The 110,439-nt window shown below is 41.0% G+C and overlaps 3 protein-coding genes across 7 annotated transcripts; all 3 read right to left on the bottom strand.

The window, feature by feature from the left end:
* Positions 1-5,572: 5,572 nt before the first annotated feature.
* On the bottom strand, positions 5,573-63,769 carry src (v-src avian sarcoma (Schmidt-Ruppin A-2) viral oncogene homolog). 3 transcript variants are annotated; one of them, XM_015364583.2, is made up of 14 exons: positions 63,215-63,768; positions 45,161-45,193; positions 26,107-26,355; positions 25,598-25,697; positions 24,056-24,073; positions 21,098-21,196; positions 20,443-20,546; positions 17,261-17,410; positions 16,303-16,458; positions 14,320-14,499; positions 12,269-12,345; positions 10,066-10,219; positions 9,151-9,282; positions 5,573-8,333 (listed from the first exon to the last, which is right to left on the bottom strand). In XM_015364583.2, the coding sequence occupies exons 3-14, from the start codon at positions 26,345-26,347 to the stop codon at positions 8,125-8,127; spliced, it is 1,620 nt and encodes a 539-aa protein (XP_015220069.1). In that variant the 5' UTR covers positions 26,348-26,355; positions 45,161-45,193; positions 63,215-63,768; the 3' UTR covers positions 5,573-8,124. The 3 variants fall into 3 exon arrangements, with proteins under 3 accessions (XP_015220069.1, XP_015220071.1, XP_015220072.1); XM_015364585.2 differs by lacking the exon at positions 45,161-45,193 and having other exon boundaries at positions 63,215-63,769; XM_015364586.2 differs by lacking the exon at positions 24,056-24,073 and having other exon boundaries at positions 63,215-63,767.
* A 2,769-nt stretch (positions 63,770-66,538) lies between these two features.
* Positions 66,539-72,928, bottom strand: manbal (mannosidase beta like). The gene is made up of 3 exons (XM_069179485.1): positions 72,856-72,928; positions 70,550-70,773; positions 66,539-68,288 (listed from the first exon to the last, which is right to left on the bottom strand). The coding sequence occupies exons 1-3, from the start codon at positions 72,917-72,919 to the stop codon at positions 68,181-68,183; spliced, it is 396 nt and encodes a 131-aa protein (XP_069035586.1). The 5' UTR covers positions 72,920-72,928; the 3' UTR covers positions 66,539-68,180.
* A 4,327-nt stretch (positions 72,929-77,255) lies between these two features.
* Positions 77,256-106,134, bottom strand: kcng1 (potassium voltage-gated channel, subfamily G, member 1). 3 transcript variants are annotated; one of them, XM_015364589.2, is made up of 4 exons: positions 105,954-106,134; positions 87,319-87,403; positions 85,109-85,930; positions 77,256-80,622 (listed from the first exon to the last, which is right to left on the bottom strand). In XM_015364589.2, the coding sequence occupies exons 3-4, from the start codon at positions 85,868-85,870 to the stop codon at positions 79,846-79,848; spliced, it is 1,539 nt and encodes a 512-aa protein (XP_015220075.1). In that variant the 5' UTR covers positions 85,871-85,930; positions 87,319-87,403; positions 105,954-106,134; the 3' UTR covers positions 77,256-79,845. The 3 variants fall into 3 exon arrangements, with proteins under 3 accessions (XP_015220075.1, XP_015220076.1, XP_006639483.1); XM_015364590.2 differs by lacking the exon at positions 87,319-87,403; XM_006639420.3 differs by lacking the exon at positions 87,319-87,403 and having other exon boundaries at positions 85,109-85,927.
* Between the last annotated feature and the right edge of the window lie 4,305 nt (positions 106,135-110,439).

The raw sequence follows: 110,439 nt of genomic DNA, 5'->3' as shown, positions 1-110,439 counted from the left end.
TCCTAGGCCCTTACCGACGATCTTTAAGGTCTTGATAATATTGCAGGACACCGACATATTATATACAGCACTCGCATACTTTGTTTTATTAAAACACGTTGAGTATATATAGATACGTAGCATAGCGTATAGCGTAGACACCAAATGCTGTTAAAGTTCTTCAAAAATAAAAAAGTTAAAAGGTAGCAATATTTGACTACTCGGCTAATCCGGCAGTTGTCAACTCGTGCCTAATTCTTTACCCATCGTCTTTAAAATGTCCAGAAAGAATATTAGCTTTTATTAGGTTTTAATTATTTTGTGACACTGGATGGGTGTTTTTACCAGTTTTAAAAACATCCGTGCAGCCCAGACCACGTGACTGACTCCGACCCGCTGTGAGGGTTGTAGTATGCTGGTATGCTACTGTAGTAGGTTGTAGTATAAATAATGCCGAACTTCAATTTTTTTTTACAAAATATGTTCTCCTAAAGTAAAAATAACACTTAAAACAATTTCAGTTTCATTTTAATTAAAGTTAGTCTTTATTCGCTTTATAATGCGACACTACTACTACTGTTTCTGATCCGCATCCGATCATTCTAAAATCAAATTAGCATCGGTCTTGTTGGACCTGTTGTTGAGAATAATATTTGTAAACGTCTAGATTAAATCCAGTTTCCCGTCCCTCATTCGCTCGCTTAATGTTTAATCCCTTTCGCAACGATTAGAAAAAAATGAAACTCGTAAAAACAAAAGGATATTGCCTTAAGCAAAAGGGATTTGTCATCTATTTCAAACGTCCTTTTTCATGTTGATTTATGTCCCCTGGAGCAAAATGAACAGGCTTTTATAGTGTGTAATAATAAGAAAAGGGAAAATACCTTTAAAGATTCTACAATGAGGGATCTCATTTGTCAAAACTAGTCTGGTCCAGGCAGTTTATAATGAATAATATATATCATGCAGGCTTGTGACTCTCAGGTATGGAAAGTCTGGGACTTGAGCAAAGGCAGTCGACCGAGAAGAGTGCAACCTTTAGCAAGATGACATGACCTCCTGCAGACCCTCCAGCTCGATTGATTGAGCTGGAACCAGCTCCTTAATTATTGTATTGACAATCGTCAGGATCACTCAAGTAATTAAGGAGCCTGATTGCATCAAGCCCCGATTTAGCAAAATAGAGAGCAAATCTGGGGCAGTGGGATCAACATAGCTGAAATACTACCCAAATGTCCTCACGTAGACTCAAGTAAAATGGCAAAGGGAACCTTTTTAGAATGACTGAGGTCAAGTGGACCTGAAACATGAAGTGTGTAGTTTTTTTTTTACTTTGACCAATGTAAAATAAAGTTGCTTTCAATACCTTCTTTGGACAGTGTCAGATATGATATTTCCTGTTTTAACTTACAAAGATGAAAATTGCAGAAGGTACTATCATTTTTTAAAAAGCCAAATTGTTCCAAACGCGCAGTAATTTATTGCACATCTCAAGATTACAACATAAAGTGGCATTTACTTTATTGTAGAGAAAAAAAACAATTAGCCATTACATTGATATAAAAGTAGTCTTCATTTTAAAATGCTTATTATTCTCTGCAAAGAAATGCAATTGGTTAAAATGAGTTGCTCGTCTGCATGTTTTTTTTTTAATGAGTACAGCTACACATGCTATAAAATATATTGGAAGCAAAAGTGTGACGGGCTTGTTGCTGATGCTACTGTGCACAAACACAAAGCTCAGGCACAGTGCCACTGGATAAGGACGACATGACCCCCAACCATAAGGAAGGTCATTTTAAGGGAATGCACAACAGGTTTTCAGCACAGAAATGTGATATTAAATAAGGTTATAAACTTAACTTGGTTATTCGAATAATTGTGCACTGTGGATTAGTGAATCAATTAAATCTGGTAAGCACTACCTTCAGAGGTGACTACCAATAGATGTGCAAGCCATCAAAGATGCAAATGGTTGGAAAAGCTGACATAGTGCCCTCTGGTGTTTTATACTATGAACACATTCGTTTGTATATCAAATTGTATCTGTTAACAATGCATAGTTAACATAGTACAGGTGTTCAAAAAGGCCACATAATTTAAAATCTGCACAGCTCCATTAGAAGTCAGTTTACGGACTATACTTGCTTTTCAGAACCGTATCTAATGCCACAGAAAGGAATTTGTACACAGTAGTAAACTCCCAGTGCAAAATGCCTGCTGCATGGCACCACAGAGATGGATATGAAGTTCCCTCTTATCTGTGGAGTACTTAGTAATCTATTGGGCTGAAAAGCATTGTTTATATGCAAGACATTCTTGTTGAAAGTATTACACGTTGTTGATAATATCTCACCCAAACACCAGTTCATTCCTGTTCACTGGGATAAGTCTCTTCCAGTAACCATTATTTCTCCAAGACAAAACATTGTACCATCATAGTTTCCTTTAGGAAACAAAGAGCAATAACGATATTGCAGCAGTGGCAAAATACATTGGTATATTAAATCACGATCTTAACATGATGTCAAGTTCAGTTTTAATTATCTGGAAAACAGGAAAAGTAATACAAATGTGCCTGCTTGACCAGAACCACGATAACTCTCTTTACTGTGTGGAAGACACACAAACTGCCAGACTTTTATTTGATTCCCATATCTATATAATAATACATTATTCATGTAGTAAATGATTTACTGAAAAATGTGGCATGATGGTGCAGTGGGTAGCATTGCTGTTTCACAGCACTGGGTTCAATGCCAGATCCAAAGTGCTATCTGAGTGGAGTTTGCTTGTTCTCTCTCCATTTGTGCAAGATTGCTTGACTGCTATGGTTTCCTCCCACAATCCAGCAACATGCTGGTGGGTTAACTGGCTCCTGTAAAATAGGCTGAACCTGGTGTGAGTGTGTGCATGTTTGTGTAGGCTCTGCAACATATTTGCGTTCTGTGGATAGGCTCTCAGGATAGTAATTGATGAAACACAGCGGTGCTTTATCAATTTTTCTTGAACTCTGCTTTATCCTTAGTTACTCCTTATGAGTTAACTAATTTTAGAGACGTGGTTCCAATACTTCCTCCTGCTGTTCCACAGTGCTGTTCATTGATATAAGCCTATCTAGTTCTGCCTGGACTGAGAAACGGCGCAGCTAGGCTTCAGCACAAGCCAGACGCTGTTGTATCCTGCTCTGCCTATCGCACTCTGTCCGAATTCAGCAAGTGGACACATAAGCTGCCCACGTGCTCAGTGAATTTAGGAGGGTCCCACCTTCGAACTGGAAGCCAACGTGCTGGGCTCCTGTAGATGACACTTGGGATTTTCGCCGTGCAGATAATTTGATCCGACAGCCAGCATGAAAAGAAAAAAGCCTAAGCCGAAAGGCAAAGCAAATTTCTTCCCCTTTTCCTTATGATATGTATTTCTGTCACCATTGCAATTTGGAGGGAATAGATTGCAGTAAAATTGGATGTAAATTCGTAGCCTGAAGACTCACCTAGCCTAGTTCATCAATTTCTTTCTCAGTTTTAGAAAAAGTGCCTGTCAAAAACACAACCTGTATTTAGAAAGACAAAGAATCTAATCCCATCTTTAAATTTATTGCTATAATGCGTGTTTTCTCTTAACAATATGACGGTCTTAGAGGTGTTACTGCTTGAGTTCTCTATGGGGCAGTACAGTGGTAGCACTTAGAGCCCTACATTTACTACAAGACAATGCATGACTGAACCTGTAAAGTATTTCAAGATACGTTACTGTAATTATGCTGGAAGCCTAGAATAAGGATGATTAACATATTTGAGGAAGACATGCCAAAAATAAATTTTTATGTAACTCTTAGAATACACTTTCTCTGTGGCCTGTGTAAGATTTTAAATGACCATGCATACAAAACCAATAAGACTTTGAGCTTAAATAAAAAAATATAGGACAACCACCTTTCTCGAAAACCGCCTTTATGAAAAAGGTGATTGTTTAAAAAAAGTCTTCCTCACAATTTCCACAGTTGTCAATGAGAATATCAAGACTTGCAATACATTAATAATCATGGCCCTATCTAACAGTGATTATAAAATACAGGATAATTTCTGCTAAACGTGCTCCAGAAAGTATAGAGGCATCTTGTTTGTGGATTTCTCCAGATGTGAATTAAAACAGATCAATGAAACACCCACCTCTCACACACACATGTACATACAGATTCAAACGAGGATCTTAAAATGTATTGGAAAACAGTAAAAATTTCCTCTCCAGTTATTTAAGGGAAACCCAAATCCTATAGATTAACTAAGAAAGCACATTAGGTAGGATAGTTGAGTCAATCCTGCAGAAAATCTTAAAAGGAGTTTTTTAAACATATTTTGACATGGGTATCAGTGGAGGGATTGCTCTCAGATGCCTATGTATCTATAATAAAGTTGGGCCAGAAGACTCAAAAGGTCTGGCTGAAGGCCTTTGTTATGAGAGAGAATAAAGACTCCAAGGCATGAGGGCACTGCTTGCCAGGAAATAACACCTATTTTAAGAACCTGATTTACAGCGAGAGGCTTGAAAAGCTCTCACGATAAAATATAAAGAGAAAGAACCCTTCAGAAAATAGATGTACAACCATTATGATATTCTGATTCATCAACATCTGTCAAAAAATAATTTAGTGAACCTTTTCTCAAGACATACTGAATAACAGATTATTGTCCTGAAAGATCAGGGTGATGAGGTTAAGAGGGAGAAGACCTATTTTAGTTGAAAACCATAAGTAGCAGGCTTCCTAACATTTCTACCATCAGCTTTCTGGTCTAACACTGCTCAAAATTATTTCCTGAATGTTTATTCAAAAGGTCTCATTTACCCTTGGTCTGTGTTGTATTAAAGAATCTATAATCATTCTCAGACATTAAAATGACAAGTTGTCCGATGAGACCTGGTCATCTTCCCCCACAATTTAATTGTCTTTCACATCTTAGGAGACCTTTCAGAGTTTAGCCCTTCAGCATGTGTTTGTTTTGAGATCTGGATATCCATCCATCCATTTTCTAACTACTTCTCCAATTCAGGGTCATGGGTCCTAACCCAGCAAGCAATGGGTAGGGTACACCCTGGCCAGGACGACAGTCCATCGCAGGACAGACACAGTCACAAACACTCACACCAGGGCCAGTTTTCCCAGAAGCCAATTCATCTACTTGTATGTCTTTGGACTGTGGGAGGAAACCCATACAAACGTGGGAAGAACATACAAACTCCACACAGATACCACCCAGGTCCAGAATTGTGCCACTGTGCCACCTACATCTATATATTCTTAGCTGATGTTAAATGTGATTATGAGATTTAAAAGGTACTATACAAGTAATTGCAGTGTTTTTCAGCCTATGACTTTGGTGATCTCTTTGGGGATCTGTCACGCAAGAATAATGCATAACAAAGAAAAGAATAATGAAACATAAAATGTTAATGAAACATAAAATTCCCATATATGTGTTTTCCCAAAGAGTTGCTTATCAGCCACTCAGTACACAGTACCCAGATGAGATGTTAGTTTTAGGGGCTCAAAACAGCAGTTAGAATTCTGATAATAACCTTCAACCATTTCACATTAAAGTATGAAAAGTATTTTAATTCATTTGCCAGGGAGCCGAGAATGAGGGCACAACAATTGATTGATACAATGGAAACAGAGTCGACATTAACAATTAAAAGTGTCTTGAAAACAAAAATCATTACATACATAACTTCCTGCCTTATTCATTCAAGCTAATGGGATCCGTTCATGCTCTTACCTGCCCACAGACAAGCCTTTCAGAAAGAGGCTTAGCTGCATAGAACACTGAATCCAAAACTCTTAAGAAGGAAAATCTGAGCAGCTCTTCTTTAGGCAAAACGTATTCCTGATAGGCATTTGCTACAAAGATGACAATTTAACAGGCCACTGTGTCTAAGTGATGCATTACAGCTGCAGACATAAGTACATGTACTGTACAGGAGCCCTGTATCTTGAATCTCACCCATAAGAATGAGTCTTCTATACGAGGTCTTACTGATAAAAAGAAAGAGATACACGTTTAGAACTGATGAACATACAAAAAGGAAGTGAATAACCTGGGCTCTTATGACTGCCACTCCATGTGTAGAAGTTTTATGTCGCAGTGTGTGAGGGGTCAGAGACTTATGCAATGGCTTTGTATGGCACATGTGTTAATGAGACAGACTCCTGCTGAAACGCCAGCTCCCCTCCTCTCCCCAGGCAGCACTCCACATAAAACCTGCACGAAGAGTGTAAATACGGCATTAGAACAAACAGGCTCAAGAGTAGGTTTGCTGCCCTATTTACAGTATTTGCAAAATACAGATTTGCAACTGTAAAAGTCACCCCCCCCCCTCAAAAAATGGAAAGCTTTAATTCAGCAGAGTTCTGTGGTGGTTCTTTTGCATAATGTTTACAAAAAAGAAAGAAAAATGTGTCTTAGCAGGGCCACTTCCTGGCATTCATTGGCATTTATAATTCGTACCATGGAGGGTGAACTAGTCTACACCCTAATCTGAGAGAACCAGTAAGTCCACCAGAGTGACCTCTGACCCCAACTTACTGGGTGCCCCCAGAAGAAACTAACAATATCTTTACATTGAACATAACTAGAACCTCCTCTCAGTGTCGCCTAGTGAACGAGGCTGTAAGAAAGTCAAGAGTAATAAAAATACACTATATACACTGACAACAGTACAAAAAAAATTTTTCATTGGCAAAAGAAAAAGAATGCAGCAGGTTCCTGGTCTCAGGAGAGACGGTGATCAGTAGTTTTCGAACCGTTCGAGAAGACACCACATGTGTAGACAGAGCCGGAGATTCTGATTCTCTCTCTCGTAGGTTATTGCAGTCCTTAGACTCGCTCTGCATTGTGGAATTGCTCTTTTTTTCCCCGCACAGTACTCTCCTCCCTGCCAGCCTGCTTTCTCCACGACACTCACTCCAAAATACAGGCGTACCCCTCCAGTTAGCTGTAATAACGGCAGCTCAGTTCTTTATCTCTGCTGCAAGTGCACAAATACAGCATCCTAGGTTTCGGCGTGTTAAATTCCAGTTGATCCAGGTAAAAATATACATATATCCGAAAAAACTGGGTAACAAACTCCCAGTTCAAAACAATAATATCCCCCTAATTAGTCGGTTTATGAGTCTTTCCTGCAAAGAAAAGAAATAGGCTGGACCCCTAACATGGCCATATTTCTCAACCTAAAAAAACCCATTAAATCACAAGTTTGGAACCCAGGCGTACAAATTTCCCATTGCTGGAAGCTCTCTAAATTCCAAACCACATAAAAAAACACAGTACCATTTGCCTTCCACAAATTCTGTTCTTTTGGAAGGGACAGAGATAAACATCCAGATCCAAGTCTATCCCCTTCGCTTTTGTACTGATCTGTGCCCTTTCCCAAGGAAAGATCATGGAAATGGCACCTTTTTTTGGGAGCCCCCTTCCTCCTCCCACACCCTAGGTAGGGGGCTGCTGTCTCCCTTGAACATCCAATATGGCAAAAGTGAGTGAAGTAGGGCGATTTGTCTTGGAAGACGTGGGCCTTAGGAAACTCTACAAGATCAACGAGATCAATGACCTTCTCAGGCTGCCCAGAGAAACTAAAAGGAGTTCAGTATTTTTGAGACTCCAGGGAGCAAATCCTGGTTTAAAAGTGTGGTGAACTACAGAAGCGGACTATGGTTCACATTTTATTTGAAAGGGTTAAAAGCGAACAATGTCTTAAGAGTGGAATATGGCTCCTCTTGAAAAACTTCCAAAGGGCACATAGCCAGCGGCACAGAATTGTCTTGTGCACATTAATGGCCTTGAAAATTCAAAATACTATAGCGTAATAATAATAATAATAATAATAATAATAATAATAATAATAATAATAATAACAATAATAATGATGATGATGAACTGTTGTAGGCCCAGGTGAGTAAGATATTAATTGACCCTTGAACTGGACATGCAGTAGGAGATATTGGGGTACAGCAGCTGTTGGGGTTGGCGAGGGGGAAGGCTGACACTTTGGCAGCTCCAGCCTGCGCGGGGGCTGAGGCTCGCTGAAAGAGCAGTCCCTGACTGAGGGGGTACCGGGAGTCCACCCCGAGCCCCACCATAGGCCCTTCTATAGGTTCTCCCCAGGCTGGTACTGAGGCTCGGTGGAGGTGAAGTAGTCCTCCAGGAAGCTCTGCAGGTACTCGAAGGTGGGCCGCTCCTCCGGCTCCTTGCGCCAGCAGGTGAGCATCAGCTCGTGCAGGGACTCGGGGCACTCCGCCGGGCACGGCATCCGATATCCCCGCTCCACCTGGTCCAGAACCTCCCGATTCACCATCCCTGCAGAGGCGGGAGAGGGTGACACGCTGGTACAACGGGGAATGAACACTAAGCACAGGGCCACACCCGGAAGAGTTCCCCTACATCTAAGCTCAAGTAATTCAAGTAGGGAGCTGCGTCGGCATGTGTAGGCTGCAAAGGAACAAGTAAAGGTTTATTCCAGGCTGAAGAGAAGAAAAGAAACACAACGTTTCGGCTGTGGAGCCTTCTTCAGGTGTGATTCCGAGGCTCCACAGCCTAAACATTGTTTTTGTTTTCTTCTCTTTTCAGCATGGAATAAATCGTTACTTGTTCCTTTATATCTAAGCTTGTCTTCTTGTATGCAGTGATCGTAATGCTAAAGAAATGAGCAATTTGTCATGCTTGAGGGACTTGGAGCAGTCATAATACAACAACTACAACAAGAACAATAATTTGTTCTAGGCCCAGGTATGTAAGATGCTACTGGACCTGCGGAAATGTCCACATGGAGTGAAAGATACAATCTAGAAGAGTCTGACTTCTCCAGTATTCAAACCAGCAGTGAGACATGATACTGTAGAAATAATTCTAGTCAAATGTTGACTGATGATGGATGGCACAGCAGTTTAAAACAAGCAGCATCTAGGTCTCGGGAGAAAAGGAAATCCAGAGGAAATGAAAGGGAAAACAACCCCTACATCATGCCGACACTTAATTTCCTGAGCGTCCAGCGGTGTGCCTTGCTCCCGCAGAGTCACAAGGGAGATGAATCCCAAACATGTCATCACTGACAGCATTTGAGATCCTCATTATCCACGACAGCAAGGAAGGCATCGCCCTCTAGTGTTCAGTCTACCTGGGTAGGGCACTCTGCCCTTTGTGGCCAGTTCTGTCAGCAGGATGCCGAACGACCAGACATCTGATTTGATTGTGAAGCGACCGTACAGCGCAGCCTCTGGCGCTGTCCATTTGATGGGAAACTTGGCACCTGTGGGGGAACAAGAGATGTCACCTTTCAACCGAGACTGCTGCCAGCCCTGTTCTCCTTGTGTCCTCCAGCTGCCATTCCAGTTTCACTAGAAACAGCACATCTGCGCTGGACTGGGTTTTACCATAATCATGACTTCATTTCGCTATTGGTGCTGAAATTATTTCCTTTTTTTAAGCCTCAAGCCTGGACTGGCCTTAGTGAAGAGAACTTTGACTCTGGCTCTCTTGAGAGGCTCTTTTGAAATCTAAACTTAAAACTCACCTTTTTACTACGGTCTCTGTTTGATTGTCTTACGGTTTGTCCATGCATGTTCTTCATGCATTTTAATTTCTTTTTCTTGTATTTTTTCCCCCATTATCATTATGTACAACATCCTTTGGTTTGGGAAGGCACTTTATAACCGAAATTATGACTTTTTAACATTCAGAGACGGAAAGTCCAGGAGTCAGATACTTCCAAAAGATACTTCCACACAGTCATTAGCTGACCCTGTTAAGCATTGGTTCACCATCTTTTCCATGTTTTCAGGAGCAGAATACTCTGTACATTAGCCATTGCAAGGTACAACACCCCAGTAACCTTTACTGATCGAATGAAATGGCACTTCCACACTGAGGCGCCCAAACAGATATCAGCCTTTTGGAAGCTCACTTGCAGCGGACGATGCAATCTAGAAAACTCTGACGTCGCCCTTATGCAATCTGGGGCATGGTGTTGCAGGAAGAACCGGAGTAATGGCTTTGCAAAACCACAGGCCAGCTGCACCCCTGCAATGCTCACCCTGCCTGGCTGTGTACTCGTTGTCCTCGATGAGACGTGCTAGGCCGAAGTCAGCCACCTTGCAGACCAGATTGTCGCCCACCAGAATGTTAGCGGCCCTCAGGTCTCGATGCACGTAGTTCATCCTCTCCACATAGGCCATCCCAGCTGCAATCTGCAGAAGGGAAACCAGTTGAAAGTCCAGGGCTAACCACATCGAACATTATGTATTATGACACTAGTATGACAATGGGTGCCACTTCCTTTAAGTAAAGCTGTGCCTTAAATTTGCCCAACAGCTTTAAGCAATGCCCTTAAACTGAAAGGAGAAAAACAGAAGACTTTTAGGAGGAGCTGAGTTACAGTGAAGTCCTCGATTCTGGGCATTTTGGATGTCGCTGCAGTACCAACCTGTTTTAATGCACTGCACATAACATAAGACAGAGCAGATAACTTTCACAAGACAACTTTTTAAGTATTTTGCTCCAGTGCAACAAAAACGGTTTGTTTCTTGTGGCAAACGAAATCGTTTTCACCTCTCTACCTAAAGATGCTTTGTTCTTGAACAAAAAATAAAAATGAAATGCCTGCAAAGGTCTTTTGTGATTCGTTTAATCCAACTAAGTGTTCAGTTGAAAATGTTCAGTTGAAAATTATTATACATTGTGACAGTGTAGTGGGGGAGGTGCAGCGGCCAGCACACCGGTAAACGTCAACGCACCGGGTGAGGGGATGGGAGCACCGCTGTGAGGCTAGCAGGGACCAAAAATAACACCAACAGGGGTGAAAAAATAAACAAAAGGGAAAAAGAAAGTGTACCGCTGTGTCTCGTGACCTCCAGGCTGGAGTTACCCTATTTAACAGGGTCCAGTATGGTAGAGCAGGGTGCGGAAGGCCAAAAATAGAACACAAACTTGTGGAAAAAGAGCAGCCTGTCCCGGTGGTACTACACAGTAGGACAGGCAATGTGAAAATGGAACAGCCTGCCCCAGTAATAATAATAATAATAATAATAATAATAATAATAATAATAGCTTACACTTATATAGCGCTTTTCTGGACACTCCACTCAAAGCGCTTTACAGGTAATGGGGACTCTCCTCCACCACCACCAGTGTGCAGCCCCACCTGGATGATGCGACGGCAGCCATAGTGCGCCAGAACACTCACCACACATCAGCTCTCAGTGGGGAGGAGAACAGAGTAATGTAGCCAATTCATAGAGGGGGATTATTAGGATGCCATGATTGGTAAGGACCAATGGGAAATACCCCTACTCTTTTCGAGAAACACCCTTGGATTTTTAATGACCACAGAGAGTCAGGACCTCGGTTTTACGTCTCATCCGAAGGACGGCGTCTGTTTACAGTATAGTGTCCCCACTGTACTGGGGCATTAGGACCCACATGGACCGCAGGGTGAGCGCCCCCTGCTGGCCCCACTAACACCTCTTCCAGCAGCAACCAGTGGTACTGCACAGCAGGTCAGGTGGAAAAGAAAAAGACGGTCCTCCGGGACTGTCGGTGTAAACTCTCACTTCCAGGGGGGGTCCCTGCTCGTCCCATTGGGGGAAGCCTTTATAGGACCTGCCCAGGTGTGGCTCATCATCTAGAAGCCGGGACAGCTGGGACTACAAAGGCGAGGCTCTGCCTTCTACCAGGGCTCTGCCTCCACACTGGACACGCCCCAGCGTCATGCCACAATATTCATATTCAGATATAGGGCGATAATACACAAGTCTACAACTGCAAGCAGAAAATAAAGAACTGAGTAGGGGACCTAGTAAAAGGTAACATAAAAATCTAAGGAAAAGGTAAAATAAATTAGAAGTCAATATTTCAGTCTCTGGGGGAGTGTATAAGCACAAGCACGCATGAGCAAATCTCTCGATGTGCCCCATACTCTACACTAAGGAAGGGTCAAAAGGGCACAGCAGCCAATCTTGACAAGGAAAGGAAGGAGCTGAGTTACCCTGCTCCCTGAATCAAAGCCTGGGAAGGACAATTTAACACAGCCAAACCTGACCTGCATGTCTTTGAGAAGAAACCCGAGTACCCAGAAAACACTACTGTAAACTCGGGAAGGGAAAGCCATCTCCACATGGGTGCCCCAACTCTCGAGTCGAACCCAGAACCCGCGGCCCAATCATAACCACTCTAGGTCACTTGTACTGTATATCGCGCCACCGTGAGTCAGCGATTCCTGACGTCACCCATCTGCCCACCTGGGAGGCCATGTCCACGAGCTGAGGGAGGCGTAGTATTTTGCCCATGTCGCCCTTGAGGAAGTCCAGCAGACTGCCTGTAGAGGAAAGAATATCAGCACTACATTGTCTCCTATCCCCTTCCAGCTCCTCCTTACACTCTGTTCACAGGGTGCTGTTCTTGCCTGCTGCAATGCTCTGCTGCTGCTCCGTAACACTGTCCTGGCATACACAACTGCAGGCTCTTTTAAACTTCATCCGCTGCAGTTGTGCAAAGTGTCCTGCATCGTTTGAACTATTGCACCTTCTATACCCTACAAAATGTATTACATTCTTCAGGCTAGCAAAGTTTAGCAATATAGCAGGTGTAAAATGCATTGCATTATCAATATAGGGAATTGTTTGTATTGATCTGGTCTGTTCAGCAATGAACACAGGTGAGAATCACTGTAATTATAATATGGTGTTCTTTAAAGAATACTTTGAAACTGTCCAGACCGAGTTCAAATCAATTTCAGAACTGCAGAAGGGAGACAGAACTTATAAGAATACACATTTAATACATTATACATAAGTACACATTAAGGAATTAATATACATGGAATTGGTATGAATGAATAGCAACAGTATAAAACAATTCCACTTGAACCACAAAACTGATTTATATCAAGTGAGAAAAAAGAGCAGCCCCTGGTGCTATCTCTCATAGCCACGCTGGAGATTCAATCAGAAAAGCCTGTTGCAGGTGTGAGCCCAGGAAGCTGTGAAACTCCTAAGGTTTGCTCATCAATCAAAACGAAACAGGTTTTGGTCTCAAGTTCCTCTCTAGGTTGAGTGTGTTTCAGAGTGCAAGGCAGTGAACTAATTTCAGGAGGAAGTCTCTACAGTGAGAGGGACAGAAACGAAAGTCAGTGAGCTGGAGGCAGGTGTTCAAAAGAGATGAAGTGGAAGGAAACCAGGTACCACAAGTCCAGTCTACACTAGTCTTGAACTAGAATGTACTTCAGGAGGGTGTTGAGAAGAGACAAAACAAGGACTCGCTGTTAACCCTAAACATCGACTTTGGAAATGTTTTCAAGAACAACGGTCTTACTTTTCCTCATGGCCATTCAAGTATAAATGCAGGAAATTAACTCTTCCTTCCAACGGAGTGGTGGATAGCTTCAGCCTCGTAATCAGCACAAGGCTATCGGACACCCGTGTGGGAAAGAATGTTAATTTCTGGACAGTGGTTGTGGCGTTTCTGTCAGGAACTCTGTGAAGCACTGCCATGGCAGCTAGCCACACACACCTGTCACTCAGATCTGGTTGACATGGTGACATATTCTGACAGGAAACCTGTACCACCTGAAAGCCATTATACCATGGCAACTGCAGGTAACACTTAAGATATGCTCTCTGACTACTTGGGAAGTCTTCTCTTTGGCGTGTGCTTTGAATCTCGGCTATCTAGCTATGCATTCCCTTCTCAGATATCACCCTGATTTATCCCGACCGTGACTCTTGGACTTCTCAAGTGCTCTGCCTCTAGTTACGAACTTAGCTTGTTTCTGGACCTCAGCTTGGATTCTCTTGGTGCTTCACTGCAGTGTCTTCCCAGTTAAGACTTTCACTAGTTAGAATAATAACCCTGGACTGTATTGGTCTTCTCCACGCCCGGCCTATATTTTCCACCTGCAACCACAACACTTCTGACTGCATACTCAGCACAGCTCAGACCCTCTCACTGTGCTGCCTGCAGCTTCCCTGTTCTGTCTCTCTCTCCCAGCGCGTGGTTTCACCTTGCGTCTCACAGCCGCTGCTCAGTTCCACTTTAAGCAGTGGAACACGACAGTTTCCCTGTGAATCTGAATGTTTTTTGTGGACACTTCGGGTTACCGAATTACCCAAGGAACCACTGCTCAAGGTTATACTACAATCTACATGAACTGTGCACCTAACGTAATGGCATAGAGCAATTAATTATGACAGACATGGTGATATGTTCAGCGCCGTTGTTAAGGAGCACTACTCTGAATAAGTACACCAGCAGTGCCCCCTGGAGGCAATCTGCAGTGTGACTGGTGCCTGACCTTGGCCCATAAACTCCGTCACGATGTAGATGGGCTCCTCTGAGACGACCGCATACAGCTGGACCAGCTTCTCGTGTCGCAGCTTCTTCATCACCTGGGCCTCCTGGAGGAAGGCTTCCGTAGACATGGTTCCTGGCTTCAGGGTCTTGATCGCCACCCGTGTTGTTCCGTTCCATGTTCCTGAGAGGGAAAGGGACGCAGGGCCATGAGGAAGTGGAAGCAAGACTGAACTTGGTCCTTGCGGAATGCAGAATTTTTGGGAGGAACATCACCAGGCAACAATTCATTTGTCTCCTGAGTGCATTTAATAGTTACCTTCTCTACTCCTGCCAGGCTGGTTTGAGTTCCAAGGACTTCACATCCTACATTAAGGGACTGAGCCTTTTCTCTCTTTCTCACCGTATTACTAACACGCCCTCTGCTGCGGTTTTGTAATCTCGCCTCCAAGCTTACTTCTTTTAGACGCCTTTCAATTCTTAACCTATTTCTTTCTTTTAATTTCACATACATCCCTGTATATTTATTGTACTTGTACTTATTACCATTCTTTCCCATTAACTCTAATTCTTTTTTTTAGATTTATGTACATAGCTTTGAGAATGCACTGGAATGAAAGGCGCCACATGGAAATAAAATATTAGTTGATTAATTGATCGATAAGATGCTCTGATGCTCTGATGTTTTCAGTATGCTTTAAAGCATGTCACGCTACAGATGAAGAACTGGAGTATCATCACAGTGCAGTTTTAAACAAGATTATTCACCAATTTAATAAGTACATTAAATCTCACAATCAATGGTGAAACACAAACCAGAGGGACATGCATTTTCAACTGAGAATAGGAAGCACTTCTTTACCCAGAGGACTATGCGTGTCTGGAACACGTTTAACATCCAGGGAACCTATACTTAGGTCTGTAAATATATTTGTTTCCACCCAGTTTATTTTAGTTCTCAGCATATTTTAGGGCTGAGAGATTGAATTAAAGAGTGAAAGTCTTTAATTCTGCTTTATCTGTGCCTGTTGTTCAGAGAGAAAGCCCACATTACAAGTTATAGTACAGTACAATGCTAGAAGGTTGGACAGAGAAAAGGGGAAGAACATGGAAGATTTTAATGAGCATAAGAGCAGCACAGAGTGTTTGTTTTGAGGTGGATAACAACTGTAAATGGAAAGCGAAGTGCATCTGAGAGAACCACTGTAATCATAATATGATGTGCTTTAAAGAATACTTAGAAAACTGTTCAGATGCTTTGAAGAAATGAGACATGGCTTAAGAGAAGTAAAATGGGATTTAATATACATGGGTGAGTGGATGGCAGCAGTATAAAACGATTCTGCTTGAGTGAGTGGGATTTTCCTTCAGCTACCAAAGGATAATTGAGGTTTCATCATAGAAAATGTTTATGCAATTGATCATCACTGTACTGCTGTAGAACTGTGTGAATATAACAATGACCCCCAGCCAGCCACAAAAGAAAGCTTCAGTAATCATAATATGGTGTGCTTTCACAACCCTTTGTGTAAAATCTGACACACAAAATAACCCAATAAGAGAAACCCAGACATGAAACGATACAACATCCAAGTTAAAATGTTAAAGCGGGGAACTGTACCTTTGTGCATCGACTGCAAAGAAACAAATGTTAACTCTATACTGCAAAACAGAAAGAAGAAACACCACATTTCGACTGTAGAGCCGTCTTCAGGTGTCACACCAGTGTAGAATAACCTTTACCTGCTCCAAGTTAAAATGTGCCACCTTGAGCAAAAAAGGATTGGTCAGTTTCATACATTCTTAAAAATAAACAGCACTTTGTGCTTTCAACAGTGACAGAAAAAAGAAACCTTGAAGAAATCTAACATTTGCGGACATAACTGTACTATTCCCTTTGTCTTCGATTACTCTATATCTAACCTAAAACCAGCTCTTGATGCGTCTTGTTTTCTAAAGGAAATTGGTAGATACGGCAATGTCTTACCCATCCAGACCTCCCCGAAACAGCCCTGGCCCAGCTTGACGTCTAGTCTCAGAGACTCCCGGGGGATCTCCCAGGCGTCCCGGGCCAGCCCCTGCGTCTGCGGCTTGATAACGGGGCACACCTCGGTCAGAGGGTGACACAGGCCGTCCGCGTGCTCTGCACGGGCAGGAACAGGGAGAGAGAGGGAAACGGGTTAGCAGAGGCAGGGAAGCTGCTCTCCGGCTGGCTGCTCAACGCTTCAATCTCGCTTCCACTCTTGTGTTGTAATACAGCGGCCTCTTTTAAAAACAAGCCACTTCTGACTTGATTCATCCATCCATTTTCTAACTGCTGCATCCGGTTTAGGGTCACTGGGGGGGAGTTGAAGCCAGGAACAGGCACAAGGCAGGATCAATTCTGCACAGGATGCCAGTCCATCACAGGGAAGACACACAGACTCACACCAGGGCTAATTTTCCCAGAATTTAATGACCCTACCAGCATGCCTTTGGACTGTGGGAGGAAACTGGAGCACCCAGAGGAAACCCATATGAACACAGGTAAAACATATAAACCCCATGCAGATAAGAGCTGCAGGGCTGAAATTGCACCCAGGGCCCCAGCACTGTAAGGCAGCAATGCTAACCCCTATGCCACCCCTCTTCTGACTCATTTAGCATAATTTCTGTTGAGTTTTTCCACTGTGCATTCCCCCATGTGCTCCTCCTTTTTTGCCTAAAGCAAAACCTATCCACAGTACTCTTTAACTCACAAAAGACAGAGATGTTTGAGTACGGAAAAATGTAAAGTGGAAGAGCTGCCTTTCAAAGCTTTTCAGAACAACCCCTTCACAAAAAACACTGGAGGCAGGAAGAGGAAAAATAAATTGCCAAAAAATGCTGTGGTCTAAATTAAACGGATTGAAGTCTTAATGGAAATGCAGCTCTATTGGGAGCTTCTCTCCGGTCTCTCTACTCACTGCGGTAGTGGCTGACGAGCTGCTGCAGATTGCTGAACTGCGTGCGGGATGTGATGTAGAAGCCTCCGCTGTCCAGCTTTCGGATTTTGTAGTGTTTGACGTTAAGGCCTTTTGTGTTGTCGTAGTCGAGGACTGACAGGCAGTAGGCGCCTTTACAAAGAGAAGAAAGAAGTCTGTTGTTAAGGTATTCTCACAATGAGCCAAATCACCAGGGCCTGCACTACAGCAGAGGACCATGGAGACTAAGATATTGTACAGAAAACAACTTACATGAGATAGTGGGGAGACCCATGTCAGCGTTAGTTTTGATAGATGACTGCTGTGTTATAATGGGGCGCTTGGAAGTGTATCATTCAATAATGGTATTCGCTGGCAATTCAGACTGAGCTCTCTGGCTAGTTTAAACCTGGGTCACGTTACTATCGGCCTTAAACGGGGATTTCTCAAGCAGGCAGAGTGCTACAAGGGTTGGAGTAAGGTTGGATTTAGTCAGTGAGAGTCCTCCCTGCTCTTGGTCATACAGTAAGTCTATTGGAAGCCATAAAACAGAATAATTATAAGAAGGGACCCTACTAGCCTTACTGCAGAAAAGCCTGCGTCTGAATTGTGTCTCACTCTCCTCCTACCAGTCAGGTACTAGAATCGCTGCCGGAGAGCGTGTTTTAAATAACTGATGAATCCAGATAGGGTGGCTATAAAATAGAAACATAATTAGCAAAACCAATTTAAAAAATGATTTCGGATTTTAAAGGATTACAGGGAAAAAAACTGACTGTGACTCTGATAAAAGAGTTTATGTGTTTTTACTAAATTCTTTAGCTTTGTACGCATTTGATAACAGTGACGTTCAGGACCGCAAGCTGCCAATATCTTCATCTCTTATCCATTTTTTTTCCCTGCTCTCAGCAAGTGCTTCAGTGAGTTTATTTCTCATCCTGCTTGGCAGATGCTTGTCTTATCAGAGAACGATCTTTTCTTTCTGAGCTTATTCCAATGAAGAAAGACATCCAATTGGGTTGCTAAGGAAGGTCAGCTAATGTGTTTTCTTCACTAATTAAAAGGAAATTGTTATTGGGGAGTATGGCCTTCTCGAATTGAAAAGAAACTTGTATTTGCCCACAACTGTAAAAGAATTCCACACAATTCTAAAAATAAAATATTCATAATCTCATACTTCCAGAGTGATATACAAAAGTATACAACACTGAACCACTAAAAGCTTTGTTAAAGGACATCACAGCCCTTTTATAGAGTTAGAAAATGAGTGTTCTGTCCAATAAACAAAACAAATAATTAAGACGGATACTAAATCTAAAGACAGGGTGAGCAGAGCTCTTTCAAAAGCGAATGATCCACACTAACAGCTAGTGTGATTCCTGAAGCTCGGAGCATTCTCTTCAATTTTTTACTGCTAAGAAGCTCCTGCTGAAATCAACACCTGCGTCACCAGGGGGCGCTGCTGGCAGCTGATTTCAGGACCGCCTCTCCTCCTCCATCCCCCCACGACCACCACCACCACCATCCCTGAAACAGTGAGATGCAGCCTCTGGTTATCCGGCACAGGCTACGCAGTGACCTACATTTGTCTGTTTCCTTTACCCACTGTCCCTCAGCCCCACATCCCCTGCTTTGCCACAGCACTGTCTCCACCGATTTCCGAATTCCCTTCTCTCCGATCATCCTTCTGGCCTTCACGGAGCACAAAGAAGGGAAAACAAAATACACTTGTGTCACAAAAAACACACAGAGCCACTGCACAGCTAAAGCCTGGTCTCTCTCCAAGCCAGCTGGAGTGATCTCCCCTGTTTTCATCTTCCTTTCACTTTATCATTGCCCCTCCCTACTTTCCCCAAGGAACTGACATCACCCCATTGCCCTCTGAGCTTCACTGCGAACCAGATTACTGGTTACAGATTGACGAGAGAAACACAACTGTGAGATGGTTGTAGGTGATTGGATTTGCGTGCGTTTTCCTTTCTAAGGAGATAAAGAGACTGAAGCAGTATTTAACAGCAAGGAGGCATTAAGTAGCCAGCAAGGAGGCATAAACAACTGTTCCTGCTTAAATGAAAAAAAAAAAAAAGCAGAGTGGTCCTCTGTTCTGTGAATAATTTTTAGCTCGCACCTGAAGAAGGCTCCACAGCCGAAACGTTGTGTTTCTTTTCTTTTTTTTGTCAGCTTGGAATAAACCTATTACTTGATCCTTTGCAGCCTACGCATGCTGACGCAGCTCCCCACCTGAATATTTTTTATTGTTTTGCTTGAAAATATTGGGTTTGCAGTAGGTCCAATACCAGCAAGAAGCAGGGTACGAGTTACACATGGCTACTGAGGCAGCTTAGATCTTATATCAACCATTCCGCCTCATTCTTTATCTCAAAACAGCTCTATCCATACAGTAGGTTTTAGATGCAGGCTACACTTCTGCTTATGACCAATCAAAATTGCCAAGACAGTGCAACTTCATCCGCCCATCTGAACATGAATTGACGTGTTTGCTCCGGAACTGCCTTCTATAAAATATTTTTCTGCATTTCAAAACATATTTTTCTTTCATATCATTTAATATTTAGTTCCTGAGTTTCAAAGGCCACACCGCGGCCACTAAAGACACGTCTAAACCCTTTCAAAATGCAAATCTTCCATCCCACCATTTTCGAACAGCCTCCTTCAGTTCAGGGTAATGTGTGAGCTAGACTAGCTAACATGCAATCATAACCCATTCCTTTTTTTTGGTGGAATTTCCAGTTATTTTTTTTTGTTATACCCTCAAATTCAGACCGCCCGATGTGTTTCGCTTCTCGCAGCTCATGGCTGCAACCGCGCGTGGGGGGGGGGACGAATGAGGAAGTGTGGGCGGATTCCTCTGGGCCTCTTCAAGCCACAGGCAGCTAGGCCCTGTACTGGAGGTTTGGCATGATTGGAGGAGAGGTACGTCTCTCACTGACAGCGCCCAGGAGGTCACAGTGTTGCCAGGAGCTGAGAGAGCACCAGGCACATTTATCTCTTAGCTCTACTTTCGTCAGAGCTCAGTCAGTTGTGCATCACCGCTGGTCACAGTGGGCTAGTAACATGACCCAGGCTCAAACCTGCAGCGCCTAGATCACTGTGCTTCCTGCAGTGCAACACGGCACTAGGCACCAGTCCTCCTCTCTGCAGTACGCAGTTCCAGGATCACTCACCCTTGGTTGTCTCGCTCTCCCTGACCAGGAAAGTTCCTCTCCTGTTCTCCAGGTTTAGCAGGAGCCTCTCGGAGTCCCGTCGCGTGATCTTCCCAAAGTACCACCTGTGGCGCATGAGAGATTTATTAGGGGACAGAGCAGCTGGAGGTGAGAGAGGCTAGTGGTGGGATGGAGCTTTGACAGAGGACGGGGTGGAGGCTGTAATGGGCTAACCCATTCAGGGAGAGAATGCAGTATTGTTGTGCCTCAGTCAAAGCACAGTACAAATTACATAGGAGCAAGTTAAAGGTTTATTTCAGGCTGAAAAGGGAGGAAAAGCAACACAACGTTTCTGCTATGGAGCCTTCTTCAGATGTGAAAACCTGAAGAAGGCTCCACAGCTAAAAAGTTGGGTTTCTTTTCTTCTCCTTTCAGCCTGGAATAAACCTCTCCTTGTTCCTTTGCAGCCTACGCACTCTGACGCAGCTTGTACATGTTACATGCTGTGTCTGGTCAGCGTGAAAGTGGATTCCTCTGACTGGTAATCCCTCTACACTGCAGACAGGCAGTGCACCAACCTAGACTGGCACAAGAAGGAGAGAGGGGGCGGAGGAGGAGGAGGGAATGGAGGACAGAAAAGCAAAAAACGACGACACAAACAAAAGGAATGATTTACTCTTCAGCCTGGATGGAGTCCGAAGGGGCAACATAATTGCTGGGAATGTAACCGCTCTCGCCAGTCGTCAGGGAACGTGCCAGCCACCAGTCCCCCTCTCTGCAACACACACAGAACAATCCAGGGCAAACCGTCACAGAGCGCACCTCTGTGAAAATCACCAAAGAAAAAAAAAAGACCAACACTTATAGGTCCTTTTTTTTTGCCTTGTTTGGTTTCCCCTGCGCTGACAGAATGTTTTTTTTTTTTATTCTGCATTTTCAAATCAGGAAATAGGTGCTAAATGACCGCTTCAGGTGACCTGCTTTCGAGAGACGAGAAATCTACTCGACGAGCCGGAGAACACCCAGGAACAAAAATGACTCCTATAAGGAGAGCTGGAGCTTGGTATGTCTCTGCCAGATATTCCAGGCTACATTCACTATACCTGGCGAAACAGCTGTTTTTTTTACCCACACATTTATAATTTAAGTGCCCACCTCTTCACTTACCACATTCTGTGACAGTGAACAAAATGAGCGAAGCAGTTTTTGTTCCCTCACTGCCATGAGCCTGTGGCATAATTATCAGTATCAGAAAGATGCTTGCTTAATGAAGTTAAATGTCCAACCCCAATTCCATACTAATTAATGCCACACTTACAGTACATCTAACTTGCTGTCTCCTCATAATGAGGTTTTCATCACATTCACTCTTTTAATCCAGGGGTCTCTACAAAGCCTTGGTCATAAATTAAGCAACTGTTTCATTTTATGAACAAACAATAACCTAAATTCTATTTTCAGGTATACAGCAAACATACCAGACTTAATTTCATTAATAACAAAGTGGAGAGTCAAGTCAACACATTTAACTACAGACAAGTCCTAAAAAACAGCAAGTCTTGAATAATTATACAAAAACAAACATTTTCACAAAACTTCTCTTTGGTAGTTGTGATTTGCTATATGCAAGACAATTACTTTTGAAACTGAAAACACAGAAAATTTATAAAATAGGTAAACTGTCAGTTTAACTTAATTATTGTCTTTAACAGGACACACAAGCATTCTTTTAAAAGCAAAAGTAACGTGTATCAATAAACAGTAAAAATGTGCGAGACATTTCACAAGAAACAGAAATCAGACTGCACCACAGATTGTGAGGAAATACATAGATTTGGTGATGGAAAAGACAGACCCGTGAAATATTAGAATGAAAATCTATTGACATGCATTTTTAAAAATCACCAAAGCTTTGTTTTTAATGCTCCTCAATACAGAATAGTTCATTCATGGCAACAAACCTCAAGAGGAGTGAACATACAGTATAGTTTGTGTGATATGGGACCTTGTACAGTCCTCTGCTTTTGTTTTTTCAGAACGCAGTTCACAGGACATCAGCTGGAAGACATAAGCAGCTCTCTCATCACGCTGCCACCTCACAGGTGCTGGATCAATGGAATCCACCTGATCTTGACCTCAACTGGTCACTTCAAAGATCACAGTAGAGCCACAGTCCCAGGTTCTGACCAGTAATGGCTACTCTCTAGAACACAGCCTATATTTCAAATGGGAGCCTCGATAAATTGAGCCACTCATTTCTCTTACTCTTCCGGTCGACCAATATTATAACTTTTTTTTGTGTGCATTATCTCAGACACAGTCTTAAATTGTTTGTGCCAGAGCAGAGTCTGAATCTGGTGCTGATCTGGACAAAAATCAGCCTGAGACAGCAAGCGCCCATATTTAAGATACATACAACGGGCACCTTCCCCAGATTGCGAATGCTACATCTGGAGGAGGCTTATAATCTGACTCCAGATTCAGAGAAGCAATGCCTGCAACCAAAGCATCATCGATTCTGACAAAGTGCATGTCAATATGCATGCATGCGCAGTGATCATGCCATAGTAAAGCTACTGTGTCTATGCAACACGTTACTATGCAAAGAAAAAAAAACAAGCCAAGCAGAATATTCAATACCCAATGCAACTTCAAGACTAAAGTCTCTATAACAGAGAGAAAGCTTTTTTTGCAGCAGATTAGAAACAGGTTAAGAGCTTATGTTGTAGGACATAAAATGAAGCATAAAGTCAATGTGTTGAAAAAACAAAGACAATGTGCTCCTGAGAATAGTTCTAACACAAAGTGTAGGTCAACTAGGACAGTGATCTTTTTTGAAGCATCTGTATGTGTTTAGGGGTGATGTAAACACTAGGCAAACAAATCATTTTCATAGTGGAGCGCCACAGCACTCAAGAAACTGATACATTTAATTTGCTATAAGCCATGTGGCAATTACATGGTTACACCCTTTCTTTATGTCTTTCTGATACAACAGAACAATGTGATTCACGGATGATTCAGAATATCATCATTCCTTAATTAAAAAGTCATTCATCACTAAAAGCCAATGGCTCTTAATTTACATATTTACAAAGACATTAACACCTCTGTACATGTTTAAATATATGATTGGCAGATTTTGCACGCGTACAAAAAACCTAAAGAGACATTTATCTTATTGTATTCTACCCTGACCTCTCAAGTTGAAGCTGGAGAACAAAAACAAAAAATAAAGAAGAAAGTCTAAATAGTGAAATGAGAATCAGGGCAATGTTGTTCCTAATGCTCTGAGGCATCTGGAAGAAGTAAAGACAATTACATAAATTGGATATTGTATCAAACTATTTAAGAAAGCTGAAACAATACAGTCAGAAAGTAAAAGAAAAGTTACTTTCCGGACATAAAAAACTCACGCAGCCTTAGGGTCTGTCAAAGCAAAGCCAAAAGGAAGAAGAAGAGATGACTGTTTCGAGTCTAAAAAAAGCTCCGGCTCTGCGCGGGCCTTAGTCTATTCATGTTTGGACATCAACCAACTTCTGCAGTGTGTTTCCCAGCCTGTTTTTTTTTTGTTTTTTCCACACACAGAACACAAAACCGGACAATAAGGAAATTGAAAAGTTGTTTTACTAACCTGCAGTTCAACTTTCTCCTAAAATTAAATTATGAAGCATGTGGAGGGGGGGGGGGGGGAGGGAGGGGGGTGTTGGGTTCAGAAAACACAAACAGCAAGCATTAGAGCACAAGCACAGACATCCAGAGACTATCAGATCATCAGGACAAGCTGCCATTTGAAGGAAGCAGAGACAAATCAATTCAAATGCTGCCCCCAGCAAACAGAAGCAGTACAGTCACCTTTTCAAAGCAGCTTTGCAGCCGTTATCTATATATTACCAGCTTACGTCTGTCACCAGAAAAATCCCCTTCCAATTCTCACTAAAGACAGGAGAGCAGTGTTTTCAGAACTGCAAACACTAAAGGTTCAGATTTGTGTTCCTGTGGTTTGGGCACGACAAAGATGTGTCTTAGAAGAAGAATGCCTTAATCGAGAATGCCTTGTGGCCAGGAGGAGAAAATGGGATGAAACGGGATGACAAAAAAAAAACGCTTAGTAGCCTGAAATAAAAAGATGTGTGGCTTGGACAACCTAAAACTGGGGAAGATAATCACTTTCCATTAAGATCAGACACACGATCTTAGCAGAGCTACTGTAGGTCACAAATAAAGTTGGGTGAGCTATTAGCCGATGTATTCCCTTCAATAAATTATAAGGGATGAGTGTTTGAGATAACGAGGGATAGCTGAAGCTCTTTTGTGCCATGAGCATTCAAGAAAAGAGACTTACATCATTGGACACTGCTGTAGAAAGATCTGCAGAGGGAACAGCAGTAACTGGTGCAAGAGAAAGCCAGGTTGTGGGTTTCAGATGAAACCTGGTTGTTTTGAATGCCATACCATTTTAGTGCCCTTCTTGATATACTTCATAAAGTGGACCTGAACTGGGTAGATTGTGTAATTGCTTGTATTCTGTAGCATTCAAATGTATATGCATTGCACACAAAGGTAATTTTTTAATAGTTTTTGGGAGGTGGAAGTGGTCTTTAACAGAACAGGGAGCAAAAATAACCTAAGCAGGTGTTCAGCTGCTTCGTTCTTGAGCTCAACTATATAAAAAAGAAAATGTTCAACACTTCTGTATTAGTTTTGGTACAATACAAATACTGTACCTTTAGGTTTGCAGTTTTCTAGATAGCAAATGCATGTGCTGGCAGTGCCACCTTTTCACAAACACCCATGCTCTGTAACAAACATGCATTTCATTCTGAATGTGTAGGCATGCGCAAAAGGGTCTTGCAAATGTATGCTCAAGTGCTAGCACTTGGGCTAGCACGAAAAACCAAAAAAGGTTTGGTATCCCATAAGTCCCATGAAAACAACTGGCATTTTTCATTGTGGAAAACACGTTCCTATGGTTACGACTTTTCAGCAAGCGGCTCAGGAACTCTATGTGAGAGACAGTTTGATTGGAGAGCTTGGAATGCCAGAGGGAAAGCAGGCCAGAGACTGTGACTGGCACGGTTAATTAGTGAGATGTGGAATGTTTGCCGGTGCATGTGTAGGTGTGTCACTGTGTGTGCGTTTGTGAGAAAGAGAGAGTGAGCAAGCCCCTCCTTACGTGTTGTTGACGATCTGCAGTCGCTCGCCCTTCTTGAAAGACAGGTCTGAAGCCGTCCGTGATTCATAGTCGTAAAGTGCTACAAATGTGGTAACACCTCCTGTGACAGAGAAAAGGAAAATTAAAACTGGGGGGGGGAGGAATTGATACATTCCATAGACTTTTTTCCAAACGTATCGGATCTGAAACTTTTCCTTTTCATTTATCCAACTATTTTGTAACTGCTTCTTCCCATTCAGGGTCACGGGGGAGTTGGAGCCTATCCCATCAAGCCATGGGTGCAAGGCAGGGTACATCCTACTCAGGAAGGCCAGTCAGCCAGGCAGAAACACACACCCTCACTCACACTCACACTTACAGGTGGGGCCACTTTTCCCAGAAGCCCCTTTTCATTTGACACAAAAGAAAAGTTCTAAAAATACCCAACAAAATGAGCAAACTGCCCCTTTCTCTGACAGGACGGAATGCCCGACCTTTAACCTTTGATCTCTGCACTGGCTCCCTCGTACCTCTTTGCGGGGAGGTGATGCCGATGGAGGAGTCCACCCCGCCGAAGAGCACAAGCTCTGCGTTGCTGGTCAGGGACTGGTTGCCACGCCGGGAGCCCTCTGCCGCGGGGCTGCGATTGGGCGTGAGCGTCTGCTGGACAGGGCTGTGGCTGGGGTGGTAGGAGCCTACGATGCCTATAGTACCATCCAGACTCCGGGACCGCTGGCCAGGGTCCTTGGGCTTGCTCTTCGTCGCCCCCATCACTGGGCCTGCCACACAAAGAGGAGCGTCAGTCTAGCACACTAAAAAACGCATTCAATCGCGAGGTAGCTCTTTCACGAAATAGGCCCAATTGAAAACAATGCTCGATGTGAACTGTTCCTAGAACCGCCTTTCTTTGAGCTTTTGACTGGATGTGCATCTCAGTGCATGAGGAGGCGCCAAGGTACGAACGCAATTTTGAGACCGACTCGGCACAAAGGCCAAGAGAGTGGAATTTCAACTGCTTTGCACTGCGCTCAAACCGAAAGCAGCGTCGCCACGCTGAAGGCAACCTTGCTCACTGGGCAGCAAGGGTCCGTCAGAACGCAAGCTATTCCAGTGTAGGATCTGAGCACAACCGGCTCTTTTAATAGTCGGATTAGCATACCCACGTATTCGCTTCCTATAATTAGACTGCTGGTCGTATCAAAGTGCTGTACCGGGATGGGAGGGCTGGTGTTTGACTTCCACTGTTCTAACCTGAGAGAATGACAGCCAACAAAATTAAACAAAGATCCTCAACTTTGGACACTTTCATACCTCAATCAGGGCTTTCTGTGCTGCTTCTGTCCACCTGGAGATACAACCCAGGCACCTGAACTCTGAAATTCACTCACAATATTTCAATTACTGCAACCAGGATTCTGCTACAGTCAGTCAGTCTGCCCTGTCAGCCCAGCCACTCCCTGCATTTTATTTAAAATATTTTTTTTCTGTAGGTATTGGGCATACCGTCTCCACCTTTTGTCACTAATTATGCTGTATTCTGTCATTACGTGTAATTTACAGACTGTACAAAAAGGTGTGTGTTTTTTAGCTCAAGAGGACTTCTCACAGACTAACCCTGTTATTTCATGCATTTCACCAGTTTTGTTTCAGCTGACTTTGGCTCTGCAGCGTGGGGCACAATCCTTTTGCTCCTTCTTAAAAGCAACTTGGCGTTTGTTCTCTTTAAGCGCCGTTTCCACAAAGCCTTGCTTTTTTGGCCTGTGAGAAGGTGAGGCAGCGAGAGAAAAATCAATGAAGGGTTTTAAAATAAACGATGTAAATCTAGCCTAGAAGGCCTAAAGACTAGAAAAGCTGATGCTCACAGATTTAAGCCCTCAGGTTATATGACCTTCTCGCACATTGTGCTTCTAGAAAATCAGTGAGCTCATGTTTACACAACAAAGTATTGTAACCCCCAGATTTAAAAAATCACTTGAAGTCGGAACCAGTGTCTCCATGACAACAGTGGTCCAGTCTGTGTGCCGCCCCCCTGTTTTAAGAAGCTTCCTATACTTCTACCTTCTGTGATGGAACTTTCAACAAGAGACAGGTGAGGAGACCGATGTCTGACCCTCAAAATGAGAACCCAATCAGAGTGTTTCCCCCTCTGCTCTCACATCATCTTTCTATCAACTCCGAAACAGGCATCAGGCTCCTCTGTGGCTGACAACTATTTTAAAACCAGCACACAGGTGAAGAACAGACAGTGGTGTGGGGCAGAAGGGGCCAGCAGCTTTGTCGACTGACAATTGCTTAAAAGTGAAAGAGCAGGTGAAGAAGTGGGAAATACCATGTTCGCTATTAATGGCTCAGCCTACAAGAAGGAAAAAAAAAAGCACCAAAACGAGAAACAAAATAAAAGAACTACAGCAGCAAAAGTGAACTTCAACTTGATACTGTAGATGCATGTTTTGCCCACCTCAGTACCAGCTGGACAGCCCTGTGCTGGACAACACAGGTGTATCAGCTTATCATTGTAAGCAAAAAAGGCCAAGCTCATCCTAACTGGGGTACTGCAGCTGTACAATTACACTATTATTATTTTGGTGGTGTCCTCCCTTCCATATAAGTGCCACTTTCATGCAAGAAGACGAGCTAAACAACTCATGCAGCACCTAGGCATTACATCAATTAGGGGTTACTGTTCGAGTGTACACAACAAAAATCCCACCCACTCGCCTACTGTCAAAACCTGAAAAACCCATTACTTTCTAAAGATTTCTACCAGCAATTTCCCCTCGATATAAAATGTCTTATACGAGACATCTGACTGTTTATTGCCACAGTGACGTTTAAAGGGTTTTCATCTGCATTTTGCATGTGTATAGACAGCATCTCCCATTGATGCACTATGTACTGTGACATACGGTCCTGCACAAGGCAATGCAACTAGATATCACAGCTCTATTTTATGCTAGATATTTTGTTACTACGTTGTGAAGCTGGAGATATCCCTGTGGTGGGCAGTATCACTAGACTTTGGATTCCCAGTATAATGATCTTGGGGTCCTGTTGCTCCCCCTCTGCTCCTTCCGAGAGTCATGGATACATGGATACAGTAGCACTTTCCCATTAGAGCTGCTTAGCACTGATTGGAAGAGGATACAGCTGAGAGAGCTGGGCAGGACTCCCTGCCCTGTTCCTTTGCCTGGGCCACTGGATTTTCATTCAGGATGTGTCAGCCCGCTGCACTTAAAAAAAACCGTTTCACTTCTTAGTACTTGTGCAGCTGACCTATTTTTGTCCTGATCATTTAGGTCACACAGCTGTGGTTATCTTTCCACTTTTTGTTTCCCTGTGGATAACCTGGGGGTTTCTAACAAATGCACAACCCATCTCTCTGGCTGTATTGATAATTCCGTTTTTTGTCCCTTTACATCATTTCAGCCTTTTCAGCATCTTGGCCGGAACAGGCTGTGTTTGCCCACTGTGAATGTTTGACATCTCATCTGCAACCCCAAATGGATGCCTGGAGGCCTGGAAGTCACTGGACATCCACTGATTCACAGCTCCCTGCCTACTGCAATGTTATATTCATTGAGTGAGGGGAAAACTCAACACTGTTTTGCAGTGTGATGCATTGCAGGTTTTTGAAACTGCAAGTAGTGGTGGAAATTGTACCAATGAAGCAGAAAACCTAGCTTGTTTTTGATTGTGCTTTTGCCTCAGCAAAGCTATAAAGCTTGAATTTTTCTGCACCCAAAACTGGCTTATATAAAATCTGGAGGCTCTCAAACCCTGATAGGAACCATTGAGCAATGCTGATCTTCTCTGTTTCTTTGACATAAGTCAGGGACAGTGCTGAGTTAGCATCAACACAAAATGTACCAAATTACTGCTGTTAAAAATGTGGAAAAAAAAGGCATGAATACATTAGCTACTCATGTGTTTCTTTGCAAATGTGTGACTAAAGTGAACTGATCAAATTCCACTAGGTTATGCAGACTCCAAATGACAGAACAGATTTTATCTCAAGAACAGTCATTCAATCAAACTTTATGGTTGCGGGAAACTGTACTCAAACATTCTTCTTCCTGAAAACCATTACACTGAAAAAACAAATTGCAGTGTTGACGATCTGCAGTGATAAAATGGCAATATATTAACAGACTGATACTATAGACCTGAAGCAGTGTTATTCAGCCAATGCAGTCTGCCACAGTAACCACAAGCTCTTCCTTTGCATTTTATTTGCTGTGGGACAGGGATAATGTTGGCTCATGCTGGGCTATGAATGCACATAAGGGGAATATGACAAGTTAACACCTGTACAGGCAAAACCCCCTTCCATTCAGAATCAAGTCCCTCAGGAAGCATTCCTTTGGAATTCTAAAAGGCTTGTTGGCAATTTAATCAAAAATGATCCATACAGATGTGCCGTGCTGTAGGAGGATTTTCTAGATTACCCACATAAGGCCAGTCTATTGCACAAGATATCCAGCCGGCTAACTGACTAAAAGTCTTGCAACACATTGTTTCCTCTTTAGTCATTCTGTGCTGCTGCTGTACATCCACAACTCAAATGCCACCCTCCTCCTGGTGTTAAACACTGTAACAGATCCCACACCACTGCCAAACCACATTTCAAATTACACAATGAAAAGGGTTTTTCAGCGTTCCTGCTTTTTTTTGCTAAACTTAATCTCATAATTATCAAGTAGCTTCCTTTCTGTTGACTCTTCAAGGAGGGAATCACGGACTGCTGATCAATTCGGCTTGCCAGTCAGACTTTCACTGCGTAGTGAAGGTCATGACAAATCTTCAAATCCTCTGGGACTTGCACTGTTACACCATCTGCTTCTTTTTGGACTGTGAGCAGAATTAAAATATTGATGGTGGTCTCACTGATGCTACAGCTAGCTGGGATGAGAAAGCTATCAGGCAGCAGAGCTAAGAAATCCCATCTTGAGGGCACTTAACCTGAATTGCACCAGGCCAGTAGTTTGTCACTTCATCAACACATTCTGCAGCCCAGACTCGCAACAGTGATCTCTAGAAAACATAACCTAGGTTGCACTGCAAAAGAAGCCTTCCAGATCTCTAACGGTTTAGAGTTTCAGATGCCCAACACACTTTAAGGATGTTCTCTCTGATAGACCCTTCCTTTGATGGACCCTGGTAAGGATAAGGGTAGAGAAACAAAACAAATTCCATATATTAAATTCCCAAAACCAATGTGGAAAAACACCTTTGCTTATCTGCCTCAACTAAGCTGGGCTCTCAATGTAACACTGGTACCTAGAGATAGAGCTTGAGTAAAGTGTTGGAACTAGAGCACATACGGGCTTATTTACATCCAGAAGAGTTCTCAGAAATGAGAATCAAATACAAAGTTCAAAATAAAAATCAATGCCATTAACTCCAGTGCACCCTACCTCAGTTAGTAACTCAAAGGCTTAGAAAGTTGCAGCCGTCATGAACTTGCCTATAACTCCACTGAGTTAAATAAATTAAATTAACTTGTTGAATGCGAGAACTGGTATCAGTTCCCAGGCTTTAGAAATGATTAGTAGGGGTGATTTGCACAAGCTGCATTGTGATATGCCTCCAGTTTGAATGGAGTGGTCCTACAGGTATCAAAGGTCGCTTCAAATGATCAGTGATTAGAGAATTAAGCACCTGATCTGATTAAATCTGATTTAGAGCTCAGCTGGCTGGAATGAAAACCAGGATAAGTTGCTGACCACTGCTCTAGAGCCTGCTCCAGACTTGCTGAAATGTACTGAAAAGTCTTTCAAGATGAAATCTCGGCCAGAGGTTACACAGTCACGGAAAATAATTATTTTCTCATAAGCATAGCTTTGGAAAAATTGCCGGACGTCTATTAAATTGTAGAAAATATGGAGCTAATTTAGTACTGGATAAGAAAACACTTTGAGAGCAGTCGGCAAAATAACTACAACCTACTCCTTTTGGCAGTTTGTACGGATCTGAGGTACACCATCAGAGCTGACAGAGATCCAGAGGCAATAATGGTGTCTGCTGGTGTGGTTCCTCACTGCAGTGTCATTAGACCTCCGTCTGTGAAGGCCAAATAATTCTTGAAGTGACAAACAGTCACTTAAACAAAAATGGGTATCTCAGCATCTGGCACTCACGCAAGGAAAATTAAATTCAAAAAATTCATCATGAGAAATCTTTGGAAAAAACACAGGTTTTGAGCTCATCAGCAATTCCGGCTGTCAAACACACCGGCTCTGCGCTGCACGTGGCAGCCTGCCAGATGAGTTAAAACAGCTTCTCTTATCAAGCAGCTGAAGGCACTCCTGCAGTTTGACCTGGGCGGCTCCTGTCAGCCAGAACCCTCACTCTGTGTACTGAAGAGGACTGGGGACTCAAAGTCTCTGTGGCTAGAATCCATGGGGTCCTAATTTATCGTACATGTGAGATCATCATGCTTGGACAGGCAAGGAGAGGCAGAGGGCAGATGGGTTAATTAGGAGGGACGCTCAATATTGCCCAGAGGGCTGCTGACAGCGTGGCAGCTGTATCTGTAGCTCTTCCAGCTATACCGTTGTAACTACTTAACAAGAAGTGCTTCAAAAGCCTGTCAGAAGTGAAACAGGTCTGACACTTCACCTACACGTTCCCTGTGTAGTTCATTTTCTAAATCCAAACTCCTACAGCATTTAACGCTCCTTGGGTTTGATTCCTGGTCCCCATGTGAAATTAAGAGCTGTGCTGACTCACTGATCAACCCTTGGAAACAAACAGGGTTGTGCTGATTACACATGCAAGTTAATTATAGAGGATGTATTTGATACTTATTTAGTGCAATGGACTGATCCACAATATAAACAAAATTACAGGAAGTGAGAACAAAAACACCAGCCAGATTATTAGTATTTAGGATGACAGACTGCAAAAAAAAAAATCGAAGGGGAAGATTGATATGACTTCACTAAGGATTAACATAACATTGGTGGTGTTGATGTATAGACCTAATCAGCCTCTGGACAGACTGCTGTGGGGTGATCCACCCCTCTCCCCATTAAGTTGTGGTCAGGTGGCGAAGGTTGGCAGGTCATAATTTTGTAGGTGGCACTGGAAAGGAGGTGCAACAGAAGATCAGGTCGGTAAAAAAAGTTGGACATGGTGTTTCCATGTTGTTCTGATTAGAATCGCAGTACTGTGTGGTCTTGCGTTGTCCTGATGGAAAAGCAGCACTTCTGTACCTGCTCTCAGGAACAACTGTTAGCTTGATGACTTTGTTAAGGTAACGCTGAGCAATGGCCTTTAGTATAAACCAAAGGTGTTCTTGTGTTAATGGTGGCTCCTCCCCAAAATACTCCCCCACCACATCTTCCAGCAAGTCTGCCAAGGACTTAACGGTATTCCTCTCTGAAGAAAACGCTCCACCACTCTGTCTCAACCTCAGATGTCCTCCAGCCTGCTGAAGATGGTGATGGAGTCTTTCAGCTATCAGCATTACTCCTAAAATGCCTTTGAATATGCATATCCTTTTCATAGTCCTTCTAGCACCTGTTTTCTTGCATTACAATAGATTCAATGGATGGATGGATCTGGGATAGTGTGGCCTGCCCATCATAAAGAGCCAGTTTTGCTTTTCCTTTGAGTAGGCAGCTGACTGATAAAGCAAAACGTCTTATTCTGCAGGCATTCTTTCTTATAGGCAGGCCACCTTTGTACATTCTGATAACAACCACACACTAATTGTTACTCATGCAGGGAGTGGTTATATCTTTCACTGTTCTTAAATTAGAATGCTGTCTATAGAATGGGTATTTATACAGGTTCTTAACTCATTTTGCCAATTTTAAAGTAAGTCAATGCAAATATCAAACCTGGTGTTTTTAAGAAATCACATGAGCTGAGCTCAGCCTTTTGTTATAACAATAAGAATTACTTTTTAATTAATCATCAGAACCATCTGTCATTATTTAAAGACATTAAGTAAATGGTCAAGGAGCTACTGATGCAAGACAGAAGGCTGCAGCAATTTTAATTGTGCATTCTATCTACGGCGATTTCAAACAGAGAAAGTTGGGCAAAGAGAAAAGAATACATAACTGTGCTTTGAGCAAACTGCAATTTTCAGCTAAGAACAAAAGAAAAAACAGAAGCTTTTTCTCACTTTTACCAGCGCAGATACTACCATTCATTTGTGGTAGAAAATGTGAGGTGGTTCGGTTCACCAACTCATTAAACCTAATAAGCTCAAGCACCTGCTTGCAATGAGGCCCAAATGTCTGATAATTCCCTCTGTGTTGGTAATTTGCAATTACACAAGAAAAAAGCAGACAAATTCTCAAACCTTTCTCTCTAGGGCCTGTTTGGATAAGAAGCACAGTTAATATTGTTTTTTTTCCCCACCAAATACACACAGTCCCAAAGCTGCTTTCATTACCAAGGTGCAAAACACAAGACAAAGAGCAAAAAAAATACTTAAAGCTCTTTTGACCGTACAGGATCATCCCTGTCCCTGGTTTAACAAGATGGGCTTCTTCATAACTCAAGGAAGCAGCCAGCGGCAGGATGAAACTGAGGGAAATGACTAGATGTGTTTATTTTTTGATTTTTGCCGTCATTTTCTCACACCGATTGAGGCTCATCTGAAACTTTATCCAGTGCCGTTGGGCTCGTTTTGGGGTTTTGTTTATTCATATGGGCAACAAGGCTTTTATGAACTGCGTCCAGTTGAAAGCTAACACCGTCTGACAATGTGTGTGGCCCCATTGAAACACAGATTACATTAAAACCCTGTCCTAGAAAAACAAACACAGCTTTGGATAAATCAGAAGCTAAACATTGCATCCCGGGGCCCTGTGCAGACGTAAGTGCAACTTTAGAGGAGACATTCTTCAAAAGAAAGCAGCAGATACTAACAAACACCTTGTAGCCATTTCAGATAATATTCAGTACAGTAGAGCACTGACTTGCAATGGATGATGGGAACAATGCAAACTAAAAATAACATTTAACACCCAGAGTCTGAAAGGAGTTGTCCACAGTGCGGGCGTTTCAAAATCATAACCCAAAGACAAATTGCTTCTTGCACAGTGTCACTCCTCCAGCACAGGGGAAGTACCACCTGACACTCAGCTCCACATTAAGCAATAAGGTGATGTTCTCCTCTGCAGCGTAGAAATGATGCTCTTGCACAGGAGATGTCTGGAAAACAAATTTCGAAACAAAACCAGAACACAGACTGTAAATCCACTCCCAGACAGTGATTTCTGGCCCTGCCACTTCAGGCAATGGTGTAGAATCACCCTTTAGGCACGTTTCTCCTGTAAGTAAATGAGTGTGGAAGCTGACCGACCAAGAAAGGAAACAATTACCTTTCTGCAAACTTCCAAGCCTTTGGTTTGCACTGGCAGAGACAAAGAAAATGACTCTGCAAAACACAAAGTATCCAGACTAGGAGAAGAGAGCGTCCACATTTCTTTTGAGTTCACTGCGCTTCGTCAGGTCTGGACTAGCTTTCCTTAGGTCATGCCAGAAGATCGGGTTTCATCTTTCTGTGGCTGTGGGCTAACAGCACTATAATTTCCATATGGGATTTCTTTCCCCAGATATCATCAGTAATTTACTACACGCCCCAGGCACTGAACCCAGAGGGTTCCTAGGTTTCTAACATACTCGGTAGTTATATGAAAATTAAAATGCGTCTTACTTTAAAAAGTAATGTACATTCAGAAACCTGATATAATTAGGATAAAACTCTACCTGCACAGCAGTTTCCTCCATTTGCAGATTTTGAAGCAAAGCAGGCTTTCACATACTGTATGACAGATATCTGTTTTTTCAGCTTGTCACATTACTTTCAGCAAAACTGCATCGAAAGACATGCAAGCTCAATCTGGGTGAGCTGAACAAGAGCCTGCAGCTCGTTAAACTTGAAATGAACTACTGTCTAGGACTAGGCTACAAAAGAAGTGGCAAATTCTCCCCCTGTGCAAAGGTCTCGCATTTATTTCTGATGCCTGCAGACTCTTCTAGCTGAAATCATTCCACAAGTTAAAGGTATAAAAACAGATTGGGAAAACGAATTGCCATATCCCCAATGTGTGTTTAGTACAATTTAGATCATTGTACAGCACGCATGTAATTCCTGACTGCCTATTCAAGAGACAGAAATAAATAACTAGTCAGGATGACAAATATAAAATCAAATAGATCTGAAACTTAGAGAACATGCTCAACAGAAAATAATAATAACTTTTATTTACGAAGAGCCTTTCCATACCCAAGAATGCGTATTGATAAAGAAAAAGAGAAAAAAAGACAATAAAGAATAAAAAATGAGGTGAGAATTTAAGAATTGGTCCCTTGAAAAAGCACGGTCACCAAAAGTCCAAAATTTAGCCCTGGGTACAGTAAAATCACAAACAAAATAACGGACACATAGTGATGGACACACAGTTGCACTGGATCAGGACACACCAAATAACTTTTTTGAAGAAATCAAGCCAACACTGCTTAAGCTGAGATTTAGTTAAGTCACAGAGGAACTGCTGACACAGCTGGAAGAGGTAAGTCAAGGAGGGTAGTCCTCTGTGGTTTTAATTCTTTCCAGTTACTCGGGGAGACAAGCTGTTTTACCAGGGGTAGAGCAATTACTACTGCAATCCGCAGAGTAATATTTCAGCTGGATGAATAACATCCATTCAGTAATCAAGTACACACCTGAAGAAGGCTCCACGGCCGAAACTTTGTTTTTCCATTCTTTTCTTTTCAGCATGGAATAAACCCTTCACCTGTTCCTTGACAATTTCTACGTCTACAGCTTTACATTCAATTCTCCTGAAGCCTGGATATTTGAAACACACCCAGCAACGACAGGTGGTATTCAAGTGTATCCTGTGCCTAAGCAAATTGACACAAGAGCAGCACACCTTCTCATATAGTAGAAAATAACCTCCCATTAAGATTTTCTAGTATATTGCCAGTGGGTTTCTTCACAACAAATACTGAAACATGGACAAGGAGACACAAATGGAAGCTACTGTACAGTTTGCATTTAAAACCACGAACAAGAGGCACTTCTTTACTCCAAGAGCTGTGGAGGTATGGACCAGGATACTCAGCCATGTGGTTGAAGCTGATAGCCTGGCTTCTTTCAAGAAAATGCCAGATCTTTTTATTTGAACTTAACTACTAACTACACACTACACAACAGCAAGAGGGGCTGAATGGCCTCCTTTCATTTGTACCCTGTCTAATGTTCTTAAACGTCTCTTGAAAGTAAATGGGTGAGAAACGTTACCTTTCCACAACCTTCTATGATGCTTCTTATTAGATGCTGATGAAAGAATTCAGAAACAAAGAGAAGAGATCCTCCAGGCTTTGGGTACTTTGCATTAAACAATGTATTTAACTGCAGCCAAAAACTGCTGGCATTCAATCATCCACTACACTGCTCACTCCACTTCCAAAGGTTAAAAGCCATTAACATACCAACTGATAAAAAACAAACACTGAAGACTTTATATTTAAATCTCCTGTAAAGCCAAAAGGAAATGACATATGTACTTCAGGTGGGGCGTACATTCTTGCTTGAGGTGTGACCAAAGTGTCTACAATAACCTCGGGCAGCTAGCTATGAAAACATGGGTTTTCTCTAAGTAGCACTTTTCTGTGAATTGAGTTTCAGTGCAGTCTTAGCCAAGAGGTCTTTAGGACCCTCCAACCCTAATTGTTAAAAAAACAGCAGTCTGCATTAAAGCTTTCTTTGTAACTTTATGCCCTTTGTGGAAGGCCTGAGTATATCTATAATCATCTGCACCTCAAATATACCAATTCTGGGAAACGCTTTAAAACCCCGCTTAGTTTAAATATATTCACAGCCATGTAGCCACTACACCTGTAAATCTCTATGCTGACAAATTAGGAACCCTTGCTTAGGAATATTCCTTGCACCTACAGCTGTTCGTTTCGACTGCAGCCTGCCTCTTCCTTTGACATTCAGTCGACACTCCCGTCGATCCCTTTCTGCAGTCGCTCCCTGTGGGAAGATGTTTTATGGTTTAGGAGCCGCGCAGTATGCACCCTTACAGACAATGCTATTTGTCTTTCCTGACAGCTTCACAATCTATAAGGATTGACATTTCTGCTAGCTGAGCCCCAGCAACGGCAGTACTTTCAGAGGCACTCCAATCATTAGCCTTTTCCATTCCAGTATCATTCCATCCCAGTTGGTGGTGTTCCCCACACACATCTATGTCGAATATAGTCTTTTGACACACTTGCATTGCCTGCAGATAAGCATAGGAGATTTCATTCTATCTCATGGGGAGGGGAGCTCTTAATATATTTGCCTGTCAGTCTGCTCTGTAGGAAAGGGATAGCTACAGTGTCAGTGATTAGTTGTCCCCTTTGACTATCAACATCAGCACATTATTTTAATTTACCCAATGCATTTAATCAGTAGCTGGTTATTTATTTTTAAATCCTAGCCGTACTGGGCCAAGTAGCTTAGGGAGGCAGAGAATACCTAAGATCTGTTAGGTGAAGCAAATTTGTATTCCTTAACTTCAGATGTCCACGTCGACATGGCACAATGCCTGCATCCTTAACATTTTAACATATGAAGCACAAACGCAACCAAAATAGTTTGGATTCTTCCGTTGCTAATAAATTGTTTCCATTTATTATGGAAAAAGCCACAAGATCATTCCACATGAACTCCGGAAAACTTCACAACAAATTTCCAAAGAAATGGACTGCAGTAGATCGAACAAGGTTTTCCAGCTATCTTGAGTTATAAACAGGGCAATTACAGAAACCTTTTTCCTTAACAGCATTACTAACATGAACGCAGTCATAGCAACTTTGTGTAAGTTAAGTTGGTCTCTTCAACTGTATTTTTGATACAGTGCAGGGCTCATTTTGTTCTTGAAAAATTATATGCCTGACTAATAGGGCTGAGAAGGCCTTTCAGCCACAACAGAGCTTAGTCAGGAAGACAACAGAGTGCAGAGAGCTATGATGAGGCTGGGGACTGGGCTCATATATAATCCCAGACATGTTCAATCATGTTCTTGTGACTTCAAACTACAGTACAAAGCAATCATTCAAGCTGCTATCTCAGCTTAAGACATATGGATACTATAGTTTTCGATTACTTCAAGAATCTGGGAGTTTAAAATCACTAAACTCTCACAAAACAAAAACAGCATTTGACACCAAATAAGCTATTTTTATTTTCATAGCTGACAAAATGTTATGTTTTGGAATGTTCAATTATATATATACCATGAGGGAAATGGATACTTAGGTTTTGTTTTTATATTTACGACTTTGGGGAATTTCAAATGACATGTTATGTAGTTTCTGAGCATGACTGTGAATAATTTTCTTTTGAACTAAAGATATGCCCCCATTGTCTATGTGGTAAAACACATGAAGGAATGTCCTTTGTAAGGATACAAAAGTACAGACCTCTTTCTACAGCCTTTGAGTGTGGAAGCCAAAGTTAACAATACAACTACATGACACAAGATGGCTCTTGCCCCCTAGCTGTACCAAAAAAACATCCTTCAGACTCCTCCACCTTTTCAGACCTAAAGAACACCCACCACTGACACAAGCTCCAAGCCTCCGAATCCCACACAGTCAGGCTAAACCTCCAGTTCACTCAACAGCTGAGTCAGAGTGGAGTGGGAGTAAATATTTACTGTGTAAGGGAGTAATTGGCTTTTGGTTGCCATGGGAGCGATTCTTCAGATGCCTGTAATGTTCAGAGACACTGTAGAACTGCAGGGCCTCTCTACAGGCTTGTACAGAAACTTTATTCCAAAAACTATCATCACCATATCATGGACTGAGGTCAACTGAAGGCACAGAGCGTCTGAGCCAGTTTAAAGCTGGGGTCTGCAAACATCTTGGTAGGACAGGATTCAGATGTGGTTATCTGAAGGCTCAGGTGGCTTTGTGAGCAGAACTGAGATTGTGAAGTGACACTTTGACCAGTATGTTTAAAAGAGCTTTCATTTGTTTTTTTGTTATTGTCTACCCCAATACCACAGCTGAGACACCTGGTACTTTCCACACCTCAATCATTCCCTGGACATTTTCTCCAGAAAATGAAAAAAGGAACTTTCTGAAAAGATGCAGCAGTGGCAGGAAGTACAGAGGGGAAGCAAACCAGCACAACACACATTGGTAAAGCAGTGTACATAGGAGAGTGCAGTACTGATATGGCACTTACCATCTTTTTTCAAGTTTGAAGTACAAATCTGTTATCGTGGGAATTAGCTCAACTAAAAAAAACACCTTTTCCCAATGTCTTAACCAGGAGACAAATTTAAAACCAGTGACGCTGAATCTGAACCTACAGTACTGTATGCTGACATTCTGTATTTCATTCTTTACCATATCGTTAAGAAACTTTGCCTATGTAAGCCACTGGCTGAAGACTTTTATTAAAGTATCTGGGATCTACAAAGGTACAGGGCATAGCTGTCAATCAACATTGGTTAAGCACTGTTAAATCTAAACCAGCGTAGAATCATGGAAAGCTCAATATCAATATACCGCCACCAAATCACAAACGGAGAAAAGGCAATGAAATATGCAAAAATAAGTTGTAAAATAATTTTATAAAATGTACTCCTTTACACAAAGCAATTCCTGGCTTCACAGAGGACATACTTCATCAATATTGCTTTCATAAATAACATAACAGCATAATATTGTTTCCATAATCATAACAACACACACAATTATATAAACATCATATCTGTCTAACAACATACTGACCAGTCTCACCCTCAAGTGAGTGCACTGAACTGCAATGGGACTGTACAGGTTTCCTACTACTCAGACAATCCTTTCTGAATGAGTCTTCTGTACAAGTGTCTGTGCTGTACCCTATATTGTGCATCACAAGGAAGGGGTTTATTATTTGAGACCTGCTAATAGCTGCCAAGATGAGATCTAATCAGAAGTAATTTGTGAAGCCACATCTCAGCTAACATTATCAAAGCTGTGACTGCTAAAAACCCCAAGCAAAAAAACACTTCTGACTGCTATGAGTGAAAAAGAAAAATAATCTCCCGATGTTATGATACAAACAGCGCTGCTGGAAAGTTCATCACTTCCCAGGAGCCTCGGCAGATTTAAATTTCACGTTTGGCTCCTGGCCCAAGAGCTGTATGGCTTGTGTAGACTGCAGTCGTCATGGATATTTTTCTGTTTTGTATCCCCCTTCAAGAGCTGGGACAGTTCTCTCTCTGGGGTGTAGAGAGAGGGGGCTACTGTATCCTGGGCAGGGGTACTTTGTAATGCCATTCTGTGCTTCAGCCATCTTTCTGGGTCATGTTAGTGCTGACATTGTGAACCAAACCTCAGCCGGGGTTGAACAGCCTCTGAAGAGCTGCATGCTTGCTCCCCTCATTTTGATGGAGGAATTAAATTCAACGAACGCCTAGAGAAGGGCCTTGAAGCTCTGAGAGAAGAGACACTACTGACAACTCTGGCTGTAAACGATTTCCACATTCTCTAATGTAAAAATCCCAAATCCCTGCTGATTAATTAAAATCATGTGCAATCCCTTCATTTTTGAATCTGTCAGAGAGAGAGAGATGGGTCTCAACAGCAGGATTATTCAAATCAGGAACAGGCTGTGATGAATTCTCCATCATTACTAAAACATTATAATATCTGATGACGTTGGCATCTTTGGTTCTTATTTTCCCCTCTTTCCTTTCAGGATTAGTGCATCTGACATAGCTGGCCCTTCAGTTCTTAAAAATATGCAAATAATAAATATATCAAATAATTGACACTTCCTTACTTACGCCAAGATAAATCTTATAATTGTCACAAGGTAAAACAGAGCCACTGCAGGGAGAGTGAAGTGTGATGGTCAGGATAAAGGATTAAATTAAAAAGCCTGTTACTGAACTTCACAGTTTGCTTCCACAGGGTATAAAGACTGCTTTTGAAACCTTTGGTTCTGTGATGTAAGCGTCGTGTGTCGTGAAGCTTCGAAGAAAACGTAGAAAGAAGCAAGGCGCCACTCGTCTCAGACATCATCTAGCAAAACCAAGATTTGAGGCCTGAAAACCCTTATTCACCAGAGAAGCTCAGTTATTGCCCTCACGTTAAAAAAGGGTAAAAACAAAGAAAGCCCTCATGTTAGCACAAATGTATGGTACAGTACATGGGAAGAGGAACTACAGCTAGCAAGTCCCTGCTCTTGGAATGAAATCAGTGGGTAATCCCTGCCTTGGCAGAGCACTTCTCTAATGAGCAGGAGCTGCCACAGCTCAGGACCAGCTCAGTGAGCCGCTGCCGGGATTAATTAACTTGCCAGCAAGCAGCAATCTGCTTGGACTGTTCTTGTCCCGAGAGTTCAAAAAGAGAAAAGAGGGAAATTAAAGAGGAAAAGAGGATGAGTGCCTCTTTTGTCAATCTCCACTGAGGGGCCTGTAGGCCTCGCTCAGGCCTGGTGCGCGTCTGCGCTCTGAGGCAGCCTGAAACACACCGGGCCTGGGTTTGAGCCGGCTGCACTGGAACACCCAGTATAATTCAGGGCCCTGCTGGAGCCTGGGGCTGTGCTTTGTGGGAACAGCAGACGATTACACCAAAGGATCTAGAAACTTTCACTTTAAACACAGGACCATTCACAGATTTTTTTTTTGTCACCAGAACTACAAAAATGATGAGGACAATCTGGTTTAGAACAGTGCCTTTAAATCATGGGTATTCACTTCTGGCCTTGAAGGGCCAGGGTATCTTTCGGTTTTCATTTTATTTTAATGGCTTTATTTCAAGACTATGTTACCACTGCTTGCAGGTCTGTAAAGATACTTGTGAAACCCGATGGATTTGTGCCCCCTGCCAAAAACATGAGCCCTTATTTTCCCAGTGGCTGAAATGCCCTCTCTGGACTACATTAATTCCAAAAGGTCAGCTGTCCTAAGTGATAATTTATTTGCTTGTTAACTAAAGTAATGAGAGAGAAATATTATCATTGTAATAATAGTACAATTATTAATAGAAGAGCTATTGTTACAGGATTTATCCACACTTTATAGTGTGTACTTTACTACTCCAATACAGTGCAATGCATCAAAGAGCTTCTTTAAACTACAGAAAGCAGGAGGTCGTAAGGCTTAAGTATTCTGATGCAAACAAAGATGGAGATAGAGCATGGGAACCAGTCAGGGCAGCGGTCTCTAAACAAGTCTAAGGATGCTAGATTTTTGTCTGTTTCACACTTGAAAAATAAAAAAATTCCTGTACTTGATCACACGCTAAGCAATTGTGATGGAATTTGAGTAATGCTAGTAGTACTTATTACACTTATGACTTATGGTAAAATGCCCCTTAAGTGCCAAGATAAAATCTTTCCAGTTGGCTGTAAACATTCAAAATGCTGCTGTTTCCTCTCAGTGTCTAAATATGGCCATGGTGTGCCAGAAGGCGCTGGTCCTGTGGTCATGTGACCCGTTCCCACAGCGTAAGAGAGAATGAGAAGAAGGCCTAATCCTCTTGGGTTTAGCTCTTTCACATTCGCTCCCAATCCATCAGCCTCCACAGATTTCCAGTACAGAGGAATGTGGGAAAATTGCAGGCATCAGTCCCCTTCACAGCTCCCGTCTGCTAGCCCGCATCTCGGAAACACAGAATTCCCATCCTTTTTGCTGATCCTGGACGCTGTCAGAGAGACTGCAGTTCTGCTGTTTTATTTTTTTGAGAAACAGGGAAACAGCACCCTGGGTTCTGACAGACTTGCACGGTGACCCTGCAATATGCCTGAGAGGACCTTGTCTGGTCACCTTGTCCCATTCGCGGCCACTCCTTACATAAACAAATACAGCAACACATCCTTTCAAAAAAAATCAAAACTCCTCAACGTTGGAGCACATTACAAAACCCAATTCACAATGCAATTAATCTGCACGGAATTAGTTTAAAAAAAACACCAACAGCCTTCCCGACATTTTAGGGTTTGGCCCCCTAACAATAAAACAATTTGAGAGCAGAGCCGCAACTTGATGGTAAAATACTGAAATTTAAAACTGAATGAGGAAAAATGATTAGATGATTAAGCTAAACCTCGAAGAATTAAGGATCCATAATCATACTCAGATTCTTTATGTGATGAGAAAGCAGCTGGGCTGAGGCAAAGTGAAGGCATTGGACCAAGATACAATGCATAGAATCCACAAACTCCAGGTGCAGCTACAATTAGAAGAATCTAGGCTTACATCATGTGTGTGCATATATAATTGGTCATATTTGTGAATACACATAGAATTTCCTAAATTATGAAATCCATGCTACCTAAGAAGCTATGTGAAATTGTTCAGCAGTTTGTTCTTTTCTTGGAGGTGGTGAAGCCAAAATTGTAAATAAGTGTAATGTAACACAAAGGCCTGTAGATCCTTAAAAATTATTATCAGCTTTGACAGAAAAAAGAACAACAGCGCAAAATTATCCAAGTGAACCTCGTTTTCTCTCTTCTTCTCAGACGTCACTCTGAGAAGGCTACGTTTCACAGCAGGGCCAGAGACCGCTGAATGGAGGCTGGGGAGGTTATCTGGTTTGATAAGCACACTTTGTTTGCAGATATGTCTGCACTTCAGCAGGAGCAGATGCGTGAGGCTGTGGATTGAAAAGCGAAGGCCGGGCGAAGCCGCTGGAATGCAGGATAAGAGAAGAGACATGTCGGGACTGTTCCCCGGACAGCGCGAGGAGCTTGCAGTGGATAACAACCATCTCCTGACGTAGATGTAAACAGTCCTGCGGGCCTCACATTCCACAAAGCGCGTGAAATTCTCTCTGGTTCGTTTATTTTTAACCAAAATTCAACTGTTGAAAACCAGGTCTTGGAGCTTCATGAGTGTGCGCAGGTCTGCTCTCGCTTTTATAAAAGACGTTTAATACAAAACAGAGCCACCAGGTCGCCTATGTAAAAGTTATAATAATTACAGAGGGGCTAGCCAATTATTTTACCTGAAGTAGGTAAATATCCATTCAGCCCAGTTCAGGTTCATGAAGAGGCTTGTACTGTAGGTCACTGTGTAAGTGAACAGCAGCATATTGCAAAAGGTGATTTTCAGCACTGTTTTTAGCTGTTCAGCACTGATTTGCAGAGAAAGCATTGCATAGGACATCAAAAATCATCATCAGAAATTCTAATTTAAAAAAATATCGGTAATAATACTAAAGACAACTGTCACAACATGTATGATTCAAAGTAAAATCCCCTGGTTTGTTAACACATGAAAAGCGATCTTGTTCCCCTGCAGCAAGAGGAACTTCATACTATTTCAGGGACACACAATAATATTCCCAAAGGGGCTAAGTGTACTCGGGCTTTTATTTCACTTCTGTTCATCACTTGGAAAGAAATCTATGGATCAGAAGTTCAGTTGCTTTGCATTGCCGGTCAACTGAAAAACACCCTGTTCAGAAAAAACAGGTAAAAAATGTCCAGGTTTCTCTCTCTCTTTGCTCTGTTTTTCTCTGACAATATTGCGTTAAACTAAACCTGCCACAGTTAGCCCAGACTTTATCATATGGTTTTGACAAATTATTACAGGAAAAAAAAGGTCCTCTGTAACTGACCTGCAGTCTTACGTCCCGGAGAGCACAGGCAACCTGGAACAGAAAACACTGATGTTAATGTTGGTATGTAGACACTTGTCCAGTCAGTTGGTCCACCGGTTACTTTAATATCAGCTAGGTTCAGCTTTCTGAAACACAGGTGTCCCAATAGATTCAGGTTTCCCGAATACTTGAGTAAATGGAAAACGGGGGCTTAGTGTTCTGTGGTCCATGTTACACTCATCAAGGAATGATGTAACTTTTCCATTTCTCCCATAAAAATGACAAATAAAAAGTTCCATGAATTAGAATTCAACACAAGATCATGTGATCAAATATAAGTGATTGTAAAATGTAATGTTATTCAACTTGAAGACCTTGATACCGACTTTGAAGACATTCATGTAGGTCCACCTGCAACTATTGCCCTGACTGACTCCACACTTGTGACCTACTGCCCTTATAGTTGACTCATTTAACTACCCCCACAGGCTCAAGATGCAAGGAGGATGCATGAGGGAGGCAAGACAACACAGTCATAAGTTGGTGGAGAAGCACAGAAACTTTTAAAAGTTTTCAGTGGGCAGCACCGTGCTTGAGCAAAGATCTTCCTGCAGTTAGGAAATCTAAGACTCAATATGGAACCTGTACAACATACATTTAAGATGTGAGGCACATGATTCAATCCAGCCAGCTATTTTCTAATCGCTTCTTCCAACTCAGGGTCATGAGGAGACGGAACCTATCCTGGCAAGCAACAGGCACAAGGCAGGGTACTCCCTGGATGGGACGCCAGTCCATCGCAGGGTGCGCACACGCACGCACGCACTTAGACCAGGGCCAATTTTCCCAGAAGCCAAATAACCTACCAGTATGTCTTTGGTCTGTGGGAGGATACTGGAGCATCTAGAGGAAACCCGCAAGAACATGCGGAGAACATACAAACTCCACACAATGCTGCACATCACAGAGTCCTTCAGAGCTGTAGTTCTGGAGCTTCTGTAGTGGATGCAATCTATTTGATATACCTGCTTTGTTATATTTTGTTCTAAGACATCTCTATGTTATTTAAAATAGTTTATTGCTACTGAATCCCCTAATTACCTAAATTGATTTGACCCTCCGTGTGCTGTATTAATGTACATTCAGAATTCACATGCAATACAGTACTGAATAAAGGTAATGATCAACAACATGCGCAGGTAAACAACTGCTCTTCTGGCTTCTGTGTCTTCACAGAGACTCCAGTTGGCCAATGGCGATGTCACAGAAAACTGATCCAAAGAATAAACAGATAGGTCATTATGTTATGGCTGGGAAACAAAATGCCAAAAGAGCTTTGTTTTTAACCTGCATCAAACTGTTGCATGACTACAGAGGAGAGATTATGATATCACAACTTCTAAAAATTGAACTTTAATGGTCTCGTCAGATAGAAACGGATATCTAACACCACGGCCACACAGTGAGGAGAAAATACACAGCAGAAGATTGTTCAGCACAATCCTGTCCAAAAGAGAAGAACATTTGGCAGCAAGGAGACACTAACAAGGCCCACTTCATCCTGACTCAGATACACAGGAACCTCAAACTGAGAAGCAGCTGAGAGCCAGGTGATCAGTCAGTTGGTAACATGTCATTTTCCAAAAATGAAAATAAAGTTTCCATCGCCAATTCCTCTTTCAGTGTTGAGAGCCACACTTCCTTAAGAGAGGTCAATTCAAACCACATCCAAGACAGCAAACCTTCAGCTGGAGAGCACCGGCAGAAAGTGCGTAGGAAAAGTGATTGGTGGGGAAAACAAGGGAAGAAATGATAGAATTTTATGTTTTGAATGTATAAATTGGAGAGGAACATCACACAACAACATTGCCTGCCAATTTATAATGTGCTCATACGCTGATATACTGTATAGTGTATTAACAAAGCTTCAGACATGCAAACACTACTTGTGGATATATGAAATAAACTGAATCAAAAATGAGACATCTTGACAGAAAGGGGAGAAAACCTTTCTTCAAAAAGAAGAACATTTTGTTACTAATCATATGAGTTATGAAACACATCCAGTATGGCGAGACAGTGACAGAACATGTTTTGGAGTATGAGACAGAACCAGCTTAAGGCTGATTCACAATTACTTCCTAAAAATGTACCACAGAAAACAGCCGATTTCCTGAAATTGCCTCAGTGAACCACCACTGGAGGAGTTCTCTCCTCTTGCAGTCAAAAGAAGTTCATGCTCCTGATTGTACCTTGGATTTAACAGCCTTGTTGATAATAAAACAACTTGAGTCACCAAACCTAACCCAGAATAATAGAATAGTAGACACATCCTGAGCCCGGCATATCGGGACGAAAAAATAAAATCCGTCACCTTGTCAGCCCAGATAATCAACAATTAAACGCTCCAACCTCTCTATTTCCTTAACAGATCCCGAACAAAAGACACAAAAGGTTATTACTTTCCTTTAAAACTTCATACAGCCCTTTGTTCATGACACAGGAATTTAAATATTCAAAGTTGCTCCCAAAGAATAGGTGGTTCTGTAGCTTATAGTTGGAAAATGTCCACAAATTCACAGGTACAATCTGATGCTCCATTAACATTCAATTGCCAGCTGTTATGATAAACCAAGGCTTTATGTTAAAAAAAAAATCTAACACTGGGACAAATATATTTTTTCTCAATTTCTGTTACCTTGAAATGGATCAACGTTGCTGATTAAACTAGAACGCTATAAATTTCTACCCTAATTTTTTCTTGCTTCCAAAATACACACAGATCACAACTCCAGTAACTCTGTGTCAAGCATTCAAAAATAAGCGATTGAAAAAAATGGCCATTTGGGGGCGAGCCTTGTACAAAGGGCTGTTTTTTTCCCAGAAGCCATTTAAGCTACCAGTACGTCTTTTAAGCGGTGGGAGGGAACTGGAACACAAAGGGAGAACATACTTCCCCTACAAAGATAGCACCCCAGTTCATAACTGAACCCAGGGGCTCAGAGCTGTGAGGCAGCAATGCTAACCACTAGGCTACTGAACTGGGCCAATGAACTTGATCGGAACTTCGAAGCAATAGCTCTTCCCAAAATGAGCCAAACCCCAAAACTATGATTTATACTCTGAGCTAACTGAACTGGCAATTTAAAAAAGGTCAAGTGGAGAGGAACTATAAAGGACTTTATTTAACCAAAACTGGGCTACAGTATGTACTTCTTTGAAGCTGGACCGGGTGTGCATGCCTTTGCTGACCTAAAGCTGCTAAAGATACAACTTAGCAAAAAGGTAAGGACAGAGTAGATGACTGCAGTAAAGCACAGGAATTCATTACGAATCAAAATTGCATATACGTATTTGCATTCAATCACCATGTTTTGTTGAATGACTCTACATGCTTGTCTAGTTTTTTAGAGACTCCCACACAAAAAATATCAGTATGTCTGGGAGGGAATCCACATAATGCAAACTGATGTAATTAACAATTATAACTGATTAACAGCTACAAGAGTCTGGACTGAATAATGGACACTATGTGGGTAGAACAGACAGAAAAGCACCTGGCCAGGTGGAACAGCAGTTGTTTACACCAGACCTGTGCATGTTTGTTCATTTTAGCATTTTAGTTTTTTTCCCATTTAACAGGAAAAAAAAACTGTGAAAGTGACTTGCTAGCATGAATGGACAGCTAATCCACACAACAAAATGAAGGCATAAATTTCCTGCTAACCTCAGTCTGAATAACTGAATAATTGTTTCACATAGCTCTGTAAAATTCCAAAATGAATATCCAGTCACAAGGCCAAAACTCTATTCAGGACACATTGATTCCCGGGATAAATGGGTATTTAAAGAAAAACAATCAGCCTATTGATTTGCTAGGATATTCCTGAAAACAGACCCCAAATCACCCTCTTATAAGTCTCTCAACTCTGCCAAAACAAGAAAGAAGCAGAGCAACAAAATGGCTATTGTTTTCTGTAACATGCAGATTTGCCTATAGGATCAGTCCATAAGCCGAGGTTAATATTCCTAGCTGCCCATATGCTCTCTCACAGCGTACACGTCGAATACGCCAATTCTATTTCAAACAGTTGAGAGAAAGCTGAACACATACATGTGCCATGGCTCAGACTCCACTTTCACTACCGCTACTTCAATGAATCAGTTTCAGTTACCGAACAATCAAATCCTCTTTGTGTGGGTGAGCCAAGAGTCAACATCTACCAGGATTAAAAACTTCAACTCTGTGGTCATTTCTCTAACAAGTCCATTACTTTCCTTATTCCTTATATGAATACCAGGTGTCACAACAGCATCCAATTGGCCAAGGAATACCTGATACCAGTCCTGCTTGGTTTCATATATTTCATTTCAGTTTATGTTGTGCATTTCCAAATGAACAGAGAAGTCTAACATTTCCCCAAAGCTTTCATTTTCACTTACAAGTCTTTTAGTGTTATACAGCACCATCACAGCTAAGACTTAATGGGATATCTGCAAAACACTGACTTTTAATGGTACTGTAAACATGACAGACTACTGCAGTATTTATTATCACCCTCTTGTCAGATCTCAGGAGCTGGTGAAGTCAGGTCAGTGCTAGCCTGGGAATGCCCTGCAGAAAACTAGGCTTCTGTTTAAAGTGCTGTTGATTTGACCTGTAGGGGACATTCTTCACTCTGGGATGATCCCAAGTCTTGTATATATCCCATGGCACTGTTCATAGAAGAAGGGGTGCTAGAAATGGGACAGATTGATGTTTTCACACAGTGTTTGTCAAAAAGAGGCATCTCACTTTTCACTACCAATCTTACGTATGGGAATGTTTTTAAAACGATCACCCCTTTTCAACCCCAACAAGCAGCCTGACTATCATCTGTAAGACAGTCACTGACCACCTCTTATCTCATTTTGTTGCAGTGTGAATTGAGGCCTATTGAGTCACCTGTGCCTGTAACAATACTCTTCTATGAAACGGCCGTTTGAACAGTCACACACTCTGCAAAGATGCATAGAGGGGTTGGCATTAATCTGCATCTAAACAGACACAGAGGCTACACAGATATTTAAGAGTCTCATTAACAGTAACAGCTTCATATGCTACAGCTGTGAGCAAGGAGTTCATAGCCTTTGTCATTAAAGCAGACAAAAGCAAAACTGCAGGAAAAGGCACTGCATTTGTACAACAGCTTGATGCATTTCAGGTTCTGCACATACAGTTCAGCAGAGTAACTTATTTAGCGCCACACATCTGTATGTGCAACTTTCCACGGGGTAACCTGAAATACACTTTCAGTAGATAAAACTGCTTTTTCATTTGAAATATAATTTGTTCCCCTGGAGTTGCACTGCAAGCTGGTTTCTCGACTTGCCCTAGCTTATTTTAGTAAATGCATGACCTTCCTTTGCAACACCCCATGCACAAGCTTGTCACCCGTCAGAATGGTTGTTTTGCTGTAAATGCAAAGGGTGTGCATCTCAAAAGAAGAAAATTTCCCGCACCTTACGGGACATCCTTAAAAAGTGAGCACCTTACAGTACAGGACACGTCCGATTACAAGCTAGAGTGATTGTGTGGGAGGAAAAATAAAGACGATCTCTGCTCAAGAAGGCTATTGCCTCAGCCAACTGGCAGGCTATAAAACACTAGGATTCTATCTGGACCCCTTCAATGAAAAAAAAAAATTGAAGAAAAAAGCTTTTCAGAGATAGCACTCCCACCAACAGCGGACGAATTAAGAAGTGGGCCCTGGGTTCGGCTGCACTTCTCCCAGGAAATGCTGGCGGGCACAAGAAGCTACCTCTGTGGACACAGTAGCCCCTCTGTTAGAATGGATGAATCATAGAGGAACCCCCACAGCTTAAAAAAAAAAGTATCAGATGCTCCATTCTTATCTCCCTAGACATGGCGTGCGCTGAGGGGACGCCAGCTGATAGCAGCAGAGTGGCGAGAGCCAGCTGATAAACTGCACACAGGCTCGACTTCCCTGTCCGTCAAAGGCCCTTGTCTCACACATCCAGGCATCACCCACTCTGCCAAAGGAGCGGAGAGGAAGTGGTGGGCCGCTTGATAAAGTCCCTTAACCCTCTTTCCCCAAACCTCACCGGCACCCCTCGGGGCCGGAACGTCAAGCCTCTGCGGCAGCGGGGACAATTAGGCTTAGGGACAAAGGTTTGCTGGTGGCAGCTCTACTTAGCAAACCAGTGCCCTTGAAAGTCAGAAGCAGACGATTTTTGTTGGCCGGCGTGGCCCAGATTTGAACCGAGACAGACGTCCGGTGTCGGCTGCATGCAAAATTAATGAGTTCAGTGGGAAGCTGTCACACTTTCGCTGTATCTGGCCAAAAGTTATTTTTTTGATTAAGGTTTCACGGCAATAAAATAAAACCATATATACACAGGCCTACAGCACATAAAACTGATACAAAAATAGTGATTTGATCAAATGGGTGGATGACCATCTTATTGAATAACCCTTTGGATATCATAATCCATCTTTTTTTACTGTTCAGTTTTCTCCAGGCACCAGTGAATTACTACTGTGTTCCATTGCCCTGTTCTACCCATTTTGGAACAAACAACATCCTCATCTTCACCACAGACCTTTGAGACCTGTGTGACCTTTCAGATTGTCTGAGCTACAATACCATGTACAAACAGTACTGATGATGCAGATAAGCAAATTTTTTTATGTCTCTATTTTAATGCATCTAATGTCATGTGGCCTTTTATGCAAAGGTTTATAAGATACTGAAACAAGCATGAACTATACATATTTTAGATATGTGCTCTTGCGCAAGAGCCTGTAGCATGTAAAAGTGCATCAAACCACAACGTATTGTATGACTACACTGAGCAGGGTTCACCACAACATGCGGACTGAAGTCCGAGATTCTCCTTTTCTCAGATAACACTGCAATCATCTGCAGTGGACATGGAATTGGAGTTTCATTTAGACCAATGGAAACAGCACCCAAGAAGGCTCACACTATTTTACAGACACTTAAAGAGAGACTGCTGAAAGTCCATTTTATGTTAGGCTTCGCTAACTAAAGTCACTTATCTTGGTAAAAGGAGGGCTATAATCTATCCATCCCGTCCATTTCCTAACAGCTTCATCCAACTCAGGGAAGCAGAACCTATCCTGGCAAGTAACGGGCACAAGGCAGGATACACCCTGGGCGGGATACAAAACTCACACCAGGGCCAGTTTTCCCAGAAGCCAATTACACTAAAAGTATGTTCTTGGACTGTAGGAGGAAACCACAGCACCTGGAGAAAACCCACACAAACACATACAGAACATACCACTCCACGTAATAGCACCCAGGTGCAGAACTTAACCTAGGGTTAACCTTCAATCTGTACGACTATAACTACCATTTGTGCCTTTTCACTAGGGTTACAATAAACATCCCTTTACAAATTGTGAATCTGAAAAGCGTGAAGATAGCTGTTCAGAAAGTCTTAAGAGGCTTCATAACAACAAACCCTTTCATGACTACAGCTGAGTGTGTTACTCAGACACATGGACCGGATCTGGAGCATGAGAAGGACAAAGACATCAGTACAGAGCCATAGGACCAATTAAGACGAATTACAGCTTCAAGAGCTGCTTTCCAGTGACCTTATTAGGAGCCACTTTTAACATTGGTTCTTATTGTAAAAGTTCACTGAGTCCCAAACAACATTAAACCCTGTGTTTGTTAAGGAATCAGTCGTTCCCTGTACCAGAGGACAGGTAGAATAATGGAGAAGGCTAATCTCCTCAAGCAACAGGGAAAGTCCTAGGTTTTAAAGCCACTATAGAGATGTAAACATTTGCAAAAGCATTTTGGGACATAGCAACCCAGTAGATCTCTTCAGCATCAACAGTGAAACACGAACTAGTGTGGCCAAATGAAAACATGGAGCTGCATTTATAACCTTTACCCAGAGGGTTGTGGGAGTAGGGGTCAAGTTACCCTAGCATGTTATTGGGTCGATACCAGGCCTCTCTCAAATAAAGACAATACGAGATCCTCAGATCAAGAAGCAACCAACTACCACACGGGCTGAAGTGCCTCCTCCTAACTGCAATCTTTCTTACTGTCCTTAAGACACAAGAGAGTATTATTAAGGCACAAACTGTTGCTCTAATGCTGCTCTTGCCAAGACAGCACAAACACTAACACCATACTATTATGACAACAGGTTTGGTACTACTGGAATGCCTGCGTGCCAAAGAACACAACCAAGCCAAGTACTTGGTATTCATAGGGATATATCACAATTGCTAGGATTCTGCTGTGTGGAACAATTTGTCTTTACTGCAAGCCAAGAGCTTTTCATGCACAGGGAGGGACTGGGATTGCATTATAAACAGCATCTTTTTTGTTTATAAAGCTTTGATATAATAGTAAGAACACAAAGTACTTTGATTCACTATGAGAACCTTCAACAGGATTTCAACCTTTAGGATGCAACCCTAAAGAAAACATGATGGGATGCCACTAGCAGAAGCTACTAAATGTTATTATTCTTACATGAAAGATAAAATTTCCCTTTGTGTAGGTTAGCTGATCATTCAGTGGCTTATAACCAATTCATTCCTTTGTAGTTTTACCATTTAAACACGTATAAAAGTCAGGCTCACTGGCAACTGCTAGGCTTCGAGAACAGACCCTCTTATACGATTTGGTTCACACACCTTAGATTCATGACATTTTCACCTAAGAGGAAGAGGCATTATTACATATTATTACATTATTACATAAAAGATAAAACTTAATTTACAAGCTCATACAATAGCTCATGTTTGCCTATTTTTTATTAGAGCTTTAAAAATGACTACAACTTCCTCACAGAACCTTTGAATCATGTCTCTGCAGTAAACAGAGAGCTCAGGCTGTTCAAAATCATGGACAAAACATGTCAGATACACTGACTCAAAGCCCCCTCTCCCTCTGTTTGAGAATCAAGGCAATCAGCGAAGTTGCAAGAACACAGATCTGGGTGACAGAGCAAGGCTTTTGACAGTACCTTTGTAAAATTTCCCTTGGAATTGTGCGGTCAGATTTCTGGTGTATTATTCCATTGGAAACTGATGATAAAAAGTCCCCTCAAAAAATCATTTCAAAATTCCCTAGCTGGTTTTCTAAAGACAGAATCGTTTGAATTTAAATGTGGGTCTGACTTTTGATTTGGTGAATTCGTGGGACCAGAATCACACAGTGTACAGTAACATGCTTAAAAGTCCAAATTTCCTAGTCAGACAAATAAGGTAACGGAAGCCCTTTGATGTGCGACAAAAGCTCTGTAGATTTTCACTGGAATGCAACCAATCTCCACAGAGGTAAAGTACTTTCCAAAGAGCACTTTCTGCACATTCACCTGAACAGTACTTCCATTGTTCATCCCTCTTGCAGGAAAACACAGTATAATAAGGTGAACATTCCCAACAATTCAGATACTACACTTCTTTCCTGATCACACTGGCATCTCACTTTTGAAATAGTAAGTACATTGACCTCACCTACTGTGCAATGTTATTCTTGTTTAGATTTAGGTTTGTCATATTCCTATGGCTGTGAGAGGACCTTGTGCCACAGAGTCAATCTGTTCTTATAGCACTGAAAGCTTGGAAGTACATGGTAAGTAAAGCTCTGTAAAACCTCAGCATTGCATCACAGCTAAGCTTATCAATCAAACAGAGAATAAGGATGAAAACTCCATCACTTCAATATGCTACTTTGCACAGCAAAATGAGTTTAAATAAAGCAGCGACCATCTCCCCCTGTTCGGGTGGTGTACAGTGGTGCAGGGTGACAGCAGCTGAAGAAAAGTCCAATTAATATCTCTCTCACAACAAGTGCCGAAGGCTTTCAGTAAGAATTCCCACCAGAATGACGTTCAATTAAAAGTTGCCTTTTCCAACAAAGCAAACAGGTTAACAGTCAAATTACCTGCGAGAAACCCACCGTCACCCCAGTACAGCAGGAGTTAATGGAGTAGTGGCCGGCCGATTCATCTCACCAGCAGGTACACTGATGTAGAACCAGCCAGCCCTGCTCAAAATGGGGAGTGTCGTGATTCAGGTTCTGCTGAAAAGCGGATAGAGGGACAAAATAAAAATAAATGGAAACCTAAATCATAAAACCCTACTGTACGTATGTTTACTGGATTTTGTTACGGGAAAGAAGACTTCAACTTTAGGACCCTAACACAACCCGGTGAAAAAAAAATGTTTATTTGCTTTATCTTAGTGGCCAAAGGAAACTGCTCCAATGATGAACAAAGCTGATGAACTTGGACTTCAAAATCAGGTTTCAACAATGTCTCAATTCCTTGTTGGACGAGCATATCTTTACATATTTTGCACCCCGGAGGGGAAAAAAAAGCACAAAATAAAAAAAATATTCAAGAATCAGAAAGAGCAGTGTCTCCCCTCGGCCACACGGATGAGATAAACCATCAAAGGGAGATGTTGTGAACAAGGATGTGAGCTGGGATACATGTGCAGGTGTGAGTTCACAACAGGCGAGCGCTGGGGGAGGCAGGCAGGCCTCTTCTACAGAGGCACGGTCTGCTGCCAGGGAACAGATCCTCCAGGGCATAACCTGCTGCATCCTGTTTCATAACGAGGTAGCCTGCCAACACAAAGCAAGCCACTCCACAGAGAGGAGGTTTAACATTTACAACACTTCACTGGAGTGTGAAATTACATGTAACGTGTAACAGAATCAATGGGTGGCACTAAGAACCTTTTTGCATACTCTTAATTATGCACAGGTGATAAAACATCCCTGTTAAGTCTGAAACCACCACATTTTTGCTTCTTTGGTTTTGTTCGGGTTGGGCAGTACATTTTTAGCATTGTGGTCAACCCGCTTGAGGCCCTGGTTTCAATTCCTGGGCTGCTATCTGTGTGGAGTTTTTATGTTCTCCCCACATTCATTTGGGTTTCCTCCCATAGTCCAAAGACATAGTATACTAGTAGGTTAATTGGCTTCTGGAACTGCCCTGGTGTGATTTTTGTGAGCGTCTGTTTCTGTGTCTGCGGTGTCCAGCGATAGACTGGCGTCCCATCCAGAGAGTATCCTGCCTCTTGCCCGCTGCTTGCTGGGATAGACTCCGACTCCTCTGCCACCATGAACTGCATGAAGTGGTTAGAAAATGGGATCAAAGTAACAGAATCAGTGCAGGAGGGGTTGCTCAAGTCAAAGTAAAATGTGATGATCTTTAAAAGGAGTGGTACACAAAGCCTCAATGACATAAAGACCAATCCTTATTCATTATTGCCTCTCAGGGACAGCAGCCAGTGTATGTCATGTCTACTTCCAATTCAGAATGGTGGACTTGAGATTCTCTTTTGCCTCGTAATCCTGATACCTTGGTAGAGGCCCAGTCTACTTCAGTCTACTAGAAGATACCTCAGCAATGAAAAGCAGTGTCGTTTTCAAGAGCAGTAACCTGAAGCAGACTTGGGATCAAATGCATTAAATGAAAAAGCCGATGGCTTCCTGCTGTTGGAATTCTGAAAATGAAAATAAGTACTACAGTAAATACAATAATACAATACTAAATACATCACTTAAACCAAACAGGACATTCCTCAATGTAAGACATTCACTCCCTGACAAACACAAACACCAGTGTAAAAAATAGCGTATCATCATTAATTTGGCTGATGCCTTTATCATCATTTTCCAAAACCACAATAGGAATACAAAAATGGGATAATGTTTCTACACGGTTTGTTTTGATAGAAATGACTCACTTCTTACAAAACTGAAACTGCACCTTTTGTCTGTACTTTAAAGGTTCACGAACACGTGCTGGTTTAGGGCTGAGCTCATGACAGCTGGTACAGATGTGATCCGCGGGCTTCAGCATGAACAGGAGCTAGATACAGAGGGGAATTTAACTCGAACATTATCGAAGCTTTCCAACAACGTACTGTTTTTCAAAAGAGTTTAGAACAGCCTATGAATTTAACAGACAAATTCAAATACTTCCGATTCAAAAGAAAAGCTGGTCTCAGTATTTAGCTGCATTTGAATGAAAACGCACTCGCAGTTGACCCCAAGTCTGCCTGAAAGAACTGATTTTTCCGTTTTGGCTCAGTAAAGCACAATGCCTCCAGGCAAAACTGGAGCACAGCAAGACCAGGTTTTCCAAACTGGAGTCCTCTAATGATACTGTGCACCAGCCAAGAGCAAAATACAATGGACTACTATCACCAGCTCGTCTACAACAGATTTAAAAAAAAAACACAACTTGAAAAAGGTTTTTTTACAGCCAAGATGCGAGCCCTGGATTTAACCTCCTGTCCAAAACCTGAACGTTTTAAGAACATAAGAAAGGTTACAAACAAGAGGACGTCATTAGTCCCATTTTTAGCAGCTGATTGATCCAAAGGTCTCATCCAGCCATTTCTTGACCGAAGCCAAGGTACAGTACTGTATTTAACAACATGGCTGGGTAGCAGTAACAGTTAAATGCCCTTTCAATAATGTCCACTAGTGTTCTTTGGTTTGTGTGTCACTGTTGAAGTCCACTGCGTTGATTTTGTTGCCCCTTTGAGGATTCTGAAGGCTTAGATCACATTCTCTTGCAATTTTCTCTGTTCAAGACTAAAAAGGGTCTGATCCTTTAACCCGTCAGTTTAGGACATTCTAAGCCCTGGAATCAAATCTGGTTGCTGTTCTGGAATTGGCCTCCGGACTGAGTTCAGGGCAGCATTATTTTTTAGAAGGTGGTCACCAAAATTCTACTCAGTATTCTGAATAAGGTGCATTTTGTTTCTAGTGCATTACACAATGTTAATATCTCATCCCCTGCTTAAAATACAATACTTCTAACTATATATTCTATCACTGTTTGCCTTTTTATTTCTTCCTCACACTGTCTAAAAGACACTAGTAATGTGACAACATAAAACAGTCTTTAACCATACGTGCTCATAAAGCTCTTAATGCTCATTTCCTATTTCCTTTTAATGGTGTATATTTTTGCTACCTGCATGTACTGCAATACTGTGCATTTGTCTAAATTAAATGTCGTCTGAGATACTCATTTGGCACATCAACCTTTTCCCTTTTCATTGACTGGAGGTTTCTCATTATCGTGTACATTTTACTTCAGCCTTTATGGCTATTTTGCTGTTGTAGTTCTTGAACATTTTATCATTTATTTGAGTCTCCACTGAAATATCTTGAAATGGAAGTTCTTTACATCTGTCACTTGGATAACAGCCTTTTGAACTGCACTTGAAATTCATTGTACTCATTTTCCTTAACTGAATGCTGCTGCTTTTTTATTCATTTTATAAAGTGCTTTCTTCTCCCTTATACTGGTCTAAACGGATTTGTTAAACCACATGGGATAGTCTTGTTTTGCTTTTGATTTACTCTTAGAAATTGATTTTGTGGTTCAAGCAGAATCACGTTATCTCCTGATATCTACAGTAACCCTGTGAATACTGTATCAGATTTATAGTCACTTTCTCCTGCATGGCATGACCAAGGCCTGTCTCAGAATCTGACCCAGTGCTGTTACCATAGTGATAAACTAATACTACCACTGCTTACCTCAGCTTGGAACACCTGGGCCAACAATTTTGAAAAAGAAACTGGACACTTGTTCAATATTAGATGAAATCAGTTATTGTGAGGGCTTTATATATTGTAGCTATGATGGCATGATAAATTTTGATTTAACTTAAGGTCCCAGTTTCTCAGAATGACATTTTTGAAGCAAGCCTGCCAAATGTAACTCACAAATGATTTTTTTGTTGTGCTGAAACTTTACAAAGGTACCTAACAGTGCCATTTCAAATCTTACATTTAAAACCGACAGGTAGTGTCAGAATTTATGAAGATGACCAAGCAGCAAACAACTTTGAAGGACAACATTCATAAAATATAAAACACCACACACATAAACTTCAATTTATGTGCATTACACAGTATCCTTCTGTGTAAGGAATGCAAGTTACTTCTGTTAAACGCCATGTTAAACTGATGCTCCTATTTAAATGCCATCTGCAGAAAAACCTTCCTTAGTTCCATTCAAAAGTAGTCTTCTGTTACTCTTTACAACATACAAGCAAAGCAAAGAAAATGGAACAACTTAATATCGCACCCACGTTTCCAAAGTTCAAAATGATTTCTGCCTGTATAAACAGGCAAATAAAGATTAAAGCATCTACAGATCTTGTTACTTGTTGCTGGTGAATTACAGATTCAGTAAACCAAAGTTGCAGGAGGTTAGTAAACTCCTAGTCTAGAAAACCAGGGAGTGGTACAGTATGTTAGTCACATTCTGTATCAGAGTTTCATTCTGTCAAGTGTGGAAAAGTACAAGCAAGCAGAACTGAAAAAGGACAAAATGTGTGAATGAGTGTTTGGTCATCTGGCTGGCACCCGCCTGAGCTCAGCCAAGCGTCTGTGCCGGTAGACAAACTGAGACAGAGTGTGATGATCAAGTGACAAGCTGCAGTCAGAAGGAAACCCCCAAGTATTTTTTTTTTCATTTTTAAGTGGGAAGACACTCCAAACTTTAATCCCTTTCACTATTTCTGACAATCTGAAGTAAGCAAGGGGAATTCCATGCACTTTAGAGAAAGATCCCCTTGCTCTGCAAAGGCAATAAATTCAACAGGGATATGTCTTCCTAGGCTTGACAATTTCAGACACCTTGGGAGCCCTGAATAGTACTGATGCTTACCGGGATAGGCTCCAGCTCCCCCATGACCCTGAACTGGATAAATTGGTTAGAAAACGAATGAATGGATGGACGATCAAGCCTTCTACTCAAGTCAACTGTTTCATGGGAAACAGACTTCCGGTGTTATTAATCTTAGGAACAAACAGTATCTTTATTCTGAATAGAGGGATTTACAATGATATCATTTCTGGCTTTGCACCAGCTTTCCAAATTCACGGCCCACTTTTCAGAATTACTCTCCAGTATTATCATGCTCCTTTTTGCTAACATGTCGAACTCAGGGGGCTAAATGGTTCTCACACCTACAAAATGGCATTTGGAGTGAAGTCATTGCCGTCATTTCTTATCCTGTATAGCAATTAAGGTTATAAATAAAAACGTGGCTGGAGGCGATACAGAATTTCCACTAATTTCTGCCACATTCTGGGGAGTACTATTCTCAATCGAAGGGAAAATAATGGCTAATGTTCTGACGAACATTTGGAATACTTGGAACAACATATACAATATGAATTATCCTGTATAAAGAAGGTATGAAAAGAGGAGTATTGGCGTCATACACAAGGCTTAAATGATCAGAAAACACTTTGTTGCAGCATATTCATTGCAGACAAAAGTCCCTTTTCGGCTGGGTAGAAAATATGCATACCTCTTCTAACAAAATCATTTAAAAACATTTAGGGGTAATTTTTGCTTGCACAAGATGCATGATGGAAAAAGAAGAAGTATTTGTACACTACAGTCCAACCTACAGTACTCTAAAAATTCTATGCAACTACGACACTTCCTGCAAGTCGCTTGACAGTACTCTTGGCGTGAGTATTAGGTTTAAGGTCCTGGTAGTGGACCACATTACTTGGGACACATGGACACTGCTTATAATATATCAGCCTGTCTTTTGGGTGAAGAAAAATATTTCAACTTGAAGTTAAAACAAAACCAGAAAGTATTAGGCAGACGGACACAGAGTTATACATCATGCTATGTTATGAATTCCACAAATACTATTTGGCATACATGTCATTTGGCAGCTATGGCAAGAAACTGCAGTTATCTACAATATAGTGGCAAGCAATGATTTATACAGTTTAAAAACGTCTTCAATATGCAGGCCCTTTTATAGCTTCAGTGCCATGATCATGTGACAATGTTTAACCAATGAAAGGCCTTTATCATTCTGTATGATTAATAGGGTGTACCTGTACTTTATTACCAACCACAATGCAACTCAAGATTTAATGAATGCCATGGCCTCCAGTCATGTATCACAGTAATGAAGGTAAAAACCTGAATGAAAACAGGCCAGATGCAATATTAATAACCCAAACAAGGGAAACTGAGAAACTTTATAATAAGATAAAAGGCAAATGCAGAGGGTTGTACAGTATGTGCTCCAGTGTTTACATAACGTGATGCTCTAATTAGTCTTTTGTGACAAATACAGTAGGTAGAAAAAGCTTCTGGTGGGCATCATCACATAGCAGATGCTGTTACTTTATCAGGAGCTCAAATCTACTTCCAGTCCAGTCATCTTGCATGAATGGAAAAATACTAAAATGTAAAGGATTATTAGACTTTTAATGGAATTTTATACTAGATGGTTACTTTACAATATTTTCCAACTGGATACATATCCTGCTACACAACACACCTGACACTGTTGCAGGTTTTGCTTAGATCCGTATCAGCCCTGCGTGTGTACGTTTCCTACTAAAATGTTGTAACACCGCACTTGTGAAATTTTGTGAAGTTGCTTCAAAACAAATCTCAGGGTTGGCATTAATTATCCAATCCCCACACACAAATAAGCGCTTGCAACTAGTTTAGAGGGAAGCAAATTAATGTTGCACACTGCCTGTTAAGTTCCTGCTTTAGAAATTGGTTTTGATGGAACTGCCAGAAAGCATAATAAAAACCCTAGAAAAGTATAACATTTCAAGGAGTATTTATTGGGTGTGAAATAAGTCAGAGACAGCATTAAAATTAATATACAGTATATGTATACTATTCTTCAGTACTCACTAGAAAGTCAATGCTTTTAGGAATTCCTGAAAAAAATATGTGTTTTATCACGGTACAGGAATTCTATAGCGGACTCAACGATCACGGAATATAGATCACAGTACTGTAGTCCTAGAGGTTTCCTACTTCTGCTGTGACTGGAGACTTTGAAATGACTTCTGAGACAGTTTGCTGCTACGGCCACATTCTCTCGAAATAATTTCAAACAATGATCTCGGGTGTCTACAGTACGTCTCACTCCACTCAGTGTCCCGACAGAAATCCAGACTGCAGTATTTCTCAACACACGTGATGAGCAAGGATAAATGTCAAAACCTGTGTATTGTCTTGCAAAAAAGAAAACTACAGCTGGTGTGTCATGAATTCTAAAAACACAACCCTTAACTATGCTAAGGGCAAAAAGAATGAAAAATTACTCGTTCGAACTACACATTTTGACAACTGTCCTGATGTGTTTATGACGAATTTGATGTTTTTCATTGGAGCAAACGCTGGCCAAACATCATGGAAACAAATTCAAGTCATGCCGTCTTACATTTCTTTTAAAGAGATCATTCTGACCCAGCTCACTTTTGTGTTATCTAAGGTGTTAAGAACAAAGGGATTGTTGCAATTCTTTCCCTTAAACATAGTTACCGACATTTGCATTACGTTTATGCTAACTTAATGGACAAGACAGATTCCAACAAGGTGAGTCATACCCGTATGTATCTTGCTTTAAAAAGAAATGTTATGGGTGTGAAAAACCATAAAAGGACGCAGTAATTTAACTGTTCGTCTCTTAAGTCAACTTTAATTTTAAAATAACAAGCACCTAAAAACAAACAAAAAACTATCGTTTAGGTCGCACGCAAACTGGACAAATAACAGAAAACAGCAAAGGTAATTTAGCCATTTGCGTTGTAGTCATCATTTTATTTACAGGCTTGATCGATGTCGTTTACTTTAGGCTAGAAAAGCCTAAGAAACTACAGAAATATACATTATAGGCTTAACTGACACATACTAACCGGTCCTTCAGCGGATGCCTCTCTGTTAAGAGAATCATAAACCGTAGGGAATTGTTATCTGCTTCAGACATTGACAGCAATATAATAAGAATTTTTAAAAACGACTTGGGAAAATGAGAATCAATGAGAAACCCACTGAGACGTGGTCGGCTAGTCCCAGATTAACATTTGGTTTACAAGATGATTTCTCACGCTGAAGAGAAAACTATACACTGTATCTCTTTCTGCCTTTTTCAGTAATGCAGGGCTACCACAGACTGTCATTGATCCTGTTCTAAATGCCAAGTATCCGGATCGGTTTAGGCAAGACAGAAGAGAATAAGTTACTCACCTATTCGGGTTCTTTATATCCTTTTGGTAGCCTTGGTCTCAAATGCGACGTGTTCCTTTTGAATGAAGTCCGAGGTGTTACTGTTACTCCGTCATCCAAAGAAACACACACACACACAAAAAGACAACCGATACGGCACGCAGGGCTAAGAGCAGAAACGAAATGCTAGGAGTGATCTGAAATCCCATTCAAGAGATCGGAGGGCTGCAGCGAGGTCATTGCGGGGATTGCCTGGGGAAAAAAAAAAACAGCACCGATTTTGAGTGCTGAATTCAACTTTTATAAAATCCAAGAGATTACAAAAGGCAAGGAGATATCCACCTCCCGAATGCCTTGCCTAATAAACACATGGATCTGGGGGAAAATGGGAAAAAAAAGAAAATAGTTTATTACGGGAGATCAATCTTTTGCGCAGCAGCGCAGTGCGCTGCCTAATCACATATGGTGAAAAACAGACCTTGGCTGAAGGAGGCAGACAGCGAGACCATTCGCAAGGCTGGGAGCGAAAGGGGAGGTAGGATCGGCCGAAGGGCGCTACGGAATCGGCGTAAAAGGCTCCCAGCTGGTGTGGCTGGGCGGCTATCCCACTGCTGCCTGCGTACGATCTTTTAAGAATCGGAAGAAGCCAATGGATTTTAGAAGGAGGGGGTTTGGGAATTTACATATAAAACAACCCCGCCTAGTGGACACCAAAGGGGAACGCTGCTTCCCAGAAAGGATGGCCTTGCTGGTGCCCATATATGAACACCTTGATGTGACACGTTATATATAGGCTGGGGGAACGCCTGTGCATGACACTATAGCGCTGCCAGAAAAAAAAAAAGACAGATTTTTCGAAGTTCGTGTTTCTGATGACACAGGATTGTGGGTGACTGGCTTTCAGGGGTTTGGACTGTACAGTTGTAGGCGAGAGACTGAACATAAAAATAAATCAGGAGCACTGACGGAACTTGGATGGATCGTGGCTAGTGGATTTTATACATTCCAAAGCAATCTGAGCCGCTGGCCCTGTAATTGACCATTTCTGGACAAACAGAGTACTGCGCACATAGCTTTGCCATACACACAGGCACAAAATGTATTTTTAGGAAGAATGAGACAGTAATTAATCAGCAGTAAGGTTCTGTTAAATACCAAAGTTCCTGCTGTGAATCTGTGGACTTCATACAACAACAATAAAAATCTGATTCTGATACACTCACCAAATGTCCAAAAAATGTTTCCAGAGTGAAGAGAATGCAAAGTTAAGCCAACTGAATGAATTTATGTGTTCATTTTTAGAACAGAGAGGAGGAAGCGTTCTGGGCCCAGGTTCAGTGTTACTGTGTAACAGTGCTTCAGTGTAAGTGAATGTCAAAATGAAATAGGAAGGAGAGGTGTGGCACTCCTGTAGGTTTTATCCCAAATCAGGAATGACAGAATGAGTCAGCAGAGTATGAACAAAAGATTACCTGATGTACAGCGGGCTGGGTCTCAGGATCAGCCTTCCATTAAGAAATATCTTGCCATTGAGAAATGTATAAGACTTAGATCATTCCTTAATAGATACCTTTATCCACAGTTACTTATGTACAATACATGTATGATTGTGGCCCAGTTGTTTAGGGCAGTAATGAAAATGACTGCTTTGGAACTGACCACTCAGTTGGAGGTATGATACCCAGCCACCTTGTCAATGGTGATACCATCACTCCTTTCAGGCAACTGGATAAGATACTTTGATACAGAAAAAAACACAAGAGTAACAGAATGGGCCACATGGCCTCCCCTTGTTTGTAACCCTTATTTCCTGATGACTCTGCTCATGGAGGTGACAGCAGCCATCCAGCCATCTTCTTATCCAGCACCGGGGCACGCTGGGAGCTGGAGCCAAATCCGGCAAGCAGTGGGCACGAGGCAGCATAATTCCTGGAAGGAACGTGCTAGTCGTTCTCAGGGCACACACACCAGGGCCAGGTTTTATAGAAGCCAATCAATCGGCTGGCATGTCTTTGGACGGTGAGAGGAAACCGGAACACCTGGAGGAAATCCATGTGAACCCAGGACCCCAGCACTGTGAGACAGCAATGCGAACCACTGGTCCACTCCTGACTGTGACCACTTTTGAAGATTGGAATGTAACACCATAAAAATGCTATTTGTTCAAAGGGCACAAAACTGAGCCAAAGTAAACACGCTTCAGTAACCTTTAACACCTGCCTATGCATTGATAATGCACAGACTGATTAACAGGACCATTTTATTACATAGATAATACAGTTCCTCTCTTCTGGCAGTAATATGTTTGATCTAAATTGTACCTAAACAAGCATCACTCTAAAGGTGAATACTTGTACTGTGCAAGTTTTATTCAGCCTTTCCATAAATTACAGAACTGTGCAGAGATTTATTATCATTTCTCATATGGGGGTTAGATTATGTTAGTAATAGTTCATTTGCATTATTCTAGTATAAAGACATTCTAGTCTAGATGAGTTCCATAACCAACAGACTCTATTAACACAGTAATAACATCATGTCCATTTAGACAAATGACAACGGAAGTATTTTAACAGAAAAGGCCTTTTCCATTCCAAAGGGGATGATGATGCAAATTCCAAAAGATCAGTGGCCCTGTAAATAAACCTTAGAGAAACTGACAATGTAAATTAGTTACGCATGTATACTCTATGTATACGAACACCTACAAGTTACCTGGTGTATCCACCTTTCTAAAATTTTGTAAGCAGAATCCGCACATGGTATATAACTGTGGACCTCATGTTAATGTTTAGCTTCCATATTTTAAGATTTCCAAGTTGAGACATGTAGTTTAAAAATACCAACTACTCCAGAATCCCCCTTCTGTTTGACAGGGTGTTTTTTTTTTTGAAGCTATGGATGTGAATGTCACGTTCACATAGGAAAGAATGTTCTTAAATCACTTGGAGCTACATATTGTCAAGAGTGACACTGGACTGTGAAAAAGCATGGCAATAAATTGTTTGTGCAGTGGCATTTGAGCAGTCTCAAACCAGGCTTCCTCCCCGCATGCAGACAGGACAGATTCTAAATCCATGTGAAATTACAATTACACAGACTCATGCTCTAGAAACCAGAAGTTGAACGCTGCTGCAAGATACCAACCCCCATCGGAACTGTGTGCCTTCGCTTTTTCAAACTGAGCTCCTCTCGGATACAGTTCCAGATCTGCAATGACATTAATTTTTGCTCACCCTTCCCGGCTACATTGTTTGGCTCTCAAAATAAAAGTGAAAAAACCTGCACGAGTCTAAAAGCACAAAACAAAGCTTTGCCAGACTTTAATAAGGAGAAACACAAAAATGGGTAGAAAAATTCTCAAGGCGGAATTTATTTCCTTAGTGTTCCATACATTTACAGGAAAACATCTCAGCTTGTACCGCACATCAGACACTAAGGAAGCGAGTTCAGTCTTGCCTCAGTTTCTTTAGCGCTTTTGTGCACAGACATGATGCCACAAGAAAAAAAAAGGAAATCAAAATGTGAAGAGATTCACTCTAGGAACAAGGCATGCAATGGCGGATGTTAATATTACATACATTTTTTTTAAAAAGGGAGTAAATGCCGGCACACAAAAAACATCAAGCCCCAGACAGAGCAAAAAGTGTTTTGCAATATGTAAAAAAACAATGCCGTGACACATTCTGAAGGAGAAATGTAACAAACAAGACTAAGTTGAGGAGAGCATAAACAAAGCCCACGTTAAACACAGTGATTTTCTTACAGCTGTGCACACAACAAGAATGGTAGTAAAATAAACTGTTCCAAACCTTTTCAAAGAGGTTTTACACCAGTGTTCAAGAGCTTAAAATGCATTGTCTGGAGATTTCACAGAGTTTAGGTCAAGTGTAGATAGTACTGTACCTAAACATTACTTGTAAATGATAATACAAGGACAAGTAGTGGCTCCAATGGGTATTTGTCAACCAAATGTAAAAATACCTATTAGAAAAACCGTACGTGCACTTTGCGTACTATTTTGAGTCGCAAGATTACTTGTGCTTGGACGCTGCATTCCTAAGTATGCAATATTCAGTTATCATTCTCATGCATCTCCTATATATGGACAGGTGTAGTGAAAATGCTGGTTGGGGCCACTATATTTAAAGCACCCAATTAAAAATATATTATGTGAAAGGCCTGCCCAAGCACAACGTACTAAACCCAGGGAAGCACACAAAAGCTTTCAGAAGGAAATGATTTTGCTTCAAGTCTCTTCCATGTCCAGAATGCTTGGGAATGGACTGTTCAAACAAAGGGTCCAAATATTTGGTTTGAAAAGACTACTGAAGCCAACAACGAAAAAACAATGCCCACGTACGTAGGCCACAGTTAGTGAGAGCATGTGGTATGTCAATACCAGGAAGTTTCAGCTGGTCAGAGTCAAGGCTGCTATGCAGTGGTAAACAGATGACGATTGGCTTTAGTAGCATGAGAAAGTCTGAAACAGGTCTGTAACAGGTTCACGTGATAAAAAGTGAAAACGGCGTGCACAGGCCAGCGAAAGGTTTCATTCTGAGCTCTGAAGGGCTGCCTTCTGCAGATTCTTGGAATTTCACAGAAGCACTCCACTTCACCCCTTTCCTTGTGTGCTTCAGCTCATTCTTTACCTCTGGAATTTCCATTCACACTGCAAGCCAAAGCCCTAAGTGAGGTGCTGCAGAGCACAGGCAAAACATGACACCTAGGACTCAGCTCCTCCCCCACAGAGACTGTGGGCTTTCTGGAGACCACCCCCTTCACAGCCGGAGGAAACAGAGGTGTCCAACTCCACCCTGCCCTTGGCCTCAATATTAACCCCCTGTGCATGAAAAGGATTTCACTTTTTATCTATTTGAGATCGCTCAGCCGCCCTGTCACAAATCTGTCTCCTTGGCCTGACACAGCCACTTCCGATGCTCCTCCTAACTGCGATCTCACACGCGGGCACAGCCCCTGCGCCAGGTCATCTCTTTTTCTTGCTCTCCTTCTTCAGCTTCTGTCGCAGCTGGGGGGCGGGTCCTTTGGGTTTCTTGCTCTGCTCCGCACTGCGCGCATCATGGGGCTCAGCGTCCTGCAGGGGCAAAAGCACAGGCATTGAAGGACAGACCACGGACATGAAGGGGTAGAAAAGCCATCTGTAACCCATACGAGCTTCTCTTAGAACCTCTGAAGGTCAACCTTCACTTTTTCAGGTTTTCAGTGCAGGTGGTAGACAGCTCAAAAGAACAATAAGATCTGCTAGCGTGTTTAAGTTTCAAACAACGGTCTTGGCTCTGGTGTTTCAGGACGTTCGTAGGTAATACACATCAGCAGATGGGCTTGCACTCCTGCCTCCTTTCATGAGCTGGGAGATGGGCTAGCGACGGGCTCATAACAGCACACCAGTATACGATATGATACGCATGTTTTACACTTCACTTTTAACCAGATAATCTTGAATACAAAAAGTGTGAAGGGTTTATTATCTTCACCTTTATAAACAATACATAAACACACAAAACTACAGTTGTTAATTATGGGCTCATTTAAATGTGTTCAAACAAGGCTTAAAGGGAGCGTAAAAGGAAAAAATGTTAAACATCAGACATCCAACAGCAGGTGAAGCAATTCCTTTGCTCTGTGAATGTTTACAGTGATGATAATTGAGGGAAAAATCTGTACACAACTGCGACCATTAGATTATTATTAGCAAAAATCATAATATGGCTCAGCTATATTGTTGAAAGTGATTCTCTGGCATCCTCAAAGTGCAAAATGCACCAATGCCATAAAACAAACAGAACCTGTACCGTTGACCGATACCTCCCATTCTGGATGTGTAACAACATGATGCCAGAGAAACTCTTGACTTTGGGGATGTCGAACCGATGGGGACTCGAACGCTGGCTGCGGGTTATAAAAGCAAGCACAATCCCGCCTTGCAAAAGATACCAACTCTCAGACTCTCACATATTCCTCTCATGATGCCTTTGGGAAGTATATATATTCAAACAGCTTCACTGACCTTCATCATACAAAACATGAAAACACAATCTGGAAATTCATTTCAAAAGGAGTTGGCCGTACATCATATGGTCAATGTGAGCATAACATTATGTGCAAAAACAATCGGTTTATTGGGGGGGGAGGGTACTCAAGGCATTTTCCTTTTACTAATTAAGATCCTTAATTTTAAGGATTAATCTTATTATTTGATCTATTACCAACATAACTGTTAAAACACTATTTACTTCATATTTGATCCTTCTTAAATACTGCCCTCTAGTGGGTTTTGTGTGTAATCTCTAACAATGCAGTTTCAGCCCAGTCCTCGGGAGAAACAAAAGCACTTTCCCTCAAGATACAATGAACATCAAGCAATAGGAGAATGCCATCAAAGCAGCAATGTAACAAGTGTGTTCATGCAGCTGTTAGTAACAACATCTGCTAAATACACCTGTTAAAGACATCAAGTAACTCCATACTATCACAGCTTGAGCTTAACATATTCGTAATGATTCCTTGAAAAAATTGCAGTCTTTTGTCACATTTTTCTCAGCTGGAATTCAGTTGCACTGGTAAAATAAAGGGGGCATTATCTCCCTGTTGCCATCGTGTTTCATTCTCTGCCCTTTGTCTTGTAGGGCATTATTACTGATGTAGTGACTTTTAGCTCCCGAAGACTGACATCTTTTGTTTTTCACTGCTTTTCGCTTTTTTTTCCCCACAATTGATCATTTTGCTCTACTGATTTTTCAAATTTGGCATTCAGATTCCTTGCTGAGCTTGTTGCATGATGAGTGATGTCTCTTCAATTTAACTATTATGGGTAACAGACACTCATTATGATGTATTCATGTTTTTTTATCCTATTTTAAAGAGATCAATAATAGAAAATCATCCATAATAACCCATGAGTAGTAGTAGCAGAATGAATAAAATCATACAGTAAATTAAACAATTATAAACTAACATATAAAAGCAAGATTTAAGACAGAATCTGAAATTGACAAATGACTTGTGAAAAAATATTTAATACGGGCTGGGAGATCACCCATTTGAAATCAAACATTAGCATTTCAGGACAAAAGTTGTTGCTTTACATCAACTAAGGTGCACTGATGCTCAGGTTAGACAACAACATGAAATTAAGATGGAAAAGATTTTTGGCAAACTAGTTTTTAATGTTCACTCTGTTTTGGGAATGAAATTTTTTTCACAAAAAGGTGTCTTAATAAAAATACTTTGAACTACTGATACTGGAGTACCATTGAGCAACACAATGAATAATCCAGGTGAAAACCCTACATAGCCGTATTTCAGGCAGTTGCTCGGACGGAGGTGGGGTCTTACCTGATCGTGGCCCTTGGACAAAGGGATTATTATAGCGAGAATGCAGACCAGCTGGAACAGGGCGCCCAGAAAAAGGCCGTAGCGCAGCAGGCTCTCCAGGAGAGTGGGCTCGGGGACCTCGGGGGCAGAGAGGTCCAGTTCTGCAGCCATGACAGCGGTGGCTGAGGAGCAGGGCCAGTCTTCCCAGAGGAGGTGACCTGGGGGCCTTTTCCAACTCACCAGACCTGCGGCACAACACACCACCAGTCTCAAAATCAAGTACAAGTCAGCATCACAAATGACAGTGGTTTTAGGGTTAATAATAATATTTTGACTTATATAGTGTTTTTAAGGAACACAAAATAAATGTGTTTTAGTAAGACAGTGCTTTTCACCTCAAAGTATCTCATAACACTTTGCATACAGGAGGGGGCCCATGTCTATCACCAAGGAAGGTGACGCAGTGCACCTGTTATGTATCGCCAGGAGCGCCTGCAGCAGTGACCTGGTTTTCCTTAGATCTCTCCCATCCCAGTGCTGACCAGAACCCACCTTTCATAACATCTGAGAACTGATGAGATCAGGCTACAAGCCAGCAAGGCTTCTGACAAAGTGCTTTACAGTTTTACATCACATAATAATAATAAGTAAATTCAGTTATTTAGGGATTTTCTGGACACTCCACTCAAAGCACTTTACAGGCAATGGGGACTCCCCTCCACCACCACCTGTGTGTAGCTCCACCTTGAAAATGCAACGGCAGCCAGAGTGCACCAGTACTCTCACCACACATCAGCTATTAGTGGGGAGGAGAACAGAGTGATGAAGCCAGTTCAGAGATGGGGATTATAAAATGGCATGATTGGTAAAGGCCAGAGGGGGTAATCTGGCCAGGATACCCAGGTGACACCTCTACTCTTTTCGAGAAACGCCCTGGGATTTTTAATGACCACAGAGAGTCAGGACCTCAATTTTATGTCTCGTCCAAAGGACGGCGCCTTTTTACAGTATAGTGTCCTCGTCACTATACTGGGGCATTAGGACCCACACGGACCGCAGGGTGAGCACCCCCTGCTGGCCCCCACTAACACCTCTTCCAGCAGGAACCTTAGTTTTTCCCCGGAGGTCTCCTATCCAGGTACTGGCCAGGCTCACACCTGTTGAGCTCCAGTGGGCTGCCAGCTGTGAGTTGCAGGCTGGTATGGCTGCTGGCTAAAAAAAAGGGACTCAGCAGACCTTGAACTCGATGAGAATGGGATCACTTTCAATAACCGCTTATCCAGTCCAGTCACAGAGGCTCGGGAAATACTTTGCATCTAGAAGGGCATTTACTTTAAGCCCCAGAGCCCCAGAATTCACCAGAAGATGAAGGAGAGAGACTTCAGGATTAAGCTACACTGTTTTAAGTATGCAGTTGCAGTAATGACCAGTCCCAACCTTGCAGAGCTTTGAGATGAGGCTAAGACCGTAGTACTGTAGGTGGGAGTGTTTCCATCAACAACCTTTTCTTTATACACTAATAATAATAATAATAATAATAATAATAATAATAATATTTGCTTATACTTATATAGCGCTTTTCTGGACACTCCACTCAAAGCGCTTTACAGGTAATGGGGACTCCCCTCCACCACCACCAGTGTGCAGCCCCACCTGGATGATGCGACAGCAGCCATAGTGCGCCAGAACGCTCACCACACATCAGCTCTCAGTGGGGAGGAGAGCAGAGCCAGTTCATAGATGGGGATTATTAGGAGGCCATGATTGGTAAGGGCCAATGGGAAATTTGGCCAGGACGTCGGGGTTACACCCCTACACTAGCAGTCCATTTTACCCCAATCTACATTAACCGCAAGTGTGGACATAACTGTCTAAAACTGCCACCACTTTTTTTTTTAAATCTTGTATTATATCCACAACTGTAGGCGCTCAGCTCATCGCTATCTTTATTTTCCAGTAGAGGTTAAAAAAGAGGTTTTCCACAATATTACGGAAGTGTAAAGTGTATTCATTCACATAAGAATAGACAAAAAAAAACAAAAAACAAAAAAAAATAAAATTTCATGCTTCAGCTCCGGTTGCAGTTATTAATATGAAAGATACACAAAAAATATTTAAGACATGAACTTCATAGTCAAATCTTTTTCATTTTCACTCGGGGATAACGCGTCTCAGTCTCAGAATGGAACTTCATCTAACAAAGGAAGAAAGGACGGGTTACAGAAAACAAACTATCAAGAACTAATGTATTGAAGGAACAAATGCAATTAACTATATATTTAATTATTTTAAAACTATTGCATTTGATATAGTGTAGAGATACACACCTGAATAACAAAACCAGCTGGCAGCAGAAAACCCCACCGGAAATTGGGTGCGCTCTATAAACATCCGGTTGATTTCTACGACCAGAAAAAGAGCTAAAACATTTGTAAACACCGCCCTCTAGAGACTAGAAGAGTATAAAGTAACACTTTATACTGTTTTGATACAAATCGTGCATCTCCAGTTGTAATTCAAGTATTTAATTTCCGATAACCACCACCACCACGAATAATAATAATAATAATAATAATAATAATAATAATAATAATAATAATAATAATAATAATAATAATAATAACAACAGATGCTGGTATACTGATTTTTCCTCCGAAGCTAAGGATAAAATACAACGGCAATTTTAATATTATTTTAAGCCTATCAGACAAACTTGTCATTCAAGGTTCTTCGAAGGTTGAATGTTTTATTGGTGCTGAACAAAGTATAAGAAAAATATGTTTTTCTAAGATTTTTTTCTAAGATGTTCAGATAGAGAAGACCTCATTGCGTTATTAATATTGTTGAGTATACTGTAAGGTATTTTTGTGCCTTTATACAGATAAACTACAATACAAAAGAAACGAGTTTGGTAAGAGATGTACTGATAATTCAGTGTGATTGACAAAACTACTTCAGCTTCTAAGTTTTTATGATCCTTCGAGTTTTCTACTTGTTTTCTCCAAGGAAATTTACATTCAAACTAAGAATGAACTAAAAAACATCTACACATATTGAAATGTGCAATCAGCCCATATCTGTAATAAAATGATAATTGATTTGGCTGGCTTACCAAAACCCATCCTTCCACCCATTTATTAACCATTTCAGTCAATTCAGGAGCCGGAGTCTATCTCATGAAGCACTGGAGTACACTATGGACTGGAGAGGAAACTAATTCACATACCAGTATGTCTTTGAACTGTGCTAGGAAACTGAATCACCCTGAGGAAACTCATGTGAGCATGGGGAGAGCATACAAACTCCACACAGATAGCACCCCAGGAACTGAACCAAGGACCCCAGCTCTGTGTGGCGACAATGCTAACTACTGCACCACCTTACCGCGTGATTTACAAAAAGCAAAGAAAGCGAATTCTAGTTTCACACTAAACAAAGAGAGTCGCAAAAGCTACAGTTCTGATGCTTTATCACCTGTGAAAATACTGAACGTGACAGAAGGTTAACACAGGCTCGACCTTTAGTGGAGCAGCTGAGAGTGCAGATTGAGCCCTATTCACCAGGGTTATCCAGTTCTGCTCCTGGAAGGTCAGTGTATCTGCTGGTTTTCTAGGTTGCTTTAAAGCAGCAGCACCTGAAGTGCTGAGAGGTGTTATTATACTGGTCCAATTAAACTAGTAAATTCCTTACACTTATATGGAGCTTTTCTGGATACTCCACTCAAAGCGCTTTACAGGTAATGGGGACACTGGGGTTACACCCCTACTCTTTTTGAGAAATGCCCCGGGATTTTGAATGACCTCAGAGAGTCAGGACCTCGGTTTTACGTGTCACCCGCAGGATAGTGCCTTTTTACAGTATAGTGTCCCCGTCACTATACCGGGGCATTAGGACTGACACAGACCGCAGGGTGAGCGCCCCCTGCTGGCCCCACTAACACCCCTTCTAGCTACAATCAGCTTTCCCAGGAGGTCTCCCCTCCAGGTACTGATCAGGTTCACACCTGCTGAGCTTCCGTAGGGTGTCAGTTTTTAGTTGCAGGACAAAATGGCTGCTGGCAAAAGAGCAGGTTAAGAGGTTAAGGTTCATTCCACATTGAAAGGCAAAGAAAAGAAAATGTTTTAACTGTGCAGCCTTCTTCTGGCGTGTGGAGTCTTCTTCATAGTCAAATCATAGTGTTTCTTTTCTTTACCTTTCTGTATGTGATGACTTCTTACCTGTTCTTTTATGGCCTATGCATGCTGACAAAGCTCCCTACTTGAACCAATTAATCTAGTAGCCAACCGATTTAGACTGTTAAGAGCCCGTGTTGTGATGAGAACCTCCAGACACACTGACACCTCAGGAGCAGGAATGGACAGCTCTGCTTACAAAGCAAGCATCCCTGGTTCATACCTGGGCTAAGTCGTTAGCCAGCTGTGATCTGGATTCCCAAAGTGGCACTGGGAATGGCTGAGTTTGAGTATGTGGTGTCCTCACCTTGGTCCGCCGGAGAGACCCCCAGGGACCTCTCAGGCACTCAGGAGTCGGCCAGTCTGGCAGCAAGAAGTACACCCCTCCTCCCTGATGTGAAATAAACCAGTGGTGCCAGTGGCTGTAGGGCAGAGATTCTCAATCCTGGTGCCTGAGGTTTTCACATGTTGGTTTGTGGTCAAGCCAAGCTCTCTGTTATATAATTAAACTATTAACAAACCTCATCACCACGTTCATTTCAATTATTTGTTTTTACCTCTCAAACAATTTGGATGTTGCCCTTTAACTGTAGTATTAGATAAATAACTTACAACCTCCCAAGTTCAACTCAGAAAAAGGTTTGATTAAGTGAAGAACTCTGCAGAGCTCATAGCGTGTCCTACAGCCAGAGGCTGAGACAGTGAATGCACAGGGATGTGAGTACAAAAGGACTTCCTCCACCGTGCTAGTTCACAAACTGCAGCAGAAAATTGTCTATCATCACCTGCCAATTCCAGTTTGGGTGAAATAGTAAACCATTCGATGTTTTGAAAAGGGAGGATTTTAAAGAACACTGATACACAAGAGAGGTAAGGCTTCATTGCTGCATCGCAGGAAGGCTCAGATCAGAGCTAAGTGTTGATTGGTTGCTGCATGGTTATCTACAACTGCACTGGAGGGCATGCAATTGCAGTGTACTTTGAAAAGTTTCACTCTAAATCGACATATATGTCTTCATTGTCTGTTTTGTGCCACTTCCACATGGAGAGACAACAAAGTGGATTGAATTCTCACTGTTCAGGTATAGAAGAGTTCATTCCTGTGAAAGGGGCAGGGATATGTCAGACCTATTTCAATATGCTCTCAGTGAAGGTGACAAAATGGCTCACAGCTCAAAAATTGTCAGTGACAAACTCTTCCTGTAACAAGGAGTGAGAGTCGCAGATATCATACAGTGGGAATTTAATTTCAGATTCAATTTGTCAGAACATCAGGGTCTTCTGCTTGGCCCAACTGCTAAAGGTCTTCAATATCCCAGTTCTTGAATGTTTTGAGATCAAAATGAAGGACGTTCTTAAGAAAAAAACATTAGAGGAATCTCAGTATTTTTCTTCAGTAGTGTCATGAGAATTTTCTGCATAACAATGCTTCAGGAATCCAATTCCATGTTGGGTGCTTTTGTCCAGTGATCACTGTTTTGAATCTTGCATTTTTATCATGGAAACTTGACTAGTTTACAAGGGCCTGCACACAAATACCCAAGTACATGGGTTTAACTAGGTTTGAAATTGGTTATCTCTGGGGATGATGCAAGATAAGAGAGACCAGTGGCTCAATGGATTACAAAGGGGCATCTACGAACTTGTAATGTTCTGAGTGGAAACTATTTCAGTCCTCCAGCTCACGTTCAAATCTGCTGATTCTGTAGGCTACTGGGTCCTGTCATCACTTTTGATTTCCAGTTGAGTATGTGAAAATGCTCAACAATTTCATCACATCAGCTTCTTCTAGGGCTGAAAATGAAATCAGGAGCAAACAAAGACAGCCCTATAATCATGACATCAGCAGGTGCCCTAAGGATTAACGCTATTCATTTTATAGGCCTTCAGGATGTCCATGGCAAAAACAGCGAGGGGATCTCAAAAGCATCAGATTTTTGGATTCAATCTCAATCTCATTTCTCAACCTTGCAAATATGGCTCCAACACCTACACCAACCAAAAACTTAAACAACGTCATATCTGCCATTTTAGTCTAAACCTGGACAAATTATGCAAATCAGCATATACAGTACAAGCCCACAACCAGTTGTTGGGCCTCATCCAGCACATCCAGAAGCCACCCACCCAGGTAGTTTTAACATCCACCACACACAATCTGACCCTATTTGAATTTTGGGGAGGCTGATGAATATATCAGTATTGCTCATCAGCTGAAGTCATGTGCCTACTCTTTGACCCCACACAGCCATGCATGTTGCATTCTTCCCAGTGGCCTGGAGGCCCTGACGCAGATCTCTCAGATCGCTTTGATCTCTTCTGAAAGACAGGCACAGCATGCCAGTAGCTCTCTCAAGGATGGTAAAAGATCAGTTAAAGCAATTTAGAATTTAAACAGAAGTAAGTGAGAAAAACTTTGGAAATCCTGTACCATCTGTGGCAGATGAGGCCACATTTGATGAAATTATACATTGTCATAACCCACAGGGGGTATGTTGTAACTAATTCTTTAAAGTCGGTGAACTCAGGACAACAAACACACACAAACACAGCCACAGGGTTCAAAAACACTGCTCTTTTATTTACAGTGAGGAAATTCAATACCCCCAAACCAAACAAGACATGGAAACAAAAGCCTTCTGTCGGACCTCTTTAGTTCCTCTCTATTATGCTGCTCAACTAAGATGCTTACCAGCTTCCAGACAAACAACTCAAAACACTGTAGTCACACTCTGAGAATCACCAAGACTTTATCTAGAAACACTCTCCCAGAAATACCTAAATGTCAAAACTCACAGTTCCCAAGTTCCAAACGTTTTGTCCTTCCCCATCTTTCTCTGGTGGTTTTGCTACAGATGTTACTCCATCGGAGACAGAGGGCAGATACCATTCACTGAACCAGAAAGCCACCTCATTCTTCATTTTAAACTGTCACCTGACCAACTGTCTTCCTACAACTGGTGAGGTAACCTGGGCAGTAGCAGTTCATTTCCCAATGGCTTCTGGGGAGCGCGGTTCAGACAAGGCTGCCATTTTGTCCGAACCGGCTGTGCCTTTACAGCACATACACAGGCAGTGCTCTACTGGAGTGACCAAACCACTTCTGATGCAATAGTGTTAAAAGTAATGGAAAACCTGCACTCTACATGTTCAAGATGAAAAGCAGGAGAACCCTCTGTCTAGTTGTAGGATAATAATGAACAGACCCAATATTGTGGGCAGATACATTCTTACCAGTTCTAAGACGCCAAACTGATAAGTTCATCAAGAACCTGATCCTAATTGTCTTCTTAGAACTTTTGTTGCATGGAATGTGCCCATGACTGTTCCCTATTGGAGCTCCCTCTTCCAAAATTCTGGACCAGTCCTACTGATTTCATCTGTACAGTTTGTAATTGTGGTGCACCCTCTTACTGATATACTGACATTCTGTTTTGTCAATGTATTTTGAGACAGTCCTTTGCCTTTCCCTAGTTTCTGTCCTTCAGAATGCTATGTGACCATTGCTTTTTAAATCGTCACCCAGCCAATTGTCTTGCATCAGCTGGCCAGGGGCCTGAGGGGAGGAAGTCATTCCCTACAGCATTCTGGGGAATGTGGTCCGGACAAGAGTCTCCATATTTTTTCTGAACTGTCTTCTCACACTTGGATTCCCCAAGTGGCTGCACACAATTAGCTGAGTGCTGGGTATAGGGTGGTCTGATCTGGTCAGGGTGCTTGCTGACATGCACTGAACTGGGTGAAAGTTGTGTCACCTTGAACTGAACCACCAGCGCAGAGCTGCGTTGCCGGTGATGTGCTAAAAATAATTGATTTTAAATTTATACATAAAAGGGAAAAATCCATAGGATGTTGCACTACAGTCATCATTACTGAAGTACAGTTTGATAAAATAAATTACTTTTTAAAATTGGTTCTGTGGTATGAATACAAAACAGATCATGTTACTGTATTTCCATATAACCAGGTAAGACGAACAATCAAAATTCCAGTGAAGTACAGATATTGAAATCTCCAAAGATATGTCTGTTCATTGAGTGAATATGTAAAATGGATAAGGCACATGTTTTCATTGCATATTAATGCAAAATGGATAAACTCACAGGTATAATAGAACAGCTCCTGAATATGTGAAGGAATGTAATGCTTAATAACTTGTTTCCTTGCAAAATTGCTTTAAATGATTTATGCAAATACAAAAATTTAATTCAGTTATTCACAATACTTCCCATGTGGAATGTTCTAGAAACTCAGGGGGAAAAATGTTTTCAGTTAAAAGTTAAAGATATTTTAAGAGACTCTTAATCTTTTTGATCATTAACATCATCGAGGTCCTACTGTTGTAATGAATTTAATGTTATATTGGGCAATTCAACAACAGGCCTGACGGTTGAACACTATGAGATGGGTGACCGTAGAATGTAGCTATGTTTAGATATCTCTTCATGTGTATATTATGGCTACAGCAGTGGGAACATAGGAGAAAATTACCTTGAAATAAGAATTTATTGACACATTGTAAGACACAGTTTGAATTGTACAGAAACTGCAGCAGAAGGAGAAGTAGACAACATCGTCGGCACACTCTCTGTCAGCTCTGTCAGCTCCTTGCTGAATATGTCCCATTGTTGAGTTTTGTGTGATTCTCTGTTGCAGATTCTCTTTTGCTGTTTATTGGTTAGTGCTAACCGAATTTTCAAACAAAATAAGCTTCCTGGAAAGACGTCTTGAAGCTGGATGGAGGAACAGCAAGAGGTCAATAAATGTGTTACATGAAGCACATGAAAGCCCTGATGAAGAGCTGCTAAATGAAGCCTTTTTCATGTCTGGGTATAACACACAAACCAGTAAGAACCTTTTACTCTCCTCGGCTCCTTCAAAACTCTCCAAAGCTCTAACTATCCTCCCTGCTTCAATTTACATCTTCCTTTAACAAACGCTTTGGGGTACCATTTTTGCTCTCTCTGTGTTTATACGTTTCCTCCTACTTTTCCACACGTTTTCCCCTCAGGAAATCTTTTCCCCGTAAGCTGTTTGTGCTAAGAAAAGAAGCAGAGTGTCTTGAAGGTCACCCAACCGAGAAACATAACAAAATAGGGTGGGTAAAAAGTAACAAAAAAACAAAAAACCCTCCTGGGAGGTACTTCACTCGTCATTGTCCTGTGGTTCTGAAGACATGCTGGGAAAGAGAGCGTCGCTCTCCAGCGACAAGTTGCTGAGGCCCGCGGCCTTGTTCTTGAGCAGGAACTGTGTCCGTCGGTGCAGGAGGCGCTGCTGCTCCTGCTTGAGCTCCACGTAGGAGCGGGAGAAGGTGTGGAAGATGGATGTGACAGGGAAGGCCATGAGCAGGATGCCGCTCAAGATGCTGCTGAGGGCCACCACCTGGCCGGGGATGCTCCTGGGAACCATGTCGCCATAGCCCACGGTCGTCATGGTGATCACAGCCCACCAGTAAGTGGCCGGGATGCTGGTGAAGTCCTGGGAGCCGGCCATCTCGTTCTCGATAAGGTACAGGAGAGGGGAGAAGAGCGCGATGGCCACACACAGGAACAGAAGCAGCAGCCCGAATTCCCGGGTGCAGCGTCGCGCCGTGAGGCCCAGAGTCTGTAGGCCTAGGGAGTGCCTGGCTAGCCGCATTACATACAAGATACGTAGGGCCCGCAGAACACGGAGGACCAGCCCCACTTTGTCCAAGTAGCTGCTGCCTGAGCCCAGTTTCTTCTCCCCAGTAGAGGTGGTGTCCACAAGTAGGGTGATGTAATAGGGCAGGATGGCCACGATATCGATCAGGTTGAGCGGCCTCCTCAAGAAAGCCAGCTTCCTGCGGTCCTGGATGAAGCGCAGGGAGAACTCCAAGGAGAACCAGGCCACGCACACCGTCTCCACAATGAAGATGTTGTAGCACATCTGGGAGCACTTGCCCTTAACAAGACAAGCACAGGCAAACTAGAGTCAGCCAGGCTTTTGGAGTTTCACTGATGTACAACAATTCAGAACATTTAACAACAAAACTCAACACACTTAAGAGCACCTAATTACACAATAATCACAAGAGAAGCAAGGAGAATGTGGACGATATAACATGTCTCAGCCACTCTTTACTGAGGGGTAAATGGCTGGTCTAATCTGCCTGCAGGCTTTCTTAAATTGGTTGGCATTATTACAGACTGTACATGTTTTCTAAATTCTGAGTTTTTTCTTCTAGTGAGATTTATATCCTCCAAGAATCTTTCACTCATTCAGTTAAGGCATCTCTTTACTAAAAGAGAGTGGAAGGACTTGATCGCATGGTTGACCACATTTTCTTCTTTAACCTCTCGAAAGATGTGTTTTATCATCATGACTTTATTATTCAAATATTCCTATTTATGCTTTTCAAAGACCAGAATATTTTGTAATCCTGTTTCCTAATTTTTGTGACCTATTGTAGTGTTCCATGCAATACGTCCATTTAAACATTAGAGGGAACTAGTGTGACACAAAAGCTAATAGCTACTGTAAGTCCATTTGCTCCCAAGTGTTTTCTGTTTTCTGATTTAATGTGCTATATTATAATATACATTGATAAGATTAATTAAATGTAATGCTTATTTTTTACTGTTGTACAGCATTGAAAGTCTGCTGCTATCGTTCATTTTATTTTACCTGTAACTGGAAGTGTACAGTAATTTCTCTTTTCAAAGCAATACAGGATAAGGAATAAACTTACAATGTAAGCGGCCAATAAATTTCTAAAATATCTTAATTAAAATCTGCAATTCATTTAAGGGGAGAGCAAGCATTAAAAAACAACATATTATGGATGTTAAAAAATGAAGTATTATGGATGTTTTATTCTGCTTTTCAGAGGTAAGATATCTTATCTGCAATTCTTTTACGTATCTGTGCCCCTACAATGCTGATATCGGCTTCAATCAGCTTGTGTGAGATAGCAGCGTAACCAATGAAAGTGTAAAGAATATAATAAACTTCAGTTGACCATTTCCCCAGCAATCTTAGTGCATCCATTGTAAACAATAATTTAAAAATTCCAGCTGGGAAAAAAGTGATGTGGGGAAATCCTCTTGGCTTGATATCTACCAGTTATTCTTCTTCTCAGTGTGAAATTTCACTCGGAGGCTTCAAAACGCCTGGTGCACTTAGCTACAGAAGGAAGGACAAACTGCAGAGAAGAACAGACTGCAGCCGTAATTGTGATGTGTTGTGACTGTGACTAACATTTGATATATTCCTGGTTCTAATATAATAAACATGGGACATAAAATTCTGTTTCACACAACTGAATTACAGCTAATTCTTTATCCACGTTTTTTGGGTTAGTTAGCAAAAATAATCTTCTATAGAACACAGGAACCACAATGGTCAAATGTTTTAGCCCAAATAAGATACACACAATGTGCCAATAGTAGGTTTCATTAAGATTGTGCCCCTATTCAAATTTTCCAGACATCCCCTTTTGATGTGCTACTGCTTCTAGCAGGGGACGAATCTAAAGTAAACACTTATTGTAAGATTAGAATCCATGAATTTTCCCTGATTTTGCCTTTAATCCTTTTTTTCTGCAATAATAATGGAGCGAAGCCCAACAGCCTGAACAAGGACAGAGATCACTACACATTTTGCACAAGCACCCCTGCTGACTGGGGCTGGAGTTCTTTCTGATGGCTTTGCAGATGCATACGATTACAGAAAGAAGATGTAACTGATGTGCACTGATTTATTGCTGCAAACATGGTGTGGACACGTATTTCTGCAGAAATGCATTATAAAATTTAGTACTTATGCAAGTGATCTTTGTAAAATGCAAAGATAAGCAGCGTAATTTGGTCTGTGGGAAGCATGTACTTAACATATAATAAGGCTGCTTTGGCGAATACGGATATCACTGTGCTACATAATAATGAAATTTGAAGACAAAATATTGCTCACATATTTCATTATAAATACATTTTATTGGGAGGCTGTTTGGTGAAATGGTGCTGGTCATTGTTGCACTGTCAGTGGGAACTATCCATGGTACTGAAGTCTGCTCTAACCAGGAATTATGTTGTTGGTCTGACTAGTAAACCCCACATGAATTTTAATAACATGAGTTTGAATAAACTTTACACATCGCTTTAATTGAAGATTATCTGTATTTCTGATAAATAATTGTTACAGACATTACAAATTGTAATATTTTCTATCTAGTAGTCTTTAGACAGGGAGTTTAAGTGTTCTGTTACTGCATATGTATGGATTGTGTAGGCACTCCCTAAACTCTCTAAACTCAGATAGTTCACCTGGAATTGTGACCATCAGGTGCTAGCATGAACTACTGTTTGAGGAACTCATATCATTGATGTTTTAAGTATACATTAACAACATTTTTTTTGTTGAAATAAATTTCCCCACACCTGTGTCTTTCTAAAGCTTTTAACGGAATATTTTTTTTCATTGAGAGCTTTGTATATGTACTGGTATATAAATTCAGTCTTGTCCTTACCATGACAACCCTTATCTGCCCAGACTTCTACCTTCTATTTTTGAAATACAGTACACAGTGATCTTCACTTCTTTGCGTGTGTCTAACATGGACTTAAAATATGCATGCCTGTTCCAGTCTAGTCTATTTTTGTCCCCACTGCCACCACTTGCAATTTAATTACAACACAAATTGAGGTCATCTGTAATAATGAGTATGTAAATTCAATTAGCCAGTGGAGCTTTTAAAATTTGTGAGATATTCAAACTTTGCCAAATTACTCTACAACTGGCCTGATACTTTGGGAGTGTGTACAGAACAAACTGCTCATTGTGCATGAACACACTCTGTGCAGCATGTAGACATGTGGTGGTTTTCTGATTAGAATACTATCACAAAACACCACCATTCCTTCATGGTGAGTAACACATACGTTGCCCACAAAAATAATGCATTGTAATGCAGACTTGAAGATTTTGATCAGAAGTAAGAGCTATTTTCTTGGGAGATCCAGAAATATCAATTGGACTGCTCTTCTTTTAAGTTCTAATCTTACCTTCACCATGCTAAACATTTCATAGGAATCTGTGAAAAGCTAAATACTACTGTTGAATACAGTAGGAATCTGTGGAATACTAAATAATACTGTGGAATATCATAGGAAGCTGCAGAATACTAAAAGTAGCTGAGATTTGGATCCATCTCAAGTTTCAGAAGTAACACCAGAGAGCACAGATGGCAGGCATTTCCTCAGTTTGTTATATTCTTTTAATGCTTCAGAAATGTGCCTACCTAAGACACTTCTTTTTTTATTTTAAGGGTTTCTTCTTGAATGAAGCTTGGTAATTACTTTGTAATTAAAATTGCTGGAGTGGAGCAAAACAAAATATTTCAGATAGGCTCTTAGATTTGTATGTAGATTTCTTTTGCACGTCAAAAAATGTCTAAGACTGTGGAAAACAAAATGAAGCCTCAGTTTCAAAGTCTAGAAGAAGCACCTTTTGTTGGTTCATTTAAGATGATAACAAAAGTGATTTTTGTTTCAAACAAAAAACATATTAAGATCTTTAAATATTAATAAAATCATGGAAACTGAATAGCATCTTATACTTTTCCAGTTCTTAACTAAATGGATCTTTCTTTTTCGTTCTGAGATCTGAGGCCCCCAAAAGAAAATGAGTTAGAAATATTAATACCTGTATTCATTAGCATAACTGCATATTTTAATTATTCTTCTCCTTTTTAAGGGTATAGAATGGTCACAATCTGTATCTTTAATTTCCCGAAAATGCTATACCTGGAATCCAGATGCTAACGCAATAATCTGAAAACCAGATCTGTATAACATTCTTTGGCGTAAGTGCCAGATAGGCATTCTTGCACGTTTGGCATTTAAAACTTGTTTCCTAAATCACTCCCATTTCTGTACTGTACATTACATTCCATTTTAATTTCCTTTCAGAGTGCCATCTGTCAGAACTTTTTCACTTAAAATAGGACAGTGTAAATGATGGGCAGTAGGTAAATGGGCCAACCACATCAAATATCTACTGTATCATCCATTTTCTAAACTGCTTTAGAGGGAGCCAGAGCCCATCCTGGTAAGCAACAGACTCAAGGCGGGACACACCCGGAATGGGATGCCAGTCCATCACAGGGCAGACACTGACACACACTGAGAATCACACCAGGGCCAGTTTTCCCAGAAACAATTTAACCTACCAGTATGTTTTTTGGGAGAGAATTGTACAACCCCCCTGTGCAGAAAGCACCCCAGGTTCAGAATTGATCCCAGGGCCCCAGCGCTGGGAGGCAGCAATGCTAAACACTGCACCTCTGTGCCATTCATGAATCATTGATTAATCATTTCAATCCTTTTCAATTTTCAATGGTCGCTGATTGATGTCACATGCACGCCTGTCCTCTCTGAGCAGAAACACTTACTGTCTCCTCCTCTTCCCGCAAGCCAGGCATGGTGCTGATGGACAGGTTGACGGCAGTGATGGTGACAAACAGGACCGAGAGGCACGCGAAAATCTTCCCAGGCAGCCCCGAGTGAGGTCTTTCCACCATGTCCCTGAGCTTGCCCATGCACAGGCCCAGCCGCGACTCGGCCGGCAGGGTCTCGCAGGGGCTGCTGTCGGTCTCCAGCAGCTCCTCGCCCTGGTCCAGGTCGCCGTACTCCTCGATCCTCTGGAGGAACTTGCGCTTGCAGCACCACTCCATGCTCTCCTCCTCGATGCCCCAGTACAGCAGCTCCTCCCGGAAGGAGAGGGCGCACATCTCCCTCAGCATGCGCAGCTTGCCCACCCTCAGGAAAGTCAGGATGGTCCGGAACGCCCCCGGGTTGCGGTCAAAGAAGAACTCGTTGCAGGTCACGTCGTAGTCATCGCACACGCTCATGATCTCGTCGAAGTTGGTGCAGAACTTCAGCTGGCCCAGCCTCGTGAGGGGAAAGTTCTCCAGGGTGGTCCACGGGAGCAGGTACCTCATCCCGCCTACGTTGATGATGGCATGGTGCTTGCGGGCGCCGGGGTGTGCCCAGGCGTAGCTGTCCTGCCCTGGAGGGAGGAGCTGGGCCCGCTTGTAGAAGGCCCCTTTGATGACGTCGTGCTCCAAGAAGGAGGGGTGGTTGAGCGAGGAGTCGGAGGCGCAGCTGAGGGCACTGTAGTCGTAGTCTGAGCCATCTCCAGTGAGAAGAGTCATCTTGAGCCCTGAGCAGTTACATCCCTGGGGTCACGCTCGCTGCTACGACATCCTTCTCTGCTGGAGCGAAGGGAGAAGTTACTGAGCTGCACCTCTGCACTGAGCAAAACACATCTGCTGTGCGAAGCACAGAATCTCAGCCTTTCCTGGCTGCAGATGTTGCCTGGGACATCCTGCCAGAGTCGTCACAAATTTGAAATTCCCCAAATGTGGCCAGGAATTGGGTTTTGAAGACCAAAATAAGAAAATGAGCGAGAGGCGTCCGGTATATAAGCAATTAAAATCAAATATACCGTTAAGTTTGTTAAAAACATTCTATATTTTACTGCTCAAACATAAAAGTAGTTATAATGTGCAACTAGAAATGTTTGTAGAAATGTTTGTTTGCCTGTGTTGCTCATTTTTCAGGCTTTTGATTTGTAAGTTTTGTGTGTGAAAGACTTCTGAAATTCGTAAGGACACCATTCTAATGCTATATAAAGTTTGGGAACATAGATAAACAGAAAACAAAGATAAACAAATAAACCAAAGAGTGAACAAGTGAAAACAACAATACTGCAGCCAGACAGATGATTTAAATTTCTTTTTTAAAACGTACAACTTGACAAGAACCATAAGAAGGTAAAAAGCAAAAGGTTTTGAACCACAAGGGTGAAAAATATTATGAATAACACTCTTCCAGCTTCTAATTTTAATCTGAAGGCATTATCTAATTACAGTTAAAAATGTAGCGCCTTTAAAAATTCCTCTTGAGGGATGAGTTGGTGTGCAGAGTGATTTTGTTGTTCAGAAAGCCAAAGATGAACCATTTTACCTTAAAAGGGACTAAAACAATAAAAGCAAAGCTTTAGCTGGAGCAGAAGGGCTAGAAATTGCTTTACAATTCATGCTTTAGTGCGGCAATCATTTGTGCCAAAGACTTAATATACAGTACTGTACGTCTTCAACTGTGCTTTGCCGAACAAAAAGAAAAAAAAATAAACAAGGAAAATGAATTCTTTTGTCTCTGCATTTGGAGCACAGTTCAGATGGAGACAAAGACATTTCTTTACAATGAAAGAAATTCAATCTCTGTGACTAACACAACCACTTGAATGGGTGTTGTTAGCAATGAAAAATGATGCATCTAGATGTTGGTGTCTTCATCTTTACTCCGTTGTTTGGGTTCTAAAGTAAATAAAAGCTGCAAGCAGACTGAAATGTTAGGATGTTATCACAACTGTGTTTCCCTGAAACAAAACTGTCCTTTGTTGCAGTTCTTGGTCACTTCAACTGCTTCCTCAACTGGCAGAGGAAAAAGAAGTTAGAAGAATTTCTCATACTTCATGGAAGTTTATATTATCATGCCTGGGTCTGTCAGAGGGAGCTTACAAATTAATGAGGTAAGAAGCCTATAAATGAAACATCTGTCCCAGACATCATTTTGTCAGACTTTATTTCAGCCTTACCAGGTTTCCAAATTTTTTTCCATTACTTCGGTTGAACCCGAGGGTAAAAACTAAAGGAAGTGGTTTTAATTGGTTGATCCAGATGCTAAAAGGAAAAAAAAATGTAAGAGTTAAATGAGGTACTTATTTAAAAAGTAAGGCAGGAGTATCTAATACGACACAAAGGAGACCATTTGGTTAAGGTAGAACCAGGCGCTGATTTCTTTACTACATTTATGTAAATTGGCAAGAGGATCTCTAAAGGGTGGGAATCCTGTTGCGATGGGGATTGAGATCTTCTTGCAAACTGTTGCTATTTCAGGAGCACTTCACAGCACTCCACACACAGCACTGCTTCATAGTAATTACTGTATGCATAGCACTGAGCCTTTAAGGCACACATAATGAGCTGGAAAAGGTTTCGTTTCTTTAAATGGCTCATTTCAGACCACAATTCTGGCGCCATTTCTATTTACTCTCCATGTAAAATTGTGCATATCCCAACAGATAGGAGCTAATGATACAAATGATTTTGCAGAAATTGCTCACGAACTGTACAGATCAGATTCTGAACAATGCACATTGCCGAAATCAATGAGAGAAAATAATATGCAATGATTTTGATAAAGCCAGCATAAAAATGGCATAAATGGCAAACAGGGGTAGCTAGACACACTCCAGAACATTCTACAACCATGGGTCTCAAATAGTGATTGCAACCATCAGACTCTTGCATTATTCTTGTTTTTTTTAAGCTCAAGTCAAGCAAGTTGAGAACGAAACACTGAATTCTATAAACAAACATATATGAGCTGAAGGGATAATATACAGTACATGGAACCACAGTACATATTAAACAGATTAAAAATGATTCCAAATTTAGGTATAAAAGAGTTGAAATGTATTCTGGGTATTGTAGTTAAGTCTTTTACATTCAAATAAATTCCTGTAAATACTATTCCAGGAGAAATTGTTTCCACCACCACAAGCTGCCTGAGCATGTTTCAATACATTTATTATTCCAGCACTATCCCTCACTCTAATGCCAAGCCCAGTTCCCCAATTTATTTTACAGATCATACTCAATCCAAGTTACGAAGGGTTACTCTGCAAACAGAAACACCACAAACAGCAAAATCTCTTCTATGAATGGAAAAATGGAAAATCTGACCATTTAAAACAATGAGAAAGAGAGGTTTACAGGTCTCAATTATGACTGGAATCTACCCTTTATATTCAGTTATTAATGTCTACATATCAAAGAGATAATTTTACAGACAAGTGTTCCATATTTATCTGGCCTTCCTGTACCATGACATTACTGTCAGCTCATCTCAGATTTTTTGTATGCTTTCCATTTGCCTGCTTTCCAGTGTGTTCCCATCAGCTCCCATGTGCTGTTCCCCATGCTTGTTTATGAACAGCTGTAGTCACTCTGGAGAACATTTATTTTTAGAAAATCAGAACATGTTGCAGAGGACACAACTGTGGCCTGCTCAACCAAAACAGTGTGATCCAGTAATTCTTTTCCAGGCTGGTATGGAAAAGATGCTAGACTTTACTACTGTAAGACACCAAACACCCTGGGCCACTTAACTTCTTACTAAGAGAGAATCGGTGTGTGAGATAACCCCAGTTCATGGAAACACAAGGGGACTTGTCACTTAAAATGTAACAGTGGTTGCCTGCTGTTTATTCACACTCTGCAAGATAGTAGCTTTCCAAACACAACAAGAAAAGGTATCTCAAGCTGGGAGCCTCACAACTCCCAAGTTCAAAAATAAACTAAAAGAAATATTCAAAATAACTAACAGACACTTCATGATGGGGGAAAACTCGGCTTTGCAGCACTTTCCATTATTTTGGTCCCAGTGACATTGTACTCATAGTTGTAGGCCCAGTGATAGCTGTGGCTGCTGTACTCAACACCTCCCTACTAGGACTGGAAAAGACATGTTAGTTCTTACTAATGAGATGCCACACAAATGGCATTAGCTCACTTTTTTGTTGGTAGTAAAAATTGACTGCAAGCACATTTCTTTGCTGCATCAATTTTATTTTCCCTATTTATTTTATTTCCCATATTTTATTTATCAGAGGAAATGGATAGTTTTGCTGTCAATAGTATTGACTTTTCAACAAATTAGGTAATTAATGAAACATTTGAACCCCCAAAAGTATAGTAAGCGCTAGAGTATCTGGCCTTGGACTTTTGGAGAATAGGAAATCCTCACGCCTTACTTGAATGTGTCATCTGCAGAGAGAAGCTGGTAAACATGGTGATGGTGCCGAGAAAGTTAAAATACCATTTTGGACAAAAATCTCTGGCGATCAATGACATTCATTACTTCAAGCACTTGAAAGAACAAAACATGAAACCTCAACATGTGATAGAGTCTGCATGGGTGTTAAACAGAACTCATCAACGAAGTCCCAAAACTTTGCCAAAACTGCAATCTGGCCTGTATGTAAAAAAACATCATAGATTCGAAGTTAGGAGCTGATGGTGCCATTGAGATGGACAAAAATCCACTCTCTGATAACACAGTTAAATGGCAAATTGACTGCATGTCAGCTGATTTTGGACAGGTGCTGCATGAGAAGTTGAAGACTAAAGAGGAGGGTGGATTGGCAAGTCCACTGATCGATCTAGATCTAGCCAGCACCTGCCCCAGGTTTGGAATGACGACAGAGACTCCTTTCAGGAGAGTTTTTATTTACTTTGTAAAGAGTTACCAAGGAAATATTTCTGGTAGTAGGAGAACAGAGGCTTTTCATAAGGAAAATGGACTTACGTGGGCCTCAGTGATCAGGAAAATCAAAGGATTTGTCTTTTAGGTGAAAGCAAAATCCTGACAACCAGATCAATTATTGCATGTTCTGTTGTGAAGCCAAAACAACTCCGACAGAGTTAACTGCAGTATTAGACAGAGCCATAAAGATCATGAATTATTTCAAATCATGGCCATTGCCAACATGTTTCTTCATTATTTTGTGTTCAGACATGGAGGTCAAGCACCAGAGTTTACCGTTACACACCAAGGTGCCAGTGGAAGGGAGGTTCCCTCCTGTGTTCATGAACTCTGAAGACAACTACTACAGGGCTACTATCTGCATATCACTGGTGGGCTATGCTACATTATCTCACAGACATTTTCAGCTGTGTGAGTGTGTAGAAACTTCAAATGCAGGGGAAGAAAGAGACAATCCTCACCATCACAGATACACCTCAAGGTTTCAGGTCAGAATTGGGGCTCTGGTGAGAGAGAGAGAGGGGCAGGGGGTTGACTTGAGATGTTTCCTCTGGATTCTTTGGCAGAGCACGGACATATCCCAACATCTCAAAATGCCGAAAGGCACATCTAAATGTTTCGCTTCTATAAAGGTGGAGGAGTATTGCCACTTTCTTCTGATTTGTCACAAAAGCTTACATAAGAAGGATAATAGGAACGCACATACAGTAGCAACAGATGGATTGCACTGTAAAGCTGACCGAAGTGACTGAATAACTGACGATCTCTGACCATTTCAATGTAGTATTGCCATTTCTGACAACACACCCCCGTGAGCGGGCATGTTCAACACTGGCAGACAGAAGCAACAAGAGAAAGCAGCGCTTGTCAGAGGAGACAGATTTGATGGTGGCTCTGGGCATTCTAGGCCCAGGCTTCCCGCTAAACTGGTCAGATGCCGTTTACTCTGCTTTGAGTTTTGCTGGGATTTAGTGATTCCCAGTTACTGTATGTATCTGTTAAATTAATTCAATACAATTATATTCTGTATATTCTGTAATGTATAAATATACTATCAAATGTGTCTGTGCTTGCTGTTGAATATGTGTACTGTGTGGGGGATTTGAGATTCATGCATTTGGTCCTTGTTAACTTCATGTATGCACTAGGTTGTAAATCTTTAATAGAATAACCATTGCAATGTAAGTAAATGTGACATCGATGAGCAATCAATTCCGCTGAAAAAGGGGTGTGTGCCATGGATTTGTCTCATTCAAGTATGCTGTTTTACTGTGGTGGGGTCCTACTCCCAAATCAGCCCCATCTGTCTGTCCCCTGGTTACCCTGATGACCCCACTCTCCCTGGCCTTGTCTCCCCAGCTCCTCTGCCTGGTCCCTCTCACTGGGCATTCGTCAGCCACTGTAAAGGTGTTCCTCTCTAAAAAAAAAGTGAAGTCATTTTAAAATAGGGCAAAGCAGTGCACAGGGATTTTTTTCTGTCAGGCAGTCCACCATCTGGCCTGGTGAGGCTGTTTTGAATTGCTAGCTTTGAGCCCATGAGAGACCGCACACATCCTCAAGCTTGGGGAGAACTCTCAGTTGACTAATTGACAGCTCACTATTTTGATGGACTCTCTTGAGTCACACCAAACAAAAAATGGTACTATCCTGGATGTGATGATTATCTTTGGCTACAAGCTCCTCATTTCTTATTTTCCATTTCTGACTAGTAAAATATTATTTAAAGAAGTAATGGATGCAGCTACAGTTTGTTCACTAAAGCACTGGTAAGTGAAAAAGACAAGTTGACTCAGAATATTTTCCTTGTTGTGCCATTCAAACTGATAAAACTACTTTATTAAAGGAAGATGTTGAATCTGCTTCATAATTAAAAGAAAGCTCACTAAGGGTGCATATCACTGTATAAACTGAGTGAATTAATTACATACAGTACATGTATAATATGGTGACATTTATTTAAAAGTGTAGGTTTTTTTAATGTCTCACTCAAGGACAATTCTAAAATAATCAGGCTGAATTAGTACAACAACTCTTTCAGCAAAAGTAACAGCAAATATCCAGCACCGCTAATTCACATAAAAGAAAATAGAAAAAACATATTTCAAATAGTTGAAGTAATTCATACAAATCCTACCAGGAAACTGGTATTTCTTGTCCTTTGGTAACATATATTAAAATATAATTAAAATACCAAACCATCAATTTACCATTGAAAAATTACCGTTATTCAGTTAAGCCCCACATTGAATACCTTTCTATTTAGCTAGCTTTCTTCCTGCATCTGATTTTTATTTTAGAATAGTTTTATAGCTTATAAGCAAATAACAGTCAATGAAAAACGAGAACCACCAGTTTAAACTGCAGTCGGTCATTGATCCTGTCTTGGTATACAAAACATGACAACAGTAAAATGTTCTTTTTCCTAGTCTTTCTCAGCAAAAAGAAAAAAGCAAAGAGTTACAAAAAAGATGTTTTGTGTTGGTTTCAGAGAAAGAGGCAGCTCAGGATGAATGATACTGTAAAAATGAAAAATTGACTTCTTCTAGTCAACTTTTAGAATTACCTTTAACCTAATATGTTATGCTGAACCTTTTTTTGTAATTGACAATTATTTTAAAATTTACGCTTTAATACTTTTTACAAGCTGTAGTGTAAAGATTTTAAATACAAATTAAAATAAACGTATTAAAAAAAGACCTGCTTTCCTCTTTTCCTCTTTGTTTTAACTAAAACGTGAGGCTCGTTTAAGAGGATGCCTTAAACATTACTTAAGGTAGCACTTCATTATAATTATAGAAAGGTGAAAAAATGCATATTCCAACTCCATATTAGAAGTCTTCATCCGATACAATAGAAAAATCCAGAAACCTCCAAAAGCACACCTTTAACGTACTGAATTCTATCAACAGATGGTGTTTGAATATTTATTACAAGAACATGAAATACAATATTTCCCAGTTAGCAGAGTATTTGCGTATTGTTCTGAAACACCTTGGTTGAAAAATTGCCTCGCAGCCTCTTATAACAACACAGTCTGCCAGGGAGCGATTCCCAGCAGGCTGTCCTTAGTTCTGTCTTTTCCCCATCTTAATGCTCTGACTACACGGTCCAGGTCTGTCTCCTCCAGATTCCCTGTGAGTCACTGACAGAAAATCTGTCTTCAGTATCACTTGCCATTTATTTCATACATCAGCCTCACTCCGGCTAAAGCTTATGTATAAAGCTGCAGGCTCACGAACCTTCATGAATGTGCATTGAAAGAACTTTGGTTGTTGGTCTTTAGACAAAAAAATAGGTTTCTGTAGATCCACATTTCGATGAATTAAGTCATAGATTGTTTGTGTAACCTTCCACTTCATAAAACCAACAGATCATCTACCAAAATTAAGAGACAGCCACAGCAGATCAGTTGAATAAACAAAATACAATATGTTGAATTTAGCAAAATGCAGAACACTAGGAACTGTATATTTGTACCACAACAACTTATTTAATTAAGTCAGGAGTTAGCTCCCCGTTTCTGCCTCTCTCTTTCTCTATTCTGAAACTTCATTGTCATGGTAACTAACACCACCTACATCATGGCTATACACAGAAACAGATATGAGGACTTTAAAATAAGAAATGAGGAGAACAAATGTCCAAGACTTAAACAATAATAAAATCAGAGAATTTCCAGTTAGATAATTTCCCTTGTTTTCAGACACTCAGTGACTTCAAAACCCATTGAGATTTGATGGAATTGTTGCCAAAAACTCTTTGTAGCATCAACAGGAGTTTGACAGGGTCACTATTAATCAATAGGAATCTCAAGGTAGAACTGAAGCCAGTAATACATGTAGTTCTAGATGCCCTCATGATGAGAAGGATTAATTTTACTTGGTGCTTTCACAGGAGTTGACATATTCCTTATGAAATTGTACTTTCGTTAGAAAGAGTTATCAAATGAAAAACATAACTATAAAGATGCAAATTTAATACTTTACAATATCCACATCCACACTTTCAAGGACCAGACCACATAAAATATGTGCTTAGCCTTAAGTTTCTATTAATTGCTTGAAAAATCACTTCCTGAACAGGCACCTCGTGAATCATAATTCTCGTGTCATTAAGAAGTTTTTTGGGGAAAAAAAAGTCTCCAAAGACTTTTGTTAAAGAAACAAAGACAACACAGCAGAAAATATGGCATGTTAAGCACAAGGCAAAAATGATCAATCCTTTTTAAACATGACATTACCATCTGGATCCCAGCGTCTCAGCACACCACACTTCCTCCAGAACAAGACCACAAAATGAATACAAGTTTTAGCAGCAAACTACTGAAAAGCTGATTTTGTATTACCTGTATGATGAACATGCCAGCTACTGTTACAGACATTAGGTACTAGCTTGTGCTCAATCAAACATAAGAGCAATGCACAGTGACGAATCTTCAATATTCATGTTTTTCCTTGTTGTGACCACAGCAGCACAGATCACATGCTTGTGGACTCATGACTAGCATTTGGGAATTCCAAAACATCCACTGTTGCAGCTTTGACACATTGTCTACAGAGCTTTTGATCCCAGACAGTCTCTTTGGATTTACTTCCAGATGAGTATTGAATGATGTCATCGGATTGCTTTCTGTATTAGCACAATGATTGTTTATCTAAGTTTATCTATGCAACAAGCACTACCATAGTGTTCCATGACCCTTTCCAGGGAATAACAATACTATATATGTTACACATGTAGTTTGCCCTTTTCGGGACCTTCTGAAGCACAGAATCAATATATGTTTTAAAGGGATTGTTAAAGCTGACTGTGACACCTGTCAATTGTGGCATAAGGATGGATGTCTGTATGTCAGGATGGCTATTCTCCCAGCTATTGAAGATTATTAAATCCTGCACTGATCACTATTATCCATCCATCCATATTCTACTGGCTTCTTTCAATTCAGGGTCACAGGTCAGCCGAGCCCATCCTGGCAAACAACATGCGCAAGGCAGGGTACACCCTGGAAGGGACGCTAGTCTACTATATCTAAACACAGATACACACACACACTCACCACACCAGGGTCAATTTTCTCAGCAGCCAATGAATGTTTTTGGACTGTGGGATGAAACTGGAGCACCTGGAGAAAACCCACACGAACACAGAGAGAACAGACAAACTCCACACAGACAGCACCCCAGGTTAATAATAGAGCCCAGGGCCCCGATGGTACCAGGTTGCAATGCTAGCCACTGTGCCACCATACCGCCCTACTGTACCACAATTATACATCACTTTATTTAGACAATAAAGGAGATGGGTCCATTTTTATAGTCTTCCATCAGACCAAAAAGAGAGATGGTTCTTAAACCTAATGCTCACACTTATTTGTTTTGCAGGAGCCTTCGCTCATCACAGCAGTGCTGTGAGTTTCTCAGGAGGTGAAAATTGTGAAGCACTTACAGGTTTTACTTCATCAAGAGGTGAAAACGAGCATCTTAAAAGAGCAAAACTTCAGATGAAAAGGCTGCTGGTCTGTGAAGTTCATATCTGCATATCTAAATGAAATGCGCTGAAAAGGGCAGGCAGAATCACATGCAAAGTAAATATCAGAATACTATTCCAGGCGATGACCCCAGTCAGGGACGATCACAGGGTGCTGAACAGGGGGTGGAATTGAACAGGTGCTGCAAGGCTGACGGGGTTGAGTGATTTCTGCAGGGCAGATAATTGTCAGCCAAATGCTGAGGTCAAGAAATTAATTTTTAGGCTGTACGCGAGTCCAGTCTGGCCTTTCTGTTTTTTTCTTACGCTATGAATAAATTATTTTTGGCATATACCCACCTGATCATAAAGAAATGATTGCGTGTTGTTCATCTTGCAGCTACAACCCCAACACCTTCACTCAAAGGAGAGTGAGCGTTCATAACCCTAACCTGCACACCAGGGAGTGGGTAGTCCGACTCCACCTTTGTGCCACTCATCGTTTGGCATCCTACATGCAAAAATACCTCATACTGTGTCACTGTAGGGTCAGGGAAAACCAGTTACAGTTTACTAGTGACATGACCCAGGCTCGAACCCCTGGTCACAGAGTTCAGCCTAGCGCATAGAAGTGTCCCGTTTTGTTCATTTTGGTCTAAAGGGTACGGAGCATTCTTTTAAGGAAAGGATTAGCTCCCTCTCCATTTTAATTGATTTTATTTGCATTGGAAATTGCTTAACCAAACTCCCCTCTCACTGTCCAGACATTGAGTGAAGAATGCCCAAATGACACAATCGGGTATTTTTAAAACAAAAAGCTTCATGCACTTTTTGGACTTTTTTGACAAAACCATTGTGCATGTGACATTAGTGGCACACTGAGGGCAGACTGGTTTTCTGATGCGAGACCCAATACACAGCACCTTCCTGGTACACCAACTGGATCTGAAATCACTTCCTCTCTCAGCATTCTGTGATTTGCATTCCTACGCCTACCTAATCACCTTTTTCTTCCACTAATCTATGACCAATGTCCCCTGGGGCTTCTCAGTCTGTCTCATCAACACGGCTGTACTGCCCTCCATTAGTACAGCAGGTTACAGCCAAATAACTTCGAAATATTAATCAAAACGCAAATGTACTAATTAACAACTGATTGCATCTTAGATGTCAGATTTTTTCGCTTAATCCTCTACACTAATTGTGCAAGAAATTATGTAGCAGCTTCACATGAAACAATTATATTTAGCTGCATTTACATAGTCAGACAAAAAGTGTACAGTATAGCTTCAGCCTAGCTCTCATGATAATTGTCCTGTTTATTTGAGTAAGATAATGCATTACACTAAAATGTTGCATCTTGCCTTTGGTGATCTCTATCTTTGCCTAATGCCTATAGATGTATAAATATCAACAGGTCACGATTACAACAAGCCTGGAGCAATTCACAGATTGCATGACCAGAGCTTTCAGGAACTCCAGCAAGAGATTTTTTTATGTTGCTGTTTGTTTTATAAGTGGGTGGATTTAATAAATCACTGAATACATTTCTAGCTAGAAAGGATTTTCAAATTGTCTATGTATGTAGGGAACAAAAAAAAAGTAAGAACGACTTTTGTATGGAAAATGTCATCACCTTTGTCTATTTTCCAACATTGGGAATATCAGGAATAAGGAAGACACCTTATGTACTGTCATATATTGAGTGTGGCACTAGACTCATTTCATATCTGACTGCACCAAGATATTGTTTTATAAATGTGTAAACAAAAGGAAATCAAAGAACATCCTGCTACAGTCATCACATTAAAAGCCATTTATGATATCATACATGGAACACCATACTATGAGAAATACAGCCTTATGTAATATAAACATACTTAGAGATACAAAAATTGGCACAGGAAATTCAATTGACTTTATATATGATAGAAAAAGCTCCCCATACCTGCTGATTAAAAATAACTTGAAGAAGGGTTTGGTATTTGCAAGAGAAGAAAAACTATTTTCAGAAATGAAGAATATCAACAGCACCTTTTGCTGATTTCCCCTGTGAGAAACGTGCTTGATAAACATATAGCATTAACCTGATTCTAAATTTGACTCTAAAAATCAGATTCTTTTCAAGCTAATATTCAAAGTATTGGTACAAATGACCACACTTAGCTATTTTTTCTATTTGATTAATCTTTGCAAAAATAAAATGCAAAACAGAAGAAACAACCATTTAGAATCACACAACCTACTGTATAAAAAAGGATTCCAAAACAGTCAATATTTGCAGAAGATGTTGAATGGATAAATGTTAGAATGTCTTAATAAGACTTAAATTAAATGTCTTTCCTAACGTATTAGTCATCTTTGAAAGATTAGTTGTTTGGGGTTAATGGAAGTTTCTGTTTGTTTGGAAATGTATTGATTTTCCAGAACAAGGATAAGCACAAAAGGATACATCTTTGGTCAAAGTGCATACATCAAGTGTCATGAAAAATATAGTGCCCTGTACAAACATTTACTTTCTCATTGTCAGTAGACAACACACAAGCCCTTAAATTCAGATAATTGCACCTGTTTATGAATATTACATTTTTATAAGGCCCCTTTACAAAATAAAGTGAATGAAGTATATGGGTATGAAAAAGTAAAAAGTGTCACTTGTCCAAAACATTCCCCAGGAACATGCAGGATTTCCATTAGACTGACAGTCCAGCGAAGCTGGGAAAGAGACTGTCACAGCTTTTGAATAAAGAGCTGCCACTGCACCAAAGTAAGGAGTGGTCATTTGATTGCTTTTTGGGCACAAGCTATGGTAAGTGTTCACCTGTCAATCGATTCTGCAGTTGAGGAGGGACAGAGTATCAAAAAGGATAACTAACACTATCTCAGGTTAGGCTTTAGTCTTCTGCACACAAAAGTCATGGAAGTGTATCATTCCTCATAAAAAACATTATTTTAGTGGTTTATCTCAGCTTTCACAAGTAAAAGGTGCTCAGTAGCCTAAATTTAGCTGCCAAAAACATACAAAGTAATCGCCCCCAGAATTTGTTCAATATAAATCAATTTAATTCTTAGAAAAAGCTCATGGTGAAAGCCAGACATAATTCAAAGCTTCCGAAGACTGACAGCACTTCTTATTGAGACCTTTGCCTTCTTCAAAAAGGCAGCTGCCTGCCAGTAGTTCATTTGACAGCAGCCAAAACCTGACACTGCCGGGATCAAAACATGGGCTATTTTTGTTCACCTGTTTTACTACCTTTGGTATTTCTTTCTGCCACCTTCTGTAAAACTTCTGGGTAAAAGAAAAAGTTCAAAACTTTGTGGAGAAAGCAGCATGTTTGCATCGCCTCAGCATTGTGTAGCATTGGGAAGAGTAAATCCAGCCCTCATACAACTCTGCATGAAAAGAATGCTAAGTTGACACTATTCTACACCCAAGTATGATATAAATGTTTTATGCTTTCTCATCTCCAAGTTGTGTTGTCTCATCATAAAGCTTCTCTGTATTAGTTCAAGGCCTGAGACAGGACTTCGGCTGTATAGCACTTTAATCCGGCTCAAATTGTATATAACACAAACTTAAGTTCAAACTATAATGCTCAACCAAAAAAGTGTCCATTTTTTCTCTCTAGTTTGGCCTATGCAAATAAACTTTAAATGAAAGCTGTGTATTTCCAGCACCTTCCATTTGATTATGCTGTTAATAAGCATCTGCACCCTGTGAGGTCTGAAATGCTTTTAGCTGCTATACAATGGGTGTCTTGCTTTGAGCCTCTCTGTGACAGACTGAAAAGAAGGGCAACTGGTGTTTCTGTCACTGTCGGTCCAGACCACTTAACAAGAAGCAACTACATTAAATAATTAAAAAAGAGAAAGAGTGTCAGTCCACCTGTTATAGAATGTCATTGGCAATGATTAAGACAGAATTTTGTGAACAAATTCTTCCATGCTTAGTGTTTGCCAGGAGGGGCTATGTTGAATGTCAATTAACTCTGAAAAACAACTAAGTCCCATGTTGATTAATCAGCGCCGAGTGGTGAGACAGAGAATCACCTGGTGAGAAAGGAAAGAAATGCTTCACATTTTTTTGCTTTCAGCTTGCTTTGGTCCTAATCACACGGAAAACTCTCATTGATTAGATTTTTCGATCAATTAATTTTGACTTGACTTTATAATTGGGATGATCTGACAACCATTACTTAAGAAACTCCATGCATTTACTATCCACCTGTTGATAATTTTAACTCCTCTTAGTAACTAACTTTCCTGTCGAACAGTTGCTCTGTGCAGCTCCGGGCCCAACAGGCTTAGCCCTGCTCTCATGTTGGAAATGGAGTCCTCTGGGTAAAATAAAACATTTCTTCTTACCAAGCTGTGACAATCACAAGTAACAGTCTTCACCAGTTTTTCCCTGGTATATGAGTAATCTAGCATTTTCTTTTTTTTTTCATCTGATCAAAGCCATCTGTTAAAACAGGAACACTGAATGGATAAGTCTAATTAAACTGTCCTTTAATTAACAGGATTGAATGCTAATTGGGTAGCTTTGGGAAAGTGCTTCAGACAGTTGGACATCATCATTTTCATTTTCTCAATCTCCTGCCACTTGAGATCAGATTGATTTACAGCCTTTATTTGTTACCCATTATGGGAAGGATATTATGTTTAGTATGTATGACTCACAGCCTTCTTTAAAAATGGCATCTGCAGTTTTAATAGCAGTACAAATCATACACAGTATTAGATGTTTCATTTGTACTTTCTGAATGTTCCGTTTCCTTAGTGAAAGAAAGAGTACTGTGATACATTATAGTAGAAGATTAATACTTCACTTCTGTCTTGCATAACAGGGAGAAATTCTTGTTTGGGAGGAAAAACAGTTTAAAGAAATACTCCACATGCTCATAAATATGCATATATACAGTATGTGCGTGTGTTTCAAGATGTCTAGATGCAGATGCAAAGACACACACGAGTAAATAATGCTCCATCTGAAACTTGCAGTTACCTTAAGATTTTTCTTCTTCATTTTCATTCCTGCCGTTTATGTGGGGATTGCAAATCATTAATATTGAGTGGCATTAATATTTATGAACCAAGAGCAAAGATAATCAATATTCAGTATCTTTAATATTAATGAACCTGGCAGAGCTGCATTCGGACTTTCTTCACAGTTCAAAAAGTAATAAAGAACGAGGGATCGAACTGAAACTTTATATCTTTTAACTCAGAGGTGTTGCATTCAGTTCTCTTTTGTGTCTCTCTGTTTAAGTTCTGGAGAATCTATTGTTCACTGGCAGTGCCATGAGTCAGAGAGACCCAGGGTTCCTCAGTGCATTGAACAAGCTACCCAACAGGTATCGCCAGCAGCCATATCACCTTGCAACTCATAACTGGCAACCCACTGAAACTAAGTAGGTGTGAGCCTGGTCAGTACCTGGTTGGGAGACCTCCTAGGAAAAACTAAGTTTGCTGCTGGAAGAGGTGTTAGTGGGGCCAGCAGGGGGCGCTCACCCTGCGGCTCATGTGGGTCCTAATGCCCCAGTATAGTGACGGGGACACTATACTGTAAACAGGCGCCGTCCTTCGGATGAGGCGTAAAACGGAGGTCCTGACTCTCTTGGGTCATTAAAAATCCCAGGGTGTTTCTCGAAAAAAATAGGGGTGTACCCCGGCATCCTGGCCAAATTTCCCCATCGGCCCTTACCAATCATGGCCTCCTAATAATCCCCCTCTATAAATTGGCTTCATTACTCTGCTCTCCTCCCCACTGATAGCTGGTGTGTGGTGAGTGTTCTGGCGCACTATGGCTGCTGTCGCATCATCCAGGTGGAGCTGCACACTGGTGGTGGTGGAGGAGAGTCCCCATTACCTGTAAAGCGCTTTGAGTGGAGTGTCCAGAAAAACGCTATATAAGTGTAAGCAATTATTATTATTATTATTATAACAGTGCCAAACTGTGCCCAAATAATCCGGGCAGCTGGTGATAGTGAAGCCATGCCTTCTGAGCACAAGGCAATGGCCAGATCTCTCTGGCACATATCCTGGACCAAAACCCTCATATCTCCACACTTCACCATAGGAAGTAGCCACAGTAAAGGTAAGAAGGGAAGAATATGAAAATTCTCCCCCAAAGGGCATAAAGACCCCTGGGACTGAACCACAGTCATAAAAATCACCCGAACAAGTGTACATATTGTTTCAAATTATAAAGGCAAAGTTCTGTAAGAATTAGCCAAATAGGTTGCAAAGATGTATCTCATTCAACCAATAGCCTGGATTTGAGGTGCTATGATAAATTCAGGAATTAGGACTTAAATGTTCTAGATTTTTAGACTTATAACAACAGCCCCGTCCCAAGGAGTTTTAAAATGGGATTTTTTTTTGGTTTTCTTAAAGACGTCATCAAGTTACTTACTGTATGAATACCTTTTACACAACAGCATTAATACATGCTAGCTTGATATCATCAGCTATGAAAAAGTTAACCTAGGCTGATGCTGGTCAGTACTGGGACCAGAAAGGAAAACCAGGTTACTGCAACTGTACATATGGCACTGTTTGTAAAAATAGTAGCGTTAACTCCAGTGTCTTAAGTACTGGTTTGCTGGGTCTGTCCTTCCTAAAGTTTCAATTTAATTTAACTGATAAAGCAATTTCTCACTTCTCCACAGGATCAGCTGTGTACTGGGGCTGCTGGCACATAGTGGTTATCAAGCATAACTTAGATGGGTTAGGAATTTCAATGTTGAACAAAGTGGGTCTCCTCCTACTATACAGTATATATGAAATAAAACTTTGGGATAGAAAATGCCATATAATTGTCAAAAATGATTACAGTCAGTGACTAGACTGCATTTTTTATACAATGTGAGGGAACACATTGAAACAAGATTTTCCATCTCACTCGATGTGCTTCCACATTTACAAAATGTTTTTTAATGAAGAAAGACAGGCAGACATCTGTCCATCAGTCTTATTCAATTCAGAATTTTTCACAACAGTGTAAAAATGCATGAAATATTTCTGTATTCCCTGCATGAACTATAAATGTAAATGATGTAACTGTTTTATTATTTTGTCTTGAAAAACAGTGTATCTGAAATAATTAAGATTTAAAGCTCACGCCTTTCCAGACATCATCATAATGGATGACAACAGTTGAGCTTTATATTGCTCAACTGAGGCCATCCATTATCGTTTCTTGGTAATATTAGATAGATAGAGTTGATTGATCCCAAAGGGAAACTGAGGTGTTACAGGAGCCCAGCCCAAGACAAGCAAAAACAGACATCAGAATAGGCTAAAAATTAAAATAAGTACAGCAATACAAAATAAAATAGAATTAGGTGTGTGCAAAATATACTAATAGTCACTGTAAAACAATAAAATAAGTAAAATGCACATAGGTATATACAGATTGAAAGTACCACAGTATAAATGTATAAATAATTATAAATATTATTTATATATATAAATAAACAATGTATAAATATTGTTTATCCCCTGTAGGTTATTACTTTCTGTTTAGATCTGTTTAGATCTATAATTAATTTTGTTCCATATACCAATTTTCTTCTTCATTGATATGAGGTTCTGTAAAGATAGCAAAAGGTATTAACAAATTGAAACTACGGTTTACTTTTGATATTTCAACATATCGCAACATCAGGTACTGATAAAGTGACAAGCACAGTAGTGCATTTTTAAGGATATCACCATATCTCTAGGGAATGGGAGTTTCTTTCAGGATAAAAAGACTTAATGTTGCTGAGTTGGCAAAGAAGCTTTTCAAGTTTCAAGGCTCTGAGAAATCCAGAATTTAAATGAGAATACATTAATTCTGGGTCGTCAGTCATCCAAACGGAAGAGACAAGCTGCAAGGTGATGAATGTTTCATTTCTTGTTAATGTTTGTCACTTTATCATCTTCCTTAATGTAATGTAACAAGTGTGCAAAAAAGTACTGTAAGTAAATACCCTTCTGCAACCAGCATAGCATTCAAAATGAATTAATTGGTTTGTTCTATAAACATCTTCGTTAATCAAAATATACAATGTAATATACAATGGTTTACTGAATACATTATTTCTCAAAACTTAATTCCACCTGGGGATGATTTCAGTGCCTATTTGTTTCCCAACAGAGAAAAAGTTTGAAAGCTTCTCACCCTCAGAACATTCACAGCTTCTTCTATAGAAATTCCAGTTGTTCATTTTTTGTGTAAAAAATAACTCAAACATTTTCAGACAATTAAAACATTAAATAAAAAGCTTCATTGCACATAAAAAAATAAGGAAGGGATTTTTCTCTTGGCAGCCAGGAAAAACAAATTCAAAATATCATTGTCAGGTGTCCTACTCAATTACAGGAGAGCCTTGTGAAGAAAAAAACAAAAGACATTAAAAGTCCCAATGAGCAGTGACAATAAACACCGTACTGTTCAGAAGCGTTTATCGTACACCACTTTTGGTTCATCATATACAAGTCTTTCCCTCAAGACCCAGAAGTGTTTTACAGTAAAGCATAACATCAGCTGAGAGTTTTTTTTATGACCATCTCCTTCTGCAGGATTTTAAATGGTGAATTCCACAGTCTTCCTAACTATGCAAGGGTAATTGGTCAGCGCTATAAGATGCACTTCAGAAAACCACAGACGTGTTTACGCCATAGATGGTACTGTATTCTTCCCTAAAGGTAATGATGATCTGGCTCTGCTGCAATGCACTTTAAGCATATAAAGCAAAACACAGACATACAGATAAATAATTCATTAGCATCAATGTGGGAAGTGACTATTAGCTACCGCTTAATCATGCAAAGCAAATGTGACTGTATAATTTATTTTTTAATGAAGCATTTATTGATCTTCATTATCTTTTAATGTCTGGGATAAACTCCTTTGGACTGGGTTTTTGTGTATTCAAGAGAGCATGAGGGGTGTGTAGCTGCCTGCATACTTACTTTACCAAGGTCAAACTGCCTCAATAATTAATGATGGGTACTTGTCAAAAGTACCTGACAGCCCCTTTAGGTTAACTCCCAGACTTGACTTTAAATCTGAATAATCATGTTTTGCATAATTCAGACAGTGAGAACAGAGATTTGGAACAGTAACACATTCCGAAAAACAAATATCTGTGTTAAGGAGAGGCATTATATCAGAGGCACAGAGAGCTCATTCCTTAACAGATTGCTGAACACATTTAAATAATGCACCCTAGGTTTTTTGTTATTTAAAATGTGTGTCCAAGACATTTCTCCAATTCCTTGGTTTATTAAAAGCTATAGTGTTTCCTGTAAGTAACTATAGTTCATCCGCTTAATGCTCAATAATTGACTTCATCATCATCCATTAGGTTCAATTTCGAGTCTTCCTTGTGAAATGAGTAATTTCAGTTTTTGTACCTCAAGAATTTAGACTTAAGATATTGGATACAAGCACACACAGACACATGCTTCATTGCTAAGCTAAAACTGTATATGTATATGCTCCAAGTTTTATTTCAGAGTTTCAGTGTCCTTCAAGGCTGGATATTCACTCAACAAATAACAATAACAAATAAAGAAGAGACTGACAATACTGGAAAACTACAATTTAAGTGTCAGTCCCAAAGATGCACACAAGGTCAATGGGGTAACAGACTTTTGCAGAATGACTTTCATTTAAAGTTAAACTTATACATTTGTGGAATTATTACCATCAGCTTTGGATGCAAAGAAGGTTAACACAATCTTTAGTTTGTCAAACTAACCTACAGTCCTAGTAGTACAGTGTGGTGTGTGCGAAAACATTTTTTAAAGGCACTTTATGCAAGTATGACCTCTGTGGGGCAAGCTCAGAGGAAAGGAGGAAATGTATACTGTATGTAGATTGTTCTTCAGCCAGATAGAGCTACAATCACACCTTTCACACCTTTCAATCAGTGTTCCAACACTTTCTGTACCAGTGGAGGATAAAGGGAATGTGAGCGTCTTTTTTATAACCAAGAGATCTAAAGGAAATGCTGACTGTAAAAAGGGGTAAACTATCAGAGCTGCAAGAAAATAAAATGTTATTTCTAGCATTAAAACAAACACAAAAATGGTATTTTTATTCTCAATAAAAATGTTAGTTGTTGTGTTTCTAACAAAGTGCAACAACAGCTATGTTGTCTTCAGCTCTACTGCTGCATTTCTTAAGAAATCACCAAGAAAAGGCAAAGTACAGTATGTAAAAAATAAAGAGCACTTAAAATATCACTTACAAGAACAAACAAACTTAAAAACGTAAGATATTTATACAAAAATATACTAAGGAACAACTCAGATATTTATGTGCACCCAGTGGATAGTGTACACTGTATGACATAACATAATGAAATACAGGGCTGCTAAACTTGTTTGAAGCAAATAAAATAAGAGCACATTTAAAGAAAAGCTGAAGGCTGTACTCACAGTGTGGAAATCAAATTCTTCAGGTGTTGCAGGTGAATCCTTGCAAAGGAGCGAGGAAAAATACCCAGGGAGGAAGACAGCTGAGGGTCCAAACCTTTCGCTCTGAGCGCTCGCTCTAGTTGATCTGTACAGCAGAGCAAGGTATCCGGAGTGTAAGTAGGTTATTTGATGATCATAAGCAACAGGCTACAGCCTAATCAACAGCTCTGAGCTCTGACATCACCGGTAGGATGTGCTATTATTCTGAGAGCTATTGAGAGAAATCCATAGCAACCAGCAACCAGTGAGCAGAGGATTCCCTCTTAAAATAGGAATAATCACTCTCTTTTGACCGCTGAATCATTCAGTTTATATTTGTCCCCCAAGTTACTGAAAGGGGGCTAGCTGTGCCTTGTTTTCCACGCTGTTTGTGGAAATGGCCATAACCTTCATACGAGCATCGCGGACCATGAGGGGAGCTGGGTTTGCCCTCATAGCAAAAGGCATGTCGATCGTGCTCTTTCAGCTTTTGAAGTTTTGCGTTTTTATGTGTACCGGTATTCCACACAAGGCAGCATTAATTCTGTACTTTCTCAGCAAGCTCTGGGCAGCACTGGAAAGCCATTCCAACAGGGAACAGAATTCACTCACCAGCCACAAAGTAAAAATAATCAAAAGACAGTAAAAAAAAAGAAGAGCCAAGGAAGAAATATAAGCTAAATAACTTCCCTGTGTGATCCCTCCGGGGAAGTATTTTGGCTAATGTTGTTTTACAAAACAGGTTGAAAAACAAATAAATTAAGCAATCTTTAAGATCCCTCTGTGCATATTTAGCACTGACACCAAAACCCATATTTCTTTTTCTTTTCGTGATTGTATACCTTTGTGGAGGCTGTAAAAGGGATTTTGCTGCAGAGATTTTACATCTCTGAGATATAAGTCGCACAGAATTTAGCTGTAAGGTCACCAAAGAATACTGATAACAAACACTGAATAAAAAAATGATTTATTAAACTAAGTATTTGATAAATACATTAGTGTTTAATAATATTCATCCTATTTAATATTCAGTGTTTAATAAAACTAATAGTTTTAAAGTAGACATGTTTTTATTTTTTTCTTTACAGACATTACAGAATGAGGCTATTTGCAAAACCAGTTTGATTGAATCACCCACAAACCTTATAGAGGCTGATTTTTGAGTGAGAGCAGGTCGCTTAGTTCTATAAACTCACTGCATTATTGGAAAGATAAGTGACCCGAAATAACAAAGCAATTAAAAAAAATATTCTCCTTTATAGTGCCAGCACAATTGACAATGGAAGAATAGAAAATCTGTAATCCAAACATTCTTCATGTATAAAGCGAGGATCAAAAGATGAGAGGATTAGTGCTGAAGGCTCACCCTTCACAATGAAACAGCTGCCCTGTGGTGGAGGGGGGAGGCTTTTTTTTTTAAATCAGAGTGACCTGAACTCCTTTAACATTTTTCTGTGAAAATGCACAGCCCTTAAAATGTTTGGTGGTGAACTTGTGCCCTTTCTTCTTTTTTTGATTTTCTTGACTTTTCAATGGGAAGAATGGGTGAATGTGTTTAAAAGTCATTGCATGGTTCCCTTCTCTGAGATTGCATTGTGAAGTGTTCTGGGATTTTGAGGCCTCTGAGCACAATATAAAGTGCAATTCTATGTTCTCTGTGCATTTTCACAGCAGTAGTTATACATTAACACAAACAAATAAAGTCCAGACATGTATGTCTCCCTTAACAACACAACAAAGGTCATTCTTGCAGAGCAGAGAATAACCCGCAGACATACTCTGCTCTGCAAGTTTTGGACACTTAGCATTTGTCAACTCTCTTTTTAATCAAGGCTTTTCCTTCGCTATTAAGAAGCAGTGCTGATCCATCAAAATTTCAGTTATTTTAAGAGAACAGTTAACAGATGCCAGATAACAGCTAAACTATTTTTTCTCCTCAATTTCATTTTTCATATCTTTGCTTTTTTACAAATGGTAAAATTGTTTCCTTGAACTCCGTTTTTTTATTTTTATAATCTCTGTTATGTTCTTTTAGATGAAAGCTTCATTCAGAAGTACATACACAAGTAAAGCCATAATAACAATAACCTTATTCATTCTTGTTTGTAATTAAAATCAAAGAAGTTTGTCCCATTTATTCTCTGCAATTTAATTTTCCTCTTTTGCATGTTTAGTAAATAAAGAGTCTCTTAATAAAGTCAGTGGTGACCAGACAGGAAATGGGGTGGAGAAGGTCATTGGTGCTACATTGTGTGACACTAGAGTATATCTTTCCTATTTCTGCTTCATGGGTGTGCAAATGGTCATCTTTGGTCTTTGAGAGTAGCTTTCCAGTGGCTTTCAGAGGTCTCTTTAACCTCCAAACAGTGCAAGTCTTGGTGATAGGCAGTATTTTTTGTTCATCTCAGTTGAGCAAATAATTAGTCCAATTAGGAGCTCAGCGGAAATGAAATCCAAGATAAGCTTGTGATCCTTGAAGATTACAGATGGACACCCCAGCTTGATGAAGGCCTTGCATTAACTTCATGTGCGAACTGCTAATTAACAACAACAGAAAATGATATGCAACACAACAACTAATAATAAAAACACTTAAGAAGAGAGTAGGTCACGCAACTTCACCATACTGATTGGATTGACAGTCTCCTGGTGTTTCATGTTTCTCGTGAAGATGCTTCTTAAAGGAAACCAAAAATACGCCAGAGAATTTTGACAGTCAGTATACATCAGTTTGGCAGTCAGGAAACGCAAATCTGATTGAAGGGTTCAATAAGTTTTCCTGGCTGTTTTCAGAAAAGCAGTTTATTCACGAAAAGTAAAAGTTTAAATCATAAATACATAGGTTTTATTCTCATAAATTCAGCTATTACATGAATTTGAAAAAAAAATACTTTAGACACCAAAGAATGAAGTGTTTTACCATCAAACCTAAACCTGTAATCTGAAACTTCAGATACAGCTGCCCTGTTACACCAAGGTAGAAGGTCAAAGCTGCATTCATGTAGCCCTTTCACAGTTGAGTCATTTAGGAGGCCCCTAAAAAGGATGTTTTGACAATTGTGCCCAAAAACAGTTCTGAGGCTGGACACTGCATTAATTTCATTCAACGCCTTTAGCTTCTGTGCTCCACACCTTCAGACACTCACACCTCCCCTGCCATGTGCTGCGTTTTCGTATCCTGTCCATTTCTCACCGGTTGGGCTACTTTGATCCTGCTGAAAACAAGCCCTCCAGGACCAGAATTGCCCACCCCTACATTTCCATGGCAACATAGCCAACGGTACATGGAATATACACCAGACTTCTCAATGGGCAGTTCTCTAATCTGCTCTACTCCGCTCCTTTAATAAAAACAGAGTCTTGTTATGACATGGGTGCTGCTAATGAGTGAAACAATGACGAAGCAGTCTGTAACAACTTTATATTACGACCTGGAAGGGCCTCAGGATGAGTGGTCTGTGGACTTTGAGGCATGAAAGAAGAACAATTGGTTAGAGCTCCTCTTCTGGGCATGAGCTGGAGTGCACCTTGGTTGTTCTGTCCAAGAGAATAGGCCCGTAGCCCGCTCTGCTTAACCCAAAGAGAAAACAGTTTGCCAGGATGAAGCATGTAAATACAACATTGCTGCCATTTGATTTTACTGGAGGTTAGCACAGCCCCTAATACAAACAAAACTGGCCAACGATAAGGCTAAAACATCCACAGGTATGTGCAACTCCAGACACTGTACATACTGCTAGCCACTTTCAAGCAGACATTACTACTTTGTCACTATCGGATGTTCCACTCAACAGGAGTCAAATTAATGATGTAGATGTGCAGGTGCGACCTGCCAAGGTATTAACACCCCTGGGGTACGACTGACAGCCACATGAACAGCAGTGGAACGAGGACTGACTCTTCAAGCTATGGGCCCCTGGAGGTTTATTCAATTATTCTTAACCAGGGGGTGGATGGAGATTAAATAATATTCTGAGCCAGTGTTGTTCAACCTGCCTGCGTCTTTGTGTTTATCCTCTTTCAAAGCATGGACGCTTACATACATTTTCCTAACATCAGTCAAAATCCTTGTTTTATTTGAATGTCAGTGGTGTTTTCTTTTGTGAGATCTCTGGGCACTTTGTGAAGCACGTGTTTTATTGATTTTGAGTCACCGATTATTTTTGTTATACTGTACCCAATACTGAATAGCCAGACGAGTGTATTTACATGTCTCGGCAGCTGCATGTCCTGAGACTGCACATAGTGGAGGTGTAGGCAGACACTTCCATACTGCCCACCTTTGAGCTGCTTGTATTTGAATCCATCACGGGCAACGCAGCCCCATAGCAGCGACTGGAGGGGAAGCACAGCCCTCAGTAACAGCACCGCATGTCTGCAAGAACCAGGAGTTCCACAAGGGTGGCGATGTCACTGAGACCGGAGATAACCCTCACTGACTCATCCCACCGTACCCATGATAGTGCTT

This window comes from Lepisosteus oculatus, chromosome 16 (assembly GCF_040954835.1).
Source record: "Lepisosteus oculatus isolate fLepOcu1 chromosome 16, fLepOcu1.hap2, whole genome shotgun sequence".
Classification (NCBI taxonomy): domain Eukaryota; kingdom Metazoa; phylum Chordata; class Actinopteri; order Semionotiformes; family Lepisosteidae; genus Lepisosteus; species Lepisosteus oculatus.
This window is presented reverse-complemented; position numbering and strand designations above follow the sequence as displayed.

Bases quoted from the DNA above. Each gene is read 5' to 3' on its own strand.
- src (XM_015364585.2), bottom strand. From the start codon at position 26,347: ATGGGGGCGACGAAGAGCAAGCCCAAGGACCCTGGCCAGCGGTCCCGG. The intron at 17,411-20,442 runs GTGAGTGATCCT...CTCTTTGTAAAG, and splicing joins GGAGAGCGAGACAACCAAGG to GCGCCTACTGCCTGTCAGTC. The intron at 10,220-12,268 runs GTGGGCAGATGG...TCCCTTCTGCAG, and splicing joins TCGTGGACATGGCCTCCCAG to ATTGCAGCTGGGATGGCCTA.
- manbal (XM_069179485.1), bottom strand. From the start codon at position 72,919: ATGTTTATAGAGCGCACCCAATTTCCGGTGGGGTTTTCTGCTGCCAGC. The intron at 70,774-72,855 runs GTGTGTATCTCT...GTTGTGCCGCAG, and splicing joins CAGCTGGTTTTGTTATTCAG to GTCTGGTGAGTTGGAAAAGG. The intron at 68,289-70,549 runs GTAAGACCCCAC...TTGCCCCTGCAG, and splicing joins TGTCCAAGGGCCACGATCAG to GACGCTGAGCCCCATGATGC.
- kcng1 (XM_015364589.2), bottom strand. From the start codon at position 85,870: ATGACTCTTCTCACTGGAGATGGCTCAGACTACGACTACAGTGCCCTC. The intron at 80,623-85,108 runs GTAAGTGTTTCT...TGTCTTGTTAAG, and splicing joins TGCGGGAAGAGGAGGAGACA to GGCAAGTGCTCCCAGATGTG.